This window comes from Limanda limanda, chromosome 10 (assembly GCF_963576545.1).
Source record: "Limanda limanda chromosome 10, fLimLim1.1, whole genome shotgun sequence".
Lineage (NCBI taxonomy): Eukaryota > Metazoa > Chordata > Actinopteri > Pleuronectiformes > Pleuronectidae > Limanda > Limanda limanda.
In genome coordinates, this window is record NC_083645.1 from 26620048 (window position 1) to 26764226 (window position 144179).

General features: G+C 43.0%; 5 protein-coding genes across 5 annotated transcripts; 3 read left to right on the forward strand and 2 right to left on the reverse strand.

Moving 5' to 3' along the window:
* Positions 1–5116: 5116 nt before the first annotated feature.
* Positions 5117–6374, forward strand: LOC133012049 (trafficking protein particle complex subunit 13-like). The gene has a single exon (XM_061080014.1). The coding sequence runs from the start codon at positions 5139–5141 to the stop codon at positions 6372–6374; it is 1236 nt and encodes a 411-aa protein (XP_060935997.1). The 5' UTR covers positions 5117–5138.
* A 29185-nt stretch (positions 6375–35559) lies between these two features.
* Positions 35560–110096, forward strand: fat2 (FAT atypical cadherin 2). The gene is made up of 28 exons (XM_061079924.1): positions 35560–38797; positions 39755–40066; positions 44947–45005; positions 45281–45592; positions 47893–48100; positions 54574–54713; positions 56098–56160; positions 56904–57116; positions 57201–57411; positions 57796–61463; positions 62920–63316; positions 65223–65422; positions 65907–66060; positions 67907–68140; positions 71267–71656; positions 80564–80775; positions 82415–82552; positions 82699–82842; positions 87763–87960; positions 90123–90723; positions 91988–92188; positions 95021–95178; positions 99378–99834; positions 103168–103321; positions 106064–106163; positions 106257–106414; positions 106532–106812; positions 109591–110096. Exons 1-28 carry the CDS (start codon positions 35560–35562, stop codon positions 110094–110096), a joined length of 13107 nt encoding a protein of 4368 aa, XP_060935907.1.
* Positions 110097–117173: 7077 nt separating this feature from the next.
* On the forward strand, positions 117174–129464 carry mtnr1al (melatonin receptor type 1A like). Its single transcript, XM_061079527.1, has 2 exons — positions 117174–117447; positions 128695–129464. Exons 1-2 carry the CDS (start codon positions 117174–117176, stop codon positions 129462–129464), a joined length of 1044 nt encoding a protein of 347 aa, XP_060935510.1.
* Positions 129465–135222: 5758 nt separating this feature from the next.
* Positions 135223–137371, reverse strand: LOC133011697 (zinc finger protein RFP-like). The gene is made up of 2 exons (XM_061079526.1): positions 137307–137371; positions 135223–137223 (listed from the first exon to the last, which is right to left on the reverse strand). The coding sequence occupies exon 2, from the start codon at positions 137219–137221 to the stop codon at positions 135581–135583; it is 1641 nt and encodes a 546-aa protein (XP_060935509.1). The 5' UTR covers positions 137222–137223; positions 137307–137371; the 3' UTR covers positions 135223–135580.
* A 1516-nt stretch (positions 137372–138887) lies between these two features.
* On the reverse strand, positions 138888–141050 carry LOC133011827 (E3 ubiquitin-protein ligase TRIM21-like). Its single transcript, XM_061079740.1, has 2 exons — positions 140975–141050; positions 138888–140891 (listed from the first exon to the last, which is right to left on the reverse strand). Exon 2 carries the CDS (start codon positions 140887–140889, stop codon positions 139249–139251), a length of 1641 nt encoding a protein of 546 aa, XP_060935723.1. The 5' UTR covers positions 140890–140891; positions 140975–141050; the 3' UTR covers positions 138888–139248.
* Between the last annotated feature and the right edge of the window lie 3129 nt (positions 141051–144179).

The window sequence follows — 144179 nt, forward strand, 5'->3', positions numbered from 1 at the left end:
CTATGAGGAGGAGCTGAGGAGCAGCCTCCTGGAAGAAAGCTTCTACCTGAGCATTGATCCTCAGGTCCAGGACCATGTGATAGTGGATAACGAGTCAGAGGTGGGATTTGAAGCTCTGCAGGAGAACTATGAGGAGGAGCTGAGGAGCAGCCTCCTGGATGAGGATGACAGCTTCCAGCAGAGTGAAGATCTGATAATCAGATCATAAAGACAGGAGAAGTTGTCTGCTGAGCAGGAGGAGGTCAAACTCCTGAACCTGCAAAACATTGAGCTGCAGGTACGTTGCATCAGATCCTTTTAGATTTGAATTATATGGATTTCAGGTTTGTTTCATGTTCAGACTTTGAAGAAGAAAATGCTTACACTTATGTTGTCTCTGTCTTTTCAGGAATTTCCCTTGAGACCGACTCGTACAAGCTGAAGGTCACAAAGGAGAAAAAAGAGAAGAAGAAGCAGGAAAACTCCCTTACCCCCCCTCCTCAGACCTGTGTTATATATGTGTATATTTCATGGAAAATAAATTACAATTACCTTTTTATCACAGTTTGCTCTTTTATTCCAGATGCTGCTTAGTAGACATTTATCTCAATGATGAAAACTAAGCATGTTTATGTGAATGCTTACATTTAATAATAGGTATTACATATGAATGCTGCATGTTGTGATGTTATGATGCACAGCCTATTATCTTAAACCAGAGAGTCACTCAGTGGAGCTCAAACCTCCATCAAGGCCCAACAGTCTCCTCATGAAACCACATTTAAATTCACTAGATCCACATTTTTATTTAAATTTGCACCAAATTTCAAACACACACATAGAAGTCAGTCTCCTAAACATCTCTGGTTAATTTCCTCAAGACCCATGAATTATCGTTGAGAAATCAGTGAAACACATCAGGTTATAACACATGTTATAGTCCAGCTATAACATCAATGTAGATCAAAGGACAAAAATAATGGGCCTTTGATCCTTTAATGTCACATTTAGAACTCTGGATTTCAGATCAAAGCCAATTAACTCACACATAAAGGAGAAACATTTCTCAACAGAATCAGACTCTACGAACAATAGTAGACGACAGCTGCACGAGAATCTTCTCTCTGACAGCGTCCTCAAAGCGCCACAGACGACCGTCAGTAGACCAGCGCTTCACGGCAAATATACTTTACAACAACTTAGTGACACAGGATCACCTGCGTTCATCCAACATGAAGACTATGGACTGCTCCGGAGCCACAGTAAGTTTTGTTTTGACTTCAGCTTAAACTGTTTTTAGTTTTATACATCTTCAAAATACAATAGTCTTTTATTTCTTCATGTTACTTCACAGTAGTTTTATAGACTTTAAAAGCAGAAGTGTGTAAATTACTTAAATTAGTTCAGCTCTGTCTCTTTGAACATATCTGAAATTAGGAAGGGTTTTTAACTGTTTTATGTATATTTGTGTATTTCAGTCATTTGGACAAATACAGTCTGATGATGCTACCCAACAAAATGAGTGCTGTCACTGGGAAATTCTGGAGTCCCTCTGCCAAGCCCTGCTGGACTCGACGTTGGAGAACCAGGAGCTCTCTGCTGAAATCGATTCTCTGAGGGAGGTGGAGACTGAAAACTCTGCACTCAGAAAGCAGGCAGAAGAAAACGATGCTCTGGCTGAAGTTATCATTGATCTGAAAAAGCAGCTGGCTGCTGAAGCTATGAAGCAGCAGGTTGCAGAGAAAGTTGCTTTGCAAAAGAAAGCTGCAAAGTACAAAAAGAGAGCTTTAGCTCTGAAGAGGCAGCTGATCGCTGAGAACGCAGCGGTGCGGAAACAAATAGACTCGTCTGTCTTACATCTGTATAAGGCCAAAGACAACATGGTCAAAATGTTGATGTCTGTGAAAGCAGCAAGAACCAGAGAGGAAGAGTTGGAGAAGGAGCTCAAAGATCTAAAATTGATAATGAAAGGGAAGGAGGAAGAAAACTTCTCCCTGAGCGCTGATCCTCAGGTCCAGGACCATGTGATTGTGGATAACGAGTCGAAGGTGGGATTTGAAGCTCTGCAGGAGAACTATGAGGAGGAGCTGAGGAGCAGCCTCCTGGAAGAAAGCTTCTACCTGAGCATTGATCCTCAGGTCCAGGACCATGTGATAGTGGATAACGAGTCAGAGGTGGGATTTGAAGCTCTGCAGGAGAACTATGAGGAGGAGCTGAGGAGCAGCCTCCTGGATGAGGATGACAGCTTCCAGCAGAGTGAAGATCTGATAATCAGATCATAAAGACAGGAGAAGTTGTCTGCTGAGCAGGAGGAGGTCAAACTCCTGAACCTGCAAAACATTGAGCTGCAGGTACGTTGCATCAGATCCTTTTAGATTTGAATTATATGGATTTCAGGTTTGTTTCATGTTCAGACTTTGAAGAAGAAAATGCTTACACTTTTGTTGTCTCTGTCTTTTCAGGAATTTCCCTTGAGACCGACTCGTACAAGCTGAAGGTCACAAAGGAGAAAAAAGAGAAGAAGAAGCAGGAAAACTCCCTTACCTCCCCCCCCCCCCTCCTCAGACCTGTGTTATAAATGTGTATATTTCATGGAAAATAAATTACAATTACCTTTTTATCACAGTTTGCTCTTTTATTCCAGATGCTGCTTAGTAGACATTTATCTCAATGATGAAAACTAAGCATGTTTATGTGAATGCTTACATATAATAATAGTTATTACATATGAATGCTGCATGTTGTGATGTTATGATGCACAGCCTATTATCTTAAACCAGAGAGTCACTCAGTGGAGCTCAAACCTCCATCAAGGCCCAACAGTCTCCTCATGAAACCACATTTAAATTCACTAGATCCACATTTTTATTTAAATTTGCACCAAATTTCAAACACACACATAGACGTCAGTCTCCTAAACATCACTGGCTCATTTCCTCAAGACCCATGAATTATCGTTGAGAAATCAGTGAAACACATCAGGTTATAGAGGGTTATAACACATGTTATAGTCCAGCTATAACATCAATGTAGATCAAAGGACAAAAATAATGGGCCTTTGATCCTTTAATGTCACATTTAGAACTCTGGATTTCAGATCAAAGCCAATTAACTCACACATAAAGGAGAAACATTTCTCAGCAGAATCAGACTCTACGAACAATAGTAGACGACAGCTGCACGAGAATCTTCTCTCTGACAGCGTCCTCAAACCGCCACAGACGACCGTCAGTAGACCAGCGCTTCACGGCAAATATACTTTACAACAACTTAGTGACACAGGATCACCTGCGTTCATCCAACATGAAGACTATGGACTGCTCTGGAGCCACAGTACGTTTTGTTTTGACTTCAGCTTTAACCTTTTTTTAGTTTTATACATCTTCAAAATACAATAGTCTTTTATTTCTTCATGTTACTTCACAGTAGATTTATAGACTTTAAAAGCAGACGTGTGTAAATTACTTAAATTAGTTCAGCTCTGTCTCTTTGAACATATCTGAAATTAGGAAGGGTTTTTAACTGTTTTATGTATATTTGTGTATTTCAGTCATTTGGACAAATACAGTCTGATGATGCTACCCAACAAAATGAGTGCTTTCACTGCAAAATTCTGGAGTCCCTCTGCCAAGCCCTGCTGGACTCGACGTTGGAGAACCAGGAGCTCTCTGCTGAAATCGCTTCTCTGAGGGAAATGGAGACTGAAAACTCTGCACTCAGAAAGCAGGCAGAAGAAAAAGATGCTTTAGCTGCATTTATCATTTATCTGAAAAAGCAGCTGGCTGCTGAAGCTATGAAGCAGCAGGTTGCAGAGAAAGCTGCTTTGCAAAAGAAAGCTGCAAAGTACAAAAAAAGAGCTGCAGAAAACGCTGCTTTGAAGAGGCAGCTTACGGCTGAGAACACAGATCTAAAGAGCAAATAGACTCAACTGTCTTACATCTGTATAAGGCCAGAGACAACATGGTCAACATGTTGATGTCTGTGGACACAGCAAGAACCAGAGAGGAAGAGTTGGAGAAGCAGCTCGAATATCTAAAATTGACAATGAAAGTGAAGGAGGAAGAAAGCTTCTACCTGAGCATTGATCCTCAGGTCCAGGACCATGTGATAGTGGATAACGAGTCAGAGGTGGGATTTGAGGCTCTGCAGGAGAACTATGAGGAGGAGCTGAGGAGCAGCCTCCTGGATGAGGATGACAGCTTCCAGCAGAGTGAGGATCTGATAAATTAGATCATAAAGACAGGAGAAGTTGTCTGCTGAGCAGGAGGAGGTCAAACTCCTGAACCTGCAAAATATAGAGCTGCAGGTACGTTGCATCAGATCCTTTTAGGTTTGAATTATATGGATTTCAGGAAGATAGTGCTTACACTTATGTTGTCTCTGTCTTTTCAGGAATTTCCCTTGAGACCGACTCATACAAACTGAAGGTCACAAAGGAGAAAAAAGAGAAGAAGAAGCAGGAAAACTCCCTTGCCCCCCCCCCCCCTCCTCAGAGCTGTGTTATATATGTGTTTATTTCATGGAAAATAAATTACAATTACCTTTTTATCACAGTTTGCTCTTTTATTCCAGATGCTGCTTAGTAGACATTTATCTCAATGATGAAAACTAAGCATGTTTATGTGAATGCTTACATATAATAATAGGTATTACATATGAATACTGCATGTTGTGATGTTATGAAGCACAGCCTATTATCTTAGACCAGAGAGTCACTCAGTGGAGCTCAAACCTCCATCAAGGCCCAACAGTCTCCTCATGAAACCACATTTAAATTCACTAGATCCACATTTTTTAATTTAAATTTGCACCAAATTTCAAACACACACAAAGACGTCAAAGGACAAATACAACAGTCCTTTGATCCTTTAATGTCGCATTTAGAACTCTGGATTTCAGATCAAAGCCAATTAACTCACCTCTGCCAAGCCCTGTTGGACTCAAATTGGGAGAACAAGGAGCTCTCCGCCGAAATCGCTGCTCTGAGGGAGATGGCGACTGAAAACACTGCACTCAGAAAGCAGGCAGAAGAAAACGCTGCTGTTACCATTGATCTGAAAAAGCAGCTGGCTGTGTTGTGCCCTGAAAAGTGCAGCAGCAGCAGTAGCATTAGCATTAGCAGCTAATTTCTCCCCGATAAGACAGTTCCCTCTGTTAGAATGGATGTAACTCAGGCTAAACAGGAACACCTGCTCGCATTAAAAGTGATGCGGTTGACCAAACCAACGCTCTTCACAAACTTGCCAGTGACGTGTGAGGTTCGAGATCTGCCAGGAGATTTGTTCGGTCAACTTATGCGGGAGGACCCCTCCACCATTAAAGGAGCAGAGACATTAATGCTCGGGGAGATGCTCACATTACCACAGAACTTTGGAAATATTTTCCTCGGGGAGACTTTCTCCAGTTACATCAGTGTGCACAATGACAGCAACCAATTTGTGAAGGACATTCTTGTGAAGGCCGACCTCCAGACCAGCTCAGAGAGACTCAACCTCTCTGCGTCAAACTCTGCAGTAGCCAAGCTCAAACCCGAAAGCTGCATCGATGACGTCATACATCACAAAGTCAAAGAAATCGGAACTCACATCTTAGTCTGTGCAGTCAGTTACACAACACAATATGGGGAGAAGCTCTATTTTCGGAAGTCCTTCAAATTCCATGTTTTGAAGCCGCTGGATGTGAAGACGAAGTTCTACAATGCGGAGACAGACGAAGTGTTCCTGGAGGCTCAGATCCAGAACATCACCACCTCCCCCATGTTCATGGAGAAGGTCTCTCTGGAGCCCTCCATGATGTACAACGTTAAGGAGCTCAACTTGTTCTCATCTGGAGATCCGGGGGAGTCCACGTTCGGCAAAATGTCCTACCTGCAGCCCATGGACACACGGCAGTACCTGTACTGCCTGAAGCCAAAGCCGGAATATGCGGAGACGGCCGGCGTCATCAAGGGTGTGACGGTGATGGGGAAGCTCGACATAGTGTGGAAGACCAACCTTGGGGAGAGGGTGAGGTTGCAGACCAGTCAGCTACAAAGAATGGCTCCAGGGTATGGAGATATCAGGCTTTCTCTGGAGATGATTCCTGACACTGTCAACCTTGAAGAGCCTTTTGATATAATCTGTAAAATCACCAACTGCAGTGAAAGAACCATGGACCTGGAGCTGGAGATGTGTAACACCAGGTCGATCCACTGGTGTGGTGTATCAGGGCGTCAGCTGGGAAAAGTTAGTCCTGCTGCCTTCCTCTCTCTGACCCTCACACTCCTCTCGTCTGTGCAGGGTCTGCAGAGTATTTCTGGACTGAGACTGACGGACACAATTCTCAAGAGGACGTACGAATACGATGACATTGCGCAAGTGTGTGTGGTCTGCCCGTATACGAGCAACGAGTGCTAGACGTTTTATCATCCTTTTTTTGCATTTAGGACATAAGTGGACCAACTGTGAAATTATAAATGTCACTCTTTTTTGCAACCTGAGTGGATAATGCTATGTTTTAAAAGAAATTTTGAATAATATGAATTAAACAATAACCTTGTTTGAAAATTATAATTTAATTGGGCATAAATGTTAATAAAATCTCTGTAATCTTTCAATTTTTCTGTGACTGGCCACTTTAAAGCGACAAATTCAAGTTTTCCTGAGTGGAGATGGTAATTCCGTTCAGAGGCAGTCAGTGTTCGGGAACCGTAGGCTATCACACGGAGTTTATCATCCTGTTGTTGAGATAAAACTGAGTCCTTGGTTTGAGGCATCGGTATGGAGGATAAATGACATTGAAAAGTCTGGAAACCCGAGGACTGGTGGTTCGACCAGACAGTCTAAAAGTCGTTCCAATATGAGTTGATGCTCTTCAGTCCACACAATTGGTTTGTTTGATGGCACGCCTTTACTCTTCACCGTAACTCCTCTCGTGTATATCCTATTTTGTGGCACATTGTTATCTTCTGTTGCCCCTTTCAGCAGGTTGTACAGTGGCCCCGCGATACGGGAGAAGTTCTGTATGTATTGTCTGTATTAGCTTAACAAACCCATAATAGCTCTTAGTTCTCCTACGTTGCTAGGTCTCTTTTCTTTCAAAGCTCTCACAGCTATGGTGTCGGCTGGATCGATTTTGCTGCCTTCAGCTGACACAACTCTTCCCAGATAGCGGACCTCATGTTTAAATAATGAACACTTGCTGGGTTTTAGTTTAATCCCGTATCTCCTCAACAGCTGAAGCACTTGATAGCACTGTGATATATCTCATTTGATATCTTTCTCCTCCTGATGACTTTAGTTTTTAGTCAAGCAGCTCTTTCTATGGAAAACCTGAAGAAGATGCTGCTCATAGGATTTAAACTGCATGTTGGGTGACATAAGTGTACTTGTTTAGTTTCTTTTTATACTGTTCAATTCACGTTCAGATCGATCAAATTGCTTCAAAATGTTTGTGCATCAATTTAGATCAAAGGACAAACTGATGTTATAGTCCAGCTATGACATCAATTTAGATCAAAGGACAAAAACAATAGCCCTTTGATCCTTTAATGTCTTAGCACTCTGGCTTTCAGATCAAAGCCAATTAACTCACATATAAAGTAGAAACGTTTCTCAACAGAATCAGACTCTACGAACAATAGTAGCCGACAGCTGCACGAGAATCTTCTCTCTGATAACGTCCTCAAACCGCCACAGACGATCGTCAGTAGACCAGCGCCTCACGGCAAATATACTTCAGAACAACTAAGTGACACAGGATCACCTGCATTCATCCAACTTGAAGAGTATGGACTGCTCAGAATATATGGACGTAAAGCTGGAGAACAAGGAGCCCTCTGCCGAAACCGATTCTCTGAGGGAAGTGGAGACTGAATGCTCTGGAATCAGAAAGCAGGCAGAAGAAAACGATGCTTTGGCTGCAATTATCATTGGTCTGAAAAAGCAGCTGGCTGCTGAAGCTATGAAGAAGCAGGTTGCAGAGAAAGTTGCTCTGCAAAAGAAGGCTGCAAAGTACAAAAAGATAGCTTTAATAAACGCTGTTCTGAAAGGGCAGCTGATGGCTGAGAACGCAGGGCTAAAGGAACAAATAGACTGGACTGTCTTTCATCTGTATCAGGCCAGAGACAACATGGTCAACATGATGATGTCTCTGGACACAGCAAGAACCAGAGTGGAAGAGTTGGAGAAGGAGCTCGGAGATCTAAAATCGACAATGCAGGTGCGGATTTAAAGCTTTGCAGGAGACCTAAGAGGAGAAGCTGAGGAGCAGCGGAAGCTTCTCCACTTTGTGGCAGCGAAGTGAGGATCTGATTAAACAGATCTTAGGGGCAGAGGTGAAATTGTCTGCTTAGCACGAGGAGGTAAAACTCCTCTGTTTCATGTTCAGACTTTAGTTGCCTCTCTCTTTTCAGGAACTCGCCTTTGAGAACGACTCGTACAAGCTGAAAGAGAAAAAAGAGCACCTGGAGAGAGGGAGAAGGAGAAGAAGGAGACAGAGAGGAGGAAGACCTTACCCAGTGTTCTCTCTCGACGCCGGAGCTCGTCCTTATCCCCAGATGTTCTACCAAAATCCAAACATGCAAAGGTCCTCTGGTGTCGTGGTGTGGGAAGCTCCTCGGTTACTGAAGACTTTCATCGTTTAATCATCGTTTCATCAGACAAGCTGTGTCAGAGACATTACACCAAGTACTCAACACACAAGTGATCCTTGTGTTGAGTTTTCAGTTTTCTTTGTTTGCTTACTTTAAAATTGTCCCTGAAAGAAATCTGCAATAAAATTCCATTGGAATTGAACAGAAAAAGCGTGTATTAAGGACTTGTTGGTATACATCATATTTTAAGGAGGCAGATGGTGCTGAAGCAGGAGGTACAAGACCGCCCAGAACTCCTGTGTGTGTGTGTGTGTGTGTGTGTGTGTGTGTGTGTGTGTGTGTGTGTGTGTGTGTGTGTTAGAGAGAGAGTAAGGGAGCGACCATACGCATGATATTTGGCTCTTGTGTGTATATGCAAGCAAGTGTACACGTAATGGTCTGTGTGTGTGTATGTGCATACACGTTATGAGCATATGCTTGATATTTGGTATGTGCGTGCAAGCATAAGCTTTATATTTCTGTGTGTGTGTGTGTGTGTGTGTGTGTGTGTGTGTGTGTGTGTGTGTGTGTGTGTGTTAGTGAACCCAGCATGTCTCAGGAAACAGGAGCAGAGTCTCAGCAGATCTCCTGGTCCACACACGGTGATGTTTCACTAATGCACACAACGCCCAGTCTCCCTGTTCAGTCGTCCATCTGTCTCCCTCCTGCCTGTTTCCCTGTCAACTGCACACTGTCCCTCTTCTGTCCATCTTCTGTCCCCGGTGATGACGATCATAATCATGATAAAACAGTATCTTAGTATTGACTACACTGTTGGACAGTGGTTTGAGTGAATCTGTAGAGTTTAAGAAAAAGAAAATTGAAAAAACAACCATTGAGGCCACTTTAATTGTGTGTGTTGGCTCTGCACAGCTCAGAAAACTCATTTTACAAACTTGTTTCTCTCTTTAAATGATTTAAAACAGACAATAGACACTTTCTGAATCGTCCTCTCTCAGGCCCACCACCACATCTTCTTCTCTCTTTTCCATCAACACCGGCCCTGCTCAGAGGGGCGTTTGGTGACCGTGCATTTCAAATCCACTTTCCTAGAACAGGTTCAACCACAGATGCTTTCCCAGGGTGCATTTGCTCCGTGGCCATCCCGCTCAGCCATGACTGTTTCTCCTTGTTTGAGTCGGCCAATGGTTCCTAAACATCGGGGGGTACGTTGTAAGATGTTATTGAAAATCAAATACATTTAAAGACATTTAGAAATAGTATATTTAGCAATAAGTAGTAGATATGAAGCTGGATGTTTCTCAAAACCAAACACAAATGAATTCTTACTTTCACTAAAGTTTAAAAGCCCCAAACTTGTTGTTTGGGACGGCCCCGTCTTTTCTTCTTATTTTATTGCAACTCCTCTCTTTTCCTGCTCTGCTGGTCCTGCTGGTTTTAATAAGTTCCCATTGATTTGATGATAAATATGTTTGTGACTCACTGATGTTTTCACCCTCACAGTCTGTAAAGATCACACAATACTCCACTGTGTGTGTGTGTGTGTGTGTGTGTGTGTGTGTGTGTGTGTGTGTGTGTGTGTGTGTGTGTGTGTGTGTGTGCGTGTGTGTGTGTGTGTTTCTCTGAGAGAGACGGTTGAGTAAAATAAAAGAAAATGAAACAGGCTTCAACTCTGGAAAAGGGAGAATCACAAAAGTCCTTCCTCATGTTATAATATACAGGAATTAATATATAAATGTTATATATAGATACTTAGAAGAATTGATGAAAGAACAATCTTTAGTGAAATGCACATGTACATTTATCAGCACATTACACATGAAAACATCGATTGTTTTTACGTTCAAGTGTTCATGTTTCTGATGAGTTTGATTTGAATGAGTAATTTCAAGATATAAAAACTGGCTGACAAATCATGATTGACAGCTGAGACTGGTGCAAAATTGGTCAAGATGGCGTGACCTTGATACTGCATGAACTCTGACACACATTTCCAGGTTATTTCATCTTAATATACAATTTGTTGTTCATTTCAAATCATCTTAAATTGACAGGTGACCTGGTTTAATATAGAAACTGCTGTTCTAGGTGTGCAGAGAAGAATTATAATAAAATTCTTCAGACTCCAAAAACAAATGGATCCATGATGTTTGCTTGAAGCTCGACAGGTTAAGTTGTATAAGAATGTACAAGATGAAGCTTGAGAGGAAACACACTGATGGTTGGAAATCCACCTCCCAAGTTTATTCAAACAATCAATCACCAGAAATCTTTGTTTTGAGCTCATCCAGCCGGGATTATTCTGTGTTGAGTTTCATGCTCCACGGGTGTTAAAAACGTCAAATGTCTCCTGAGGTTTGTGTTAAGAGACGTAGAAACTGGCAGCTTTTGTTTGAGATCCTGTAACTTTGCTGCTCTGGTGCATGAACATAAAGAAAAAGGAGTTAAGACGATTCAAAGTTTTTTGTTTTGAGCTTTTTAGGGCTCAGATGTAGCTGCAGCGTTCCTGAGTGCTGAAAGGATTTCAACATGTTTTCAGTGCGGTCACACACCGAGGGAAATTAGCTGCTTTGCTGAAGGAAGAATTATGGTCATGTTTTTGTTTGAACCATTTAAACTGTGAGATTGGTTTATTTTATCAGCAGCGAGTCTGGATTGTGAGGTTAGTGAGGAGCGGAGAGGAGATATCAGAAAATGTGGGACGTGTTTTATTGTTTCATTCTGCTCTGCTGAGTTTTTATCCCAAAGGGAAACGTGGAATGCTTTGCTATCTGGTGCCACGGGACGTGTTGCTCTGAGAGAAACAATGCATTTGTTCATATCACAAACTGACAGAGATTTGCCTTCGCTTAAAAGCTTTGAGGCTGTTCTGCAGAGTTTCACTCCAATAGACTCATTCCTCTCTGTGAACAGATGCAAAATCAGATGCAAAAAAACATCTGTGTGACTCTGCACCCAAACCCGGCGCCAAAACACACACTGAGAACTTTTATCTGGGAAGATTAAAGTCAAGATGTGGATCCTGGAAGACGCCTTCTGTTCTCTTAATTATGATTTATACTTCTCTTGCAATATTATTGTGTCCAAATCCTGCTTCTGATAATATTTGTCCTGAAAATTGTCTCGATATTAGAGAATTAGCAAAAGAACTTTTAAACTCTTGATACCAAAGTATCGACAGAAGAACATGTTGTGTGTCAAGGTGTCTGAAGTGTGAGTCGCTGATAAGAAGGAGAAGAGAAGCAGGGAAAAGGAACACAGCATTTCTTGTCTCGTGCAGGAGCACAAGGCTGCGGCGAGAACCTGATAACACCTGAAAGAGTCTTTGTCTGAGAGTGAACAAACAGCATAAAGGAAAACTGATGAACCTGCAGAGACACAAGACCGACGCCTGTCCAAGGCCTCGGCAGCCTTGAGCTCAGGAGCCACACCGCTACAGAGACACACACACACACACACACACACACACACACACACACACACACGCACATGCTATATGTTATATTATATTATTCTATAAACGCTGTTAGTTCAGTTAATTGTTAGTTTGCAGGTAATTATAAATACCTTTTCGTTTTGGTTCATACTTTCTTAACTGTAAGACAATTATTTTTATCTGAGCAAAAAATACATTTGGTCCAACAAACCATTTAAGATTCAAGATGTTTATTTTAACACTGGTTTTACGAGTGCAGTTATGAGAGAAATGCTCCGTTAAAATAGTAAGTAAGGCAAAACATAAAGTCGTTAAGTCATTAAATATAATGATGAAAAGGTACAATATACTTTCCAAATTAAATTTACAGTTGTTGATTAATAATATTCATAACCAAGACAGAAGCACAAATATACGGTGAAAGTAGAGTACTTGTAAAATATTGCAGTCCTTGTAAGAACCTCTGCCGTGTTTCCTGTACATTTATTTATCTGTGAATACATTTGAAGATTTATTTATTTTTCTCCGTGACACGACTACAGCAGCAGAAAGTCTGTGGTCCTACCGGGCAGCTCCCGGTGAGAATGTGTGTTTGAATGTTAAGTACGATATCTCCTGAACAAAACAATCATGTCATGAATTCCCTGAGCGAGCTCTGAAAACCAGAACGCTGCAGATGACATGTAAGTACTGATGATTGCTGTTGTGGCTGAGAGTGTTTGTTATTCAGGCATCATCCTTCCAGTGCAGATGATTACAGCTGTTTGTCATCAGGCTGACACGCTGCAGCCTCGGAGACTCGTGCTCTCCTCCACACACACACACACAGGAAGGTCGCACACAACAAACACACACTGACAAAGCACAGTGCAATCCTAACACTGTGCAAATCAACTCCTGAAAAAACAATGCATACATAGGTATGCAAATATTAGTAGAGAGGAAATCGACTATTCTTGGGGTGTCTATATATGTGTGTACATATATAAAGATATCTGCACAGTTGAATGAATTCTTGTCTCTGTAACCGATCCCCCACTGGATCCAGACCAGTAAGACTGGACTGTGGACCAGTGTAAAGCTGAAAGCAACTTAGATCTTCGCTGGTTTCAGACCAATACAGTCATCTCCCTGTCCGGCGTCCACAATGTTTAAATAACTAATTCTCTAAAAGTTCTAGTTTTTTTGGAATATTTTATTTTTCCAAACATTTTCACAATGCATGAGAACATGCAGAGCATACAGATCACTCTACATTAAACATTACAGAAAATTACATAACAAAATAAAAAAAAAATACACACATAGATGAAATAAAACGAATTAAATAAATAAAGTAAATAATTCCCCCCACCAAAAGAGAAAAAAAATAAAAAAATAAAAAAAAATTGGTGGATAGGATGACACATCACAGAGAAATACCGCAATGACACAGTCCTTAATGTAATTCAGAGCTCCAAATAGTTACAGTCCTATGGTACCGTTGGTGGTGTATCCATGTATTCCAAAGAAGGCTGCCGAGTTTCAAAAATAACTTATATTTCTTTCTGAGACTATATGTAATCTTTTCAAGAGGAATACAACTGTTCATTTCCACAGACCATCTGTCTATGAGAGTCGGGGAATCAGACTTCCAAGTCATTGCTATACATTTCCTTCTAAAAGTTCCAGTTGGACGTAACTATCACAATACGACCGGACATTATGTTCTGATTGTTCAACCACAAAAATCCAGATGGGAGAAGCTCTGACTTGATGGAAATGTTAAAAACAAAAAGCATCTGTCTTCACATGTCACTGTGAGCTCACACAGAAGAAGATGAGAGATTTGAACGCCTCCACTTTAAGGATCTCCGCACATTACGTGTATTAGAGGCATGTCCAAATACGCTTGCAAGAAGAAAGAGTTTTAATTGGTTTCATAATTGATCCTCGGTGGCTTCTGGGTGGAGATGGTAATAAACCAGTCGTCACTTCCTCGTGGTGTCGGAGGAACTCGAGCTGCTCAGCCTGCTGCTGCCTGTCTGATCCTTATCAGCGAGCCGGGGGCGGGCGCTAAGTGTGTGTGTGGGGGGGGGGAAACACTATAAATCAAAGCTATACCCCAACGGGGGTTATTACTCCACAGCCTCCAGGGGCGAGCGAGGGGGGGGGAGGTGAGAGAACGTGTGAGAGGCAAACAATTCAGTTACTGCTGATTTCCTCAAACTGACTCCCACCCTTTTTAATTGCTTTGTTTGCTCATTATTATCTGTTGTGGGGACTTGTTCGGGGTTTAGCTGCTCAGAGGATCCTGCTCCATGCCCCCCCCCCCCCTTGGTTTAACACTGAGTTTTATCTTAGTTTATTCGTGCAGCGATCAGATCTCGAAGCGGCATCATAAGACAAGGAGGCTCAAGTAGCATGAATATCAGGACACGCTGTTGTCTGGAGGAATTCAGGCTGTCGTCCCTTTGTGTCTTTATCAGGATTCCTCTCCTGCCAGTTTTACACTTGAATTGTCGCGGAAACAAAAATATACAGTGAAGGAATTCGTGCACCTTTTGCCCTCAAATCTATCAACACCGAGGGTTTTCATTACACTTCCCAACCAATTTTCGTGAAACTTGAACCGTTCTCAGACATGAACTCTGTAAATGTTCAGGTCTGGATATCGTCTAGAATTTGTCTTTCACATTTTAGTGACACAGCAGGAGGTTGTTTGGGTCGGACAGGTACCTAATAAAAGGAAAATAAATATAAAATAAATAAATAAATTAGGGCTGGGCAAGTTAACTCGTTTTAATCGAGTTAACTCAAGTGATGAGTTAACTCGATTGTTTATCCGCCAATTATTTTCTTTTTTCCTGTTCTGCAGCAGTCAGCAACAGACTTTCACAAAATAAAAGCCTGACTTTCACAATAAAACAATAAATAATCAAACCTGAGTTAACTCGATTAATTATTTTATCTCGCATTAACTCAGGTTGAAACGAGTTAACTTGCCCAGCCTTAAAATAAATATATATAGCAGTGTATTCAGGAGAGGGGCGGTGCCCGGGTGGAGCAGCAGGAAGCAGGACATGACGCTCTGGCTTCAGTCCTCGAGTTCTCGAATCCGGTCGTCTTTCCCATCGCTCCTCTTTTTAATCCTGAGATATTTTATTTCTTTATATTTCATAACGGCGGCACGTGAGAAACTACGTCATTTGATGGATGGATGTTATTCAGGGGCTGCAGGAAAAGATCCAGAAAATATCCACAAGAGGAGTTTGATGTAAACAGCAGTTTGTACAAAACGTCTGTGTTCATCATTTCCTATAATCCATAGACTGCTTGACATGTAGTATTGAAGTTATCCTTCAAAATGTTTACCCTCATCAATGCTGCTAAAAGCCTTTTATCTTGATGATGTTTTCCTACACTTGACATCTGTTGCACTTCAGTCCGTCCTGGGAGACGGATCCTCACATGTCAATCAATCAATCTATCAAATTTTATTTGAATAGCCCATATTCACAAATCATAATTTGTCTCATAGGGCTTTAACATGGTGTGACATCCTCTGTCCTCAACCTTCAACAAGAGTCAGGACAAACTACTAAAAACCCTTTTAACAGGTAAAAGATTGTCTCTCTCTGAGGTTTCTACGTAGTGATTTGTGAATATGGGCTATACAAATAAAATTTGATTGATTGATCATTTCTCAATACATCAGTCAGCTCTTGTTACTTTTCCAATATCAACACAGAAACAACAAGCAGTAACACACAACATACAGTAACACACAACATACAGTAACACACACCATACAGTAACACACAACATACAGTACCATATTTATTCAACACTTGGATCCCTGTGATGCAATGAGGCATGTCTCCCCCCCCTCACCCGTCTCCCACCCCTTGAATTCCTCGCCACCTCCTCAGTGAGGAGAGAGAGCGTGAGGAGGTGAACCTGTTGACAGACACATTGACACAGTGAGGGGGGGGTTGGGGGGGGTCAGCTGAGGACTATTCAAGGCCTCACAGCCTCAGTCCATTAAAGCACCTGGGAACAGGTCGACCTGACACATGGTGACAGGTCTCCTCTCGCTGTCCGTCGGCCTGGAGGCGCCGGGCTGGAACGTGAAGAGGACAAGGCTGAACCGGTGAACTGGGATCTGAACCGGTGAACTGGGATCTGAACCGGTGAACTGGGAGCTGACTGGGAGCTGACTGGGATCTGACTGGGAGCTGACTGGGAGCTGACTGGGAGCTGACTGGTATCTGACTGGGATCTGACTGGGATCTGACTGGGATCTGACTGGGATCTGACAGGGAGCTGACTGGGAGCTGACTGGGATCTGACTGGGATCTGACTGGGAGCTGACTGGGAACTGACTGGGATCTGAATGGGATCTGACTGGGATCTGACTGGGATCTGACTGGGATCTGACTGGGATCTGACTGGGATCTGACTGGGAGCTGACTGGGAGCTGACTGGGATCTGACTGGGAGCTGAACCGGTGAACTGACTGGGATCTGACTGGGATCTGACTGGGATCTGACTGGGAGCTGACTGGGATCTGACTGGGATCTGACTGGGATCTGACTGGGATCTGACTGGGATCTGATTGGGATCTGACTGGGATCTGACTGGTATCTGACTGGGATCTGATTGGGAGCTGACTGGGATCTGACTGGGAGTTGACTGGGAGCTGACTGGGATCTGACTGGGATCTGACTGGGATCTGACTGGGATCTGACTGGGAGCTGACTGGGATCTGACTGGGATCTGACTGGGATCTGACTGGGAGCTGACTGGGATCTGACTGGGATCTGACTGGGAGCTGACTGGGAGCTGACTGGGATCTGACTGGGATCTGACTGGGAGCTGACTGGGATCTGACTGGGATCTGACTGGGAGCTGACTGGGAGCTGAACCGGTGAACTGACTGGGAGCTGACTGGGATCTGACTGGGATCTGACTGGGATCTGACTGGGAGCTGACTGGGATCTGACTGGGATCTGACTGGGAGCTGACTGGGATCTGACTGGGATCTGACTGGGAGCTGACTGGGAGCTGAACCGGTGAACTGACTGGGATCTGACTGGGATCTGACTGGGATCTGACTGGGATCTGACTTGGAGCTGACTGGGATCTGACTGGGAGCTGACTGGGAGCTGCCTGGGATCTGCCTGGGATCTAACTGGGATCTGACTGGGATCTGACTGGGATCTGACTGGGATCTGACTGGGATCTGACTGGGATCTGACTGGGAGCTGACTGGGAGCTGACTGGGATCTGAACCGGTGAACTGGGATCTGAACCGGTGAACTGACTGGGATCTGACTGGGATCTGACTGGGATCTGACTGGGATCTGACCCTGCGTTCACACCCAGAGCAGCTCGGCCCTGACAGCGGCTCCAGTTGCATGTCAACATCCCACTCAGGCTGAAGAGGCTCCTGCTCCTGTTCGGTCGTCTTTCATTACATCGCAAATGGAGAAATTACCACCGTGTCATTCGGATCCAGTAAGCCGGAGGATAAACACCAATTACATCTGCTCAAATCAAAGCAGATATGATTAATATGAGCTGGCCGGGTCCAGACAAGTATTTTGAAATGATAAATGCTCCCGTTGGCAAATATACTTGATTTTCTTACGCTCTGTAATCAGGGAAAACATTAGGATTGGTTTCTGACTTCAGATGTCCAATGCCGTCTTCCTGCGTGTCGAAGCAAATACTTAAAAATATTATTTGTTGTCTATAAACCACTTAATTAATGGTCCCGGGCCTGATAACATCTCGGAACTACACCTACTTTTAATCTTTAACTATTTAATTTCTTTCTCTTGTTTTTGTTTATCTTATAGTTATGATTTAAATTGATTGAAATTATTGTAAACCTCTGTTAAGTACTTAATGTCCTTTTATTATCTGCCTCTGCAAACCGCTCTGAACGGCCTCGTGTCTACGGCTCTGATTTAATTGTTTTTCCCTTTGGGCTTTTTCCTCATTTCCAGCTTAAATTGCAGAACGTTGATTTACGACACATTGATGAAGCAATTATCTCCGATAAAACATTTCACAACACATTTGAATCCAGAGTCTCTATTTAAAAATCTATTTGTTATTTTTAACTAAGTTTATCCAATTCCATGTTTGTTCCAAAAGGTGAGATGGTTAAATCTGATACCGCTGCTAAAAAAACTACTTTTAAAATGGAACTGGTGCCTAAATGGTGCTAGAACCAATGCTTTTTACTTAAAGCACAAAATAATGGTTGAGAAGGATAATATAAATTAGTCCAAAAGATATCGGCCAAAATATATGAAAAAACAAATTGGCAAAAATTTCTCTTACTTTGTTCAAAACCACGAAGAAATGTAATTGAGAATTGTTATTTAACATTTTAACCTTAAACTTCATTATGAATAACTATAAATAAAAGGAAAACTAAAATTACCTGATATATAAAACTTGAATTACAAAATAAATAGCCAATAAAAATGTGAACAAAAGCATAACCAATATGTAAAAGGCTCATTATAAAGGATATTTAGAGGCCAACTGATGAATCTATCATATATTGTGACTATATATATATGTATATTTAACCTGTATCCATGTATTTGTATGTTTCCTAGTTTATTCTTCTCTATATGTGTTGCGTGTGGTTTGCATATAAACCATGACTGGTTTCTACTACACCCCCCACATACGTTAACATTTCATATATGTTTTTTTGTATTTAGGTTGTGTAAAATATACTAAACTAAACTTAGCGTCTTTAGTCTTTTCCTGTGGACGTAGAAATCTGTATGTTTCCTTCCACAAATGACTGTGAAATTTTAAAAAAACGTGATTCCTGTCAAATTTTGAGGAGAATCTTATATTATAATATAAGAAATATTATATTTCCTGGAGGATCATAGAAATGTGCTGAGACCTTTGGTTCCTCAGTGAGTCGTCCGGCACAGATCCGCTGAGTGCCCCCCCCCCCCCCCCCCCCGCTGGAGATGTAAATGATTTCTTATACAGATATCGGCCAAAATATATATAAAAAAACAAATTGGAAAGGTTCCTTTAACTTTTTTGTCAAAACCACAAAGACATGTAATTGAGATTTGATATTTTACAGTTTAAGCTTAAACTTTATTATGAATAACTATAAATAAAAGGAAAAGTAAAATTGCCTGATATATAAAACTTGAATTACAAAATAAATAGCCAATAAAATGTGAACAAAAGCATAACCAATATGTAAAATGTTCATTATAAAGGATATTTAGAGGCCAACTGATGAATCTGTCATATATTGTGTATATATATATATATATATAGATATGTATATATATATACATATATATATATATATATATATGTATATTTAACCTGTATCCATGTATTTGTATTTTCGTAGTTTATTCTTCTCCTAATGTGCTGCCTGTGGTTTTCATATAAACCATGACTGGTTTCTACCAAACCTCCAACATATTTTAACATTTCATATATGTTTTTTTGTAATTAGGTTGTGTAAAATATACAAAACTAAACGTTGCATCTTGAGTCTTTTCCTGTGGACGTAGAAATCTGTATGTTTCCTTCCACAAATGACTGTGAAATTTTTAAAAACCGTGATTCATGTCAAATTCTGAGGAGAATCTGACATTTCCTGGAGGATCATAGAAATGTGCTGAGACCTTTGGTTCCTCGGTGAGTCGTCCGGCTCAGAGCCGCTGAGTGCCCCCCCGATGGAGATGTAAATGTTGGGCGCCGTGGCTCGAGCAGCGTGAGGCGGCAGCGGGTTGCGTCAGATGGATTTGAGTTTTCATTTCCTCCAGGCTCTCCTGCTCTTTGCTCAGGTTCACCTGCTGCCGCTGGCTCGCTGCCCACCTTCTGTTGGTGTTTATTTCTGGAACAGACCTCCACCCTCCTTTCTCCTTCCTCCCTCCGCTCATCCATCTCTCCCTCTCATCACCCCTTCTCCACCTCTCTGCATCGCACAAAGCCGTTTGTGACCCCTTTTGTACTCGTGTCGTTTCTTTTCTTTATTAGAGAGCAGGCTCTTTCATTTTGAGAGCATTATTTCTACATTCCACGTTTTGTAAAACTCAACACCCCCCCTCTCTGTGAGCTCCTGCTTGACTGCAAATTTGCTCTTCTTCTCAAAACTGTTTGCCTGCACTCAGATTCATTGTTGATGATACAGATTTGAATCGTTATCCTCTTGATCCGGCTCCGTCTGTCAGCTTGTGAATCTGTCAGATTAAAATTATTGAAAACAACTTTTATGGTATTTTGAAAAAACAAACAGCTTGTGAGGTTGAAGCGGAGACTTTGAGACTAGAAGCTTTTCCCACAGGATTCATTCAATCTATGGAGGTGACACGTTGCTTCTGCACGAAGGTCACTCATGTGCAACAGATTCAGATTGACCGCTACACAGACTCAGAAGTGAAAGATGAGTCCGTGCATGAGACGGTAAAAAAGTTGATTGAAATAATAAATCTAATGAGAAGTTGAGTCTTTTCTTTACTTTCCAGATCTATAGAGTCTATGTCCATTTTCATACACAGTCTGTGAACGTAACATTTTTGAAGATAACTTCTTATTTGAGAGTTTCATGAGAATTTTTATATAATTTGAATGTGAAAGTGATATTAAAAAAATAAAGGTCTCAAAATGGAAAACCACACACTGCTGCTTTCTTTTTCCTCCTTTTCTCCTCTTCTCTTCTCTTCTTTTTCCTCCTTTTCTCCTCTTCTCTTCTCTTCTTTTTCCTCCTTTTCTCCTCTTCTCTTCTTTTTCCTCCTTTTCTCCTCTTCTCTTCCTCCTCTGCTCTCTTCCCTGTGTCTTTCTTCATCACCTCCTCCACCTCCTTTCCGTTTGTTTTTCTTTTCTATAAACACCTTTCATTAATTTCTCACTCTTCACTCTTTCTTCATTGGATTCACTTTCTCTTTTCTATCACCTCCCTCCTCCGGACATGTTTTGCTCTCCATCTACTTCTCTTTTTTCTCATTTATCTTCATCTTCTTCCCTCACTTTCTCTCCATTACCCCATTTGTCCCCCCCCCCTCTCTCTCCCTCTCTGCAGGTCCATGTGTTGTCTCTCTCTCTCCTCTCTGTCTCTTCTCTGTCTCTCTACCTTGGCCTGGAATCACTGGACATGGAGCCTCAGGGAAGCTTCTGCTCACCTTCTGTTTCGCCTTTTAAGGGACATTATGATATTTTATAACACAACGCTGTTTATATACACAACATTTAAAAAATTTAATGTCTAATATCTGATTTAAGTATTGATAACACTCTTCAACGTCTCCTTCAGTCCATTAGTGATTTCCCAGAATGCCTTTGATACCAGTATAGTGGTGGGAACTTGTTGCCATCACCGTAACCTTGAGGTAAACATTCCTCCTGATGCACTGAAGACGTATCATGTGTCTGGTTGTGTTCTTTCCAAAATCCAAACGCTTCTCGATCCACTCAGGAGGAATAGGGGAACTACACAAACCACTAACTCCTGTCCTTCACCCACTGGGCTGCAAACGTCACTGATATCTAACTGGTCCCGAGGAGAAAGGTGTGTTAGAGTTATGCAGCAAGTGATCTTTATCTTTGCAGATTTACACAAAACTTTCTCCGACATGAAAACAGATGTGTTCTCTGCTTCATTGTTACACAAAACACTGGACTGATTATTTGTCTTCGCCTCGAATAGATTTGGTTGAAGCTGTTTATATAGAATATAATTACTTAAGTGTCTTATTATTACAGATTTTCCACTCTGCTCTGGGAAGCGTTCGGTCAACTTGTCTGTGAGCACTTGGGTTTGTGGCTCCAGTGAAAGTGAAGTCGAGTGGAGCCGCCTTTGTTATGCAAAGTTAATTATAAAGTCATTGAATGCAAAGTGCTCACGAACACAGATTACTGTTCTCAGACTGGACGCTGTCCTGCGGATGCACTGGGCTCTACTGGTTTGTTATAACGTTATTACATGAGTCAATTTCTCAATTCAGAATGATAGAGGATAAGAATCACAGTTCTTATGCAAATGGATTTTTTAAAACTCAGTTTCAAGGTGAAAAAGTTGCATCGTGTTGCTTTAAGAAATCAGAAATCACACAATTTTTCTGGTGACAGTGAACAAACGACTTTAATACACAGCCTCCGTGTGTGTGGACTTTCCTGTGAGTTTCCTTTCTGCTCTGTGACAGAAGACTGCAGCTGCATTCTGTCCTCAGGTGCAATAAGAAAATGACAAAGCTTTATTATTCTTCCTGTATTCTTCACGATGATGAATCACGTCTTGCACCTTTGTGCCGGATCCCTCCTGTGATCGGTCGTGAGCTGTTTGTCACTCTGAGCTGCACCTTCGGGTTTTCTCTGCAGTTTTTTGAAATTCTTTCAAACTTCCATGAGACAGAAATGGCTCAATGCCTTCTTCTTTAATTCAGTCACGTACTAAAGATTAGATGCCACCATCATCTCCCGCCCACATTATTCCCGTCTTGTTCCTAACCACATTCATGGCCCTGGGCCAGCAGTTACAGAGCTCTGTGCTCTGGATCCATTCACAGTGTTTACACAACAGCAAGACAAAGCCTGTTGAGTCTCAGCTGCGAAAACAGAGCATCACTGATAATTACCTGGAGATGATGGGGTAATTAGGCTGAGATGGTTTGAAGTAGCCAACTGTAACTGCTGAGTCATGTGGCTTCATCCAGACTGGTCAGTGCAAAGGGTTGTATACCATATATACTAGATATATAGGGATATGCTGTATATTTATGTATTCAAGTATCAAAGAATTTGTGCTGCTTTACGTTGATTTTCTATCTTTGTAAATTAAACATCTTTGTTTGTACAAATCCAATGATTTTACGGTGCCATCTTTTATTCTGAGTTCTTATTCCCAATTTTTTTGGTGGAAATTTTCATCAATTTGTAAAAAATAGACCTGAACAGTATTTTAATACTACTATTTTTGTGTAGGTCAATTTTTTTTTTTTTTTTTTTTTAAGTGTCTCTTAGTTTAAACTATTCGTATTGAACTTCAATGATTTCGTCTCTCACCAGTTTTCAGTCGGTGCTGTTGAACCGTTTCAACTTCTCGACTCAGTCGTGACCGACGGAAAAGAGAATCTGGAAAGTTCCTGTCGTCGTGTCGTCCAGTCGCGTTCAGCTCTGCGGCTCGTAGGTTCAAACCCCCACTGACCTGACCCGACGGGGGGGGTTATCAGTTTGACACAATGTGAAAGAACATTTTTTTGATATTCTTCTGTCACAAAGTTCTTGGTAATTTAAATATTTGCAGCAGAGCAGCTTTAATTTGAGAAAAACCCATCATCCACCTCCAGACTCCTGATTACCACCACACACAGAACTCACCCAGAGGAAAACACAGAAATTCACTTTCACTGTTAATACTTCTTCATAAATTGAATCTCAGAAACACTGAGCACTGTCAGTCAGTGATGATTTGTTCAGGGTTATTATCTTTTAAATTAAAACTTTTCGAGCAAAACACAACTGAAGGGACTTTAAGGACATTTTTAAACATTTGCTTAAAAGTCTTAGGACGAAATGACCACACTTCTCTGTCCAACACCCCCCCCCCCCCCCCCCCGAGCCACAGAGGAATATAACTGAGTCAGAAATTGTAACAAAATCCAGTCAACACCTCAGCTCAAAGTGACAAAACCCAAATATCACTTTCACAAGTTGATGGGTTGGGTCACACCGACAGGATTCAGATCCAGAAATCAGACAAACTGATGTATCTGTGTTTGTTTGGCCACAAATAATTATTTTGTTTTTCTTAATCTGAATTGAATAATAGCACACACACACATACACATACACACACACACCCAAACACACACACACACACACACATTGTCCTGCATACTGTCTACACAAACACACGCCCTAGGAGAACAGTCCTTGCCAAGGCCCAAAGGCTTGAGCCCACAGGCAAGAGGGGGAGCACAGCCCACAATCTGGGCACATGGAGGTGTGTGTGTGTGTGTGTGTGTGTGTGTGTGTGTGTGTCACAGAATTAGAGGAGGGACAGTGTGAGAAGTGGGTGGGGATGGGATCCTGAGGGAGTGTTGGAAGTGTCTCAGCAGCATTTTGGTTCAGAGCCTTTGAAGGGGCTGAAGTTGAAGTTAGCGCCTGTAGCTCCTGCGTGTTTGTGTGTCTTTTACAGTTTCTTGTGTGTTTTCGTGGACTTCACACCGGGCGCTATGGGAGTACACCGGCTGTCAGCGTCCTGTCAAAGGATTTTCAAAGTTCCTGAAGCGTGAGGGGAGAAAACGGACAGAAAATTCCTGGAGGAGTCACCTAACTCGACCTCAGGTATGTTTCCTGCGGCTCAGCGTGCACGCGGCTCCACTTCACCGCACTCGCCTGTTTATAGTGCACCATGACACCAGTATTTAGTTTTACACTATTATCAAACAGTGCTTGGAGTATATATAAACAGAGGGGAAGCTCCTGAAAAGCAAGAAGTGAACTTCATTTGCAAAACATCAGTCAGACCAAGTTCTTTGCTCATTAAACTTCTTATATCACGTTTCATTCAAACATACAATAACTTACAGAATGAAATGCAAGTTCCTATCAAACTTTAAAATGTGATTTGAGGCCAGCTGTTGTCAAAAAGGTGTTTTAAAATTAAAAAAATCAATCAATCCAGTAAATTAACTTTTCTCAGATAGAGAGAAGTTTGTGCTTTTTTAAATGTACGTGTTTTTTGGGGTTTGGTTTGGATTTTTAAGTTGTTATTTCTGACAGTTTGAGCTCCCAGTGTTTTGCATGGGAGGAGCAGTAGAGCAGCCGTGGAGGCGCATGTCAACGCATGCAGCTCAGCTCAGAGAGCCCCTCCCTTCTCTGTTCCTCCCTCTCCTGCAGATTCATCCTGTGCTGGAATGAAATTGCTCAATCACGTTTTACCTGTAACCAAATCCTCAGCACAGGAATGACTCTGAAATGAATCTGTTGGGTCTCATCACTCCGTGGTCATAACTAAAATAATGGATGATGACATTTGTGATGGATGGACCCTGAGATAACCTGAGTCCCCACTTAACCCTTTACCGGTGACTTTCCTTAATGGAAAGTGGTGAAAGACAACAACTCGCTGGTTTTACTGAACCTTGTTTGACCTGAGAGTCGGTGGAGGCCTCTCCGGGTTCAGATGCAACTTTCAGTCGATGGTTTAATTTGAACGAATAATTGGTTTTCATGACTCTGGAGAAATACAGCATCTCTGATAAGGCAGCGTAATTTCCTGAAGAAGGATTGAGTCAGTGAAGTTTTTTAGAAGCGTGGAGTTTTGTGCCGAGACGAAACCGAGCAGCACGTGCACATCATTCATCTTTTTAAATAATCTGAGTGCTAATTGGACAAAGGGGCGATCCTCATTAACGAGAGATAACAGCTGTTTTGGAGGCTCTGAGGTAAAGTCTGGTCTGAGCTGGAGGGATGAGTGGAACTACCCGTCATAAAAGAGAGATGGATTTATTACCCCCGTGCACTTAGGCTCCTCCACTGACTCTTACTGCCTGAATTAGTCTGCGCTGAATCACCAGGAGAGGAAGTGAGAGCAGTAATTATACAGAAACGTCTGGGAATATAAACTGCTTTGTGGCTGAAGTTCTCTGGAGGAGCAAACGTCTGAGTCTGTTGCTCTGGACGTTCTCTGTGAGTCCAGGGGAGAAAACAGCAGGAGGATTCACAGCAGTGGACGTGTTGATGAGGTTTCTAACACGTGACGGACGTAGAACTGGGAGAACACAGATATCTCAGGTGGAAAAAGAGGATCCGTCCAAGTAGAGGACGGAGACGTCGACTGGGAAAGAAGTTTAGAATCCAGAGGGTTTTAGATCATAAGCACTGACACTGAAGTTCTGTAAAGAAACTCGGCAGCAGAATGGAAACGTCATGTCCTTATCTACCTATTTATCTTGTGTTTCTGTTTTTATTCTTTCTACCTCAATATTTTTAGGGTTAGGGTTAGGCTATTGTATTGTATTTTATTGTATTCAAATATACCGGCTGATATGACGACTTAATTTCCCTTCGGGGATGAATAAAGTAATCTATCTATCTATCTATCTATCTATCTATCTATCTATCTATCTATCTATCTATCTATCTATCTATCTATCTATCTATCTATCTATCTATCTATCTATCTATCTATCTATCTATCTATCTATCTATCTATCTATCTATCTATCTATCTATCTATCTATCTATCTATCTATCTATCTATCTATCTATCTATCTATCTATCTATCTATCTATCTATCTATCTATCTATCTATCTATCTATCTATCTATCTATCTATCTATCTATCTATCTATCTATCTATCTATCTATCTATCTATCTATCTATCTATCTATCTATCTATCTATCTATCTATCTATCTATCTATCTATCTATCTATCTATCTATCTATCTATCTATCTATCCATCTATGTCCGGCCTCCTGCTAACAATCTGATAATCTGACGATCTGACAAACTCCAGGAAATATCCAGACCCAATTTTTAAATGCGATGCATGTAAAAGATTAGATAATAACCCAAAGCAACCCCCCCCCCACTACTCATCCCACACAGTGGTGTTTTAACGACGTGTTGAGTAAGTGACGGGTTGAGTTGCTAACAGGGAATGTGACTGAGGCATTTCTGACCCTCCCTGTGATTAGAGCGCTCCGAGGCCCGACTGACCCTCTGGGTGTGTGTGTGCGTGTGTGTGTATCAGTGTGTGTGTGTGTGTGTGTTGAATTTAACTTGAAAGAGCACCCCCGACCCTCTACACTCAACCCCCCCCCCACCCTTCACACGACACGACCCGACCCTGCAACCTGCTCAGAGGCTCGGGCTGCGCATGGTTTAATGTGTTTAACATTCTGCTGTTTTGAAAGTTTTTATTTTTTTATTTTTTAAACACATATTTATTGGTTTACATTTACATCAATTTACATAGATACATGAACCTTCCCCAACCTGAACATATGTCAGGACATAATACAAATATCACAAAAATGGCTTAGTTATGATTAAAAGATCAATTCAAGGACCGAAAATTACAATGAAAATACTTATCTAGTTTAAACTAAATTAAAACAAAATTAAATATATATATATGTAAAATAAAATACAGTCACTTCACATTTCACATTTCCAATGCCTCTTCAATGTCACCATTCTTAACACAGTCCAGAAACATCTCCCAAATACAGTAAAATTTGAGAAGCTTTCTTCCTAATTAGAAAGTTATTTAATCTTTTACAGCCCAGAATATGAAAGGGTTAAACAAACACTGCCGAAGCCAGAAGCAGCTTTTTATTGTCACTTTGAATCTCATCCCCACAACATTTCCATGACTTCATCCAGAGGTTTTATGACACCACCACAACAATTACTTTCCCAGCAGCTCTCACAGTAAACTTTACTGCTCCTCTTGCATTAGAGCTTTAACAAATTCTGTCTGTCTCGTAAAATCTAAATTGAAGTTGAGGAAGAACCGTAGCCCGGGTGTGTGATGTGGTGGTTTCAGACGGAGCTAATTTAATGAGACAAGAGGGTTCGGCTGACACCAGTCAGTCAACTTTATTCTATAATGGTGACCCCTGACATTTAAAGTTTTTCACCCTGGGGGGGCCTTTACGCCTCAGGTCGTTAAAGACACACACGAAGGAGAAGTGTTACTGTACCAATCTGCTGCTAAATATAATTTATTATAACAGTTCACACAGTGGCAGTAATTACATGATACACATTTAAATTCACTAGATCTGAACTAACTTACACACATCAGTCCAGTTGTTGCTCCATTAAGCAAAAACAGATTCCCAGTCTGGTTCTTTTATACTTAGAGATCCAATATATAACCAGGGACAAACGGAGAGAGGGGGTGAAAACATAACCTCCTCGGTGGAGGTAATTACATGTGTCATATGGATTTTTATGGATATCATTCATCCCGTTCAACCCTGCACTTTACTTCACGACTTTATCACCACAGATTTGAATAGAGCACAATACAAAACTTTGCTGACGAGCCGGATTGAGTTTATAAATTGATTCGGTCAAACCTCAAACCTGAGTCGTTAGTAGAGACGCTTCTCAGGGGTTCTGAGCGATCGGAGGCCACGCCCCTCCCTGACCCTTGAACCCTTCCAGACTCGGGGTTAGCATCCTAACCTCACCCTGACATAATCCTGGTGGTCCGATCTGAAATGACACTCCTGCTGTGAACGTTTCACCAGATGACATTTAGAGGGAATTTACAGCAGGGATTCCACAGAGGAAGGTTGAAAAACAAGATTTAATTCTCTGGATTAAATTGTATCACGTTGAAGTTTGAAGCGTTTTTTAAAGGGCTGCAGGTTTTTCAGAACATATTAAAAACAGACTTTACTTCCCCAACAGCTGTGAAATGAATGTTGTATAAACTCTAGAAATAAAGCCCTGTTATAAATAATGTAGTGCAGCTCAGAGCCCAGGTGAGAGAGGAATGAGATTCTCTGGCGCCGCTCGGGTCAGAGCAGGAGGAGAAAATAAAGTGAGAGCAGAGCGCTCGGAGGCAGGGACTGTAAATGAGAGCGAGTCCGATTGAGGAGCAGAGAATGATGGGTCTCGTCTGATTTAAATTGGTACCTGGAAGCGGCTTCACATATGAGGGATAGGGGAATTTCGCTTCTTGTTTTAAATATGTTATTTACGGCCTCTCACACACTCCCAGCTCAGAATGTTAATTCTCTGCTGGTCAGTGAAAGCTGCTGCCGGCTGCTGGCTTCAGTGGGAGGAGCTAAAGGATGATTGACAGCTCGCAGCCTCTTGTAGATATTAAGACTTTAACAGTGTTTCATAGAGGAGGCCACTCGTCCTGCCTCACTTCAAGGGAAACCCAAAGAAAGAAGTAATTATTGTGATATTTGATCAAGGCAACACTTGTTTTTTAAATCCATGTTTGTGAGCGCTTGTCCTCGGGCAAGAGAACCCACCTGACAGGTGAGGACCATCAAGATGAAACCACCGTGTTTATCACTCAGGTGTGCAGGTGGCGTTTAGCCGCCATGAGGGAGCGAGCAGCCGGGATCGACCCGCCGGGATCCTTATGAGCAGAAATGAAAGTCTGTCATTCAACCATCAGTCATCTGAGAATGTGTTCCTAAAAGTTTGTGGCCTTTTCGGTGAATTCATCGAGAAAAAATGCAGAGATCTTGATTAAATCATATTATGATATATTTGGGACTGCTATTTATGACTCTATTTAATTGTGTGGACTGTGGAGGTTTATGATCTTTGCTGAGTGCCACTCGAGTTGATTTTCTATTCTTGGCATCACAAATTGAGTCGTTTTTTAATCCTGCAAACTGAAAGGCAGCCATGACTTTCAGGCTGAAACTTGCCTTGATTCTGAAGCATCGTGATGAGTGAGACCGAAGAAATGAAAGTGTCATTTACTTGTCAACTTATCACTGGTTCAGTAATTTTTGTAAAACCAGTAGAAGGTGTGTGTGTGTGTGTGTGTGTGTGTGTGTGTGGTCTGATATTAGAGGAGATGGATAAAGGAATTGTTCCTCTCTCCTCTTATTAAAGTAATGTCTGCTGCAGGAAAGCCGTTGTTTTCCAAATTCCTGTACAGACACAAATTATTTCTTTCTCTCTGACTACGATTGGCCAGACGTTTTGCAAAGTGCTGCAGCGTTGATGCAACGTGTCTGGGTGATGGGGATTACGAGATGTCCGCATTATACTTCACCCTCTTCTTGCATAGTGAATAATTGCAGCTGCTGACAGCGCACGGGGCGAAACCAAAACCGTGAGGTTGCAAATCAGAAAAACCAGAGAGTTGCCAAAGCTTTGAGACGAGCTGTGAGAAACTGCCGAGCTGGTGGAAGCGCTGTGTCATCTTGTGTCTGCAAATTAAATTGTTCGTGTTACACAAAGTTAATATCTTTAGTTAGAAGATAGAAACAAGTGAGACTTTAATTTTCTTCCAAATCTTGAAGTAAAAATCGATTTATCAGTAAATCAGGTGTCCTCCGTCTTTTTTTATTATCGTCTGATACGAATCAGTGAAAGAAAATTATCAGTGAACGTTTTCCTGACTTGACTCTTTACAGTTTTCCATCCGTCACAAATCCTCCTCCTAAAATACTTAAATGTTAAATATATTTCATTGCAGCGCCTTTTGTTTTATGGCTGTGAATCCCACACAGGGATGAAACAACACCAGGATATAAAGACGTCACATTGTGCTGGTGACAACACAATAACACAATATGTTCAACGCACAGCAGGCGAGTTAAATAACTGCTGACGATCTACAGGATCCTTGCAGTTACTCACTGGAGGGATTAACGGGGATTAGAGTGAAACATGAACACCTGCACCACACATCAGACAGATTCACACTGTACATCAGCAGGGTTTTCACCTGATAGAAACTGGTATTAGTTATTGATTCCTCATTATGATGACAGCTGATTGATTAGAAATATAAGGGCACATTGATGTCAAAACATTGAAGGAAACGTTATCCTTTTGTATTTGTTAGTTTACTTCCTTGACACCTGAGAACTTCCAGCAGGTTTAACGACCCACACATTACACCAGGTGTCCTCAGAAGAAACCTTTCACCTGAACCAGAGGCGTCTCTGTTGCTGCTCGTTGTTACACTTAATTATCAGATTTGACATTTCTGGGTAATTTCATAGGTTAAATGTTAATTGAGGAGTGAAACATCACTTTGTTGTCAACGATTCTGGGTGTTTCCTTCAGGAATGAGCAGGTAATAGACTGACAGTGGATGAAGCCTCCACATCCATCAGGTTTTAATGCTGCAGCTCCGACTAATGACGGTGTCAGATTGTACCGAGGAACACGTGGTTGATGTTTCTATTTATGGTTCAGGGAGGAGAGGGAGCTCTGCGATTATCTGAATGAGAAATCGTGACACTTTCACTAAATAGATTGAACAATTCTGGAATATTAAGTTGACTGATATTTATGTGTGTGTTTAATTGAAGGGACTGTTCGGCCTTAGCTGGAGGTCGGAGCTCGACTGAGTGATGTTCTAGTTATTTGATGCTATAGAAATGTTGTGATTGACATCTGAGACCAACTCCTGATTGATGCTCCAGCTCAGCTCTGGTAATCGTTGAATGATGGAAACACCCGTATGCAGGATGTTTTGGCTTCATTGTTGTACAGTCGGAGGAAGTGGAGAAGTGTCATCAATCATCATTTAAACTTAAGCTATGCAAACATTACCTGAGACTTTATACCTATGCTATACCATAATAAGATACAGTTTGGTGGCCCTGGAGGTGTGGAGAGGTGAACAAGACACAACTCATGTCACTGCAAACACTCTAATTGACTCATAATTAAATCTGCTCATTTAAAGAAATGTTCTTCAGGCTTTCTGGATTTTAACGAACCCTTTGAAACTCCCACGTTCATGCCAACACCTTGATGTGATTACCCAGATATCGGATTTCACCTGAATCCCAGCAGCGCTCCCGTCTCTCCTTTCTTCTGGAGGATGTGGGTGTAATCGCTTCACAACAACCAGGAAAGAGGATCAGGGGATGAATGCAGCTGGAGACCGCGCAGGAATAATGTTGAATAGTTTACAGCGACAAAAAGTAAATCGAGAAATCCTTTAATTCCCCTCACAAGAACCACTTTCTACCATTCGTCCCCCCCACCGCACTTTACCAGTGGGGAACCTTTGTGCAAACTCATGGAGATAATTGCCGGGATGCCACCGGGCCTGGCAGGACCTGCTCTGAGTTGTTTGCTCTTTAAGATCAAACCGGCATTCCCGCCCTCCCATTATAAAACGCCCCAGGCTGTCAGATTGGCAGCTGTATGGATCCATGATTCAACTTGTCTGTGGTGCAATAGACATCGCAGGAAATGGAGCAAAACCTTTACACATGCTGTGTGTGGTTAAAAGCACTAATGTCTGCTAATGTCAGAAGAAGCTCCCTGAGAGAGCTCGTTCTCTGTGGCATCTCGCTCGTCCTCAGCCGACAGCAGAGAGCAGGCAGACATTAAATCAGAAAACCTTCTGTGAGTTGTGTTTTAAAACTGTGTGAGTCTGAGGAAGTCTCAGCTCCGTCCAGAGTGACGACCCGAGTGGCTTCACACTGAGGAGCTGATGAAGGGTGAAGAAGAATCTGCTGGTGTGTGTGTGTGTGTGTCTGTGTGAGAGCTGTGAGGCTGGCTGCGGAAATATGACCCAGGAAACTGGAGCGGAACATGTGGCTGCAGGTTTCTACCTGTGGAGTGTGTGTGTGTGTGTGTGTGTGTGTGTGTGTGTGTGTGTGTGTGTTGGGATGCGGGTGTGAGCGCTGACCTGAGTCGCAGCAGCAGTGGCCTGAGGTTTCTGCCCTGCAGCTCTGGATAGTTTCGGTGAAAACATTACAGTTTCCTCTCAGTCTCACTTTCAGGTTCAGTCGAGTTTAACGTCTCCAGAGAAAGTAACGAGTCTGTTCGTAGTAAAAATACACAGCAGGATGTACAAAATACTACGTTTTAGTACTTCTGGTTTCCACACTACACGGGAGTCTTAGAGACGCTGGTGATCGGGACTTGTGCACAAAGAGGATTTTAGTTTGAAAATGACATCCTAAAGGAAAATGAATGGATGTAGCCTCAGTCTCTCACACTTTAGATCCAACACCAACCTGCACTTCCTCTACATCTACGTGTTCTTTGCAGTTTATGATTATGAACAACAGAGAAAACTGCGGCTGATTTGTGGGACTCATTTTGCGTCTGACTCGTTCATTAGGTTCAAATTGAATTCATTATTTCTCTGTGTTTTCTATCAGACAGTAATTTATCCTCATGTCCCACTTGCATCACCTTCCTCTGCTCACTCACTAAAGGCCTTAGATTTATTACAATGATATATGATTCACCTGAAGTGTTTCCCCCTTTGAGTTATGATGGGGTCAAATATCGTTCAATATTTTTTGCTAATTGCAAAAAGGAAGTTTGGGTTGACTGCAACTTCTGAGAACAGACAAATTGTTTTATATTATTATTATCATCCACCCATAATGTTATATCATACATCTGTAATCATGTGTAGTGGATTTTGTTGTTGAAACTTCACAGCTTTGGTAACCAGGAAGTGAAGAGGTGACATTTGATATTTGATAAGTTTTTCTTTTTCTGTACTTCAGTGGCAACATGTGTAACTTTGTCCAAGTCAACAAGGGTTTTGTTAAAAGGACTTAAGGTAACTGTAATGGAGCCTCATGGATGAAGTTTCATGTTTGTTGTTCTGGTGATCGAAAGAAGCCTTTTACTTTTCAATGTTGCACCTCTTGATGACACAGCGGATTATTCTGTTTTGTTTGATGTGCAAAGAAAAACATGAATTTGCTTGAACTGACCCTCAGAGGAAAACCTGATTGCGTTGATAATTCTTGGCTGAAACAGATTTGTTGTGTCCACAGAGATAAACATATTAACGTTTTATCCGAGACAAAATCCCCCTTTAAACCTGTAATTACCTCACTGAGGATTACTTTGTATTCCTCATTATGCCAATCCTGTAAAAACAAATATCGTCTCCCATCTGTGTGAAATTTCTGGAATGTCCTGGGTTTTTTAAAAATTGGACCTAACCCCTAGACTAAATTATTCTGAAGCCTATTTTAATCTTACACCGCAGACGTAGAAGAGAAAGATGACACTGCAGAAAGATGTGGGAAAATATGTGCTGCCAGAAATCTGTTTCCAAACCCAAACAGTGAGCTTGTCGGTGGTAATCTGATTATCTGTCACCGGGAGGGTGAAGATAAAAACCCCCACATACCGGTCACCCTCCACTGAAACCTCCAGCGCCAGTCGACCTGCAGACACAGACCTGGGGAGACCTGTTTCCATGAGCCCACATAAACTCAGACTAAATCTTTGTGGCCCAGTATGAAGACGTCTTTGTCCTCCTCTCTGTGTGCTCTCCTTTATGCAGACACCAGTTCTCTTATTGGACAAGCAGTGGGTTGAAATGGTTTAGATTCTCCTTCATAAAACCGTCTGCAGAGGAGTCGAAAAAACCCTGTGACAGCTCCTTTCATCTCTGATCTGAGGGAACAGCGTTTCTGCCCTGGAGATGGTTCTGTGTGGACGGCTTGTAGCTGAGGATGAGCTGTCAGAGAGGCAGTGGAGGGCAGAGAGTGTTCTGCCCTCCGGCTCGCTCTGCTGTCACTCAGGGTTCTGTGCAAGTAGAGCTGGTACAGGGGGTCCGTGCTTCATCTGGGCTCAGATCACGGGTTTCCATGTGATTTGTATATGTTTGCATTTGTTATTTTAATTTAAGAGCGTTAAATACCCAAGGAGATGATGCACCTTCAATCAAATCTGAGGCTGAGTGATGCTCGTGAAGGAACGTGCACGTGGCAGCTAATTGTTCTTGTCTCTCGGGGCGACCGTGGCTCAGGAGGACGAGAGGGTTTTCAATGAACCAGAAAGTCGATGGTTCAATCCCCGACGCCTCCGGCCTGCATTCCAGAGCTGTTATTAATGATTGATTAGGTGATCAACAGGGCCGGGTCTAGGCAGGGGCAAGAGGGGGCCTGGCCCCCTCAAATAAATGTTGTGCCCCCTCAAACTAAATCCCAATTTATAATAATAATAATATAATAAAGCACAATGCCCCCTCAAGATTTGTGGCTGCCCCCTCATACATGCCTGTCTAGACCCGGCCCTGGTGATCAAATAGATGAACTGATGTCAGATCATCCAGGTTTAGTTCAGTTAAGTCAATCAGCTCAGTGTAAAGAAAGCTGCCGTTTCACAAGGTATAAAAAAATACAGTATCCAAGACATGTTTTATGCAAATGTTTTAATTAATCTGTTCTGTGGCGGCTGCAACTTTAACCACTGATCTAAATTCATCTCAGTCTTAATCTATTTTTAAGAACTCCCGCTGTGGTTATGGTCTCTCCTGTAAAAGGGAGATTACAATTCCAGCTGTGAGGGATTCTGATTCCTGGACGATTATGAAAACAGCAATTTGAAGGCTCCTGCCTCCAGGGCCGTGAAGCGCACACACATCCATCTGAGCTCAGAGCCACATGCACACGTTTACACTTGGATCATCCTCATGATACACAGTCATCAAACTACAAATCCCCCCTCAATGTTCCAGGCTGACAAAAGGCTTACAAGTAATAATTTTCATGAGCACTTGTTGCTGGTATTTCGCCACAAAATAATAATTATGGGGAAGGGTTTGAGCTGCCGCCTGCCTGAAGGAGCTCTGAGGCCGACTTCACGATCCTGAGACAATGTGTTGCTTTATGTCGTCTTATTCTCGGGTCAAGGCGTGTTGGGACAAGAGTCAGATACCTTGCCACAGACTCTCCTGTTGTGTCATTGTGTGTTTTGTGTGTGTTATTTGTGCAGAAAACCAGAAAGACTATTCATTGCCAGGTAACTCAGGAATGAAAGTTCCCCTTATTCCTGATTGGTAGATTGTTGCGTAATCTTTATATCTCTCTTTTCTTCCCTCTCCACAGGTCTGAGGTCCTTGTGGGTGGATTGAAGATGGCAGCTTCAGGAACAACCCTCCTCACGCTAGCAGCAGTGCTCCTGCACATGGGCAGATGTCAGGGGACTGTGGGAAAGGGAAAGTACAAGTCGCCGATGATGTTCACGCACCATCTCTACGACGTCACCATCAACGAGAACTCGGCACCGCGGACCTACGTGGAGACGCCGGTGAAGATGGGCATCGAGGTGACGGATCTGTTCTGGGATATTTCCTTTGTTGTCATCTCAGGGGACGACGATGGCCTTTTCAAAGCGGAGGCCGTCAGAGTTGGCGACTTCTGCTTCCTCAGGATCAAAACTCGCACTAGCAACTCAGCACAACTCAATCGGGAGGTCCGAGACACTTACACTCTCACAGTTGAGGCAATTGAAGGGACTTTCGACTTAGAGGCGAAGACAAAGGTGTTTGTCCAGGTGCTTGACACCAATGACTTAAAGCCTCTTTTCTATCCTGCCTCTTACAACGTGGTCATCAATGAGGACACGCCACTCCAGTCAAGTGTGGTGAGGGTTAGCGCCACAGACGCCGACGTTGGGAGCAATGCAGAGTTTTATTACTCTTTCACCAGCAGATCTCATCCCTTCGCCGTCGACCCGTTCACCGGCACAGTCAGCGTCGTCAAGAAGCTCAACCACACCCGCTCGGAGCGATACGACCTCACAGTGTTAGCTGAGGACAGGACCAAGAAAATATCTGGCGTTCAAAAGTTTGGTAATGTCGCCAAAGTCACGGTGAACGTGGATAAGATGTCGATCGGGCACCTTGTTATCACAAGTCCCCAAAAGCCCTCGGTGTCTGCAGACGGCAAAATCAGTTTCAAAGTCCACGTGGAGGGAGGAATCAAGTCAGTGATATCCCTTAATATTGTTGGAGGAGATCCACACAAGTGTTTTGAGATTATCCCCTTAGGTGTTCAGGGCAGTGACTTCCAGGTGATCTCCACAAAGAGGATTAACTTGTCTCAAACTCCTTCTGGGCTGAATCTTTCTCTCCAAGCTAAAGACCGGAGCTTCCCGACTCTACGCTCTCCAATTACACAAATCCACATTCCGGCCTATCATTACAGCCCATTGGCATTTTTGGAAGACACCTACATTGCCACACTGAGCGAGTTTTCACCTCCCAAAAGTTACGTTCTGAAGGTCTCTGTCAACGTGGCGTCTTATAACGTTAGCTTTAGCATCAAGAATAATCCAGACAGCTCCAAATTCAGGATAAATCCCAAAACGGGGATTATCGTAACGACGGAGAAATTTGACCACGAGAGTAAGGATCGCTATGAGTTCGATGTAGTGGCCAGTCACGGTGAAGTGGAGACTCACATAGTGGTTGAGATAACAGATGAAAACGACAACAGCCCAGAGTTCAGCCGCAGCTCGTACACGGCCACGCTGGACGAGAACAGCCCGGTTGGCAGCAGCGTCTTGAAAGTAGCAGCCACGGACAGAGATAGAGGCAAGAATGGCTTTGTGACTTACTCCATTGCCAACTCCGGCGCCTTACCTTTTACGATAGACCCCTTCACCGGTGTCATCTCGACCTCCGCACACTTGGACTACGAGCGCATGAAACGGCGCTACCACCTGAGGGTGTGGGCCTCGGACAGCGGCGGACCCTTCGGCCAGGTCAGCGAATGTCCCGTGACGATAACTCTGAACAACGTCAACGATAACGTCCCCCTGTTTGAGAGGGTGGGCTGCAACGCCACCGTGCCCCAAGACGTCGCTGTGGGACACGTGATATGCCGGCTGTCAGCCATCGACCTGGATGAGCTGCAGCAGCTGACGTACGTCATCGAGTCCGGAAATGAGCCCAAAGTGTTTGGAATGGACTCTGTGTCGGGAGCCATCACCCTCAGGCAACAGATTCAACTGGGATCAGGTTCGTTCACTTTGAGGGTCGTGGCCACGGATGGGAAACATCGCTCCGAAGCCACAGTCGTCAGGATAACGGTCACGAACCGAGGAGACGAGCCAACGCTCCACTGCCAGGAGACGGACATCTTGAGACAGCTCACCGACAAACTGATCGAGTCCATCGAACCCATCTTAACCGATCAGGAGGAGGAGTCCTTCTCCGACGTTCACATCACCAACCGACACTCTCCCAAGTTCGACCTCAGCATTCCCAGCTCCATCGAGCTCATCGAGGACCACCCGCTGAACTCCAGCATCGTTCAGTTCCAGGCCACGGACAGCGACTCCGGGTTCAACAGCAAACTGGTTTATTCCATTTCCAGCGGGAACGAGGACGGCTGCTTCTCCATCGACACTTTCTCCGGCGACCTCGTGTTGGTTTGCCCACTCGACAGAGAGACTAAAGAGTTCTACATTTTGAACATCACCGTTTACGACCTGGGAACGCCACAAACATCCGCGTGGAAGTTTATCGCAGTGAATGTCCTGGACGTCAACGACAACCCTCCCGTGTTCGATCAGCACCGATGTGTCGTACGTGTTCCTGAAAACATCGACGTTGACTCTGTTATCTTTACGGCACGCGCCGTCGATCCGGACGCCGAGACGAACGGTAACGTCCTGTATTCCCTGCTGACGTCCACCGACATGTTCACGATTGACGACCTGACGGGTGAGGTCGCTGTGCGGCAGCATCTGGATCGAGAAACCTCGCCGAGGCACCACCTGATGATCGAAGCCAGAGACCAGGCCACACTCGGCGCTCAGCTGTTCTCCACGCTCGACCTCGTGGTTTTACTGCAAGACATCAACGATAACCCCCCCAAATTCGTACCCAAGGTTTACAAAATAAAAGTCCCCGAGGATGTTCCTGTGGGAACCCACCTGGTCTGGGTGGAGAGCGTGGACTTGGATCTGGGCATCGGCGGCCTCGTCACCTACAACCTCAAGAACACGGAGAGCGGGATCTTCCACCTCGACTCCTCCACCGGCGCCCTGACCCTCGAGAGGGAGCTGGACTTTGAGAGGAGGCCGTCTTACAACCTCACGGTCCGGGCGGTGGACCACGGCCTCCCGCGCTCCCTCTCCTCCTCCTGCTTCGTGGAAATCCAGGTTCTGGACGTCAACGAGAACGTCCACAGGCCGGTGTTCTCAGAGTTCGTGTACGACTCGGGCGTGATAGAGGACGCCGCCGTGGGGACGTCCGTGGTCACACTCACGGCCTCGGACAAGGATCTGGGCAGAGATGGAGTCGTTAGGTATCAAATCCACGAAGGATCTGGGGTCGGAGTTTTCACCATCGATGAGGAAACAGGTGATAAACACTGGTTTAGCTTAATGGTTATAGTGGTTGTATTGTTAGAAATGGAATGAAAATGCTTTCTTAAAGTCTTGTGATAATATATTCAACACAAATCCACATATGTAGGCCACTATATTGCAATATTAAAGGATGTAAATACTTCATACTACTAATATACTAATATTGTTTACTGCAAATATATACTAAGAGACAAATACAGATTTAAAAGTAGAAGCAGAGTCATTGCTTCCTACTGTGTCAAATATATAGAATATATTTTCTCAAGTCTTTTCAGTATTTATAGATAAGATTTTACACATTTGAAATAGTAAAGACATTGAAAGTATGTGGCAGGCAGTTTGGATATAGTGGCAAATGGTTGTGTTTTGGGAAATGCTGAGTTTCCCTCAGATAAGACAGGTTGTACAACATGGTATTTCTCATGTACATATCCTTCACAGAGGCACATTCCACTATAACGCTGCTGCACTTAAAGCTCCGATAACATCAGGGCAAATCGAGGTCTCTGTCATATTAGAGCAATGCAGAAATACATCTCTCTTTCAGTGTAGCTGGTTTTTCAGCTCTCCCTCAGGGTCTCCAGATTTAAGCTTATAACTGCAGCACTTGTTTCTAGAGTCCGGATGAACCATAACTACTCTGTGGTATTCGGCCTCTTGTCGGAGCTTGAGCACCTTGTGGCAACAGAAGCATGTCGCCCATGATGCTCTGCAGAGAATTCAGAAAATGTCTCAACCCACCTTTGGGAAGCAAAACATGCTTTTTAAAATGCAAACAACATCCGTAAGCTTGATGAAAACCACAGGGATTCATATTTCCTCCTGGGTGGTTACGCATATCTATTATGAAATTGATTCGACTGATAATTGCTTCATTCGTTTTAAATGTAAATTCAGATGTGTGGTTTTATCCAAACAATGAATCCTGTCTCTCCACCTAACATCTCAGGTGTGATTCGTACGACTGAGACCTTGGACCGGGAGAAGATTCCTCACTACTGGCTCTCCGTCTATGTGACCGACCTGGGCACCGAGCCTCTGGTCTCCTGGACTCACGTCTTCCTGGAGGTCCTGGACGTTAACGATAACGCTCCGGAGCTTTCCCTGCCCGTGTACTTTGCATCCGTCCAGGAGAACGTGGACAAGGTCCAATCTGTCGTGGTGGTGTCAGCCACAGACGTGGACTCTTCGTCTGAGGGGAAACTTTCCTTCCAGATGCCGGAACCTCACCGGAAGTATTTCGACGTCGACTCCAAAACAGGTAATTTCATCAACCATGAAATATGAGCATTTTATTCCAGTTTCATTCAGCCGTGCAGAGTTAAATTTAATCATCTATATGCAGCTTCACCCTCCGGTCCTCTGGGTGCAGACATTTGAATGTGCAGCTCACTGAAACATGTCATTGAAGATTTACTGAGCCAACCTACGTGCACGGACTTACGTAATAACTCGACGCCATTTTCCTGTTTCATGAGCAGTTTGCTCTGAACTTTATGTGACACCTCTCCCTCTGATGGATTTATGTATGAACTCAAACTCGATAAGTGAATATAAAACATCTGGATCACCTTTTGTCTCTCCGATTTTATTTCGGCATATTTACGTGTTGCGATGTCAGCAGGGTTGATTTACAGTTTGATTCGGGGATATGGCTGCAGCTGGGGAGTGAAGGGGTGTGGATGCAGTAGATCTGTCCTAATGCACCGGAGCAAGTCGGGGCAGAACAGGCGATGCAGAACCCGGGTGTGTCACAGAGACAGCAGACGTGTATTTAAAAGACGTTTCTCTGGAAATCACTCAGAAGCTCATTCATCTGTTTTCTGAATGGACATTAGCGAGAGAAGCAGCAGGAGGAAGAAGAAAGATTCCTGAAGCTTTCTGCACGTTCATCTTTGACAGTTGCAAAACTGAGGAACCACTCACAGTACTTTGATGTCGGAGCGAACGAGCTCGACGAGCCGGGACACGTCCTGTCGTCCTGTCGTAATCTGCAGGTAGCTCCGGAGCTGGTCCACACCCAAAGGCCAGTGTGCTGAGGGATTACAGGGAAGGAGGCCGAGCTGTGTTAACAGGGAGTTGTGTGTTGAAACAGGCGGAGAGCTACACATTCACACAAGTGGTTTTTGTGTATGTGCAAACAGCAGCTGAACATACAAACGGAAGAAATCTGTGTCTGCGTTTGCTTTTTACTTTCTCAGGAGTCAAATTCATGGAGAGAGAAAAGATGAACTTTACTCCTTATACTGAAGATTGATTTCCAAAAATGTATCTTACAAGGGTCTGCTTAAGAAAAACTAAACATTGATTTTAAGCAACACAATAGACGGGAGAAGACGGTAATAACCACAAATCAACATCATTGAACTTCTTTATTAAGAGATTACAAATAACAAAGTAATTAGCAGAGAAGTCCAATGAAACATCAAGAGGATCTGATGACAAAACCTCTGTCCCGAAAATCATTAGACACCAGAGATACACAAACTGATATCAGCTTTCATTGCTCACGTTAATCCACGTGAATGAGGGCGATTGTTTTACTCTGAAAGATTTGAGCCGTCACTGAAACAGGATCCTTCGAACATGATCCACCTCGTCTAATTTTCACAAATGTACCCGTGATTACTAACGTGGAGGATGACGAGTGTAGAAACGTCTCGTGCCTCGACAGGAGGAGAATGACTCAGAGGTTTCTGCCTTAGCTTTGATTTTTCATGACGCATGTGATTACGCTGCAGGGTCGTCAGTCTGATTCAACCTGAGAGAACGAGTTGAAAATGTTTCAGTAGGGAAGGATGTGAGCTGAAGAAGGAAAAGAATCCTGTGAACACTTTTCTGTCCGACTCTGACAACAGGTTTGAGCAGAAAACAAGGGAGGGACAAATTACAAAATGAACTTATTGTGTGTTTCACAAAAAAAACAATGATTGTGACAAGGCCGGGCACGTCAGGAATTCCTCAGTTACTCACAAAACCTGCAGTTTATCTCCTGATGAAACAAACAGTTGGTTTCTTTATGTTCTTTACATTCACATCCAAGTTCTGTATTTAGGGCTAAGATCCACAGAAAAGTCAGAGTCGTCATAAAGATTTGATAACATAATATTCTAATGAGATTTGTTGACAATACTGAAAGCACAGGGTCCAGTCTCAAACCAGGAGTTTCAGGATGTTTTGTCGAGATCTGTTTGTTTTCTGAAACATCAGAAAAGCTTGAAAACGCCACGTTTTGCATGTGAATGTCCCTCGAGACAGTTTGTCTGTCCACAGATCAGATATCATTGTTATTAAGTCTGACGAGCGGAAACAAAGCAGATCTCAGATCAGATCAGGTCCTCATGTGTTTCAGATTCTGTGGCGGCAGCTTGGATTAGTATTAAACAGCAATTAGCAATTAGTGAAGAATTGGGCCGTTAGCTGCTCCTCTCAGGCGCTTGTTTATCCTCTCAACTTCATTTGCACTCATTTGCTACTGGAGAAGTAAATGAGACAGAAATTCCTCTAGACGCAAACCCGAGGGAATGTGGACTCCAGGCGTTCGCTGCTGATATGTTCGAGTGTCCTTCTCCCTCATTGATATTCATGAAATGTGGCCTGGAAACTCCGACACGTAATTAGAGATATCTCCTTTAAAAACCAGATCACTGACTCACAGAGGGAAATAAAGGCAGAGAGGAGAAGTGGCAGCTGTGCAGTTACAAACCAGAGAGAAACAAACAACCCCTCCCCCCCCCCCTACACAGACACACACAGACACACACACCAGACAACACTGTTTATCTTCTCGTGGTTTTGACGGCACGGCTGAGTGAGAGCAGGCGACGAGGGAGAGATGAGGCTTCACTCCTGATTCTCGTGTCTGCGCTAATGACACAAACACACTTTCTAACGTGACCCACCTGTTCTCATCATGTCCTCCCAGAGGGGGGGGGGCTTGTTTGCACTGTTGTAAAAAAAGACCCCGGGTCTCTCTCACGCCACCGACAACAAGAAAACATGTGTCTGCCTCAACATCTACTTCCTCAAAAACACAAGCCCACTATATAGATGTTATATATACATTGAACGCAAGTTAGTATCGATTGAAATATTGGGATAAATTAAGATTAACTAAAAAATAGTATGTTTCTGGCTGAGGACACAAAGAGAAACAGATTTAATGACGTTTTTGATCAAACTTAGAATATGTATTATTTAATTTTTTGAGTCTGACGTTACACGCACACATGTACACACACACATCTGCACACACACACACAGAGACACTCCCTTCTTATCCAACATTCCTCCTGTCTCTTATGTCTCTATCAGAGCGAACATCGGCTCTAAATCATTTGACATAATTTGTTTAGTTTACATAAGATAAGATCAGAAGGAAATTCACACACTGCTGCTACGGGGGGAGGGGAGGGGTGCAGCAAAATTAAAGGAAATACAGAAAAGTGGCAGCTTTGAATTCACAATAAGTTTATTCTTGAAAAGAGACTTTTTGACTAATGAAGAAGTCGAGTCAGATGAAGATTGTTTCCAGTCTTCAATCTCTTTAATTAAGGATATGGTCTGGTGTGTTTCATTTGCGGAATGTGGGAAACTGGGATGGAACCACCGACCTTCTGATTATTGGCTGATCTGCTTCATAGAAATTATTGCAAGACCACAGGCAATTTTTGAGGATGGACGATATGACTGTTGGCTGCAGTTTGTGGTGTAGGTGTCAAAAACCCCTGCCTACTCCATGTTAGTGGATAGGATATGGACCATAAATGTAAAAATACACAACAAATAAAGTAAGTAAATTATTTTAAGTAGTTCTCCATGTTCTCAAGTCCGGTGTGAAATTGTATTTGATAATATATAAAAGGTGCATGTATCGGATCATGTATTTCTGGATAGTGGAAGGAAAGTGGAGAAGCTTTATCCATATTTATTTACAGTACATGTGACAGAGATGTCATATTTCTCACTAGTAGGTAATAACTATACCTCGTTCTTCCTTTTAAAACAACATCAAATATTAAAACAAACAAACCAGTTGTCAGCTAATCTCTGAGGAATCACACATTTTATACCAGACATTAAATAAAACCAGATAAGAGCACGAAGCCTTTGATTTTCACTTTGTAAACTGTGTCTGCTGAACGCCCTCAGCAGGTCGAGGGACGGGAACAATTTGTTCTGATTTCCCGACAAACAACTGCACAGAAGCTTAATGTGTGTGAATAACCTGCTGAGCCACATAGTTTATATCTAATACCAGACACACACAAACAGCCGCTGAGACACAGACACAACGGCTGATTCACCAAACAGCCGTCAGGGTCCGAGGAGCCCGACTGTGTGGGAGGGGTCGAGTGAGGGAGAAGCTCTGATTGGCTGAGATTTGACTGATTCAGATCGATTTCACCTCCTTTCCTCTCCAGGTTTATCTCATGTTCACAGGCTCTAAACACGACAGGGTGACAATTCATCACGATCCTGATCCTGATTTTTATTTATGTGGTTGTTGGTTCGTCGTAAATGTAGATATTTGATTTGTTGTTTTTGGATAAACCCTTAAATCAATCTTTACCCGCTAGCTTTTTTTCTAGAACTTTAGAATCTTACTCTTGGACAGACTCATGACAAAGATGATGCACACACACACACACACACACACACACACACACACACACACACACACACACACACACACACACAAGGAAGTACTTTTATTAGGTGGACACAAACAAACACACAGTAACAGCAGAAACAACAACTAAGCACCAAATGGTGTTTGCTTAGCTGTGATCGCCAAATACACACACACACACACACGCCCACACACACACACACACACACACACACACACACACACACACACACACACACACACACCTACCTAACAGAAGCACTAACCCTTCAGTCAGTGTTTTATTTGTTTAAATGTAATTAACACTCTCACTTGAGACTCACAAACACTAACAGCATTGATTATGTCTTTGTGTGTGTGTGTGTGTGTGTGTGTGTGTGTGTGTGTGTGTGTGTGTGTGTGTGTGTGTGTGTGTGTGTGTGTGTGTGTGTGTGTGTGTGTGTGTGTGTGTGTGTGTGTGTGTGTGTGTGTGTGTGTGTGTGTGTGTGTGTGTGTGTGTGTGTGTACAGGTGTTATCAGCACTCACTCAGCCTTGGATCGGGAGGCTAAGCCGGAGCACTGTATCGAGGTGAGACTCTAATAAACAAACCCTGTAAAGAAGCAAAGGTTCAGAGTATCAATAAATAACACATTTAATACAATAATAACACAATAAATCCACAATAACACACAGAGACAAACTCAGGTCTGTTCCTCACACTGCGTCTTATTCTCAGTGGGAGTTCACACATGTCTCTTCTACTGATGGAAGAAATCTCCTTTAAAAACAAAATGAGATCTGAAACGTTTATTATTGATCCAAATGTTGCAAAGTAATATTAAACGTTTCTTCTGGATTCTCAGGTCATCGTGTCGGACAACGGATCTCCGTCTCTTCGCTCCACCGCCAGCGTGGTGATCCGAGTCCTGGACGCCAACGACAACCGACCAAAGTTCACCGACAAACTCTTCCACGTCAAGCTGCTTGAACAGCGCCACCAGGAGGGCAGAAAGCAGGTCTACAGGATGGTCGCCCGTGACGGTGACGAGGGTCCGAACGCCGCGGTGACCTACACGCTCCAGGACAACAAGGACGAGCGCTACCAGATCGACCCGGTGACCGGCGAGGTGACGGCGCACGGCGACTTCTCTCCCGGGAACTACAGCATTCTCACGGTTGGTTCTCACCACGACGTCTTCACACCTTTAACTCTGATGTTGTTCAAACCGTCGCCCGATCTGAGAGAAACTCACGGTGAAACGAAGAGGGGGCCTCACGTCTTTCAACACGTGAGATCTTCAGTTTGCACTTCAGCAGGTTGGAGGTAAACACTTTGTCTAAAGAGTTGTGGCTTGATTTAGGTGTCGTGTAGAAGTCGTGGAGACTTGAAAGCCTCACCGGAGCCCAGCAGCTCGGCTAAAGAGGCTGAACTACCTCGTGCTTGATCCCCTTAGAAGACACTTGATGAATCAGCTGCTCTGAGGACAGTGAGCGTCTCCGTCCTTGTCATCACTCTGGATTCCTCCAGTGATGCACAGAGCAGCTGTTAGACACGATCAAACGATGAAGCCAGTGTTATTCTACGTTTTCAGATGAAAAGAGCAAAACCAATAATGTGTAAGTTTGTCTGTCAGAATGTTCTTATTTTATTTTTATTTTTATTTTTTTTTTATTTTTTATTTTTTTTTCTGTTTAACACTTTTTATTAGTTTTCTTTGGGTACTCAATACAATTATACAATTATAAACACAAATCAGATGGATATACCCCTACCCACAATACTACCATACTATACATATATATATATATATAGGAATATTAGATTATTACAATACAATACAATACAATTGCATACATCACTGCTGCAAGACAAAGCAGAGAAAAGAAAGAAAGAGGAAAAATTAAATTAAATAAAAAAATTAGGGCTGGGCAAGTTAACTCGTTTCAATCGAGTTAACTCAAGTGATGAGTTAACTCGATTAATTATTTTATCTCGCATTAACTCAGGTTTGATTATTTATTGTTTTATTGTGAAAGTCAGGCTTTTATTTTGTGAAAGTCTGTTGCTGACTGCTGCAGAACAGGAAAAAAGAAAATAATTGGCGGATAAACAATCGAGTTAACTCATCACTTGAGTTAACTCGATTAAAACGAGTAAACTTGCCCAGCCCTAAAAAAAATAAAAAATAAATCAGTAAATAGGTAAATAAAATTTCAAGAATGTTCCCATTTCTGTGACATTCCACTACAAGCCCTTTTTTTTGTGGTCCAAAAAACATACCTGATTTAAATTTGGCGTCATCCCCATCGAAGTTATTATCTTATGCAAAAATCGCTCCTATTACATCTCCACTGTCCTTTGAGCCAGTCGACCATCATCTGTTAATCTCACCGGATCTTCTCCTCGGTGTCAAAATGGCGACTTCATCTTGAGTCGCAGGCGCCAAAAATCTGTGGAGTCGCTCTGATGTGGAGCCACGATTCTGTTGTTGTGGCCAAAAGCCTCTTGGAAGTTTTCCCGTCTCTCCACACGGTCGATTTTTCCTGGAGCTCATCCAGAGTCACTGTCAGGTTCCTGGTCCACTTCTCCTCTGATGCTTTCAGTTTGACCACGTTCCCAGTTTATTTCACATTTCAATACCGGTGAACTCATGATGAACAGAAACTGGAGGCACTGTTAAAGCGTGATCGTTTATCCTTTAAGAGAAGAAGAGCCGAACTCAGTCTGCTCAATTATCTGCTCAATTAAGTATTTATTTAGAAAGCAATGAACAGGTTACAGCAAAGCAATGGGCTTCCAGTACATTAGTCGTATCAGAGCGCCATGAACATCCAGCGCCTGTCTATTTTACAGCAGTAGATCTTCGTTCCTCCTCCTCGGAAGTGCGCAGGCGTAATCCATCCTCCTGGCTTTTGGAATACGGAAGTGAACATGAAGACACTCCCAATGATGTTATAGTTGCTTGGCAACCTGTTTACTTCATAAAAGGCCTTGAACCAGCAGATGCCATGACGGCCAAAGAATATTATCAATTGGAGAAAAGATTATTATGTTTTTGCTTCATCAAAACAAACCTGACTGTGTAAACATTCGCAACAAACTGAACCCAAACAATGTCCCACTGACTTTGCCCCAGAAGGGACAGTTCCATGAACTCTGTCTGATGTCTAATGCAGCTAAGGAAAATATGCTTTAATATCAAAAGTTAAGTATGAGAACACGTAAAAGAGTCATTCTTAATTTGTAGAATAAACCCTAGGAAGGAAAAAGTTATTATTAAATCATTTGTACCAAAGCCTTATATCTAGCTAAAACTGTTCCTATCTTTATTGTTAAGAGTTCAGTCAGACACAACCTATCGTTAAAAGTTTGAAATCCCAACAGCACCTCAGCTAAATTTGGGTCATTTTACATTATTATTTTCTTAATAAACTCTAATATCCCTTTTAAATCGATGTTTGTTTGAATCCGTAGATCAAAGCCACGGACGACGGCCTCCCGTCCCGATCGTCCACGTCCCGACTCGACGTGGAGTGGATCGCCCCCCCGCCCCGGTCTGCTGAGCCAATCACGTTCGACGAGCCCCACTTCACCTTCGCCGTCATGGAGAAGGACAACGTCACACACATGGTGGGCATCATCACCACGGAGACGCCGCAGCTGAGGTGGTTCGATATCGTAGGTGAGTGTAAGCGAACGCACACACACACACACACACACACACACACACACACACACGCACACACGCACACACACACACACACACACACACACACACACACACACACGCACACACACACACACACACACACACACACACACACACACACACACACACACATCGATCGGAAGCTGTTTGCTGAGCAGGTGAAATGAGGAAAACAGAATAAAGTTCAAGCTCTAATGAAAAACAAGCATCACACTCGTCAGGGTTAATGATCTCTGACCAGGAGACAAACCTCGGAGAAGAGAAAAACTTTTTAATATTTCTGCAATACACTCCAATTTAAAAGAAGAAAGGGGAGAAAACAAAACTTCCATCAATCTGAACTGGGTCATCACAGAGTAACGTCTCATAGATCAAAGCAACTCTCTCGTCTCCTGCAGCCGAGGCAGAAAGAAAAACATATTAGTAAAACACAACTGACATTCACCATATTGCCATTTACACCAAAGTGCTGAGTTGTAGAGAGTCGCCTCACACGGGAGGATTCACACAGGTTTCAGCCGTCGAGCGTCCTGATGAGTCGCCACATGAACCGAGGACGAGCCGTTTCCCAAAGGTCGGAGCAGGGAACGACTTCAGAGTCGCGAGAGCAGGGCGGAGACAAACCAGTGTTAAAGGAAGTGAGGATTGTGGAGTTGCAATTTATTTATCTGATCAAACCCACTTCTTCTCAATCAGCCTCTAAAAACGCACTTGTGTTGTTTTACAGAATAGTTTTTTATCAATTTGTTAAAAGTTGCTTTCACCTGATTTATTCTATCGAGGATGTAAGTTCTCTTCTTCTACTGGACGTTGAGAAGTTGGTGTTTCTTTCTGTGATATGTATTAAGTTGTGTATATTCTCATATTTTGAGTTTATAGATATGTACACAGCCAACTTTCTGTAATACTTTCCCTCCGGTGTTAGCAGTCTTCCTTTGTTTTATAAGTTATACACAAATAGATAAAACAATCTCACTGTCGTAGAAGTGTGAGTGTCCCTGGAGTCATGGATGGGTGGAGGAGGAGGAGGAGGAGGAGGAGGAGGAGGAGGAGCAGGAGGAGGAGGAGGAGGAGGAGGAGGAGGAGGAGGAGGAGGAGGAGGAGGAGGAGGAGGAGGAGGAGGAGGAGGAGGAAGACAGGGTCCTGGTCTCAGCAGGAGGTTTTCTCTCTGTGAGGATTAACCAGCAGCGTTCCTCCTCTCATCACCTGCCAGATCACCACAGGAGAGACAAGCAGCCTCCTCTCCTCTCCTCTTCCTCCTCCTCCTCCCTCTCATCCTCCTCTTTCTCCTCCTCCCTCCTTTCTGCCCTCTCTCCCCCCGGAGCATTGTGAGAAGGCCTGTCACTGTCAGAGGGCTTTCTGGGGAGTAACAGGCGTGAAGACATGTTTTTAGCCGAAGTGGAAATCGTCCCTCTGGACTCCGGAGGTTCTGATCCTCACAGGAAGCCACACCTGGTTTCCTGCCAGCCGGGGCAGCGGGTGCAGGAGAAGGTCCGAGGTTCCTCCTGTTCCAAGCTCGACCGGTGCCAGAACTCGACAGAACACAACAGACTCTCTGTGCTTCCCCGAGGGGACGCCTCCGAGCTGCTGCCACCGGAGGTCTGACATTCATAACGTCAGGAAGAGTCCTGATCGTCCAGAGGAGACTTTGATTCTGAAACGTCCTGAACACAGATCACACAAATCAGAAGGATTGTAGCATAAAAACATGGAAAGGAAATAGACTTATATCATTATTATATATAAGAATCCGAAGCCATCAAATCCAAAGTAGTCACCAGAACATCCAGCAGCAGCCTCAGGTCTTCCACTGGTTCTCTCTGTAGCTTCAGGAGCCGATGGATCCGTGTTGGATCACAGCTCCGGTGGGTTTGGTTGTAAAGATGCGTTTGTCTCCCTGGGTCGTCTGTGAACATCCCTCAGTCATCATCACTCTGTTGACCTGTCGACCTCCAGCTCCACCCGTCCTCTCCTCCTCGTGTCTGATGGTGTTTGTCATTGAGAGAACGATGATGCTTCAAACTGTCTTTAATTCAAAACTGTGTGGAGCATCAACAACTAAGGTTTTTATTATATTATTCTATTTATTCTATCCTTCCCGAGGGCCTCATTTATCCACAGATCCCAGTGTTTTCTGGTTTCCCTTGAACCGAAGTACAGTGGCTCTGTTGTGTAGCTTGTTCTTGTAATCCTCTCGACAAACACACAAACACACAAACCAACGCACAGCGGTGAATAAAATAACCTCCTCTGCAGAAATACACAAAGCTGTCATATTTGCCGCTCAGTGTGTGACATCACATCCGATGTTGTTGTTGTTCTTGAATCAGAGGCGTGACGTGTAACACCTGCCCCCCCCCAACCCCCCTTTCTAGTGTAAAGTCAGGTCGACTCCCACTCTGTGTTTGTACCTTTCTACATGTTGAGCAAGAGTGAAGGTGCAACATTCCTGTCCTGAACCTTCTGTGTGAAAGGTTCCACTGATCCCGACACAGCCCGGGAGGATGGGGGGTGTTGTGTCACAGAACTCCTCTCCCACACCGATAGCATCAGGAATTCATCAGCCCGCTTCACCTTCCTCTCTCCAGCAGCCGAGCGCTGATGTGTATCGCGGGTCTTTGTCAAAATAGGCGAAACACCTCCTGTGAGTGTGAGTTCAGATCCGTGTGGAAACACCAGGGACAGGATATGGAGAAGCAGGTCTGTTTGTGGATGGATCAGCATCACTCACTTCACTGTGATCCCTGACCCGTGCACCGGCCCCCTGCTGGGCGCCGTGTGGACCAGATGAGGGACGGCGCCTGCAGGCGGGAGCTCGCCGCTCTCTGCTGGAGGACGAGGTTTGTCCTCAGCGGGGGGGCGGAGGGATGAGCGTCCGCTCTGAGAGGACGGGTTCAGACTGAGGGTCTGATTCCAGCAGGGGGTTCCAATAGCTTGTGATGGAAACACAATGAGAATGAAAATGACTTCACATCACACTTATAGGTATAATAAATCTTTCCCCAGGGTGTAAAGGGTGAGACTGGTGTTCTAAGTCCAATAAGGGCCTGACAATATGTTGATAAAGTATTATAAAGTAATCAGTGTAGACACAAGAATACAAAGCATCAAAGACAAGAAAAACTCATGGTCATGATACACCTGTGTATCGATTTTTGTGAAGATCGGTCAATGTGAACACGTTCCAGGGGTCTCGGGGGGGGGCACTGTTGAAACATTTTGCGACGCCCATTGAAAATTCCTCCAGAATACGTACATTTTCACCACTTTCTAACTTTCTGCAAATTTTCATTTTGAGCATGGTAAAGCCTTCAAAAAGCCAATTAATTTGCCTGAATAATAATAATAATAATATTAATAATAATAATTCTTACAATTTCAATAGGGCCTCAACAGTCAGTGCCTGTCAGTGCTCGGGCCCTAAAAATACAAAATCATTTCAAATCAAATACTTCAAATGATAAGGTTATAAATCTTAAATCAAGACAGCAGATAATATGTAATGACAAAGGATTCGAAATAAGTAATAGCATAAAAAAAACACCATGTTAAAGACATTCAGTCAAAGCACATTTACTGTGGTTACACAATGCATAGATTGATCCACTTTTGTTATATTACTATTAATGAAAAGAACATTGGAGATCTTGTTCTCTCGACCTTGTTGTTCCTCTTTTTGAAATCAGCTTGGTTCTTTTTGCTTTCGGCCAAACGTCAACACAACACAATATTGTATGACAAGTGTTGTTCCAGGATTTACACCTGTTGATATTATCACAGACAGTACAATATGACAAATCCTTTCCACCTTGGAAACATTCCACCGTATCTCGTGTTCTTCATCAGCAGAGAAAACTTCATTCTCTGATGAGTAATGTGACGTTTCAGTTTGATAGATTGAAAGTGAGTGAGTGGATTTTGATTGATGATGAACTCGTCAAACTTTCTGCTTACTTTCCAAACCCCTGGAGGTCCTATCCCCTCGGGGGGGGGGCAGCAGTCTTAATCACAGAGGTCATGAGAAGAACAACAACACTGTTCATTTGTCTTCTTTCTCTTGTCCTCACTCGCTTTAGCAGAAAGTTATCAAACTGTATCACGGCAGCAGGATTGAAGCGAGTCGAAGGTCAGAGGCGATCGATCTTCATCTCTGACCCTCACCTGTCTCCCGACCTCTGAGCAGTGACTCAAAGAATACGAGAGCAGATCAAATCAGAGAAAACGATTCTCTCAGCAGGAACGTTGACCCGGTTCTCCGAGCAGAGCTCCTCCTCCTCCTTCAGGTCGGTTCCCCGGAGGAGGAGGAGAACCCCGAGGCCGACACATGCAGGACAGGTCGAGGAATTAAAACCTCATTTTATTATGCCTGACAGCAAATTCAGGAGGAAGTTGCAGGAGGACATCTGCTCTCTGGTCATGTGGAGTTCGGCTCCTCGACTCGCCCTGAAGCAAAGCGTCTGCTTCCATCTCTGTGATCAGCTCCTCTGATAACCTAGATGCACGGCCTGGGTCGGTCTCTACGAGGGGAAGGGAGGAGCAGGAGAGGATCTAGAAGATTAAGAATAATTTTATAAAATACGCATCACTCTGTTTTACTGCCCAGACTAAAAAAACGACTTGGGCAGAGACGTCATGGTTGGCTGAACAGTTTCCTTAAGTTCGAATAAACCATCCCAAGCTGCAAACTTTCATAGATTTCGGTGGCAATATGTGATGATGAATTAGTTTTGTTCTATTTTTATCTTCTCCCTGGTTCTGATGTGTTTCCTGCAAAAAATCTAAATCAATAAAACAGACTTATCATCGTGGTCGGTTGTTCCACAGCGGTTCAGCTCGGTCACTGAGGCTTTAGAGACAGAAAGTGACCTGATTATCTGCTTGTGTGTGTGTGTGTGTGTGTTTGTGTGTGTGTGTGTGTGTGTGTTTAACCACCAACAAGTGGTTAAATATTAGAGGGATATATTTATTTATCCATCTAATATGGCTACGTATTGTCATAAACATGGTCGGTTTGTACGCAGCGGTTCAGCTCGGTCACTGAGGCTTTAGAGACAGAAAGTGACCTGATTATCTGCTTGTGTGTGTGTGTTTGTTTAATAATAGAAAAGAAGGACGTGAAAAAACAAGCAGTTAAATATTAGAGGGATTTATTTATTTAGCTTTATCTATTCTACTTTTGTCTTTGTGTACATGCACAAATAGAAATGTGCTGCCTCAAAAGTGTGTGTGTGTTTGTGTGTGTGTGTGTGTGTGTGTGTGTGTGTGTGTGTGTGTGTGTGTGTGTGTGTGTGTGTGTTTGTCCCTTTGCAAGCTGTATGTCTTAATAAATACCATCTGGTTGAGCAAGCATGAGGTTTACCTTTCTCACGTATTAACACACAACCTGCTGAGAGAGAGAGAGAGAGAGAGAGAGAGAGAAAGAAAGAGAGAGAGAGAGAGAGAGAGAGAGAGAGAGAGAGAGAGAGAGAGAGAGAGAGAGCAGAAGAAACGAAGACTAGGCAGAAGGAAGGAGGGATGGAGCAAAGAAAAAGGAAGAGAAAGAGGATCAAGCCAATTAGATGAGAAAGAGAAGCCAGATGGACGTGGAGTGAAACTGTGTTGCTGCAGATTTGTAATTAGATGATTTGTAATTATCACATAAATCAGGTTCAATAAAAGATCAGTGATGCAATTAAACAAGAAACAAGAGTTTTACATTTAGAGGAGAGAAGCTTTTCAAACCCAGAATACGTCTGTTGGAGACTTTTCAGTTCAAGATTTAGACGAATAGAGGAAAGTTGTTATTGTGAGATTAATTTTTGTCTTAACTGAAAGCAGTGTGTGTCCTTAAAAACATTATTTGAAGGTATGGACTTGGGCCAGGTGTCGAAAAAAGCCAAAATTGCTGCATCTGTGATTAAAGATGTCCAGATTTTTTAAATTCTATTCCAAAGAACTGAAAACCTCTTAATTCAATTAATTAATCTGGGTCAGTGTAAAGTTCCCATCATGCATTGCCTTGGTGTGAGCAGGCAGTTTATATATTTCAGACCTTTCTGTATTGAGGAGGGAGATGACCCGTTGTAAAAGCTCTGAGCGGCTGGGACTCGACCTGTTGACCTGCTGCCTGAGGCCGAGTCACTCAAAGTGGGATTAACCTTTAAGTATTTTACATATCTCACAGTTAAAAAATGCAGAAAATTAAAACTGGACTGCTGCAGTTACTACAGCTAACGTTACGGAAATTAACGTTTATTATAGCGCCCCCCAGAGGCAACTCCCTCTGTCTCTTTAGCTTCTGAAGGACGATGTCACAACACATCACTGCTACAACCAGTCAAACCCCGAGCTGCAGACAGGGACGGATCATCTCAGAGATCACATGTGACGACTGGTCACGCTCTCAGCCTGTGAGCTCAGCTGCTGCTGATGGAATAAACCTCTCTATCCATCTGTCTTCCTCTCAGGTGGGGACGAAGAGAAGGACTTTGACATCCAGAGGAATAGTGGAACCATCTCCATCGCCCGCGGCCTGGACGCGGCTCGCCGCTCCAACTACAACCTGACGGTGCGAGTCACCGACGGACACCACACGGCCACCACACAGGTGAATATCTGCTGTGTTAAAACCTGTCTCTGACCCACGATAAAAGAAGATAAACATCTGTCCTTCTCAGTCCTTCTTTTTACATTAAAACAAAGATGGAGGAAAATCAGGTGACTCACAGCTGTCTGACTTTATGTTTAACACTTTTTTATTCTTTTTTTGGGGGTAATCAATACAATTATACAATTACACATCTAATGGTTACCCCATGCAGCAGAAGTACACACATTAAGAGAGACTTTATGGTGGTTGCCATCTAATCTTTCTCTTGTAGTGGGCTTTTTATGCTCTCATAGTACGACCATAAAGGGGTCCAGGTTCTCTCAAAGCTCCTTATGGAACCTTTCAGAGTATATCGGATTTTCACCAGTTTCAAGAAAGACATGGTGTCTCTAATCCATCTACTGAATGTGGGAGGTGTTTGTTCCTTTAATAAGAGTAGCATCAGACGTCTGGCAAGCAGAGAGGTGAAAGCTATGACAACATGGGCCCTGCCTTTAAATGGTAAATGGATTTGTATTTATATAGCGCTTTTCTAGTCTGATGAAGACCACTCAAAGCGCTTTACAGTACAGTTTCACATTCACCCATTCATACACACATTCAGACAGTGCATCTATTTGCAGCACTTAGTTATTCTATGGGGGGCCATTCAGGGTTCAGCATCTTGCCCAAGGACACTTCGGCATGCAGATGGTTCAGACTGGGGATCGAACCGCCGACCTTCAGGTTGGAGGACGACCACTCTACCCCTCAGCCACAGCCGCCCGAGGACGACTTCATCAGTAAAGCTAAAAATGGCACATAATGGGTTTTGAGAGATGACCACACCAAAAATTGTAGAGTAAGCATGAAAGATGTCTGCCCAACATGTTCTGAGGAGAGGACAAGACCAGAACATATGTGTGTGATCAGCTGGTTGACATTCACAGCTTGGCAGGTTCAGCCCTGGTCCAGTGAACTCTCAGGAGGATTTCCAGTTGAATTAAGTTGTGTCTATCGCAGGGGGATGATGTGATCAGCTGTCTGACTTTAGAGCCTAAATCAATACAAGACAACAAAACACCATTTTCCTCTGATGTTTTTGGATAAAATAAAACAAACTGAACAAGTGAAAACACCCTAATCTCATTGTTCTGACACCTTGCTAATCCTCTCCCTGAGCCGAACCAACTGCATTAAACAACAATATCCTGCAAATGTATTTATCTTCTCATTTGCATTTGAAAGTCGTGGGTTTAGAGTGTAATCTGAACTCCTGCGGGCGGCAGCAGATCAGGTTCTGCATGAGAAGCAGCTCTGAAACGCTGGCGTCCATATTTAACGTCGCTCCCGCTGAGCACCTGTTGTCTGACACCATGTGTGTTCCATCTCTGACCTGCAGGCCTACATCCGGGTGCTGGACATGAACGAGCACCGGCCGGTCTTCATGAAGCCGCTGTACGAGGTGAGGTCCAGAGGAGGATGTGTAAGGTTTGAATAAATAGATCAGAGTAGCAGAGCGTCCAGGGGATTTATTACAGAAACAGTTATGTGTGATTATATGTGTCAGAGCTGTAATCACAGGAACTAAAGTCTTAAAGGAAGATTGTTTATGTCGGGGATTTCTACATTAAAACCAAACAAACTTCTCTGTGCCGTGTCCCTGAGTGGAGGCTGAAATCTGATAATACGAACAGTAAATATTAACAGTAATCCTGAAATCAACATCAGATTCAGATGTGCCTTTCATGTTGGATTAATGAGCATTAGTCTCTTTTTCTTACCTACTTTTCTTTTATATTATTTTAGGGATAATCCTGCTACTGCTTTGGAATCTATAGTTTCCACCAAAGAAGTTATGTTTTCATCCCTTTCTTTTTATTTGTTGTGGTTTAAAAGGAAGATTCAACAAAAGCCACTGGACAGATTTACATGAAACGTGGTTTGAATTTAAAAATCATATATATTTGAATCCCTGTCAGCGTTTTTTGAGGCTGCTTCACTGTTGTTTTTATTAATCACAGTAATCATCAGCCTCCTTGATCCGGCCACTTCTCTAACACTATATTTTCTTGTCCTAAAAAAGTTCTCTGTCCTCAGTCCAACCACAATTATGAATACAAATTGTCATTCAAACCAAAACCTGATTTCAATTTCTTAACCCTGTTGTTGTTTTTTATCATGATTATTTCTCCCTTGTGTCTGAAGGTGTGGGTTCCTGAGGACACGTCCCCGTGGAAGGACATCCTGCAGATCGGTGCTCAGGACGCCGACGCCAACAGTAAGCTGGTGTTCTCCATCCACAGCAGCCTCCACCCGGACAGCACCAGGTTCTTCCACCTGGACCCGAAGAGCGGCGTGGGGGTGATAACAGAGGAGCTGGACTACGAGAGCATCTCTGTTCATACTCTCATCGTCATGGTAGCGACACAGTTCTCATCCATGCAATTATCAGTTTAACTTTGAATATTCTGGACACTCTAACAAGTCCTTGCTCCTCCTCAGGTGCGTGACCAGGAGATCCCAGTGAAGAGGAACTTTGTGAAGGTGGTGGTTCACGTGGAGGACTGCAACGACCACTCGCCGGTGTTCCTCAGCCCTCGCCAAGAGACCACCATCTCCAACCTGGCCCCCCCCGGCTCCGAGGTGATCCGGGTCAAGGCGCTGGACAAGGACCAGGGCAGCAACGCAGACGTCCGCTACTCTCTGCACTCAGGTCCGTCCTCACACCTTCTCACCTTCAGAGCTGGAACATCTCGACAATTGTTGACAACATTTGATCAAAGTTGTGAGAAAAACGTGTTTCAGAGATCAGAGCAACTGACAGAAGATCCAAATACTCAATTTACATTCAGTTAAAACTGAGAAAAGTAGAGAATTCTCAGGATCTGAAAACCTGAAACCATTGTTTTTGTTTTTAAATGACTTACTTAAACCATTAATTACCAATATATATATCAATAATCTAGTAAATCTATCTGTCAGGTTGTCTTATAATAGCTGTCTATAATTAGAACTTCAAGTCTTCAAGTACGCTGATAAAAATGACATGATTTTTAGAGTATTTTATTTGTGTAACACATTATTTTCTCTCCTGCAGGAAACATCGACCACATCTTCTCCATCGATCCGGAGCTGGGCTCCATCACCGTCTCCAAGCCTCTGGACCTCCAGCCTCAGGACCTGTTCCACCTGACGGTGAAGGCCACGGACCAGGGCTTCCCTCAGCGCAGCGACCTCTGCTCCATCCACGTCCACGTCCGCATCTCAGACCATTCCCCCCCCACCTTCCTTCTGGACGAGTACCTAACAGAGATCAGTGAGCTGAGCGCCTTCGGGACGCCGGTCGTCACCATCTCGGCGTCCAGCCCCGCCGCAGTGCATTATGGGATAGAGAGTGGAGATCCAGATGGGATGTTTCACATCAACCCCTCCACCGGGTTGATCTCAACCCAACAGCACCTGGATTTTGAGAACTGTGTTTCCTACAAACTGAAAGTCACAGCCTCCACGACGGCCGGAGCGTCGTCCCGGTCGCTCGTCCACGTCTACGTGATGGACGAGAACGACAACGCTCCTGCTTTCCAGCAGGGGGCGTACTCCGGGCACATCGGTGAGTCGGCGACCATGAACAGCCTGGTGCTGGGAGAAGGAAACACTCCTCTGGTCATCCAGGCGTCCGACGCCGACAGAGATGTGAACTCGCTGCTGGTTTATCAGATCCTGGAGCCCGACATCCTGGACGTTTTCAAGATGGACGCCAGCATGGGAACCATCTCTTTAATTTCACCGGTCGACTTTGAAACCAGGGCCGAGTATCACTTCACGGTGCAGGTGAAGGACTCGGGGGAGCCGGCGCTGTTTGCGTCCGAGCCGGCCAAGGTCACTGTTCGCATCCTGGACCTGAATGACTGCCCCCCCCAGTTCAGCGCCCCGGTGTACGAGCCGTCCATCATGTTCCCGGCTGTCAGACACTCGGAGGTCGTCCGCGTCACGGCCCATGACCCCGACTCGTCAGTGTCATACAGCATCACCGAGGGGAATCTTCACAACGCCTTCTCTGTTCACCCGGACACCGGCGTCATCACCGTGAGCAACGTGTCTGAGTTCAGGCCGTTTTATCAGCTGGTGGTCAAAGCGTCCGACGGCCTCTACAAAGACTCGGCCACCGTCGTGGTCAACGTGACAAACCTCACGGCCAGCGACCTCGGGTTCCAGCAGAGTGCTTACTCAGCAAGCGTCACAGAAAACCTCAAGACGGTCAAAACGTTAGCGGCACTAAAAGCAACCGGCTGCCACCTGAACGAGCCGCTGTTATACTCTGTGCTGAACCCGATGGGGATGTTTGCAGTGTCCCGGTCGTCGGGGGTTCTAGAAACAACGGGCGTCCCCTTCGACCGGGAGGAGCAGGACGTGTACACTGTGGTGGTGAAGGTAGAGGACATGAGGACACCAGCCAGGACGGCCACGGCTCAGGTCAGAGTGTTCATAGATGATGTGAATGACAATGCTCCACAGTTTCTAAATCTTCCGTTTTCCATGATGATCACTGAGGACACGGAACCGGGAGACGTTTTGTATCAAGTCACTGCCGTCGATAAAGATTTGGGGGAAAACGGATCCATCGTTTATTCACTGGAGGAAGATTTCAACCTCTTCAGAATCGATCCCGGTCTGGGCGACGTGTCCCTTCAGAGGCCGGTGGACTTTGAGGCCCTGAACAAGTACGTGTTGAGGGTCCTGGCCGTGGACGAGGCCGAGCCCGCTCGCAGCACAGCGGCGCAGCTCGCTATTCAGGTGAGGAATCGAACCAACCCCGTTTTCCAGACTCTTCTTTACCCGCTGAAGGTCCCTGAAAACGTCCCGGCCTTCACCACCATCCTGCACGTCCAGGCCAGAAACCCCGAGGGCTATCGGCTCATCTACAATCTCGAGGAGGAAAACGGCTCAAAGCACTTTCACATCGATTTCAAAACGGGTGTTTTGACCGTCACCGACCCGCTGGATTACGAGAGTGAGACCATGCACGTGCTAACGGTCCGAGCGTCGGATTCTGTGACCGGAGCTTTCTCTGAGGCCTCGATAGAGATAGAAGTGGAGGACGTGAACGATAACGCACCTGTGTTCTCAAAGTCAAAGTACAGCGTGGACATTGCTGAAGCGCTTCCTGTTGGTTCTTCAGTGATTCAAGTGTCCGCCTCCGACAGGGACTCCGGTCAGAATAAAGATTTGACCTTCGAGATAATGAAAACTGAGGGAAACGAGACCGACTTCTTTGACGTGGACCCGAGCAGCGGATTCATCGTCACCAAACAAGTCCTGGATCACGAAAACACAAAGCACTTTATTTTGAAAATCAAAGCCACGGACCACGGCTCTGCTCCTCTCAGCGGTGAAACCAGCGTGTTTGTAAACGTCACAGACGTCAACGACAACCCGCCGGACTTCGTCACCTCCCACTACGGAGCCAATCTGGATGAAATGGCAAAGTGCGGCCACATCGTCATCAAGATCCAAGCGTCAGACCCGGACACCGGAGACCTGAACAACCTCAAGTACAAAATCCTCTCGGGAAACGAAGGTCGTTACTTCAACATCAACGAATCCTCGGGAATCATCTCCTTCTCGAACGTGTGCAAGAGGAACATGGATCCGTACTACAACCTGACGGTGGCCGTGTCCGACGGCGTGTTCCAGAAAACCGCACCGGTCAACATCGACATGATCAACAGCAACAGACACAGTCCGTACTTCAGACAGAGCGTCTACGAGGCCGAGCTGGCCGAGAACGCCGACGCGGGGACTCGTGTGATCCGATTGGCCGCCATCGACCCTGACGACGGGCCCTACGGCAGCGTGGACTACACCATCATCAACAAACTCGCCGACGAGAAATTTGCCATCGACCTTGACGGGCAGATCGTCACCACGCAGCCGCTGGACAGAGAGAACCCGGCTCAGAGGGTGATCGCTATCAAAGTGATGGCGAAGGACGGCGGCGGGAAAGTGGCTTTTTGCACCGTGAAGATTATTCTCACCGACGAGAACGACAACGTGCCTCAGTTCAAAGCGTCGGAATACCAGGTGTCCATTCAGTCGACGGTGAACAAAGGCTCGCCGGTCATTCAGATCATGGCGTACGACGCAGACGACGGCAAAAACGCTGACGTGACGTACAGCGTGGACGAAGACGAAGACGTGAGCGAAGACATCATCGAGATCAACCCGTTCACCGGAGTGGTGAGCGTGAAGGAGAGCCTGGTGGGCAAAGAGAACAAGATCTTCAACTTCAAGGTCAAGGCTCGGGACGGCAGCCTTCCCTTCTATAACGCCACCGTCCCCGTCCAGGTCAAGGTGGTTTCTCCCGAGGTTCCTCTCCCGAAGTTCTCCGAGCCTCTCTACACCTTCTCCGCCGCCGAGGACGTGCCCGTCGGGACGGAGATCGGCTCCGTGAGGGCCAACTCCAAAACGCCGCTCATCTACAGCCTGGTGAACGGGAACACGGTGGAGAGCAACAGGGACCGAGTGTTCAGCCTGGACAAGGAGAGCGGGACGCTGCTGGTGGAGAAGACCATCGACCACGAGAAGACCAAGTGGTACCAGATCGACGTGATCGCTCAGGGGAACCACAACGGGACGGACGTGGCCTCGCTGGTGTCCGTCAGCATCCAGGTCCAGGATGTGAACGACAACCAGCCGGTGTTCGATGCCAGCCCGTACAGAGCCTTCCTGGCCGAGAACATGCCGGCTGGAACCACAGTCATACAGGTGAGATTATCATTATTATCATTATTATAGAATCAGAATCAGAATCAGAATCAGAATCAGAAAGTATTTATTGCCAAGTAAGTTTACACCTACCTGGAATTTGCTCTGGTTATTGGTGCATACAATGAACATAGAAACATAAAAACACAATAAATACACCACACATAAGAAAAACAATAAAAAAACAATATATATTTACTCACTATTTACTTCTTATTTACTCACTTTTTCAAATATTTATACAAAGTAGCATTTATTTAGACATAAATATATCTATATATATAAAAAGAAAAAAAAAGCGATCTGATTGAGGCTTTTCTGTCAGTAGCTGAATAACTGAATAATTATAAATCCATATAAATGCATCATGGATACAATCAATATTTCACAGGTTACATTTTAACTCAGATTTTACCTGTTTTTAGAATACTGTAATTTCATGTGATAGGTGTAACTTATTAAAATGACAATATTTAATAAAGTGAGCTGTTGATCTCCAGTTGATTGAGTGGCAGTTTAAATATGGAGTTTTATCCCAGTGAGGAAATATCTAAATGTCAACAATCATTTGAGAATCCTGCTTTAAAGTTTACACTCGAACCACTGAGATCAGAATCAGAATCAGAATCAGAATCAGAATCAGAATCAGAATCAGAATCAGAATCAGAATCAGAAGGTATTTATTGCCAAGTAGGTTTACACCTGCCTGGAACTTGCTCTGGTTATTGGTGCATAAAATGAACATAGAAACATAAAAACACAATAAATACACCACACATAAGAAAAACAATAAAAAACAATATATATTTACTCACTATTTACTTCTTATTTACTCACTTTTTGAAATATTTATACAAAGTAACATTTATTGAGACATAAACATATCTATATAAAAATATATAAACGATATAAAAAGTAAAGTAAAAAGTGAAATGCAAAATGCAAAACAGTAAACAGTGTGAAATTGCAATATGCAATGTAATGCCGTATAATATAATATAATAAAATAATAATAGAGGGAGAGGAAGTTTAACTGCGATGTTGAGAAAAGAAAAATACTGATTTCTGAAAAACTGTTGTTTTCTTAGTCGAAAGTTTAATGAGAACATCAATCAACTTCATCAGATTGATCTGATTAGCAAAACACTAGAAGCATGAAAGAAGCCGTTTATCTCCATAATTAATATTGATATCCTGCATCTAATTTCTTTATTGCTTGTAGAAACAGGAAACAAGAGTTTTTAATCGAGCTGAAGTGATGAAGTAGTTTTAAACCAACTATTTACTGTTTCCTGCTTCTCAAAATCAAACACTTCCTGGTTGAATATCTTTACTGACTAAAAGATTAAATTGATATTAACAAACAATCTTTAAATGTCTCAGCTTGTCAGGATATGTATTTCATATTGTTCAATCTGAAAACTAAAGTTCATCCACTTCTCATATTAACCCGCAGGTCACCGCCAATGACCCGGACACCGACAAGAACGGGATCGTGACCTACACCTTGGAGCCGCTCCCTCACAACGCCACCGCTGACGTCACCGAGGTGTTTTCCATCGACGGCGAGGGCGGCTGGATCACGACCACGCGGGCGACGGACTGCGAGACCACCCGAGTCTACCGGTTCAACGTGGTGGCCACGGACCACGGCGGCGACGTCAAGCTGTCGTCCAGCGTCCTGGTGGAGGTCACGGTGATGGACGAGAACGACAACCCGCCCAAGTTCTCCGATGACGTGTACCACGGCTCGGTGGTGGAGGACAGCAGTCCGGGGGAGGTCATCGTCTCCATGACAACCACGGATGCGGATGTGTCCCTGGAGAACCGGCTCGTGACGTGTTACATCACAGGTGCGTTATTTATGAATATGTGCATTTGAAAAGCTGTTGTATGACCTTGATCAGTTTAAACTCATTGAAAAACAACTGATTAATCAATGTAGGAACTTTAGGCCGCTCCTGCTAACGTACAACTACTGTACTTCACTTTCTCACCGCTCTTAAATGTAGATGTAGTTTTCCAGGAAATGTGTGTGTGTGTGTTATTGTGTTTGACTTCTGGTTTTACCTGTGATCAAGTTTTCTCCGAGAGCGAGTTTGTGTTGGTTCCCGTCCTGCTGCTTCTCTGTGGGATTCATCAAGACATTATTGAGGTGGAATCAAATGTCAGTGGAACCTCTGAGAGTTGATGTTCCTCAGCCGCAGATTAAACACGAAGAGGAAACCGGTTGACGAGCCGACAAAACAGAATTACCGACCTGAAACCCTGCGGCTAAACAACACAAACAAAGCCTTGTATTTATGCAAATCTGTGATCTTCCTCCAGACAGTCGAACCTGGACGGATCTAAAGCGGCTCGCTGTCACAACAGTGTTTTTAGGAAAGAGTAACCGAGGGAATATTTGCATTGGAATTATTTATAAACGGTCTGTTTTGTCTGACGCGTCTCGTCAAAAACAAACAGAAGAAAATGTCGGGGATGTTAAAGTTGCCGAGCAGCAGAATGATTCATGTGATGATTGTACTTATTCAGGAGAGTTTGTGTGTCTGCAGCAACAAGCTTCTCACAGCAAAATTCAACATTCACACACAGAAGTTTTGCTTCAGGGCCTTCAACTGAATTCTAAAACTCAACCACCTGAGAAAGTTTTGACAAAACCCCAGAATGACATTTAATTATTCCTGAGATTTACGTGCAAACAAAAGTAAATGTTTCTAATGTCATAAATAAAAAGTGTCAACCGCTCTCAACAGAGTAGTTAGTTGAACTTTAGTATCTGACATACATGTCAGGCTGCTGTTGGACTGAAGCAGCTGATTGAAGCTTCGCTCCTGCCAAACAAAACCCACAGAACAACTCCACACGTCAGTCTCAAGGTCTGTGAGGCAGAGGATTCAGACATTACTGAGGTTGAAGAGGTTTTGTTCAACAAGCAGGAAAAACATCTGTTACGGTTTAACAGATCTGCTGCCTTTCACCGTACAAACTGTGTCTAGTTCATGAAAATAAAAGCTTTAAGGGTTTTATCTCAAAGATAAAAGTTTGAGATTGAGGAAGGAAAAGAATGAATTCAAACATGGAACACATAATTTATCTTATTTAAAATTGATAGCAAACCTCTTGCCTTGAAAAAGTTAATCCAACTAGTTATTTGACTTCATGTCCTCTTGTTAGAATCACTTATAACTGGGATTTATTTACCAGCTTTTGTCCAGTTCCTCCTCCTTAAGAAGTGACAAGTGGAATTTACAGGGTTCAGTTAAAACTTGTCCAACTTGATTCAAGATTCAAAACTTTATTGTCCTCTGATCCAGGCATTAATAGAAATGTATCTTTCACTGGTGGGTGGCAAACAGAACAACACAATACAATGCCGTATACATTACAAAAAACTACAAAATTCTGTATTACAATTTTAATTTGAGTTAAATTTAACTTGTGACCTGTAAAAAACTAAATATTGAATTGTAAATATAAGAATATATTTTACAACAGCACTTATACCTACAGTGGAAAGAGCTGGACTACTCTTGTCACCTGCTAAGTAACACAAACAAACTGATATTAATTAATCCCTAACTTGTTGAAACCTGCACAAACCTTAATACCTGTAACAAGGTTTTTCAATTTCCCTTGTAATTGGTGCTAAATTGTGTTTTTCTTCCCTGTTGTTATTCCTGTAATCAACAGCTAAACACAAGCAATTATTGAGTAAGTTATGAATAATAATGAATCCGTTCTCCCTCTCTCCCGCAGACGGCGACCCGTTGGGCCAGTTCGCCATCATCCAGCAGGAGGAGGGCGAGTGGGGCCTGATCGTGAAGGAGCGTCTGGACCGAGAGACCAGAGACAGATACTCGCTCCGAGTCATCGCCACCGACGGGAAGTCGGAGGCCGCGGTCAGCGTGGACGTCCACGTGCTGGACATCAATGACAACAGTCCTCTGTGTGACCAGGTGAGTTCATCCAGCAGCAGATCATCAGACACGTCCCCAGGCCAAGGCCACGGAAATTCAATTTTATTAATTGTGCCAATAGAATCTGAGTGTATTGGGTCAGAGAGTCTCATAAAACCTTCAGTGATAAAGAATCTCTTTAATCGCCTGTAAGTGAAGAAACAGTTGAGAACACTAAGAATTGGTGTTTTTTTATCTAAATTTACTTTTTAAGACGCCTATGAAATATTGGTCAACCTCTTTCCACCTGTACTGTAAACAATGGTATTGGTTATTGCTGTGTACAAATAAACATTATAATAAAATAGGAATGAATAGTAGATATTCCCTCCGGGTTAAATTGTGAATTTAATAATCGTTCTCCTTCAAAGACTCTGAAAAGGTTAAACTCTGCTATAAATCACATCTTTTCTCGAGTAGCTTGACGGAGCAAAGTGTGATTATCATTATCTTCATTATCCTGATTATCCTGGTGGTGTTGCAGCTGGTGTACACGGAGGTGGTGATGGAGAACTCTCCCTCCAGGCTCTTTGTGCTGAAGGTTTCCGCCTCTGATCCCGATGTGGGAGCTAACGGACAGATCTCCTTCAGCCTCCACGGGCCGGACGCAGACAAGTTCCATCTCGACCACAGGACAGGTACCATGCTGTGTGTATGGCGTCCACACACGAGCTGAGTGTTTGAGTTGGCAAAACACACTTCTATTGTTGTGTGTTTTCATCCCCGGTTCCAGAGGCCGCTCGCTCACATCCATCACACTTCACGTCTGTCACAACATCTCATGTCGTAGACGGCAGCCGATCGACCTGGAAGAAATCAGACAAACTAACAGAGCGGCTACAAAAACACATTATAATATTTTAGTTTTAAAGCACATCACTGTTTATTTTAAGGTCAACAATATCAGGTTTTTTAGTTTTTCAAGCTTTTTCTGAAATGTTTTAGTCTGAAAACTGTTTTAATCTCGACGGGAAAAGAGTGAAACTGTTTGAAACGCACTCATCACTGCTCCTTCCTAGGGTTGCAAAGGGGCGGAAAGTTTCCGGTAAATTTCCGGAAACTTTCCGGAAACTTTCCACGGGAAGTTAAGCTCGGGAATTTTGGGAATTTTGAAAAAAAAAAAAAAAACTACACAAATTAAACGCTGAGCAATAAAAACATCATTCAAAACTCTATTTTAAAGATGTATGGAACGTTGAGTTTCAAGCCTCCACTGTGCATTCTTCCATCACATGCACAGATAACTCCCAGCATGCTTCACTCTACAGCAGGGCTATTGAGGCCTGCTGTAGAGTGAAGGACTAGTCAGGTAAGTTTCCATGATATTACTGGGAAAATATATTAGCATGCTGATTGAGGATTGTTCATCTGTTCATCTAGCCTATTTCCATTCATTTATCCATCAATTGTAAAATATCTTTACAGATGATTCCAATTGTTTGGCTAACTATTTATATCTCTGGCATTGCATTAGTGTTTTTTTACAAACTTTTTTCTCATCTTATTCTACAGAACAATGCCACGTGCACTCTCTCATGTGTGGAGACATTTCACCCCATCTAATGTAGAAGGAAAGGCTGTGTACATTTACAAATACTGTGCAAAGACCCATGTTAAGAATGACACAAAGATGCAGAAGCATATAGTCAAGTGCCCAAAGTTTCCTCAGGGCTCAAATCAGCCTATGACAAAACAAAATGTTTATATTTATGTCTGTATATGACAAGGTAAACACAGTTAGTGTAAATTACCCACAACATTTCCAGTTTATTCCCGTTAATTCCTGTTAATTCCCGTATATTCCCGTTAATTCCCGTATATTCCCGTTAATTCCCATGGAAAGTTTCCAACTTTGAATATTCCCGGAATTTTGCAACCCTACTCCTTCCTAATTGGTTCTTATTAGCTTTGACTCAACGACCAGGAGTGAACACAACTGTTCCACGAGTCCACGACGAGAAATCCTTTTTCTCACTGTTCACTTTTGTTTTAATCCCTTCGTTTTATTTTCATTCATCTTAAATTTAAACCTGCAGGAACCTTGATAACTGTGACAAGGTTTTTCAATTCCCCTTGTAATTACTACTAAATTGTGTTTTTTTCCCCTGTAGTTATTCCTGTAATCGACAGCTAAACCAAAGCAATTATTGAGTAGATTATGCCGAACATTAGCTGTGGTATCAATCTTCCTATAAAACACACTCATGAATGCTCTTTCCTGATTGGTTCTTATTAGCTACGACTCGACGACCAGCAGCGAACAAAAGACTCTTTTGTTTTAAACCATTCTTTCTGTTTTCTGCGACTAAAGAACCAACTAGTGAACAATCCACTTCCTGTTGACACCGACACACACGACCACTGTACAATAACCTTTAATGAAACGATTTATGATTTACAATAGAAGGAGAAATATTTCTTGTGTTGAAGATATCTGGAATGGAACAATTGAAATAACGTTAAAAACTGAATTTTGATTTCCAGGCGAGCTGTTCACTCTGGCCGTGCTGGACCGTGAGACGGAGGTGGGCTACGACCTGGTGGCGAAGGCGACGGACGGGGGGGGGCGCTCCTGCCAGGCCGACATCCTGCTGCTGATCCAGGACATGAACGACAACCCTCCTCGTTTCTCCTCCAGTCACTACGAGGTCACCGTGTTCGACAACACCACCCTGCGGACCCCCGTCGCCGTCGTCTACGCCCAAGACCCCGACATCGGTAGGACGCCGCCCCCCCCTGCCGCCGCCGCCATCGAGTCTTTCTATCATAATTTAGGGTTCTGTGAAAATGCAAATCAGAGTCACAACACTAAGAACAGAGAGAACATTATAAACATGTAGTTTCACTCAGGCCAGAACATGTTGTGGCAACACCTTGGTCCTGGTATCACTGATCCTTCTTACTCTGTTACAGCCTAATGCTCAGGCTTGTCTGTGTGTGTCTGTCTGTGTGCGTGTGTGTGTGTGTGTGTGTGCGTGTGTGTGTGTGTGTGTGTGTTGTGTGTGTTATTACTGATCCTTAACACAATGAAAGACCGAGCCATTCCCATTCCTGAAACACCCACGTAATGAACACTTTACTAATTCACTCCAGCTCTGTCATGAAGGATTTTAACTCCTTACATTAAAATCTCACTCGGCTCATTAGAACACACGTCATTTAAGTTCGTTTCTCATTTCCTGTCCAGTTGTTTATTTTTACTATCTGATCTGAGAGTGTGACATTGATCCTAAAGTGTTCATCTTGGGAGTGAAAGTGTTTGTTTTCCTCGGATTTCATCCCAATATTATATCTGATAAATCAAACCTGACGTGTTGACTGAGAACACATCTCAGTGTGTGTTGCCGAAGCAGAACAAGCGGCTGAATGGGTTTTCCTCTCTCCTGTAACAAATTTAAACTAGATTTCTTTTTAGATTAGTTTTAAACTTGCTTTTTACTGCCTCATTTACTTCACCCACAAACCTGTGATTCCCAGAAAGAGTCATTTATTCTCTGACTCAGAGCTGAAGAATCTGTGAAACACAGATTTTATAGAAAGATGGACGACATGAGAGCTCCCAAATGTGAAGCTAAAGCGTATTGATCGCCACCTAGTTTAATTCGTGATTTGATGCTATAAAAACTGAGTAAATGATCATGATTGACGACTGAGAATATGAAGAAGACGCAGACAAAGTTTTATCTTGGACAGACGATGAGATTCAGGAGCTTTTGTTGATGTCTCTCGTCCTGTTTCTATTGTGAACGTGTCTGAACGACAAATCTCCTGGAACATTTTGTCCCGATCGTGTCTGAAAAACATCTTAAATTTCCCATAAAGGTGCCAAGATTTAAAAAAGATACATATTTTAGAGTTTATTTCTTTTCTGTTTCTTCCAGAGTTCACATAAAGACAAACTTCATCCTCTTCTCACGTCTTCTCAAACCTCCGAGTGTGTTTCTTTCTTTCTTCCGTCCTTGTTTATTATCCGTTCTCTCGTTTCCTTTCGTATTACTCCCTTTATGACTTCCTTTTGCTTGTTTTGTATTTTTCTCTTTCCTGTGATTTACATAAGCTTCTTGTTTTGAATCTCACTTCTGTCTGAGTGTTTTTAGAAAACAATTTGATCTCTCCGTTGTTGTTTGTTTTTAGCTTTGAACAAAATACCAAACCAATTTCAACCAATCTCTACCGACTTAAATGAGCTGGCAACGTTTGGTGCAAATATCCGCAGCAGGTTTTTGAATCTTTTATTCATTCGCTGCCTCTGATGGTTGGAACAGTAAAATCACACAGAAGTGAAGTAAAAAACACACTTTGCTCAGTCATTGGAGGTGTGTGAGTCTGATGTGTGTTTGTGATGTGTGTGTGTGGTGTCTGTGTGTGACTGTGATGTGCCATTCAAATGACTTTAATTCTCACAGACACGTTGATGCATGCAAATTTACACAGATTCACACTTGATAGTCGCAGTTAACACAGACTAGGATGAGATCAGACGCACAAAGATGAGCGAAGTTTGACGGGTAAACATTTACACACACACACACACACACACACACACACACAAGGAAACAGCAGCAGACAGAGCCGCTCCTTCAGATGTGCTGCAGCTTGTCGTCTTTCTCACAGAGCGACGCTGACGAGGGACAAATTTGGTGGAAGTTTATTTCTCAAGGAAATGAATCAAAAACACAGACACTCGGCAACAAAGACCATTGTCTGAAAACACGACAGACTGTGGGAACATCTGTTATAAGAGTCAAACTCGTCTGAGCAGATTTCGTTTTTGCAGATTTCGATTTTTTTTTTGGTAAACAGGAAACTTGAGAAAAGTGAGAAACCAGAGACGACCCGAAGCAGCTGGACCTCAGACCTGGTGTTTATCTGAGCTTTGTGTTAAAAATGTTGACCTTTGACTGTGGCACGCCCTTCAGTGTGTGTAATTACACACAAACGGCAGGAACGGGTCCGTGCAGAGGCGTGTGCACAGCGCTCAGGGATCGAACTGTTTGTCACACGCGTCACCACTTCCTGGTTTTCCTCACGTCTGATTTCAGGAACTTAAAAAAATATCCTGAAAATCCCTGTTTTGACATCAAGCGTCGAAATGTTGATCCATTGAAGTGAAGCTTAAAGAAATAAAGAAAACTTGAGCTGTAGTATTTGTTGAACAGCTTTCAGCTTCAGCTTCTGATCATAATACTCATTTAAATAAATATAAACATTTGTACATTCAGGTGCAGAATGTAGAAAATGAATTGAATTAACAGGTGATGAAGTTTCATGGGTTCAACCTTATAGAAAATTAAAGCATTGTTTAGAAGAGTTTTGTTTTCACAGCACAGTTATTTTTTACTTTTAAAACTATAAATACATTTTTTTGTTTTTGTTTAATTTCTTTATATCATTCCTCGACCTTTTAGATCTGATGATTCAACCTGACTCTCGTGCTCTGACATTCAGGATTCCAACCACAACAGAATCCGATTGTTAAGTGAATCCATCCGTCTTGTGTTCTCTTTGTGTGACGTGTGTTAGAAGTCGTCTGGTCAGATTGTGGTTAGATTAGATTTCTCCTTTGGAGTTACATGATTTATCCAAAGACAAATTACAGGTGAATCACCGTGAAACTCTCTGAGCTTTTTCTCTCTTTGCCTTTGAATCCAGATGAGATCAGTAATAACTTCCTGCCGCATTTTTCAATATCCTTACTCTCGTCCCAATGATGAAACCAAACAAAATGTCATTTGGTCATATCCAAACAAATATAGTGAATATTCAACCTGAACTGATTTGTTTTGTTGCTGCTGATTCATATCTGATATTAGTTTATTTTATGAATCATTTCTGTGTGTTCAGGAATAAACTCGGAGGTGAGGTACTCCCTCCTGGCAGGAGACGACGGTTACTTCTCTCTGGACGAGTTCTCGGGGGTTCTGCGTCTGGAGCGACCTCTGACCTCCGACACGCCGCCCTCCTTCGAGCTGAAGGTGAAAGCCACCGACCGCGGTCTGCCCCGTCACCTCTACTCCGTCGCCACCATGACGGTGGACGTGGTTTCCCTGGACAACTACCAGCCCGTCTTCCTGAGCGCCGAGTACACCGCCCAGCTCCCAGAATCCTCAGCGGTGGGGGTGGAGGTGCTGAGCGTCTCCGCCCTCACCACGGACGGAGGAGGGCCGGACGCTGTCGTGTATCGAGTCGTCTCCGGTAACGAGGACGGACGTTTCCTGTTGGACTCAAGGACAGGTCAGTGCTCATCTGTCTCATCGTGTTTACAGGTTTACACAAAAGGTCCTGGTGAAGCATCAGTTCCTCAGATTCAGATTCAGTTCTGACTAGGGTTGCAAAATTCCGGGAATTTTCAAAGTTGGAAACTTTCCATGGGAATTAACGGGAATAAAGGGGAATAAACTGGAAATGTTGTGGGTAATTTATACTAACTGTATTTACCTTGTCATATACAGACATAAATATAAACATTTTGTTTTGTCATAGGCTGATTTGAGTCCTGAGGAAACTTTGGGCACTTGACTATATGCTTCTGCATCGTTGTGTCATTCTTAACATAGGTCTTTGCACAGTATTTGCAAATGTACACAGCCTTTCCTTCTACATTGGATGGGGTGAAATGTCTCCACACATGAGAGAGTGCACGTGGCATTGTTCTGTAGAATAAGATGAGAAAAAAGTTTGTAAAAAAACACTAATGCAATGCCAGAGATATAAATAGTTAGCTAAACAATTGGAATCATCTGTAAACATATTTTACAATTGATGGATAAATGAATGGAAATAGTCTAGATGAACAGATGAACAATCCTCAATCAGCATGATAATATATTTTCCCAGTAATATCATGGAAACTTACCTGACTAGTCCTTCACTCTACAGCAGGCCTCAATAGCCCTGCTGTAGAGTGAAGCATGCTGGGAGTTATCTGTGCATGTGATGGAAGAATGCACAGTGGAGGGTTGAAACTCAACGTGCAGCGTGTGATGCATTCCATACATCTTTAAAATAGAGTTTTGAATGAAGTTTTTATTGCTCAGCCTTTAATTTGCATAGTTTTGTTTTTTTCAAAATTCCCAAAATTCCCGAGCTTAATATTCCCGTGGAAAGTTTCCGGAAATTTACCGGAAACTTTCCGCCCCTTTGCAACCCTAGTTCTGACTCATTGGACCTCAACATGTCGCTCAGCAGAACTTTCCTCTTCCTCTTTCAGCTCCAAGTCTCTGTGCTTTAAATCCAGCTTCATCACTTCATGACATTAAACAGGGATCGGTCATAAAAGCAATAAGGATTTAATCTAAAGTCCTTCTCGTGTTCTTAATGAGCGTTTCACATATTTGCAGTTAATTAGTGAAGTCTTTAAATTCAATTCAATATTCTGTGGATATGAATATGCATCATTTAACTTCCCTTAACGAAGGCCACAGTGTGAAAAGCTGCAGGCGAAGTTATTAATTAAAATCGGCCTCATCATTGAGAAACTTTACGGGGAATTAGACGACTAAACGGCCAGAAGCTCTTTTCTGAAACTCTTCCTCTGGTTTTATCAATTACTTTTCTTTATTGTAGTCCTGAGTTGTGAGCGTTGCCTGTTCATCCAGCCTCGGCTTCATTTTTTAACATTAAAAGTTTCTTTATTTTGATGTAAGTTGAAGTTTGAGGTCGAGTTCTGGTGTCCAGAGTTTCCTCGAGCTCTGTCCCCGGCTTGCAGAGTTTGGGAATTAACCGGATTCTGTTCTGTTTGGACTCTTGTTGCCGATAAATCATTAAAAGACACAAGACCCTTGATAACTGTTCGCTGCATTTAGTTTCAGAGTTTAAGGGAGAGTTTGAAAGTTTGAAACAGCAGAGACGTAACTCTGCAGCAAAGGAAGCTGGGTAAATAAAGAAAGTCTGAACTGATGCATGATTGACCCGACTGAAAGACTGTGGTGACCTTCTGATGCTGGTCCCGTAATCCGTCAAGAATCAGACACTAAATAGTTTAGGTGTCGAGTTGTTTCAAGTGAGACCTTGAGCGTCTGGACGATAGGAGGAAGAGGAAGAGGAGGAAGAGGAAGAGAGCTACTGGATGTCTCCTGCTGTTCGTTGCTTCTGTTTTCTCTCCCTGTGAATCTTTGTGTCTTCCTCTAATCACTAAATCCCCGATCGTCCTCGAGCTCGGAACAAACAACTTCCTCTTCTTTGTTTCCTCACTAACAGGAAACTCAGCTGCTCAGGAATTCAAACCTCTGCTCTTCTGAGTTGTTGGTCCTCGTTGTGGTGCTGTGTGTTGTGTTCCCATCCAAACTTTAGATGAACTTAGTTTATATTCTTTTCAAAAGGATCGATATCCATGACAGATGTGAGTCGTCAACCTCCCTGGTCGTCGTGGTGATTGCAGCTTTATTAATAATCAGTCAAATCTGAATATAAAGAGGTGATTTTGTGATTTAACTCATCGTGAGATTGATTCTTCTTTGTTTGCTTTAATTTGACCCCGAATGATTTGTGTGTTTCCTCCCGAACGGCCGTCACATCTTTGGTAAAAGCTGTGAAACTTTGACGCTTCAGGATCCAGATGAGTTGAGAGAAATATCCACTTCAACTATAGATTTTCCTTTAAGTTCTCGTAGGAGTCTGGTGACGCTTTGAGTAGAAACTTGTTGTTGACTCTCTGTCTCTGTCCCGTCTGTCTGACATGAACGGGATCGGCACAACAACGTTTTCATTAGCTTTTGTTGAAGTTAATTGTGAATCAGTTTCTTTTTCAATCAAAAGAGAGAATGAGTCACAGTCTGGACGAGACCAGCGCCGATAATTTATGAGTTTTGTTTTCTCACGTCCGCTGAATGATTTAATATAATTATTTTTTAAAGTAGAAGATGCTGAAAGTCTGAGGCTTCGGTCCTGAGCTCGCTGAGCAGAAGGTGTTTCTGAACAGAGGAACGTGTGAAACACAAGAAACCATCAGTGGAATTGTTATTGTCGTCGAGCACGACACAAACGTTGGTGTGAGTCTGTTGTGCATTTATGAATTTAAATGTTTACAAGTGATATTCACCATGGCGACCGCGTGTGTTTCTTTTTGCACAGTGACAAAAACTTGAGAAGAACATTTGTGGAGAGTTAAGCTTGGTTTGTGTTAGATAGATAGATAGATAGATAGATAGATAGATAGATAGAGTACTTTATTCATCCCCGAAGGGAAATTAAGTTGTCATAGCAGCCGGTATATTTGAATACAATACAATACAATACAATACAATAGAATAAAATTAAAAATAAAAGGTAGAAAGAATAAAAAAACAGAAGCACAAGATAAAAATACAATAAAATATGTAGATAAGGTGCATTGGCAAGATGATGGTAAAAGTACTGATGATATGATGGTAATGGTATTGTTAGACAGTATATAAGAATAGTACAGTATATATAGTATATAATATAACATAATATATATTTATATATGATAGTAATTATACCAATATAAAAGCAGTATATGGTAATAATGGCAGCAACAGTATATATAATAATAATAGTAATGGTGATATAATAATAGTAATTATAACATGTACACATAAATAAATATGTGTATATAGACTTATGTAAACAAGAATATACAGAGAGTATGAATATGAATATAAGTATTTGACTATACAATAGGTAATATAATATACTATGAGTCTAAGAATATGTATACAGAGTGTGCAAAAGACAATATTATTGTATAAAATGATATATAATATCAATATGGTTTATATGCACACATATCACATATGATGTGAAGTAAGTGTATAAGGAGCGGTTGTACAGGTACACAGTGCAGGAGACAGGTTTAGTGCAGTTCTGGGATGGTGGCTCTGACAGAGGTAGATGAGTTGTACAGTCTTATTGCAGTTGGGAGGAACGTGACGAGGAACGTGAGGAGTGACGACACATCCCAGGTGCAGTGTGTGTGTTTCTCAGGTTTCACTGAGGTTCAATAAAACATCATCTGACCACAGCAGCTGCTCATGTTTCCTCCTACAAGTGGATGATTCTGTGTTTCATGGTTAATTCTGGTTAATTAAAAAGCCAGTTTAGTGCAGTTTGATTTAATTGATTAACAACTTACTGTTGTACTTTATTCTGCTTCTTGAGCTTTGTTGTTGTGAGTCTCTGGACCTTCGAAGAAGAGGTTTCTCATGAACGCAGGTTTATTAAAAAACAGATTCTATTCGTTAAAACATCGGCTGTGAATCCTGTAAAAGCTCAAAATGGCCGAAGCAGCCGAACGAGTCTTTGCCTCTCGGGCAAACAGGTGAAACTCCTGTTTTCTTCCCTGAATAAGAATCTTGGCACTGGTTCCCCATCAGCCTTTGACTTCGCCCCCCCCCACCTCCCACTGCTGCTGCTGCTCTATAGAAACAAAACCATTCAGACCATCCAGCACATTTCCTTCCACCTTCACACCACGTGAGCAGCAGGTCCCTGCAGAGGCTGACGTCCGTCCTCGTAAATCCTGATTGTGCAGGTAATTATGATAATGAGTCAGATTCATTGTGCTGAAATCCTGCATTCTGACGGATGCTTGGTTCGTGTGCTGCAGCTCCGGCTCAGCTGCCAGGTTTCTATCAATAAGGAGGTTGGTTTCTGGGCTTTACTGAGAGCAGCCTGAGCTCATTCTGCTCAGCGTGAAGCATGATTTCAAATCATGAAGGATTTTCAATATAAATAAGTGCAATGCTGAATGGACATTAGAGAGACAGGAGGTAAACATGAGTACAACAATCAACACCAATGTGTCCAGACTAGGGTTCCAAAATTCCGGGAATATTCAAAGTTGGAAACTTTCCATGGGAATTAACGGGAATATACGGGAATTAACGGGAATTAACGGGAATAAACGGGAATATACGGGAATTAACGGGAATAAACTGGAAATGTTGTGGGTAATTTATACTAACTGTATTTACCTTGTCATATACAGACATAAATATAAACATTTTGTTTTGTCATAGTCTGATTTGAGCCCTGAGGAAACTTTGGGCACTTGACTATATGCTTCTGCATCGTTGTGTCATTCTTAACATAGGTCTTTGCACAGTATTTGCAAATGTACACAGCCTTTCCTTCTACATTGGATGAGGTGAAATGTCTCCACACATGAGATAGTGCACGTGGCATTGTTCTGTAGAATAAGATGAGAAAAAAGTTTGTAAAAAAACACTAATGCAATGCCAGAGATATAAATAGTTAGCCAAACAATTGGAATCGTCTGTGAAAATATTTTACAATTGATGGATAAACGTATGGAAATAGGCTAGATGAAGAGATGAACAATCCTCAATCAGCATGCTAATATATTTTCCCAGTAATATCATGGAAACTTACCTGACTAGTCCTGCACACTACAGCAGGCCTCAATAGCCCTGCTGTAGAGTGAAGCATGCTGGGAGTTATCTGTGCATGTGATGGAAGAATGACCAGTGGAGGGTTGAAACTCAACGTGCAGCGTGTGATGCATTCCATACATCTTTAAAATAGAGTTTTGAATGATGTTTTTATTGCTCAGCGTTTAATTTGCGTATTTTTTTTTTTTTCAAAATTCCCAAAATTCCCGAGCTAAACTTCCCATGGAAAGTTTCCGGAAAGTTTCCGGAAATTTACCTGAAACTTTCCACCCCTTTGCAACCCTAGTCCAGACAGACATGGATTGGGCAATATAACTTCAGGAACAAACAAAACAAAATAAAAACACAAGGTAACAGAAACAGAAAAAGGAAAGCAGAAAAAAAACAAATGCAACGTTATACAGAAAAGAAAGAAGATATATCAAAAAAAATCTTGAAGCATGATTTAAAAAAAACTATTATGCTAAATTGAAACGTTGCCTGATCCTGATCGATTTAGATTTTTGGGTCTGATCTCATATCGAAAGGAGGGAGTAAAGAAACAACTTCTAACTAAGAAACCGGGGGAAGGTGATTTGTCACCGTCAACTTAAATGACTCTGATTCCCACATGTCTGAGTGACTACACACACACACAGACAAACACACAAACAGACACACACACACGGCTCTTCTTCTTCATCCTGAGATATCTGTGTTCTTCCAGTTTCTCGTCCGTCACATGTTAGAAACCATCAACACGTCCACTCGCTCACTGTGAAGCTCACAGCTTTATTCTCACTCTGCCTTTGTCCAGACATTGTGCTTTTGACCTTGGACTGAGGACGTTTTCAGACGGAGACACGTTCGTCCTCACTTGTTCAGACTGTGTGGACTTCAAACCTTATTTTAGAGGTAGAGCAGGAGTGTCACAAAGCCTCGGTCCATCTGTCAGCTCGGACCTCCTCTCCCTCTCGGGGCTGCTCGGCCTCAGTCATGTCCTTTAACAGCCGGCTGCAGTAGTTTTTAATGTGATTCAAACTGGAGTAAGTAGTGCATCGGATGGAGATAATCATCTGCTGAGCTGCTGTTAATATTCTCGCTCATCAGGGCCGAGCGGGACGGAGACATGGTTCTCTGTTCGGTTCCCGATGTTCCCAGGGAGAAGCTCAGGGAAACATCTGTCTCCTTAACGACACCAGACACACGTTTTCCAAACCAACTAATTAGTCGTCAAGTCCACGAGTCTCTTCTCTTTAAAACACTCCAGATAAAACTCATCTCCAATTATTCAGCTGGCGATTTATCCACCTCATTACGAAATGATTCCCTTCTCGTGAGAATTCGTTTTTGGAGCCGATAGTGTTTTTCAAAAGTAGAACAGAGTCCTTTAAGGTTTCAACTTAAACCTACAAGCATCATTAAGAGATGAGAGATTTATGCTTTATCGATTAGATTTTGTGTTTTCAAACCGTATTGTTCACTTCTATGAGAGAAAAGACTGAAAAGATGAGAACTTACAGGTTTGTTTGTGTTGTTTTTGTCACCTCCGATACAGAGCAGCTCACAATTCATTCATTGGAGAATCAGGACACACTTAAATGTTTCCCACTATGAATGTAACAACTCTTTATTGACCAGTAAGCCATGTAAGTGGTTAACATGACCGACTGGTGGGTAAGTAGGTCACAACAGGTTTCAGTAAACACTCGTCAGAGAAGGAAGAAATGCTGCAGCTGTCGGGACAAGTCGCTGTCGAGTGGAAACATGTCGGTTTGCCTCAGAACCGTGACTCACCTGTGACTCAAATTAACGTAGAAACTAATCGTTCATCTCTTTCTGAGCCGGTGAGTGAACGTCTCAAACTTTTATCTGGTTCCTCGTGAAGAAGGAGTCGATCTGCCGTGTGAGAAACAGAACTCAGATTTACTGCTAAAGAAACGAGGAACAGGAGCGAGACGCATCAATCAGGAAAAACTGGAGCCGATCCAGCTGCTTCCCGGCAGACGCAGGTAGCAAATAAGAATAAATAAAATAAACAGATGAATAAATAACACAGCGTGGATCATTTCGACTCAGGCTGTCAAATCCGCTTGATCTGAGAAAAATCAATAGAGTGAGCCGTGTGTGTTGGAGCAGCAAATTATTTACTTGTTGGAACCTGGAGGTGTTTGGTTTGAGGCGAGCGGTGCAGGGATGTTATTGTTGGATCCTGGTTTGGTTTCTCTTAATGAAGCGCGGTGGAGATGCTGGCTGTTCACAATGATACACATGGTTTTAAAAAGTTCTGATCTCTGGTTATTAATTGTGTCTATAAAAAACTGATAAAAAAGAAAGACTGAAAAGAGAAAAGGTCGTTTTCTTTTAGATGAAACGAGAAACGAGACAAACAGGAATGAAAATACACACAAAAACAAACTAAACCGTCACAACTCAACACTATTTTAGCTTGAAAATCGAATCTCATATCAAATATCAATAATTTTTTCATCCCCAGCATCTGATAAAAGGATCCGTTCTCCCTGAGCTTTCCCGCTCTGTTATAACATGAATGATAATAACCTTTGATTTTCACTCTGTCAACGCAGTAATAACCAATAAAAATCACACTCCATTCGAAGCTGAGGTGATGAAATGATCAGAGCAGAGAGAACAGGAGGTGAAGAGAATCCATCTGTCGAAGTTCAGCAGGTCGGCAGCACGTCGGATAAATGAGGAAAACACAGAATGTCCCTTTAGAGACGAAACCTCAGTTTACAGGAGCGATAGAAGAGGAATCAGACGAGTGGAGGAGAGAGAGAGCGAATGAGACCAGCAGCTGTGCAGAGACGTGTTGTTCCTGAAAGGTTAAACTTCACTGAGATGACAAAAGAGAGAGAGGGGGGGGGGGGTAAAGAGAATAGGGTCTGAATGAGGACGAAGGTCACTGAGACAAATTGATCTGAACCAGAATGAACTCGGCTCAATTCTGTGAGTGGAAACTGCCTTTTTATGCAGGTTTATAGATCTTTCATTTTAAAACCATGAATTAATTAATTATTTAAGATGTTTAATTGATTTAAAGATGAATTTTTTACATTCAAGGTTTTCAATTTTCTCAGTTTTGTGTAAATTGGGGTTTTGACTTGACCAGACAAATACCAAGCAGTGTAGGAACGTTTCATTGACAATATTTTGGCTAAATGATTTAAAAAAAGCCATTATTCTTAATTGAATTGTTGCTGGATCCTGATCGATATGGATTTTCGGGTCTGATCCAAATCGATATGAGGAGTAAAGATATTACATAATACAAAAACTGTCAATGATTCAATGTTGTTATCAAATAAACAAAATGAAAATGAGGTTTAATATATTTTAACCGTAAACTTTATAACAAATAACTAATATTTGGTCTTGTTGTAAATTGAACATTTCATCCTCTGTGACTCTACAGAAACACTTGAACCTGGGATTTCATGTTTTATACACGTAGCTCTATGTTCTGTTCCTAATTTGATCCATTCGTTCCCAAAGTTCCGCCTGAAATATTAACTACGTTATGAAAAGAAAACTCGAAGAACTTGAGAAAGGTTTGTGTCTCTGATGAGGCAGCATGTATTTGTAATGACAGACCCCCCCGGTTCTAAAGTTGAAGAACTACACAGAACAAAATCAAAAGGTTTTTCTATAAGATGTTCTTTAAATGTTAAGAATCAAAAGATGTCATCACAACACACTTTACATGTTTTAAACGAAAATAAACTCGGATTACAAGATGATAATTTACTGTTTGCTCTGTGGTCCTCAGGCCTCCTGACCCTCATCGCTCCGCTGGATTTCGAGGTTCTGCGTGAGTACTACTTGTCCGTGGAGGGAAGTCGGGGGAAGTCGTCCCTCAGCGACATCACCACGGTGATCATCAACGTGACGGACGTGAACGACAACGCGCCGGTGTTCGGACGCGGCGACTACAGCGCCGAGATATCGGAGGACATGTCGCCCGGAGGCCTGGTGATGAAGGTAGAGAGAAAGGCACCAACACACAGGGATACACAGGAAGTTCAAGTTATTCAGTGATTCACAAAACTCACAAACTTGGTTTCAGTGAAGCAGAAACAACAAGCTCATTTCTCCAGAGTTCTTATTGAGGGACTTTCTATAGAAAGCTTTTAGAAATATATCATTACACAAGATGTTCAAGGTCTTTTAAATATTTTTACAGTAAAGTTTACTTCAACATCTGCATCACACTCCAGAGAGCAGAACGTTGAAGTGAAGTTTACATTGAATAAATTAATGTTCTTCATCTTTCAAGTGTTCAGAGTGTGAATAGAAACAGAAACGTCACAAATCTTTGATTGAATCTCTCAATTGAAATTAAATAATTCCAAGTTTCATATTTCTTCATTATCTGTCCCTTCAGTGTTTCCAGTCCCAACACACACACACACACACACACACACGACATGCCTCAGAATCCACATAACAAAGGTAAAACGTGCAAAACTTCAACGCACTCAAAACACACTATACACTGTGGTATATTTCAAAAAATATACCACAACAGAAAACAGAGAGACAACTACACACACTTTAAAAACTGTAATAAATCAAAATTCAAGTTTGAGACAAAACCACTGAAAGAAAAACTCACGTGTGAAATATGACACATTAATTCTTCTACCCACACAGCGTGAGATGATCTGGCCGATCTATCGATGACGCACATGTGTAACAATCACAATCACACACACGCACAGACACTCTCTCATGGTTATCTGACAACATGTCAGTCGTCATCTGTCAGTCCAGCAGCAGCAATAACACAGCTCAGTCGCTCGCTGATGGTCGACCACGCTCCGATGATGAATCTGTAATCACATGGTTTCATATTTGACATTTTATCTCCCCTGCTTCCATTTTGTCAGTTTCCACCGTTAACTGTCAGCGATGGAAACCGTTTCCACGTGACTGGAGATTCTCCTCGGTCACAGAGGAGGTGACGGGAGTTATTGTTACACTGAAGAGGCACAGAATCAGTTTTATTCAAGGAAATATCAATTTTAATGAGTCACTGGCGTCTTTGGTCGATCACAAAACTTTCTCTTTGACAAATGAATCAATCTGCTGTTGAAGATTTTAATTTATGTTGTATAACAGGAAATGGACGTCAGGATGTGGAAGACAAGTCTGAACACAATTGTGTGTAGTTGTTTGTGTGTGTCCTCATATTGAACCGAAGCTAACACAAGCGCACATTCATAAACCATTGAAGCTCAAAGGATTGTTTGTCTGACCCCTGACATTAGAATTTCGAATGAGTGTTACAGTGAGATCAAGAAATCAGTTTTATTCAAAGAAATATCAATTTTAATGAGTCACTGGCGTCTTTGGTCGAGCACAAAAATTAATCAATCTGCTGTTGAAGATTATACTTTATGTTGTAGAACAGGAAATGGACGTTAGGATGTGGAAGACAAGTCTGAACACAATTATGATTATTAGTAAAATCACGTTTGATTGTCTGTAGTTTCTTGTGTGTGTCCTCAAGCTAACACAAGCTCATATTTATAAACCAGTGAAGCTCAAAGGATTGTTTGTCTGACCCCCTGATATTAGAATTTAGAATTTCTCAACCCACATGTAACTCTCCCCCCAGGTCGCAGCCACGGATCTGGACGGTCCGATCAACAACCTGCTGCGTTACTCCATCGTGAGCGGAGACGCCCGGCAGCAGTTCTCCATCCACGCCCGCAGCGGAGAGATCACCGTGCGGACGGCGGTGGACAGAGAGGAGGTCAGTGTCCGTCTGTGTGTCCAACCAATACCAACTGATACAGAGAAATGACTCAGATCAGGAGGAATCATTTCACAGGCACAGGGGAGTTCATTAAATAAGCAAAAGAAAAGAAATAAAACCCAGATTTCTCGTCTCCTCTCCAGATCCCTCACTACTCTCTGACGGTGCAGGCGGCGGACGAAGGGAATCCTCCTCTGTCCACCGCGGTTCACATCACCATCTCCGTCACGGACGTGAACGACAACCCGCCGGTCTTCTCCCAGGTCAACCACAGTCTGCTGCTGCAGGTACGTGAACCTGAACCTCTCCAGCAGCGTGACACACCCAGAACCCCCGGGAAGAGGCCGATCCGCTGCAGGATGATTATCAACCTGTGGTGAATGCTTGGACCCATTCGTCTGTCAGTGGCTGCAGATTTCAGAGTCAGACCCTGATATTAGCTGCTTGGAACCAGCTGCTACTTTAAAAACACCGGACATGTAAATTATACGCTGTCCTAGAAACGAAGAATCTCCACAGGACCGGAGGCCACACGTCTGATTCCTGTGTGAGAAATGTGAAAGCGTGATCGTTTATCCTTTAAGAGAAGACGAGCCGAACTCGGTTTGCTCAATCAAAGTATTTATACACTCCCAATGACGCTATAGTTGCTCGGCAACCTGTTGACTTCATGAAAGGCCTTCACTCAGCAGATGCCATGACGGGCAAAGAATATTATCAATTGGAGAAAAGATTATTATGTTTTCTGCTTCATCAAAACAATCCTGACTGTAAACATTCGGATCCTCGAAACCAAAGCAACATACAACATTAAGTCAACAACGTCACTCTGTCTGACCTCCAGAACTTTATCAGACAGCTCCTGGAACTCTATATGATGTTGAATGAATCCAAGGGAATAAGCCTTTAATATCAGAAGTTAGAAATGAGAACAAGTGAAAGATTCATTATTAACACTGAGCAGCAACAGTTATTAAAATCATTTGTATGAAGGCATAATATCTAGCCAAAACTACCTCTAGCTTTATTTGGTTGGAATTCTGTCAGACACAACCTATAGTTAAAAGTTTGAAATCCCAACAGAAACCTCCAAGACGCCCTGATCACATGACCCGACGCTCAGCCTGTAGCAGAATGAGCTGTTCTGTTTAACAAAGTTTACTTGTTTGAAAAGGAAACTGAAATGAGAAGTGAACTATCTTTAACTTGAACCCCTGAGAGCATCATTTAGAAACGAGACCTTCACCGTTTTCTAAGGGATGGAATAAATTTACCACTCGAGACGTTGAAGCTGAACAGAATATTCAATTTAATCATATTTCCCTCCTAAGATCCATCAGATGTGCGGCTCCCGGTGATTAGAAGTACGCTTGCTGCCTTTAACCCTGTTTTATTAATTGCTTTGACCCCTGTGGGACACCGTAGACGAGTCTGACAGATTCACTGCAGCGTGTTGTGGTTGAGGAAAAAAAAAAAGACGTTTCAGAAACCGACCACGTTCACGACCTGGAGCGGCGAGATAATAAACAGAAAGAACTGTCGGCACCACGCTGTCCTGAAGGGGAGGAAACCGCCGAGCTCACGCAAAACTACTCATGAACAAAACGTCAACAAGTGATATGTAAAATAAACATCAGCCCAGAGAAGCATCGACTGTTTCCTCAGATCAAATAACCTGCAGGGTCGCATTCATGTGTGAAATTTGACAACTGGATGAGAAAGAGAAAGAGAGGAACTCGCTCTGACTCTGTGTGATTTGTTAAAATGAGCAGAAAAAGACAAATATCATCAGCCCTGAGTCGTGTCAAATTGAATTAAGGCTGCGAACCTCCACCTGCCCCCCCCCCCCCCGACTGCGTGACGAGCTGCTAATGAAGACTGATGAACTAATTACTCAGGACAATTAAAGAGAAATCACTCAGATCAGTCGTTTCTGTCCGTCACCGTCATGTCTCTCTCTCTCTCTCCTTCTGCTCTCCGGTGGAAAGAGGCCGAGCTGGAAGTGAAGCTCGTTAGAGAGAGAGAGAGAGAGAGAGAGAGAGAGAGAGAGAGAGAGAGAGAGAGAGAGAGAGAGAGAGAGAGAGAGAGAGAGAGAGAGAGAGAGAGAGAGAGAGAGAGAGAGAGAGAGAGAGAGAGAGAGAGAGAGAGAGAGAGAGAGACTCAAACTCTACAGAGAGTCGCACCTAGAGCGAGTTACTGAACTTCAAACGTTAGAAAGATCAGCTGTGTAAGTGTGTGTGTTTGTGTGTGTTTGTGTGCATGTGTGTGTGTGTGTGTGTGTGTGTGTGCATGTGTGTGTGTGTGTGTGTGTGTGTGTGCATGTGTGTGTGTCCTAACCCCAAACACAACTGAACGAAGCAGAGCAACAAACCTCCGACCCTGAACTTATTCAAATGAATAATACTTTATTCAATATATTGTATTATTCAAGCTCAGAAATCTTTTCTTTGCTTTGTTTTTAGTTTATAGTTTTTTATTTGATTTGAAGTCAAAGTGGTCTAAGTGAAAAAGTCTTTGAACTTTATAATGTGACACTCGTCTCAGTTTGCTTTGCACAGACACAGACAATAACAGACCTTCAGAGGGGAACTCTTTCATAATTATAGTACATTTCAGAGCCTGCACTTGTACTTGAAGTACTTGAGTACTTCACTTTAAATACAAGTGTCTGTACTTCTGCTTGACAACAGGATGTGTCTGCGTTCTCCTCCTCTGGATCTGGATGTGTTTACTCTGACACTCAGTGTACAACACAGAGCTGCTTCCTCTGGCTGTCGCTCATCCACAGTTCAATTAGGAGAGACTTGATTTCCAATTTCCAATATTTATTTTGCAAACACACAAGAATATGAAGGTTTACAGTCTGTGGCATTTAGACCCCTGTGAGATGTCATCAGGATTAGAAGGGGGTGGAGCAGAACATCGAACAGGAATACCCCTCGTTCATCAGTCAAACGAAGTTTTGGATGGCCCATTTTCGTGAGAATTGTCCTATTGGACTTCGCCAATTGTGACATCCTCTGCCCTTAACCCTCAACGAGAGCAAGGAAAAACTACAAAACCTTTTTAAAAGGAAAAACGTAGAAACCTCAGGAAGAGCCGCATGCGAGGGATCCCTCTTCCAGGACGGACAGAAGTGCAATGGATGCCACGAGTAATAGGTATATTGTCAGGCAGGTTGTTTCTGTTTTAGTCGGCGATCAGCTCCCACCGTGATCGGGTTCCGCCGTAATCACGATCCGCTGACAGTCTTGGGATCCGTCATCAAGGTCCATGATCACTGCCAGCATGGTGTGAGATTAGTGTATAATCAGTTGAGGTCGATGAATATTCTACTGGAGACTGGAGGAGATTGGGGTGGAGGAGGGGTTATGCGCGTCACTGAAGGACGCCTGGCTGCAGAAGAGAAGAGAAGGGATTTTTAAAGTTTGACAGGTGCTGAATGATTGGTTGAAAAGCCCGCGCCAGACCTGGTTGGACATTAAGGAACACCCACAATCAGCTGATCACTTTGCAGGTTAAGTGCTCCTCACTGAACTTGCGCTAAGCTTCATTTCAAGTTGCTTCTGGTCTTCAAACTCGCGTCCAGTCACAGAATAGCTTGTTCACCTCTGTGTGGTTCTGAATCCAAAACTCTGTGATATCGTCCCATCTGCTGATGTCTCCCCCCCGCCAGCTCGGCCCGATGAAGAAAAAGCAGTGATTGCATTAATGAGATGGATGTTTGCAGGTGTTGCACAGCGTCCTCTCTCCTGTCTCCTGTCTCCGTCCCTCTGTTTGTCTACTTCCTGTCGACTCTTTACGACGAGCACATCTGTTGCTGTGCAGCGTTTGTCTGAAGCTCTGGTCGTATTTCACCGACAGCAGCAGATGGAGCCTCACTTCACTATCTGTGTGAAAGTCCTCCGGTCTGCAGCTCAGTGATAAATCTGTGGGTTGATTCCTGTAATCCAGGAAAACGCTGACTTGCGTCTGTCCTCTCTCCTGCAGGACGGACACGAACACGTGGACCGATCCCACGTGGTTCACTCAGGAGTTTAATAAGATCTGTGCGACGTGTTTGTTCTCGTGCGGCTCGGCATCTGTCACATGTTTCTGTCGAGGGAAGCAGAACTAACATTGTTTGACAGATCTGGACCGGAGGGTGAGAAGCAGCAGCTCCTCGGTCCTGATGCTCACGTCTCAGATTCACTGTACACAGCTTTCAGCGATAAGAGCCGACAAGTGTGGAATGTATGGAATTTTGGAAACATTTATATCTTCAGGTTATTTTCAAGTCTCCAATTAACTTCCCCTGCATGTGTTTGAACAGTTAGTGAACTCAGGGAGAATATGCAAACTTCCCGAAGGCTCAGGCTGCAGGACATGGGACTCGAACCCTGCAACAGTGGAACTTACAGCTGCACCACCGTGCCGCACAGAGGAGACGTATTCACAATCCTATAAAGTTTGAAAGACAGAGAAACACCAAGCATAGTCCAGGCAAAGTAGCGTTTTACGACCGACTAATTGTAAAAGAATTTTTTTCAGCATAGATCATTTCTATGAGGTGTCCAGAACAACATACTAAAAGTCCTAAGAAATCGTAGTTGAGGAAATATGTTTAATTCTCATCAATGTGTTTCAATAAGGCATCAATACACCCCAAAAAGACTATTTTTTTCCTTTACTCCAATCAAAATAAAACTTTACACAATGAAAGTAGCCATGAAACGTAACATTTTTTGTATTACAAGTTTCTTTTGAAATGAATTTGACAAGCACATGAGCTCCACACTTATTGAATATGTTTCCTAATAGTATCCTAATTTGCATATAGGCCTTATTGGCACATTGATGAGAATTAAACATAGTTCCTCAACTAGGATTTCCTAGGACTTTTAGTATGTTGTTCTGGACACCTCATAGAAATAATCTATGCTGAAAAAAATTATTTTACAATTACTTCTATTTTTGGCTCCAAAATGGGCTACTTTGCCTGGACTAGCATCAAACACAGAAAGTTAGATTCCTCTTCAGCTCAGGCTCCAATCCTCCGTTTATCTTCACTTTATCCATTCTCCCCCTGTGAGGTCCCTTCACAGTACGTTCACCTCTGTCTCGACTGTCTGCTGCTGTTTGAATATTTCCTCCAATATGAAAATGTGGGTGATAACAGAGAACTTGAAGAGAAGCTTGACTTGCCCTTTGCCCCTGCTCTCCTGCAGGAGGGCGAGTCAGTCGGCAGCAGCGTCCTGCAGCTCGTGGTGACGGACGCGGACACGCCCAGGAACGGACTTCCCTTCTCCTACCACATCGTGAGCGGGAACGAGGACCGGCGCTTCCACGTGGACCAGGGCGGCCTGCTGTCGCTGTCGGCGCCGCTCAGGAAGAAGGTCAAACCCCGACATCAGCTCAAGATACAGGTGAGGAGGCGGTGAGATCTCCTGAGTCTCTGACTGGTTCCTGTTCTCCACCTTTTACTCTTTTGTCTCATCCTCTTTCCTACGAGGGGCTGTTGTCATATCTGTCAAATCACAATATTTCACTGCAGAGTTTCTTTGTGTCTGTGGTGGAATATAAAAACGAAGATCTCATAAAGTGGCTCACTATGAAAAACAAAAGGGCTCATTTTAAATCCTGGTGCAGCAGTAAACCTCTGATGCTCTGAGGCTGGAAATCACAAAGGCCGAGCACCAGGGGAAACGTTAAAGTCATTTTTATATGAGTCTTTCAACAACCCACTGGAGAGTCAGCAGGAGTCAAACCTGCTGCATGTTAGATCCCAGTTGAGTGGACAGTGATGTCCTTCAGGGCTCATGAAAATCAACTTGGGCAACAAAGACAGGAACGTGTGTCGCTGTGAATACAGATCTGAACTGTTCATGTCGTGAGGAAGAGTTCATCCAGAGTCGAGTCGGGAAGTTTAACGTCGTGTCTCACTGAGAAAAGGTTATTACCAGGTCGCAGTGTTCCAGGCGTCTGAAGAACTGAAAGCATTTCTGAGCACAGCTGCAAAATGCATGTCAGTGGGTTTCTATTGGCCTGTCTGAATGTTACCGGGGGTTTAAACACAGCTTATTGATGCTGTTTGGGGAAATAGATTCATGTTTTCATCTTATCAACGTTTTAAAAATGTGTTTCTGTGCCCGACTTCCCCTCCGGTCAGAGTTTAACTCCACAACACAGTTAGATAGATAGATAGATAGATAGATAGATAGATAGATAGATAGATAGATAGATAGATAGATAGATAGATAGATAGATAGATAGATGGATGGATGGATGGATGGATGGATGGATGGATGGATGGATGGATGGATGGATGGATGGATGGATGGATGGATGGATGGATGGATGGATGGATGGATGGATGGATGGATGGATGGATGGATGGATGGATGGATGGATGGATGGATGGATGGATGGATGGATGGATAGATAGATAGATAGATAGATAGATAGATAGATAGATAGATAGATAGATAGATAGATAGATAGGTAGGTAGGTAGGTAGGTAGGTAGGTAGGTAGGTAGGTAGGTAGGTAGGTAGGTAGGTAGGTAGGTAGGTAGGTAGGTAGGTAGGTAGATAGATAGATAGATAGATAGATAGATAGATAGATAGATAGATAGATAGATAGATAGATAGATAGATAGATAGATAGATAGATAGATAGATAGATAGATAGATAGATAGATAGATAGATAGATAGATAGATAGATAGATAGATAGATAGATAGATAGATAGATAGATAGATAGATAGATAGATAGATAGATAGATAGATAGATAGATAGATAGATAGATAGATAGATAGATAGATAGATAGATAGATAGATAGATAGATAGATAGATAGATAGATAGATTACTTTATTCATCCCCGAAGGGAAATTAAGTCGTCATAGCAGCCGGTATATTTGAATACAATAAAATACAATACAATAGAATAAAATAAAAAATATTGAGGTAGAAAGAATAAAAATAGAAACACAAGATAAATAGGTAGATAAGGTGCAGTGGCAAGATGATGGTAATAGTACTGATGATATGATGGTTATGTTATTGTTAGACAGTATATAAAAATAGTACAGTATATAATAGCAGTATATAGTAATAATGCAGCAACAGTAAATATAATAGTAATAGTAATATAATGATAATAATTATAACATGTACACATGTATAAATATGTGTATATAGACTTATGAATACAAAGAATATACAGAGAGTATGATACAATATATGATATATGGTAGAGGTATAAATATAAGTATTTGACTATACAATAGGTAATATAATATACTATGAGTGTAAGAATATGTAGACAGAGTGTGCAAAAGACAATATTATTGTATAAAATGATATATAATATCAATATGGTTTATATGAACACATATCACATATGATGTATATGAGCTGTTCACTGATCAGATGTTTGGACTCTGGAGTCTCGTTCTTCTGGTTCCTTCTCAGACGCTTGAAACTGATAAACTGTCCCATGAAGAAGAGAAGATGTAAATCAAAATGTTAGGAGCTGATGTCATAAAGATCAAATCGTCTGAATGATCTTCGTGGTTTGTCTCCCAGGTGACGGACAGCGGCCACCCCCCCCTCTCCTCCATCTGTGTGGTCAGCATCAACGTCACGGAGCAGAGCAAGTACCCTCCCTCCGTGGTTCCTCTGGAGGTCTTCATCACCACCTCCGGAGGCCTGTTCGCCAACCGGGTCATCGGCCGCCTCCACGCGTCGGACCAGGACCTGCAGGACGTGCTGGCCTACACGCTGGTGTCAGAGAGCCCCCCCGGAGGCGTGTTCTCCGTCGACCTCGCCGACGGGAAGATCTGGGCGGATGAGAACCTGGAGGAGGGCTCGTACTCGCTCAACGTCAGCGTGAGCGACGGGAAGTTCAGCGTGTGGGCCGGGGTCAAAGTTCACGTGTGGGCGGCGGACCAGAGGGCGCTGGACTCCGGCGTGACGCTGCAGCTGGACCGGATGTCGCCGGAGGAGTTCCTGGGGGATCACTGGAGAGGCCTCCAGCGCAGCCTGAGCCAGGCGCTGGGTTTCCCCCGACAGGAGCTGCAGCTGGTCAGCCTGCAGCAGCCGCCCGGCGCCCGGCTGCTGGAGCTGCTGCTGGTCTGGAGGCCGACGAGTGGGCGGAGCCAGACGCTGCCGACCAGCCGGCTCTCAGGTGACCACACACTGTTCTTGACGAATGTCGCGAATTCGCCTCAAACCCCATTCCGGTCTTTTTATCCCACTAATGCCTGATGGTGCAAATACTACACAAACCATGAAGGTATTGGAAGCACGCTACCGCCATCTAGTGGTCGGAGTGGAAAATACATACTAGCCCCTTGGTACTGTGCAGCAAAGTTGTTTTGAGATATTAAGCTGTATTTGAAATACTGTGATGATGGAACAACAATGATTGTACAGAAACATATGTTGTTATTCAATTTCAAGCAAAAGCAGCATCAATATAATAATCTACATACCAGAGACTGGAAAATTTGTTGATTTACGTTTATGCCCCATTATGCATAATGTCGCCAATTTGCGTCATACCTAAATTTTATATCTATTGTTTATGCTATATTGAAATTAACAATCTCCACTTAATTTAGAATCTGTACGACAGCCAAAAACAAATTGGAAATTAATTCAGGCAATAAGGGGTTAAGGATGGGGGGGGGGGGAATCGATACAGTTACGAATCGCGATTCTTGTGAATGACGATTTTAAATCCCAATGCTGCCTCACAAATCGATTTGAAAAAAAACATATTTATTGGTTTATAAGTGGGGGGATATATGGGGGGGGGAGCAACATCTCCCCAGAGCATGTTGACCAGCTCTTGTTTTTGCACAAGAATCTAAACATACCCAAGAACTAGCTTTGCATCGCCTACATGCAAACAACAATAGCCTACTTTTTGTTTATTTCAAAGTTTATATTTTAAGTAAACTTTTATTCATTCTATTTAATTTACCTTTTATTATAAAAGTAGCCTAAGTGGAATACATTTCTTAATCTGTCAGTTTGTGTGCAGTTGACTCGGGCTATACAATAATAGGGCACATTTTTATTTATTTTCTCTATTGGCTGCCGGGCAGTCATTAAGTTAATGTTAATATTTTAAATAAAACTTGTAAAGCTCTGAGTGAATTTGACTGTGTTGTATTTGAAGGTATGATTCAACTTTTTTCCATGGTCCAGTATTTAAAAAAAATAAATAACCAAAAGAAACTGCAGGAAATCGTAATATCGAATCGCAATACTTACAGAATCGCAATACATATCGTATCGCCACCTAAGTATCGTGATAGTCTCGTATCAGGAGGTCTGATTCCCGTCCCTTCTATCTCAGGTTTATGCATTAGCACTGCATGATATGAAGAGAAGATGATTCTTTGAAGCTCCTGTTTGAACCTGAAACCTTCTCCTTCCTGCAGGAATCATATCGAACCTGGAGGACTCTCTGGGCCTGAGCATCCTCCGGGTGAGTCACGACGGCTGCCTGGACGCCGGCTGTCCGCCACGCGGCTGCAGGAACGCCGTCCGGCTGACGGGGGAGCGGCTCGGCCATTTCACCACCGCCAGGGCCGGTTACATCACCCCCCCACACGCCTGGGAGAGCGTCTGCCCCTGTAACGGTACGTGAGTGTCACATCACTCAGGTTTACAATGAGCTCCACAGGCAAGAAACACAGATCAAATATATTTTAATACGTTTCAAACCAATATCACTCTGGGGTTTTAATGAGGTTTGGTTTTGACAGAGTAGAATCCAACTGTTTTTGTATATGAATTTCATTTTGACGACAACATTTGAACACATCTTCTCTTTCTAATCTAAAACTCAGTGAAGCTGCGTCTCTAGTTTTATCTAAACTCCCTTTTACCTGTCCTCAGATTACTAACTCAGATTAAAGAGCCCTCCTCTCTCTACCTGTTAATCCCGCTGCCGTGAATCCCTCAGATTTCACCTGAGGGAGCGAACACGTCGGGTGTGAATGTGAGTTCGTCGTTAGCTTCGGTTCCAGTCGACAGAACATCTGAGCGGCGGCGGCGCCTCGTGGGACCGGGCGCCGGGATCCACGTTGGCATTCCTGAGAGGATTAGAGCAGAATGAAAGTCGGCTCGGTGTCGGCTTGTCTGGATTCATCTGGAATGTCGTCGGGACATTTTGACGTCTTTGGTTTTAAGACGTTTTGGAGATAAGGAGTCGTGTGAGATTCTTCGATTTAGACGTTTATTTTCATTCTTTAAATCACTAAATAAGATCATTGTGTAAACGTTCAACAACACAATATGTTTAATACTTGATTTGAACTCAAATGTTCCATTGACTAAATGTTTCTCAAAGATAGTTTCTGTCATTTTAGGTAGTTCTTATAACACTGATATATGTCAAAGAATCATTTATCAGATTTTGTTTGTATAGCCCATATTCACAAATAGCTATTTTATTAATTAAACCCTCAACAAGAGTAAGTCAAAAGTACCAAAGAACACAAGAGAGAAGAAATTAGAAAAGTGATAACATTTTATTTAAAGGTTATTGAATCCTCGACCTTTTCAACGATGTAAAGATTGATTATTAAGATGGATTTTATGTGTTAGAGATAAGGAGTCGTGTGAGATTCTCCGATTCAGACATTTATTTTCATTCTTTAAATCACCAAATAAGAACATTGTGTAAACGTACAACAACACAATATGTTTAATTTGTTTAATACTTGATTTTAAATTACTATTAATTTTATTTCAAATCATTTGAAACACCCCCTTCCTCCTCCGTGTTAGCAGATGGGACATGGACCAAAATTTAAACTCAAAGGTTCCATTGAATAAATGTTTCACAAAGATGATTTCTCTCATTTTACGTAGTTCTTATCACACTGATATAATCAATCATCAATCAAATAGCCCGTATTCACAAATAGCGATTTTATTAATTAATCTCTCAACAAGACTAAGGTAAAAGTACGAAAGAACACAAGAGAGAAGAAATGAGAAAAGTGATTAAATTTTATTTAAAGGTTATTGAATCCTTGACCTTTTCAACAATGTAAAGTTTGATTATTAAGATGTATTTTATGTGTTAGACATTAAAATCCAGCCCGGGGTTTAAACTGAGGATTTTTAAGACAGTAACAAACTTGATTGTGTGTTTTTTAATATTTCTCCGGAGAGCCGCTGTGGAAGACAAGGTCAAAAAGAAAGTTAGTGAATTCAAATCCTGCTGAAGGAACAGTTGTTTTCCCCGAGAGATTCTGGGAACATGTTGTTACTGAAGCTTCCCACAGGCGTCATCAAAGTTTCATAACGGAACCAGTAAAAAACAGAGAAAGAAGTCGAGCAGGAGAAGTTTTATCTGAACACTAATCCGCTGCCTTCATTGATCCGTCCATTCATGGATTCTCTCATCTTTCATTCAGTCCCTCTTCCCCTCGGTTCTGCAGCTCACTCTCTTCTCTGATGACTCGCTCTTTTTTGTCTTTATGCCTTTGGCCATTTTAGTTTTTCAGCTCTTGGCGATTTTCCACTTAAAAAGATCAAACTATTTGAAACAGAACACACGATTCTCTTTCTTTCCCTCTCTTCTAGTTTTTGTTCTGTCAGATGTGAAATCACATTACGTGGAGTTTACAGCGTGTTTCATCTTCTCCGTGTGGCCTGAGGTGAAGGTGGAAAAACAACACTCGCCCACACGGCTGTATTTCTTTGTTGTTGTGAGGTTTGTGGCCTTGAGTGTGAATCTGAAAAGGGAATTTGGTGCCTTCAGAAGTTCAGGTAACGAGAATCTATAAAAGTCTACTGAATGATGAGAGTTCAGACTTAAATCGTGTCAGAGATATTTTATCTTTTATCACTTCAAGTCTTTAAAAACTACCATCATTTGCATTCAGTGCCAATAGATTGAAAATACCCATCAGGCCGAACCCATCTTTCTGCTTGTGCCGTCAAAATGCAGCATAAATAAAATCTGAAACTAATTAAATATTCCAACAAAGTCCAACATTATTATAAATGTTCAAATATCTTTTCCAGACATGTCTGACTAAGATCCAGCTGAGCAGGATGTTTCGAAGATGAAAAATAAAAACTAAACCAATTAAAGATCCCAAAGCATATTTTCAGCATTTTCTACTCTGCAACGTCTTGTTTTTTAATTTGTCGACATAATCTGTAAATCCACTGATTCAAGTGTTGGATAAATAAGTACAAGTAAATGTGGAAACAACAAAGAGGCTGAAAGCAAAACTACAAAACTAAGAATGTTTTAGATTGTTTGTGTGTGTATTGATTGATTGATTTTCCATATTGATGAATGACTTATATCTTTTGATAGAGTTAGTTCAGTGACCTGATGTGACGTCTTGGTCCAAACACACAGAAATACTATTTTAAATGCTATAAAAAATGACCAGGAGTGTTTTGTCTGCATCTTTTTCATTGTCCGTGTGTTTCTGTGTTTTCAGAGACGGCCGTGAGGTTCGATGGTAAATCGTACCTGAAGTATCTGCACAGGATGGACGAGGACGACCACGAGTTCAAACTGTCGCTGAGGTTCAAGACCTCTCAGGATCGAGGTCTCATCGCGTCGGTTAACAGCTCCAACGACTGGGGCGTCCTACAGGTGTGTGTCTCTGAGGCTGCACTGCTGGTGGCCCGACAATCAAGTGTTTTATATTCTACAAGTGTTCCTGTTATTTGAGCTGTAAAACGTCTCAGTCTGAGTCTGTGAAGCTTCACCAACATCCCAAACTACTGAAAATCACTTGTTGACAATACCTATGTTCATATTACAGATTATATAGATTTGTAAGATGCATTCAGCTGTTTCTCTTTATCCTGAAAAAGTCACACTCACTTGTGAAAGTTTTCGTGATTCACAATTGATCTGTGGTTTCATGGGTCAGAATACTACAGACTATACTAAAGATCAAGAGACTTTCACAACAGGAAACACGTCACAAAAACCTTCTGCATGAAACTTCTGTGACTCGCTTAAGACGCACAGGAGCTTAAAACTGGTTTAAAACCTCATTTATTATCCTAAACTCGGCGTCTACCGGTTATTTTCTTCAATATGTAAGTAGGTACTGGCTCCACAGGTTAGCACCTCTGTTGGCTGGGGGGGGGCATGTACCAGCTGCTTTCAAAATAAGACTTGGACGCACCAGTAAAGAAACCACGTGCACTGTACGTCAGTGTCGGTTCTTTTCATTTGAAACTAGAAGCTCGGTCATCGTCTGTTAGTTGGAAATGGCTCGGAACGATCAGATGAAAAGAACTTACATGAGTGTGTTTGTGTGTGTGTGTGTGTGTGTGTGTGTGTGTGTGTGTTTGTGTTTGTGTGTTTTGGCAACTTCAATTTAAAACCAGTCCCAGACAAACCGCTCGTTCTGCTCACGTGAGACTAAAACCTCGGTGGACATGTCTCAACGTCTCTGGAGAACGAAGAACAAAGTGAAAAACATAGTGTCAAGAAATGTAATGAAAACTGCAGGAAATGTTGGGAAATGATTATTTCCATTCGTCCACAGGAGGAGTGAATATTCATCGTGTTCTCCTCTGAGCCGGCAGCTGATTTACTTACTTAGTGACGCTGCTGTGCAGAGATTAAATCTCCTAATTTTCCAACAGTGTTGCTGTAATGTTGTCGTTTGACGTTAATTTGCCGTCACGACGATAACATCTGAGAGCGGCTGATTTAATCTACGTGAGTTCTCTCCAGGGAGCAGCGAGTGAAGCCTTTCATCACCTTTCAAGCTCCGATTGATAAATACAACCGGCTGCTCCACTGGTAGAATCTCAAATGTCAATATCACATCTGCTGCTTTGAGCCAGCTGTCGTGTTTCCAGGTCAGGTTCCACGTTCTCTGACAGATTTGATATCTGACCAATTTTGTTTGACCTGTTTGTTTGAGCTAAACACCTGAATGAATATCAGAGCTGGTATTAAGCTCCACCTCTGGATCCTGTATCCAGGAATCCACACCTGGTTCAGCTCATCACCGCTCTTTTGATTTTGACAAGTGACTCGTAGCTCGAAGGGAACTCGAAGTCTTCGAGATTAATTGACACGTTTCTTCAGGAGTCGTCGAGGGAAAGGAAGGATTCATCTGGCTGCCGTGATGAAAGCTCTCCTGCGTCATGTGACAGCGACACACTGAGAGAGAGAATAATGAACCGTTGTATTCATTGTGACACATGAATTATTCTCTAAACAGATAACAAGAGAATAACTGGTTCCCCCTCATGGCCTCCTCCTCCTCTCGTGTGTTTCCTCGGACGGAATATTCAATCATTTTGATTCTCGGGGAACTTCAGAAGCAGTGTTCCGTTTCCCAAGGCTCCTCCTCCTCCTGGGGGCTGGATCTCGGATCCCGGACGGATTCTTTGTGAGCAGAAAACACTTCAAAAAGAATTCCTACACGTGGTCAAACGAGAAGTTCCCTCGCCCGGTGATTTGTGATGACTGCAGAGAAACTGCTGGAGATCTGAGACTCGATCGGTTCCCTGAGGCCACGAGCTGCCATTCGTCTTTGTAGCTTCTCGTGAAATGGCCACGTTTTATGTTTATGATAATGTTTGCATAATTAGATCTAATATTAACATACTTTGACTTTTTCTCCCCACTAGCATGGAGGAGGCAGGGTTAATATATACCTGGTACCTGATCTTATTAACTTAATAAGATCCATAAAAGTAAATATTAAAGTTTCAGCAGAGACGTCCACGTGATAAATCTTTAAAAACCTTGTAAAGTCGACCGATAGTGTGAAATTATAATATGATGTTATTACTCTATAAGAGGATCCGTTCCTGCTCATCATTAACCTCCACTGTTCCGAATCTCCTCTAATGAACCCGAGCATGTTCATACATATTCACGCAGCCTTGATTCCACTGTTACACGCGTGTGCATGTACATGTGCACAGGGATAGTGAAGCTGTTCCCATGTTGTTTTATTATGTACAAAACAAAGTGAGCACGCTTCCCGCTCACTGTCACACCTCTCTGTGTGTGTGTCTGTCTGTGTGTGTGTGTTTGTGTGTGTGTGCATCACATCCAGGCTGAGCACACGTGTGCAGCAGTCGTTGTTGAACTCGTTGCTCCTGTGAGTCGTTGATTTATGGAATCATGAGGCACTGATGCTGGAGCTTTGGTCTCTGCAGAGTTCGACTTGACTCTGTGCTCGTGCTACATGTTCTGAGCTGATACTATAAAACAAGCCTCAGTGCATCAGACGGATGAATCTCTCGTCTCGTATCCACCACACGACACAGAGCGACACACAGAGAATCATGTAAAATGAATGAAGAGACGAGCGACAGGCGCCTCAGACGTCTCCAGGTTCTCACTCGTTCCTCAGCCGGAGCTCAGGCGTCTTCCTGATCCTGATGATGTTTTCTTACACCTGACATCTATTGCACTTCTGTCCGTCCTGAGAGAGGGATCCCTCACATGTGGCTCTCTCTGAGGTTTCTACATATTTTTACCTGTGAAAAGGGTTTTTAGTAGTTTTTCCTTACTCTTGCTGAGGGTTAAGGACAGAGGATGTCACACAATGTTAAAGCCCTATGAGATGAATTGTTATTTGTGAATGTGGGCTATACAAATAAACTTGATTGAAAACTTGATTCCCCTGATGAGACCCAGAGCCGGAGCTGCTGTGACATTGATCCATGAGAAGGACTCTGCAGGTCGACCCTCATAACTGAATCATTCCTGTTGGGTTGTTTGTTGTTGTGTTTTTTCGACGCCCTTCGGCCGAGCCACAGGAAATCAGAGCGAGCCTCAGGCCCTGGAGCAGAAAGAGAAGCAGCTGAACGTTGAGGAATCGCCTCACGAAACAACAACAAGAAAAACTCCGGGAAGGAAAAAACAAAACAAGAGCTTCATCTTCAAGAGGCGCCAGTCGAGCAGATCGCCATCAATAATGCATCGCGGCCTTCGGGCGTCCGACGGGCCGATGCTTTGCAATTTGCAAAACACACTGTGCATCGGTTTATTTAATAGGGATGAGATATAAGGACTCTTACGTTACATCAAGAAAACATGAATAGATAAAAAGCTGCTGGCTTGTTAGTTTGAGAGAACGCTGAGCGAGCAGAAACGTTAAGAGGCTTCCGCTGATGTTGATGAAAAGCTCAGTGTGTGTGTGTCTGTGTGTGTGTGTGTGTGTGTGTGATCTTTGTGGTGTTATACCAGGAAACATCAGCAACAACACAGTTTGTCTTCTTCCTCCAGACGGAACCGATCGGATGTGATGAGTCACTGGAGACGATGATTTAGTTGTTTAGTAATAATTAGATTTTAGTTTTCGTGCCTCAGACGCTGATTTAAATCACAACGTGGATCTAAAGTTTACTTCAGCAGCATTTTAAGTTTTAATTCACGCTTAATCTAGTTTGTTTGGTTTTAAATCAGAACTTATCAAGTCGATAATGTTCAATTTATACATTTTAGGACCAAACAATGTTTGAGGTTGATGCTTTGATAACTTTAAGTTTCACTGTTTCTCTGAGATCAAGAGAAATTAACAATCAATATTTCACTGTGACAAACTTCCTCCCGTTACTCTCAGAGTTCTTTGTGATTAGAAACAAGAGAAAGACTGAACTCTGCAGTTCACATGAGGTTAAGAGTCTGGGATTAATCTTCAGCTCCGACACAGCTGATAAGATTTCTCTGATCTTATCTCACGTTCAGATCCGACTCTCTCAAGGTTCTTTCATTAAACCCTAACTTCTCCTTTTCTTCTGCTAAACAACAACTTCTGCTTCTTATCTTGTTGTGTTAATGACTCTCTCTCTCTCCGTCCTCAGCTGACCAGCGGGGGGGAACTGCTCTTCAGGTTCAGCTGTGGGAACGCCCCCCCCGGCTCGCTGCTGGTCAGGTCCGCCCCCCTGTCGGACGGCCGGTGGCACAGCGTCCTGCTGGAGGTCAACTCCACGGCCCTGAGGCTGACCCTGGACCAGCAGCACCCGGCCTCCAGCGCCCTGGCCGAGCCGTGCCGGATGATGCGTTCCCAGGGTGCTTTGCTGTTCGCCTCGGCTTCACAGGGCCGCCCCCCCGAGGTCAAAGGGCACCTGCCGAACTTCAGCGGCTGCCTGGAGGGCCTGGAGCTGAACGGGGGTCCGATCCGAGCGGGCGCCGGGGGGGAGTGGGCGGGCCCCGGGAGCCGGAGGGTGTTCGGAGTGTTCCAGTGCTGCAGCCGGGGCGGAGCCTGTGAGGTCAACCCGTGTCAGAGAGGAGGCGTCTGTGAGGAGGACGCAGCCGGAGGTGAATACTACAGTAACACAACCAGTAACACAACTTTTAATTCAATTTATACAAAATGAACTAAACGCACACACTGACAGGAAGGTGCAACAGGAAACACCGTCCCTCATGTCACAGGGCTGTAGTCAGGATATCAGCAAATAAAAATGATATATATTAGAACTGAAATTAATCTTATGTTAATACAAAATTAACATAATATTGAGAAAATGAGAAAAAGGAGAAATGTCAGAAAGTTGTGAAAAGTTTTAATGATTTTCCACAGCTGAAAATGATTTATATAATTTCCTTCAAGCCGTTCAAAACCAAATATATTCATGTTGGTATCGTACACGATGATTCAATTAATCTGGTTTTTGTAACCTGCAAAACTAAATTAAAAAGCCAAACTGAATTTTAAAATGAAAAACTACACAGTCTGTGTTACTGCAATTAAAAAAGATTCCAGAAATCTAGAAATTTTTTAAATTTCAGAACCATAATGACATCAGGTCAAAGTGGCTGCTGCTTCCCAGTGAAGATGATGAAGATACTTTTAAATCCCAGAGAAGCCAAAGTGACAGTTTCAGTGAAGTGAGCGGGTCGAACTGACCAATCACCTTCCAGCAAACACACACCAGAGAAACTAATGAGGATTTATTCCTTTGCAGAGAATCAAATTAACTTGCTCTTGGTTGGTTTTGATCTTTTCCATGATGTTTATTCACGATAAAAACAAACATCACAGAACAGAGCTTTCTGAAGAAGCCTGTTGGACGTGTGGTTAAAAATCTGGTTGAGCTCCAGCTCCGGGTGATGAGCCACGAGTCGTCTGGAGCAGCTGCAGGTTCGATTCCCACTCTGCACTTTAAACCCATATCAAGTGGAATGGAATTGGACGTCATGCGGCTAAAATCTGTAATGTCAGGTTCTTATTATTAAATAAGGAATAAACAGCAAATTAAGCTGTTTCTAGAAACAATATATTCAGAGTAAAACATTCTTCAGGCTCCGACTCAAACCACAACTCCGGACATCTTGACCGTTCGTGGTCACATGTTCGTTTGAGGTCATCACTGATTGGTTCTTACATGATCAGTTATTGGCAAAATACAAAAGACAGAATATTGGTATCAGGGAGGTTATGCCACCTCTTGCTTGTTCTGCATCAAGTCCCAGAGAGGAGGACGTCTGCCCGTGTGACTTATTATTTTCTCAGAATAGCAGCTGATAAGCTCACAGCGACTTTAAACTTATATTATTCTCATGAGTCTCTGAGAGTCGGAGGAAACGAGTTCCTTTTCCTGGAATGTGGATATGAAAACAAAGGTGAAGCTGCAGCAGATACGATCTCTGTGATTTGTAAGAACTGCAAACAAATGAAGTCCCAAAATCTTTTATGAAAAACCTGCTGCCTGCTGGTATTTCTTTTCATCGGTGAACTGCATCGTTTCTCATTTTCCTTTAGAGCAATAAGAACGTGTCCTCTGTGTCTCTGTGGACTCGAGACAGGAGGTTCCACTCGGGTTTCACTTTGGACTTTATTCACCATCCCGTCAAATCACATTAGATATATGCTACAGGCAGAAACAATAGATCAATATTATTTCCCCATAGATCCTCCCGGGTGAAGAAGATGTGATCAGACAGGTGAAGGCAGTGGATGATTCTTTATGTTTTACTGCAGAACATAAAAATATAAAGTTGTTTCCCAAACTGTTTTACTGAGGATTCGATTTCGTTTTCCTTCTGAGATGAAAAAAAGAGATGAAGAGACGTGAAGTAAAACGCTGAAACAGATGAAAACAGAGAAACAGAACTTGTTCTCTTCATATTTCTCTAGTTTGTTTATTGGCTTGGAGTAATATGTGTTAACTGTAATGTCAGGGAACCAAAGAAACATCTGTTTAAAATGATATTAACACAAGAAACCGTGTGTAACAAAGTCTAAGTCAGTGACCTTTGTTCTGGGCGGGTCCTCCCTGAGGAGGCGTGGTTTGGCTCGGTGACAGACGCCGCCGACACTTCAGCTGCTCAGCTTCTGGAAATCAGACTTTGGTTTGGCAGCGTTCCTGAAACGTGCAGCCGGAGAAGGGTCTCGAGCGGTTTGATAGACGAACAATGTTCCAATTACTGAAATAAGCTTTAGCTAGATAACTCTGGACGGGAATGGAAAAGCTCTCGAGTGCTAACAAAAGAAAAGTTAATGAGAAAACACCAACGACAGAGGAGCAGAACAGAAAGGAAAAGTTGAAATACACATTAACAAGAACGACAAATATAAAACTTAATGTGACTGAATCTGAATCTCCCAGAGTTCAGATTTCAAACGTGTTATCTTTAGGATTCTCAGTGTTTGTCTGTGGTCTCGTTTTTAAAATCATTACAGGTTTGTTTAGCACTGACAAACCAAACAACTTATGAATAAACTAATGAACGGTGATAACTCATCAGTCCTTTGAGGACTTAACGACAGGTTGTTGGTTTGAGTCCCAGCTCTGGCTCCACCCATCACAGAATCATTTAATTAGTTTAAAGTGTTTTCCCCTGTTTCTTGATTGTCAGTGGCATACTGTGTGTGTGTGTGTGTGTGTGTGTGTGTGTGTGTGTGTACATACAGAGTAATAACTCGAGACTTGTGTTGCTTTTCAGCAGCTTTAACAGTTTGTGTTGTTTCCTGCTCCGTCACACATATCATGATGAACTGTATTTCTGTGGGGTTTGTTTTTAAAATGTTTTATTTTATTTAAAGTGACCACAGAAGCCAATCTTCTTGGCCAAGCTAGTTTTCTATTCCAGGGATTTTTTAATATGCGATAGCCCCACCTTCCCTTTGTTGCTATGGTATTTGTCGACTCATTAGTTGCATCAAGGGAGATCTCGTGGGGGTTTTGTTAAGGGCAATATGAAACTAAAAGTGAAATATTATTGATATTTCTTTTTCTTCTTAAAACTGATATCCGATCAAAACCACCATGTATGTGCTTATTTTTAAGAACTGTTACATCTGTAAACATCAGCTTATTTGTGTAATAATGAAAATGACCATTAATATGTATGAGCTAACCAGGGACAAAGCCTTGTTTGCTTTGTCCCTGGTTAGCTCATCTGTTCACCTGCTGGTTAAAGAGAAAACTTCACAGATCAGTGAAATTATCTCAGACTTTATATCACGTTCTGTCCAGTTTCTCTCAGGCTGATTTTTCATCTTTAAATATCAAACACTCTCTCGTGCTCCGCGGCCGAAGCAGCTTGACGTTATTATTTGCTGGCCGTTGGGGGGGGACGCTCCGTGGCTTTGATCAGTCGCTCTTGTCTCTGACGTCCTGGTGTGATTGTGTGTTTGCTCCACAGATCCACGCTGCAGGTGTGTTGGACTCTTCCACGGCGCCCGCTGCGAGCTGGACCAGAACCCGTGTGCGTCCACGCCATGTGTCCACGGCCGGGTGTGTGTCCCCAAGGCTCAAGGCTACATGTGTAACTGCTCTGTGGACAACGCTGAAGCACGGTACACACACACACACACACACACACAGACACACACACACACACACACACACACACACACACACTCTTCACTGCAGCATAGTTGTGTAAACAAGTGTTTTATAGATTTAACGTCCAATATTGATTTGTTTTTATGAATAATGCAACAACTATTAATATAATCTATAATATTAATATAATCTATAATATTTTGACATTAATTGATCGAGAACAAAACCAAAATGTTAAATTGATGAGGAAAATTGATATTTCAGCGCAACAAATAAATTCCTTCACACAATTATGATTAAATACAGAACAATATTAATAACTATTCCAAGCACAGCTCATAAGACAAAACAACAATTTGCCTGTTTAGGTGATTGGCCACACACACACACACACACACACACACACACACACACACACACACACACACACACACACACACACACACACTCCTTCCTGCAGCATAGTTGTGCAAACATGTGTTTTATAGATTTAACGTCCAATATTGATTTGTTTTGTATTGAGGAATAAAAAAATGAACAGAGTCCAGACGGTTATGAATAATGAAAAAGGGCAACAACTATAAATATAATCTATAATTTTCCGACATTAATTGATCGAAACCAAAAACCAACAGATTAATATTTCAGCCAAACAAATAACTTCCTGAACAGAATTGTAATTAAATAAAGAACATATTAATAATAATTCCAAGCACAGCCCATAAGACAAAACAACAATTTGCATGTTTATGTGATTGGCCACGCACTCACACACACACACACACACACACACACACACACAAACACACACAAAAACCCACAACCAGCTATTATATATATATATATATTATATTCCGCTCACATCACCGACCTCCCCCCCGGTAGCAGGGTCACGCTCACACCAGATTACTGCAGCATTTGCATTTCCCTCCTCTCGTCCCACTCGGTCCTCGTGGGTATTGAACACGTTCCGTGGTCCAGGTGGCGTTTGATTAACTCGCTGAATGAAGAATGGCCGGCGCTGAATGGTAATTACAGGAAGTGGGCGTTTGTTTTGTGACTTGTGAAGCTCACAGATGTGATCTCGTGCTGTGACGGTGTTTCGATGCCGTGATAATTATCTCTACGTGTGCGTCTCCGTCTCTGGAGGAGAACGAGATGTGTGTTGTGTGTTTTCAGTCACGCATCCACAACACAAAGACACAGGACAAAGCTTCTCACTCTTTCCACAATAATAAGCCTGATATAGAAAGAGGAAGCTGTATTCTGGTGTTTTGCTGGAATGCATAGTGAAGGAATTCAGCACAAACGACAAAGCCAAAGAGCGTTATGTAAAACTAAATGACAGGTTTTTGGCAGCGGCAGCGGCACTTAGCAATCAGGGCTCGGCCAGCGGGTCCTCGGGGTCACGTCCGGCGCCACGGCCAGGAAGATGGAGGCCGGCGGTGAAAGTCTCTGAATCCTCAGCCACGTGTGACCTTCGCTGCCGGGACCGGACGCCTCCGAGCGGCTCTTCACTCGAGGACTCGTCTTCATCGCTCACCAACACTGACCGAGAGAGAAAGTGTTTTACTGCAAAACGTTAAATATTTCCATCCAAGTCCGAGAGTGAGAGAGAAAAATCACACTGATGAAATTAGTCAGTTAATCAAAAGCAATTAGTTTAATAATCAGATTATTTACGTCCATTTTTACCAAAGTGATAATATTTTAATGGTTCCAAAGCATTTTCCACTTTGTATTAACGAAACGAGACTTGAGGTTTTTTAATTGAAAAATCTACAATCAGACGATACAATGGAATTTTTTTTTTTTTTTTTTTTTTTTAACAATCTGTTTATTGAATTTTTACATATTTAACAAACAAACAATACTGTTCCATCAATAACAATTACAAATGTAATTCCAACATACAGCAGAACAGATACAAACCCCCCACCCCCCTCCCTCCGGCACCCAGCCCCAACAGATGAGCAAATATTGTTGAAAAATCAAGAATTGAAAAGAATAGATGACATAAATCTTAATAACAATAATAACAATAACAATATAATAGTAATACTAAAAATAAATGAATGAATAAATAAATAGAAACATATGATCAATACTAAAAAAATAAAAATAAATGAAATAAAAAATTAAGAGAGAAAAAAAAATATATATATATAATAAAAGAAATAAAAGAAAAGAAACACAAGTTCAGCAAGGCAGTACTTAGCTCACAGTGATCCGACAGCTTGTGCTATTGACATAAGACAGAAAGGGATTCCAGGACTTCTCAAAAGAAGAATATTTATATTAATAATCATATATCTGTGCTGGTGACAGCTGAGGCCAGAAGCCTTAATGGTTTGTGTTTTTCTCTGGTGTCGATGTTGTATCTTCACAAACGTTCACTTAACTCAAAGATCAGGTCAAAGGTCACTATGGGTATAACACATATAATAAAAAAATTATATGACATTATAAGACTTTCAAAGGTCCAAAAGGTCCAAGGTCAACTTGATTGGTTGTTCAACTTAACGTGAATTACTTAATAATAATAATCAATTATTTTCTCGGTGACTTGAAAAATGACTGAAACGATTCATCAGTTCTTCAGACTCGTTGTTGCAGCTCTAACTTAATGTAATCGTTGTGTTGTTGTGTTGTCAGAGACCATTATTTAAATTCTCATCTCGAACATACAAGACCATGAAACTCCAGTTTGTTAGAATCCCTCCTGTCTAATCTGAAGTCCTCTCGTCCTGCAGCTGCCACAACCTCCTGGACATCTGTTCCCCGAACCCGTGTCCTCAAGGTTTCGACTGCAAAGTCACCGACGGCTCGTATTACTGCGACCCGCTGCCTCAGGTCTGTGAGAACTACAAATACATGTAGTTAATATGATGCTTTGTGAGTTTTAATAAACTAATTAACTGTGTTTCTACTGCCCCATGTGTCCAGAAGCTCAATCCCATGATCGGCTACATGGAGATCATGGAGATCAGTGCCAGCGTGCTGGGGTTAGTGCTCCTGGTCGGCGTCTTTGTTTGCGTCAGGAAACGTTACGTTCAGCACAAGAAGAAGAAGAAGAAGCCGGTGTGCGTCCAGGACTCCAACGGGTACGAGATCCAGTCTTTAACATATTCCCCTCATCCAGATTATATGTTTAAGACCGAGATGTACCTCAGAATCTAATAATGTACAATAAATCAAAACTTCTCTTCTGATTCCTTCAGGTATTTTCAGCCCAATTTGACCAAGAGCCTCAAAGCCAACAACCAGGAAGTGAACCCCATCGAGATGAGCTCCATGGTCGGTCCCACCAACGACCTTGACCACGCCCCCTTCAAGTCGCTGCGGCCCTGCAGCCAGATGGGTCTGTGCGGGGGCCGGGCTTCTCCTGCCAAGATGCAGGGTCCGGTGGTCTGCAGCGTGGCCCCCAACCTGCCGGCGAGACCCCCGAGCAGCTCGGACAACGACTCCATCAGGAAGAGCCACTGGGACATGGACTACGAAGGTGGGTGGAGCCCCTGGGACTTCAGGAATCGTGAATATGACAACTAGTGCATTTAAATATGAATCAATAATGTTTACTAAGCAATAATGTCAAGAAAGTTAATTTTTCTTTTCGACAAAAACATTCAAACAATTCAGATGTAAAACTTCATCTTCACTCAACTTTAGGTTTTGTGTCATTATGTTCAAATATTTATTTTAAATTAACTTTTCCTGTCGAAAAATATTTTCCCGAACTGAGAAACGCTCTTATCAAATCACTGTCATTTCATTTAGTGCGTCTGTTTGCAGTTAGTTATTAGACCAGTTAATTTAAAATATGAAAGATTATTTCAAACTACATTAATTAAATTTAAAATTCCGCTGCACTGAAGAGGAAACACAAACATCACATGATGGAAACTAAATAATAGAACCGGCTGAATGATTCAAGGTCAATGTAAACAGGTGTTAATTAGTCATGCGGAGCAGTGCATCATGGGAAACGCCTCGCTGCCTGTCAGCACGCGACCTGATTACAATCAGGAAGATCAGCTCCTGTTGTTTGTATTCTACATTTATCTCTCTCTATATTCTGTCATAACCTCCCTCCTCCTTTCAACGTTCTTCCTCTTCCTGGTTCTCGTCCTTTCTTCTTCTCTTTGCCTCAAAGGTCAAGTTGTGGAGGTTTTGACCTTCAGCTGTTTTGTTGACGTGTCAGTGAATCTCAGGAAAGAAGACGACTGAAGAACCAGCAAACAAGCAGTTTAGAGATAATAATCTAATCTTCTTCCTTCGTCCTCTGGTTCCATCTCCCTCACGTTCCTCTTCTCTGAACTCAGGTCCTCCTCCTCCTCCTCCTCCTCCTCTATCCTCTTAACCTTGTTTTCCACCTCTCTCGTCCTTTCTCCCTCTCTCCTCTCCTCTGTGCTGTATCTGTCTCTCTCCTCTCATTGTTCTCCTGTTCTCTCTCTCTCTCTCTCTCTCTCTCTCTCTCTCTCTCTCTCTCTCTCTCTCTCTCTCTCTCTCTCTCTCTCTCTCTCTCTCTCTCTTTCTGAGCGCAGCATTCAGTTTTCTTCCATGTAGCGGATCAATATGGCCGTGACTCACACATCCTGTGCTGTGTTCTCAAGACAGACGACGAGAGGCAGATCAGGCGTCCGTCATGCCGTCGTTCCCGTGGCAACGCAACGCAGAGAATAAAGGACACGTTCCTGTTGTTCTTCACTCGTTCTCCAGCTCGATGTTAAAAGGGAACGACAGCAGATCCTCTCCACTTTGCTTCGGCTTCACCCGGTGACCTCAGCACTGACTCCTCCAGTCGAGTCGACCTCACCCGTCACCTGAGAGGATCGGGAACTTTCTCCTTTCGAATTTATAAACTTTTATCGACTCATTAAACTATCAACCACCATGAAACAACTCTTACTCGTCCACCTGATGACGTCATGATATTGTATCATCTGGTTAAAAAAGTAAAACCCAACCAATATATCCGTAACCTGGTCACACGCTTTCATCGATGTATAAATCAGTTATCAAACTTAGTTTTTAGGTATTACAAAGAACAGTCGATCCAACATTATTCATTATACATCAACGTGAATAATTAACTCTAATTATTCTGGACATTTTGTATTTTTGCGATAGTTTTGAGCCAATCACGAGTCAGTCTCAGCTGTCAATCATGACCTCTCCACCTGTTTTTATCTAAATATTGTTAAATAACTAATTAAAACTTAAACATATCACGAACATGAAGATGTGAACAAACATCAGTGAGATAAGAACGACCTGAAATGACAGAAACCGACTTTGAGAATACTTCATTTGACATGTACGAGATAGAAGTTCGGTGCATGTCCCGTTCACTAACATGGAGGAGGTCATACCGGAGTCGGCCTTCGGGGGGCGATCAAGATGCTTTGGCTTCACTTTCATGAGCCGACATGTCGTCCATCTTGATAAACAGACTTAGAAGTGAGAGCCAGTGAAACAGGAACGGGTCAAACAGAAGAATCTCTCCGACTTTCTGCATCAATTGATTTGAAAACAAAGATCTGAAGCTTTCAGATGAAGCTCCGGTGACGTCTGTGATCGATGTTTTCTGCAGCGTCGGAATCTCAGCGTTTGTTCTTAACAAGTTATTGAACTGTAGAAATAACACAAGCAGAGATTCTTTTTAGCCTGAACATCTTAATCACTTTTTCTTTCTCTTTGTCTCTCTCTCTTTTTCCCTCATGTGTTCTATACGTCTCTGTTTATCACTCTCTCTCTCTTTCATCCTTCCTTTTCAACTCTTGTCAAACAAAGGATTCCTCAGATGTTGTTTTCAAACCCTTTAATGAGGTTCGATATTTTACAGTTTTGATTATTTTGTTTTATTTCAAATATAAATTGTAGTATTATTTCAACAAACAAACACAGATATACAAATTCATAAATCTATTAAAAAGGCTTGTATCAACTCTCTTCATCCAACAAGAGTTAAAAAGATTCTTCTTTATCGTAAGATCTGGTTTCGGGTCAATAAGTAAAACAACTTTAAGAGATTTCTCTTCTTTAGACATTTCTCCTCCTGTTCTTCTAATCAAACCCACAATATTTCACATCTACAGTGGAGGATTCAAAATGCAAATACTCAAAGCTTGTTTTAAACCCTTCCTCAGATCCTTCCCCAGTGTTTATGAGTATTAATAATAATATTACAGGTTGACTGGAGCAGTTGGTTCAGTCTGTGTCTGGAGCTCAGGATGGATCTTGTGATCTAATCCTCTGACCTCTCCTTTGATCTCCTCAGTGTACCCGGCGGATCCCGACTACTACGGCCGCCCGTGCGTCCAGGAGTTCCCTCAGTTCGACATCGTGGAGGACTCGTACCCCGGCGGCACGGTGGACTCGCGGAGGAACTCTCGGTTCAACGGCTTCCCGTTCCCGCTGGACCGCTGCGACCGCCGCGCCCCCCTCCCGCCGTGCTACAGCAACCAGAACCTGGACAGCTTCCTGGGTCCCGACGGACTCCCCCTCCCCCGGTCCCAGTGCCCCAACGAGTACACGGCCATCAGCTACTACCCGGCCCAGCACCCCCGCACCCCCGACCACGTGTCGGGCGGCTACAAGAGACTCAGCATGCGTCTGAGCGTGGCCATGCCGTCGTACGCCGAGCAGGCCGACCCGCCGCTGCCGCCGCCGGCGCCCAACCCGGCCCAGCCGCAGACCCGCCCCCCCGGGCCCAACCCCAGGAGCTACGACCGGACCAGCATGGTGGGCAGCGACTACGGGAGCTGTGAGGAGGTGATGTTCTAACGTCCTCTGACCCTCTGCTCTGAAGGAGAAGATAAAGACGTTCAGCAGTGGGTGGGGGGGGTGAAATGTGAACAGTATTACAGACTCGAACCGTTTCAGAGTCAGAACGAGGACAAACTTTTTCATTTCTTAAAGCCTCGAACCACGGAGAGGATCTGACTCTGAGGGAAACGGGTCAGAAACACGACTCCTGCATCGGTCAACACACAACATGTGACTCGTGACTTTAAACCTGATGCTCAGCACCGATGTGATCAAACTCAAGGTCACTGCGACCTTCACAGAAACGTCCCTGTGATGAAATCCTGAAAAGAGGTTTGAGGAGGATGAAGAGTAAAAGCAGCTTCATCCTCATTTCCACATTCTGCTGGTGCAGGTTCGTCTCTATATGAAAAGAAGAAGATCAGAAAAGAAGCCGCAGGTTTAAAGTCACTGTTTCAAATCACCATGTATTAAAAGTGACGTTAAGCTCATTTCATGCAGGAGGAACTTCTCAGTCGTTGATCAGCTGGTTGTTGTTTGTGTCACGATGTTCGGAGGCTGGATCCTCAGAAGACTCGAGTGAACGTGATGTTCCTCGTGAAGTCGATGTGTTTGAACTTTAAAATGTTTGTTCCTGTGGATTCTGCAGATGTTGAATCTGACGGATCTGAACGAGTGTGAACTTTCTCTCTGGTGGAGATTCTGTGTTTGTGATGAACTTCTTCTTCCTCCTGATTAAAGAAACGCTTCATGTGGAGCAGGAGAGAAAACGTGTGTACAGCCATTTTAAATGTGCTTCAGATGGAAGAGATTCTTGTTTTGGTCTCGTTGTGTAAAGTGTGTTTTACTGAATATTAGAGTCGATGCTTTCGCCTGAAGATCGTTTTCTTCAAAAGAAAACAGATTTTCACCTTACAAACATTTCTTTAAAAGAGAATTTCAAGTTTTAATAATCTGTGTCTCGATGAATCACTTATAGGTTTTGGTTTATAAAACTTTAAAAACCAGTCGAATGACCTTTACTTATCAAATCTGTCTTTAAACAGCTCATTCATGAGAAGTTTCATTTAACAAATATCTACAATTTTATACTTTACAAATTACTTCAGTCTGAAACGAGTGAAAGGATCATTATTTTTATTGAAGAATGATTGAAAATGAAATTAAAATTAAAACTTATGTTAAATGTATCATATGAAAAAGAGAAAGAACAAACAAATCCTAAAATCTGAGCAGCTTTTATCTGAATGTTGCTTATCAATTGTTCAGAAATTCACAGTCGAAAACTTTCAGGTCTAAAAGTATTAATTTCTCAGTGTTGTTTAATAAAATAAACCTGCAGCCATGTTTGTTAAAGTCCAACATAAACTGAGCCACAGTAAACGTAAGTGTATATATATATATATATTTTATAATTTGTCTACTCAACCTTTTTCAAACTCTGATCTTAAACCGATTTTTCCAGGCTCTGCGTTGCTATGACAACGAGTGATGGTCCTGTTCAAACAGCCGGGATCAGGTCGCTGGTTGTGTGTGTCTGTGTGTGTTTGTGTGTGTGTGTTTAATGCTGCTGTGGGGACGCAAAGGATGCTGGGTATTCTCGGAGGTTGAGCCGAGACACACGAGTGTTTAAAGTAAATTAAATGTATTTAGATTTAATTGTAAAAAACAAATACGTCCTTAACGCTTAAGAGAAAAAGTGTTTCTCATTTGTGAAAACGTTCAACTTGTTCAGAGCCGATAAGTTGGATGAGTTGCTCTCCTGCTGTAACAGCACTTTACAAATCACATCAGAAACAAACCACACAGAAAAATAACATTTACGTCTTAGAAAAACAAATAAAAACAAAATAAAATAAAGAACCTGGATCAATCGAAATAACTTTACTCAGAGTATTAATAATACTTCTGTACTTCATGAAGTTTACAACAGACTTTTAAAGATCAGAGAAACTAAACTAATCCAATTTGTGCAGATTTTGAATTAAATGTTGTTAAATGTGCTGAATCCTGTTAAAGATTTCTCACCATCGCTGTTGTTGTTGCTTTGTGTTGATGTAGAATTGTGTTTATAACAAGATGTAACTATCTGCAGGTGTTGTGTTGTGTAAACAGTTTGTGCCTGTGTGTTGTTGTTTGTGCAGATTTCACTTGAATGTGCGTTTGTCTTCATTCATTCATAAAGTTTATTTTTCTATCAATGTGGGCCCCCCGCCCCCCCGCCCCACCATGTTTTCCTCTGTTTCTCTGTGAGAGATTTTTATTAAGATGCCATCCTTCTGTTTTTGTTTTCAACCATGTAAAGAGAATATGAATAAAGATATTATCTTCTATGAGCCCGACGCCATCAGACTCCTCGTTTAATTTGTGTCGTCAGAAAAGAGCAACTGTTTCTTTTATAGAATTGTATAAAACGATTTGTTTGAAAAAAATCTTGTTTTGTTAAAGTTCAAATCAAACAAAAGCAGAAAGCTCTGCATTCATATCAATAATCAGTTAATTGAAGTGACGCAAATCAACGTTCAGCAGGAAAATAACAAACAAGTTAATTAATCGTCTTTTGTGCGACTTCAAACAAACAGAGAATTAAATCAGTTCAGCTCAACTTGTCACTTTTACAAATTAAGACTTTTATCTCGAACCAAAATTCATAGTACAACAAAGCATTAAAATTGAACACAGGTGGAACACATGAGGACTGGTGCAGACAATCACACAGACAGGAAGTGAAGAAAGAAAACACACTCGAAGCAGGGTCTCCAAAATAAAACAGGAAACAGAAACAACAACACATACAAATATAAACACACAGATATACATGAAACACGAGGTCATAATTAAACAGAAAACTCTTTTAATAAAGATGCGGAAAAACACTGAGAAATACAAAACCGTGACGTCCTGTGAACGCAGCTCGCTGCTTCGCTCAACCACAGAAAACAGAACTGAGTCACTGCAGCTGAACCTGAACTACATGAAACAGACGGAATCAATAACCTGAGGAAAAGTGTCACATCCGATTCTTACACCTGAGGAAACACATCGGCTGTGGAAATATCGATTGATAAACAGAAACAGAAACACAACCGAGCAGATCAAACTAACATAACTGGTCTAATATAAAACACAAGCTCCATTCAAACCAAATATACATCTGTGTTATTAATGAATTAACTTGTAAAACACCAAGAATCATAAATAAGAGTTTGGTTTGAGGTCAAACTCTGAAAGGTTTTTGATTTATACTGAATAAAGACATATCTGCATTTAATATAATAATTGTGCTATAAAGATAAATGTGCTCTCATTTTAAATTCCCTGTTATCATCTGTTTATAATTTGTTTGCTTTCAACACTGCAGGACACAAATAAATCAGTTTTATTGATTCCAGATAAGTTCTCCATATTAATTGATTAAATAAACCTCTGAGAACGTGAGTGTGACCGTGGAACACGTAGAGAATAAACACGTTCATAATTATAATGATAAACAGAATAACTAGTGTGTGTTTATGTCTTCTTGTGTGTGTTATCTTTACCGTTGTGCATGAGTGTGTGCACATGTCTCTTTGTGTATTCTCGATGCATCAGCGCTCGCATCACAAAACACGCTTCACAGTGTTTGGTCAAACGCCCACTGGGAGTCCATTTGCATACGTAGTGTGAGTAAAGTGTGTGTGTGTGTGAGTGTGAGTGTGTGTGTGTACGTGGGAGCCGACACACACACACACACAAACACACTTTATCCACAGCGGAAACTCGGGCGTTTCAAACACCAACAAAGTGAATCTCCGATGAGGAAGAGGAGCGAGTATTTGCCGTTTGGATGAAAATCCAAAGAGTTGGCGAACGCAGCGTTTGAAGTGGAAATGAATGATTCAGTATATTTTACTGTATCCACCGACCCCCACCTTCCTCCTCTTCCTCCTCTCCCTCCTCTTCCTCCTCTTCCTCCTCTTCCTCTTGGTGTTTTGGGCTCTAGATCAGGGTTTTTCAACTGGTTTTGTCCCAGGGACCACCATTCTGACAATAAAAAGTAATCTTCGACCCACTGATGTGCCTACATGTGTGTGTGTGTGCGTGTGTGTGTGTGTGTGCGTGCGTGTGGATAGAAGGAAGTTTTAAAATTTGGTTTTCCAAGTTGATTTTATTTAAAAACCTCAAACAAATCTAGGAAAATCTGTGTAAAAAAACAACAAAAACGGTTGATTTTCAGTGCTTAAGAATTGAAAACAAAATCAAAATGCAGTTTGTAGTTGTACTGCATCTGAGAACCATATGTACATCAATAAATAACATTCATGACTTAAATGTACAGACATGTAGCTGACATGTTGAGAGAACGAAGTAACGATGATCAATAACAATCAACATAAACTGGGGCTACAACTGAAGAGGGAAGATAACAAAGTAATGCAGAATATGTCACAAATGATAATCATACAATATCACACAAACAATTGAGGCCTACTTAAGTTTACCCTCATGATCACCAGCACCTTATTCAAGAGTAATCTGGAAATGTGTTGAAATATCAAAGCGAATTTTGCGGACCCCCTGCAATGCCGTCTCGGACCACCAGGGGGCTGTGAAAACCCCTGATCTAGATCCATCACCTGCTTCACTCCAGCAGACTCTCACTCTTGTGTTGAACGGATCCGATCTGAGGTGATTTATAGTTTCTCTGCTTCACGGCTCAGTTCGGAGATGAAACTCCAACAAATCGTGTAATTCTTTGTCGAGGTGTATTTTCCTCGTGTGGATCCAGTTTGTGAACTTTAGCTCCGGGGGTCGTGAACCAGGTTTGATTAAAACACAAGAGGAAAGTTGTGAGCGATGATGTGAAGGTTTCACAGATAATCGGAGAAACTCTGAATCCGTGACCTGTAAATAAAGATGCTCGACGTGTCTCCACTTCCTCCGACTGTTCAGGAAAAGAAGAAACTAGATCTCGGATACAAACGCTGCCATCTTGTGCCGAAGACTTCTTTCACAGCCTCAGTCTGTGAGGTCAAGGTCGAGGGCGTGGCCACGGTACAGAGATCACGCGGATACACTCGCTCGACCAATCACGAGTCAGTCACAGCTGTCAATCAGGATGTTTCACCCACACAAACACTCGAAATGTGTGATTAGAAAACCATTTGACGTGTTTTCCATTTCATATTTTCTCCCATGTCCTATCTGCTAACACGGAGGAGACAGGCTTTATGACTTATACTGCAGCCGGCCACCAGGGGGCGATTGAAATTGTGAGCGAACGTTTGGATCCTCTTGCTCCTCCTTTACAGGGTTACGTGCCGTCAATCAGGTTCAAATCCTCGACTGACCAATCACCAGATGCATCAGCAGAACGTGAGCAGGACACAGGGAAAGAAAGAAGAAGAAGGGACCAGTATTAATATATCTGACTTTAGGTCGGTGTGAAATTATAATTATTTTATCTCTTTGGCTCCGTTCACACTGACTCTGCTCTGCAGGTGAATTACAGCCACTGGACTAATTGAAAGTGTCTCTGAAGAATTGAAAGTTTGCATCTTTTTCTATTTGACTTTTGTACATTTTGAAAGACCTGGACTTTCCTGTGTTTCGGAGCAGATTTAAAAAGCCAATAATATCGAAGGGTATTTTTAAATAATTATCATTTACTCTCTGGATGTTTTCCAGCAGACGAATCGATCTGTTCCAGCATCTCAGCAGTGAAACGACTCAACAGTCACTTTAACTTGGTGCCTTTGTTTATTTCTAACATTATAAATCTGATAAATCACTAAAAACACTTTAATCCTGCAGTGAATGAAATGAAGGTTAATGGAGAGAATGAACGAGCTGGTGCGTAAAGCTTCGTCCTCACGTGCCAGAGGAATGTGAAGAGTCCAATGAAGCTGAGGGAGGAAGATGAGAAGATGAGGGAGGAAGATGAGAAGCTGAGGGAGGAAGATGAGGAGATGAGGGAGGAAGATGAGAAGATGAGGGAGGAAGATGAGAAGATGAGGGAGGAAGATGAGAAGCTGAGGGAGGAAGATGAGAAGATGAGGGAGGAAGATGAGAAGATGAGGGAGGAAGATGAATCCACACAAGTGGGAAAACATGGAGGAATGAAACGATAAAGGGAGAGAAATGGGGACAGAGGGAGGGAGAGAGTGGAAGGATGAAAGGAAAGGACAGAGGAGAAGATGAGGAGGAGAGCGCATCACCTGAGGAGAGACGTGGCAGAAAGAGAGAGAGAGAGAGAGGGAGGGAGGAGAGACATGAGAGAGAGGGTAGAGAGAGAGGGAAGAAAGAGAGACCTGAGGCATCACCTGAGGAGAGACGTGGCAGAAAGAGAGAGAGAGAGAGAGAGAGAGATGGAGAGAGGGAGGGAGGAGAGAGATGGAGAGGAGAAAGCTAAGAGAGAGAGAGAGAGAGGGAGGAGAGAGATGGGGAGTGGGAGGGAGGAGAGAGAGGAGAGAGAGGGATAGAGTGGAGAAAGCTAGGAAGAGAGAGAGGGAGGAGCGAGAGAGAGAGAGAAAGAGAGAGAGAGAGAGAGAGAGAGAGAGAGAGAGAGAGAGAGAGAGAGAGATGGAGAGAGGGAGGGAGGAGAGAGATGGAGAGGAGAAAGCTGAGAGAGAGAGGGAGGAGAGAGATGGGGAGTGGGAGGGAGGAGAGAGAGGAGAGAGAGAGAGAGAGGGATGGAGTGGAGAAAGCTAGGAAGAGAGAGAGGGAGGAGAGAGGGAGGGATGGATAGAGAGGGAGGGGGGGGCGGATGGATACTATAAGGCGCGTGAGCTTCCTCCAGACGCGCTCAGTCGAACTTGAGTTTCCTCCTGAATGAGAGCAGCCGCCCCCCCCCCTACCGGCTCCTTCCGGTCTGAATGGAACCGGATCCATGAATCACAGGATTTGTGAATGAAGCTGCAGCGCGGGAACTGAGGAGCTGCAGCGCGGGAACTCTCCTCCGGCCGCGGGAACATCTTTCTTCTTTTGAATGGGAACAGACCGGAAGCCTCGCGGCACGCGCTGGTGTTTAAAGGGGGTCGCGGGAGACCACGTGATGTCCGGGTCCGGGACCTGAGGACACGCCCCCCCCGGGGGACACTCCCACCGCCGTGCGTGATGCTGAATGGAGCGACCCTCGTGGACCCCAGACACCTCCCGCAGCTGATGTCCCTGGAGGACCATGAGCCCCCCCTGGTGGGGGGGACCCTGGGTCCGCGGAACTCCACCCCGCTGGGGGGGGAGGGGGGCGCCCCGGGCCAGCAGCAGCAGTCCTTCCCCTGGACTGTGACCCTGCTGGCCGGAGTCCTCATCACCACCATCGTGGTGGACGTGATCGGGAACCTGCTGGTCATCGTGTCCGTCTTCAGGAACAAGAAGCTCAGGAAAGCAGGTAGAGGCTGGTGGTCCTAGTAGAGGCTGGTGGTCCCAGTAGAGGCTGGTGGTCCCAGTAGAGGCTGATGGTCCCACTAGAAGCTGGTGGTCCCGTTAGAGGCTGGTGGTCCCAGTAGAGGCTGGTGGTCCTAGTAGAGGCTGGTGGTCCCAGTAGAGGCTGGTGGTCCCGTTAGAGGCTGGTGGTCCCAGTAGAGGCTGGGGGTCCCAGTAGAGGCTGGTGGTCCCATTAGAGTGTGATGATGGTCCCATTAGAAGCTGGTGGTCCCGTTAGAGGCTGGTGGTCCCAGTAGAGGCTGGTGGTCCCGTTAGAGGCTGGTGGTCCCGTTAGAGGCTGTTGGTCCCATTAGAGGCTGGTGGTCCTAGTAGAGGCTGATGGTCCCAGTAGAAGCTGGTGGCCCCATTAGAGGCTGGTGGTCCCGTTAGAGGCTGGTGGTCCTGTTAGAAGCTGGTGGTCCAATTAGAAGCTGGTGGTCCCATTAGAAGCTCGTGGTCCCTTTAGAAGCTGGTGGTCCCACTAGAGGCTGGTGGTCCCATAAGAGGCTGGTGGTCCCATTAGGAGGTGGTGGTCCAATTAGAGGGTGATGGTCCCATTAGAAGCTGGTGGTCCCATTAGAAGCTGGTGGTCCCACTAGAAGCTGGTGGTCCCAGTAGAGGGTGATGGTCCCATTAGAAGCTGATGGTCCCAGTAGAGGGTGATGGTCCCATTAGAGGCTGATGGTCCCATTAGAAGGTGGTGGTCCCCTTTAGAGGCTGATGGTCCCATTAGAGGCTGATGGTCCCATTAGAAGCTGGTGGTCCCATTAGAAGCTCGTGGTCCCTTTAGAAGCTGGTGGTCCCACTAGAGGCTGGTGGTCCCATAAGAGGCTGGTGGTCCCATTAGGAGGTGGTGGTCCAATTAGAGGGTGATGGTCCCATTAGAAGCTGGTGGTCCCATTAGAAGCTAGTGGTCCCACTAGAAGCTGGTGGTCCCAGTAGAGGGTGATGGTCCCATTAGAAGCTGATGGTCCCAGTAGAGGGTGATGGTCCCATTAGAGGCTGATGGTCCCATTAGAAGGTGGTGGTCCCGTTAGAAGCTGGTGGTCCCACTAGAGGGTGATGGTCCCATTAGAAGCTGATGGTCCCAGTAGAGGGTGATGGTCCCATTAGAGGCTGATGGTCCCATTAGAAGGTGGTGGTCCCCATTAGAGGCTGATGGTCCCATTAGAAGCTGGTGGTCCCGTTAGAAGCTGGTGGTCCCACTAGAAGCTGATGGTCCCGTTAGAAGTTGGTGGTCCCATTAGAAGCTGATGGTCCCAGTAGAGGCTGGTGGTCCCATTAGAAGCTGATAGGTCATTTTAAAATGATTTAAATTAACTCTCCTTGATGCTGAAGGTTCCATGTTTTATATTTATTATATTATTATTATTATTAAGTCCATTATAACGTTTATTACCAGTGAGTTTATTTCATTGACATTTTTCCTTTCATTTTGGTTTTAGTCGTTTCTTTTACTTTTTGCATGTTCGGATATATTTAACATAATTCCAACAAAATTCCAAAAGTTTCATCTTAAAACAAAGTGTAAGAATTTGATTGTAAAACACTTAATTAACTTATACTCATTTATCATATAAACTAGCACAAGAAATGTGGGATTTTACTCAGAAATATTAAAATGTCACTATAAACTCTAATGTGAAATAGAAATTATTATTATTGAAACACACAGTTTACACTATAATTAAGTACACCTGCATTACTGTCAGAGGGTAGAGCGCAGAGGGTCGGTGGTTTGATTCCCGGATTCCTGTGTGAGTGATGCTGGAGAAAGTGATGAAGATAGATGCACTGTGTGTGTGTGTATTTGTGAATGTGTGTGTGTGTGTGTGTGTGTGAATGTGAGTTTGTGTGTGTGTGTGTGTGAATGTGAGTCACTGCACTTGTTCCCTGATGATGAAGAATGGGATCTGAAGTTTCCTGCTCAGACAGTGTAGCTTCTGTAACTTTCTCCATCTTTGTGTTCGTCTCCGTCTCCTGAGCGTCGTCTCCAGTTCTCTGCTCCATGTGTGAGTCAGAGACACGGAGACGTTGAGCTGCTGCAGACGAGCGGACGCCGGCGCCCCGTGGCGTGTTGTGTTTAGCAGAAGCTGTGACAGCAGATCAGTCAGCGTTAGCGTCTGACAGCAGAGACGCTCCAGACGGGAGATTTGCCGAGTCGGCTCTGGGTCGAGGAACTGAAATCAGAGAAGCCACAGTCGGACGCTCGGTGGAATCGACGTGTGAGTCTGATTGAAGCCTCGGACTGATTTGCACCACGAGCCCTGAAGAGCGCCGCTGAGCACCGATCACCTCAGGACGCCTCAGACACTCAGAGAGGGAATCAATCCAGGCTCCTAATTGATATATCTCACTCAGCAGCAGTTTCCCACGAGTCGCTGCTCGAAGGAGAATCTCAGTAAATCCTCAGAGGGACGACTCGTACACGATGTATGAATATTGACGGCTTGTTTGCCCATTTACAGTTTAATGGAGCAGTGAAGCTGAACTTCCTGTGAAGCGTCAACATGAACAGTCCTGGCAGAAAATCAATCAATTCCTTCACATCACAGGACAGTGGATGTTGGAGAAGCTCGTCTGGTCTGAGAGGTTAGAAGGTTGCAAGTTCAAATCCCTCAAACCTCCGAGAGAGTTTCCTCTGAGCTGCAGCTGCTTGTTCAGACCCAGCTCTTCACTCGCTGGTTTTTAAAGGATCTAGATTATTTTGTAAACTAGGTCCTTTAAATAATGATTTACTGTTTTAAAATCATTGCTGTTTTTAAATAAAGGATCTAGTTTCTTTAGTGAAGTCTTTCTTACTTTAGTTTTGTCTCGTTTTGTCCTGTGTTGTTTTTATTCCCTTGCAGTTAGTCAAGCACTCTGTAACCTTATTTAGATAAGAACTATATAAATGAAGTTGTAGTATTATCTTAAGTAGAATAGAACAATATCATACTTGTTATTGGGATATGAGAATATTAACCTTTGGATCAGCAGGAGGATTCTGAGCAGAGGAAACTTTAATACGACAGACGTTTGGTTTTAGGGTTTAAATGAGATTTGATGAAGCTGCAGAGTTTTCTTGTCGTCTCATGGTTCTGCAGCTGAAGGTTCTGGACGGGACGGAGACTCTGTTCCCATCTGAGAGATGAGTGTGTGAGAGTGTGTGAGTTCAGTCTGACGGATGATAGCATCACCATCCATCCATCCATCCATCCATTATCTTTACCACTTATCCAGGGTTCTGGATCAGATCCCAGCCGACAGCGCCCGGTCACACTCAAGGTCGATCTAGAGTCTAATTGAAGCTGCTCTGGATGACGAGCTCTGGAACTCGTCATCACTTTAGTGTTTTTAAATCAATATAACTGTTTTTATTGGATCTAGTTTCTTTAGTGAAGTCTTTCTTACTTTAGTTTTGTTTCGTTTTGTCCTGTGTTGTTTTATTCCCTTGCAGTTAGTCAAGCACTCTGTAACCTTGTTTAGATAAAAACTATATAAATGAAGTTGTATTATTATCTTAATTATAATATATCATATTTTTTATTACATGTTTAATCCACATCACCCTCATCTCTCCTGAGAGATTAGAAATAAGCCTCATGTTCGGCAGCTGAACTGGATCAGGAGGTTTCTCTGCTCGGATCCTGTGAAGCTGCTGAATGTGTTGAAGTCAGAGGTTTTAAAAGAAGACAAATAAAAGGACATTAGTACTGTAGCACTGTGTAGTACTGTAGAGTACTGTGAGTACTGTAGTACTTTGGAGTTCTGTGAAGTTCTGCGCCTGAAGGTGCTGATGCTGCTAGTAAAACCGTCATGATGTTACCATGGAAACTGAATTAAAGCCTTCATTTTTGTTCCTCCGTTCAAACAAAAAGACTACTACCCCCCCGCTCCCTCCCAACTGACCCGCCCACGTCAGACACGCCCCCCTATATACAAACCAATCAGAGTCCAGTATAGGCAGACCCAGACCACGTCACTGATGACGACAGGAAGCACGTAGATCAGACAAAATTCTTTAGTCCCTAAATTTGAATTGTAAGAAATTGTTGCACCTTGTTCCTAATGTTTCTTTTGAAAAATAAACCATTTAAGGATTTCTATGAAAAGAGGCAGAGGGCTGCAACATTTAATCACTTGATAGAAAATGTATCAGAAAGTATTATAATCATATTTCACCTGAACAGGCTCCGTTCCTCCCGTTCCACTTTTCACTCTTCACACAAAGACGAGTCATTTCTCTGCTTCTCCACCAGGTTTCGTTTCCAGGAACTCCTGAAACGATTAGAGGTGGAAAACAGGATGAATTGTTCACCTTCTCTCATTTGTTCTTCTCTCCACCTCCTCATTCATCTGATCTCTCTCCCTCTTCTCTCTCCCCCTCCTCCCTCCCTTGTTTCCAGTTACCCTCTTCTTCCCAACTCTTGTCTCAATTCATCTCCTGTCTCTTCCACTTCCTCCCTCTCCTGCCTCCCTTGTCCTTTCCACTTGATTCATTCCCTTCAGACTCCTTCTCCTCACCTTTTCTCTGCTCTCCTTTAATTACTCTTCTCTTTCCTCCTCCTCTCCCCCTGTCAGGTGTCTCCTCTCTCCCCATTTCCTCCGGTCAGTTCCCTTTTTTCCATCTTCCTCTTCTCCTGTTTTCCTGTGAACCCATCCATCCATCTGTCACCTCTCTCCATCTGCTCCGTCAGGAACACATCTCCTGAACAACATTAAAGTCTCCTCACGTCAGTGTGAGCAGATCCGCTGGAATACAGACCGATTATTTAGAATCTGCTCAGTTCTGTCTGTAAACACGACTGTGTCTTTCTGTTCTGTCTCTTCTCTGTCGTATGGAAACATTCACCTGAACATCAGGTTTATAGATTCATATCTCACTGCCACGATCCTCTTTTCACTTCAGTCTCATGTTCAAACACTTTGTCTTTGCTCTTTGAGTCTTTTCATGCACTGGAAACACTTTCTGCATCTGTTTCCGTCAGATTAACCCTTGAACTCTGCAGTAGAAACGTTAACATTGGAATTTTTTTGTAAGCAGTAAACTATAATAAATGATGAAAGCAATAAACACAAAACATATTGTTCCAGAGATTTATAAATATAGAAACTCACTGAACGTAACTAAACTAAAATGATCGTGAGGCAGAGGAAGAGAGTTCTTGGCTTAATGCTGCAAACAGGATTAATGTTTTAACTATTATAGTTTTTATATTGTATTATATTGTTTTAGATTCATGTCTCACTGCCATGATCGTCTTTTCACTTCAGTCTCATGTTCAAACATTTTGTCTTTGCTCTTTGAGTCTTTTCATGCACTGGAAACTCCTTCTGCATCTGTTTCCATCTGTTTAACCCTTGAGCTGAAGGTACCGGTATTTTGAAAGTCAATAAACTGTCATAACTGATAAAAGCACTGAGATTGTGTTATAAATTAAAAAAGAACAATCTGACATGTTTTTCCACCAAATGTTTCTTAATAAACAGAAAACATATTGATCCAAGAGATTTATAAATATAGGAACATGAACAAAATTCACTGAACGTAACAAAACTTAAATAATCGTGAGGGAGAGGAAGAGAGTTCTTGGCTTAATGCTGCAAACAGAATCAGAATTATTTTTATTGCTACGTATATTTGCATTTATTGGAAATTGCCATGGTGTGGTTGGTGCACTGTACATAAAAACAAAACAACAATATATGCAGTAAGAAATATATACTGCTGCAAACAGAATTGATGTTTACTATTGTCAATGGATTTGAATGCAAACAACAATCTCCCACAGTCAGTTTTTAATCTGCTTCCTCGTCGAGTTCCCCAGGTTCTTTGAAACGCTCTCGGCTGGTGCAGTTGCTACGGGTTCGAATCCCTCAGCCTCCGACTTCCTGCCACAGCCCACAGACATTCAGAGTCGGGTTAATTGGAGTGAAATTGTCTTTGCATGTGATTCACTTGAGACCAGTGAAGGATGAACTCTTCCCATCAGCTGGGATTCACATTCTGTTTGTATCACAACAGACATTATCTCAAGGTTCTTTTCTATGAGAGGTTGAGAAACACAACAGTTCCCACAGCGAGCGAGAGAGAACACCCACCCCCCCCCAGGGCTCGGCCCCCTTGAGACCCTCAAGAAGACGGATGGATATTAAAACCTGCAGTGATCACATCCGATGTTTGCAAAGCTGCAGTTTCCTTTCAATGTATTGCTAAGTTAATTAAATTAACCTGACAAACAGTGAGTTATCACGAAGCTTGATGTACGTGCATCATTAAAAAACAGACATGACTCCATAGTTCTAAACTTCTCTTTTCCTCTTGGTCCAGACTCTGGTTGAAATGGAAATAACTTAACCAAACCAAACAGGAGGATTCATCAGCTTCACTTCTCTGTGATGAATGTCCCCACAGATGGAGTCTGGTTGGTTTTACGGGTCCTGGGATGATGATGCAGGTGGCAGATGGATGTTCTCTGGGTTCTGAGCTGATCCGACAGCTGGAGACGAGCAGGAGACGGAGGATGTTCTGAAAGCCCCCCCCCCCGCTGAGGGGATTCACACGTAGAATAAACCCATGATTCTTCTCTGACCTTCAGTCTCATCTCAACATCTCAGGACGCAGCTGAGCTCACAGAGGAACTCCCATGAATCTCAACGAGCCCGAAGCTCTCAACTAATTAAACTTATTATGTTAATGAGCGAACTCTCGGCAGAAGGTCGCAGCGACTTTCACCAGTTTGCCTCAGTTTGTGAAGAGCAGATGATCAGACTTTATAGAGAAGCTGCGATTAAAGACAACTGTTCATTGGTTGTTAGCTCAGACGACAGAAACAATCTGAACGTGTTCGACTTGATCTAAATTGCAGATGTTGGACAAGCCAGAAAATATTCAACAGAAATATTTGGTATCCAAATATAGAGAAATGAGTTCAAACAGGAAAACAGAAAAAATACTTTAAACACGCGAGGCCTGATTTACCTGTGCAGCAGAAAAATGGAGGGAAAACAGACAGGAAGTAACAGAGAGACATTTCTAAATATAACAGGAAGTTGACAAATCCAACAAACCAAACAAACTCAAAATGATAGATAATTAAAACACATAAAGTCCCAGATTTAGGCATCCTTTTTTTAAGTGTTTACATCGATGCGTCTGTAATTATAATCCAATACTTTAACTTTTGGTTCTTCCAGCACATTTCGCTGCTGTTATATTTGAACTTGTGGTTGTTTGATGTTTTTTCTTTTCCGCTGTTGGTCAGTTTCACTGTTTGAATCCACGGTCACTTCTTCACCTTCCTCCTCTCAGGCTGAACAGATAGTTTCCTTTTAGTCCAACAACAGCATCTCAGTTCACCACGAAACAGGGGAAAGTGTTGTAATTTTGTCTTTTGCGTTGTTATGAAATTCCTTCTTGTATCGGATGCAGAGAAACGTGTCGACAGTGGAACAGATGCAGTTTGTGGAAGCTGCAGCTTTCCAACTCTACTATTGTTTGTTGTCATAAATTGATTTCACATTTGTCTCAGTGGAAGACGGCTCAGTTCATGGACCCTGCTTGTTAACCGCAGCTTTTAACGGAACACGTGGAGTAATGTAATGTGTTGTAATGCCCCCCCATCATCATCCTACACAGCTCCGGCAGCGGGTGACCTCGCCCCCGAAGATGTGTCCCTATAGAAACAGATAATGCACCTTCTGAAAATTGGCCATTTACTCTGACAAAGTCATTACCGACGTCTTTAAAGGACGATTACGTGTCACCGAGGGACGACGCTGCCACGTCGAGCAAACACGGAACAACATGATTCCACCGAGTTCACAATGAGAAGCCGATAATGTGCTTCATGAATAATGTGCATGAAGCAGCGCTGAGCAAAGAGTGAAACTTTGACCTGTAGAAACATCATAGAACCGGGATCTGGATGCATCTGGGTCGGGTCTGAAGTTATTTAAAGTTTGCACAAGTCTTCACCTTAATGTACGAGACTCATATTCAACAGAAGAAGATTCTGGTTCAAGATTTAACATTATTTTCATTCTAAACTTGAGAAAATAAACAGTCTTAATGTGACATTTGAAGTGATTTTCTCTGGGAGTTTGTCTTCACAGCGTCTGTGTTGCATCCTGACCTGTGGACCACGGGTCAGAGCTCTGCAGTCAGCGGGGGGGGGGGGGGGGGGGGGGGGGGGGGGGCTCAGTGAACAAGTCTGGTAAATATTCGTGGGTCAGAGGATTTGATAGAGTTTGGTGACTGGAAGCAGGATTCTGTCCTGAACTCTGCACGGAATATGAAAACCAGCGGGGGGGGGGGGGGAACTTTCTGGCTGCACTGTTTTAATAAGAAAGTGAAAGTTTGTGTCAGGTAGCTGAGCTCCAGGGGGGGGGGCTGCTTCTGGGACAGAAACCTGGTGAACCATGGACGTACTGACAATGAGGCAGAGTGGTGTGTGTGTGTGTGTGTGTGTGTGTGTGTGTGTGTGTTGACAGTGGACACACTTTACTTCACATCTCTGAGGTTGGATGGAGATGCTTGTGTTTCACTTCCTCTTATAGACACACAGCAGGAGGCTTCTTTATAACTTTATACTCCCAGGAGAACTTCATCACAATCAGTAGAAGTTCCTGATCCTCAGCGAGCAGGAGGTGAGATGTTAGAACAGGAAGCTCCACGGCTCAGAGAACATCAGCTGTGCTCCTTCCCAGCGTCAGACAGGAAGTCACAGCCTCTGCTTTCCCTCTGACTTCCTGTCTGATGCGTCCGACCTGATCCCGGCACATCTGGGCCCGAGGATCCACAGGAGCTGCCACAGCGCCTTGATTTATTTTGTCTAATTTCCTTCAGCTGCTCGGACACTTCATCATTCGCTCTGATTCTCTGTGTTTGTGTCGGAGGAGGAGACGTCTGCTGCTGCTGGAAGAAAACAAACCTCGTCTGTAACCTCACACCCGGGGATCCTCGCTCAGGAACAAGAGAAATCTCAGCTGTCGTTGTTTTTCATCGTGGGAGTGAAATGTGAAATTTCCGGTTCATTGCACTGCAGCTTCAGAAACTCACCTCCTGCAGGTTTGAGAGGAACCTGCACAAAACCTGAGGTTCTCTTACAGGCCTGAAAGTAAAATCACTTCCATGTTCAAGTTCAAACTAAAATCAGCCCAGAACCTGATCCTCAAATCGGAAGTTTATCAACTATCATCATGTTTCTTTACAACGTTCCAGTACGAACCAGAAATGTCAGGAAAGGTTGAGTCAGCCGGAAACGTGTGTGTGTGTGTGTGTGTGTGTGCGTGTGTGTGTGTGTGTGTGTGTGTGTGTGTGTGTGTGTGTGTGGCTGCTCCTCCTCCAGCTGATCACACTGTTAGGGTTTTAGATCCGCTGCATTAATTTGCATCTTAATGTGTAAAAACTGACGACTTTGAAAAGATCACAGGAGTGTGATTGAAATCTCTGCTCGTTAATTAATCTTGTGTCGTAATGGACAGGTTCGTTAACAGAGCAGGTCGGGTTTAATCCATCATTACACCCGACTCTCTGTCCGGGATATCTCGAGATGAAGTGAAATTTATTTTTGTAATATTACGACTTTATTCTTGATTTCCTTTCTTCAACTCGGTCCTGATTCTGTCGTGTTCCGTCTCTTCTGATGTCAGATAAAACACATCCTGGCATTTAAAGGAACATTTACACATTATAAATATGTAACGAAGCTGCAACACTTTCATCTGAAACATGAAGCTGTGAATTAATGAACGGTTCAAATGGTTGGAATGAGATCGAGCCCGACAGCTTTAATGTCTCCCGCAGTCACTGAACTGCTCAGGGAATTGAACCTGTACCCATCGGCTCCATTTCTCTTCCTGGCTCATTAACACAGAGTTGCAAACGCAGTAATAAAGACAGAAGCACGGAGTAATGCGTGTTGACAAGTCCCCGGTCTCTGTGCTCCGAGCCACAGATCGTCCCTAACCAGCGCCTGGGACGAGCAGGAGACAAAGACCCGTCGTACAGAATGTTAAACCACCAGGCGCCTGGGGAATGGAGACGGAGTCACCGGAGTGTTTCAGGCTGACGAGTCGAGTGGAGGTTCAGGTTCAGTTAGTGACGACTGGAGCGTCGGCTGAAGCCTCGTGTGAAGGTGAAGGTCGGACGAGGTCTGTTCTATGTGTTTATCTGTGAGGGAGGACGTCCTGGTGGCAGGGAAACGATGAAGTGACATGTGGGAGAGAAAGAAACAGGTCAAAGATAAATAACAACACATCCAACAGCAGCAGAAACAACTTGTGATTTTAATCTAAATGCAAAACGAACATTGACCTGCGTCATTTCTGGATCAATGCAAAAGCAAATGTGTGTTTTCTGTGTAAACTAATGAAATCAGGAGGGAGGAGAAGAAAAGACGATCACACACATAGAACTCACAAGGCTGACGCAAGAAAAACAGGAAATGGTTTAAACCTGAAGAGTAAATACATGTGAGATAGAAACTTCTACAAACGCTGCACAGAAGCAATTTCAATAAGAGGAACTTTGTGAGACATCGAGGAAATTGAAACGCAGAGAAACTCCTGAATCAGACACACAAACGTTATTCCCAATGTGGGAGACCTTTGTATTTCGCCTGCCAAACTTATTCTATTGTCAAAGAATAAAGTATTTGAGAGAAGAGATTTAGAAAACTCCTGCTTGACCACGTCAGCCCAACTGGTTCCCAGCTTGTCTCCCAGTTACAGCTGTTGTCTGCCATAAAAAAACAGAGTTTACTGCCTGTGGAACAACAGGACTCCATCAGTGTGAACTCTCTTTGTATTCGGACGAATCGTGTGTGTGTGTGTGTGTGTGTGTGTGTGTGTGTGTACAGGAGTTGGTTGTGTTCATTAGCTTCTAACGATGCTGGAGGCATAAAAAGGTGATGAGCTTTAATGATCCAGATGCTGTTAAAGTGAAGTTGGAGGAGAAAGTACGTTTGGTTTTCTGCTTCTCTTCACCTGCTTCCTGTTTGTGTTCAGTCGTTCTGACAAAGTGTTTTGTTTTTGTCGGTGTTTTGCAGAGTTGTGATGTTGTGCTGGTTTTAAGATCCGTCTCCCTCTCTCTTGTACAGACGTCAGAAAACACAGTTCTACTCAGTGAATCTAAATTTCACACAAATCCTCTCCAACACATGATTTTATTCCTAACATAATAAGAATCATTTCTTCCTACTCACGTCTTCCTCTTCTCGCTCCACAGGAAACGCCTTCGTGGTGAGCCTGGCCCTCGCCGACCTGGTGGTGGCCATCTATCCCTACCCGCTGGTCCTCACCGCCATCTTCCACGACGGCTGGATCGCCGGCTACATCCACTGTCAGATCAGCGGCTTCCTCATGGGCCTCAGCGTCATCGGCTCCATCTTCAACATCACCGGCATCGCCATCAACCGCTACTGCTACATCTGCCACAGCCTGAAGTACGACAAGCTCTTCTCCAACAGCAACACCATGTGCTACGTGGTGCTGGTGTGGGCGCTCACCATCCTCGCCATCGTGCCCAACTGGTTCGTGGAGTCGCTGCAGTACGACCCGCGGGTGTACTCCTGCACCTTCGCCCAGTCGGTCAGCTCGCTCTACACCATCACCGTGGTGGTGGTGCACTTCATCCTGCCGATCGGCATCGTGACCTACTGCTACCTGCGGATCTGGATCCTGGTCATCCAGGTGCGGCGCAGGGTCAAGCCGGACTCTCGGCCCAAAATCAAGCCGCACGACCTCCGCAACTTCCTCACCATGTTCGTGGTGTTCGTGCTCTTCGCCGTCTGCTGGGCGCCGCTGAACCTGATCGGCCTGGCGGTGGCGCTGGACTCGCGGTTGGGCCAGGCCATACCGGAGTGGCTGTTCACGGCCAGCTACTTCATGGCGTACTTCAACAGCTGCCTCAACGCCGTGGTCTACGGCGCCCTGAACCACAACTTCAGGAAGGAGTACAAGAGGATCGTCCTGATCGTCTTCAAGCTTCACTGCTGAGTGGCCACCAGGGGGCGCTTGTTTTTAACTTTTACAAGGACAAGAGGCTGAGAGAAAAGGAACTTGACCTTGACAAGGAGGAAAAGAGCTGTGATGAAATGGAAATAAAACACTGGAGGAGGAGAGGAGGGAGGAAGTGAGATGAACGACTTCAGGGAAACGGAGAGACTCAGAGAGAGGAAACAGGAAGTAACTTAGTAACGTGTTTCATCACGACTCCGACAAAGTCAGGACTTAGTATCTCAATTCAAATAAAAGTTGTGAGACATGTTTTCATCCGTGTTGGATCATGAATGTTGGATCATCCACTCGACTCCCCCCCCCCCCCGATTCCTTCTGGTGCACGAACTGAAACCTCGAGACAGAGAAACTGTGATTTTGACTTTCAGGTTGTTTTCACCCCTGAAGGCTGAAGCAAGGTTCTGTTGCATAAAACAATTATTTTAATATTTTACATGATATGAGTTTGTGAGTGACCCTGAGATCTCGACACACTGCAGGTAGAGACGAGCAAATACATGCAACACAAGCAAATACACAACCAAACCGCAACTCAACACTTTGCTCATTTTCTAAAACCACAGACAAGTTGCCGACTTCATAATTTAAACACGTCTCATCACTTTCTTTCTCCTGGAAACTCTTCTGTCGTCGTTTCTGTCACTTGCATCATGTTTCTGCATTGAATTAATTACGAGCCAGTGTTTTGTCGACTTGCATCTGGAATCTGCAGAGAGTTCACGTCTTAGGGCCATGGTCGTTTTTTAAAGAAGGAGCCAAACTCTCCGTGGAACAGAGAAAGAAAAGTTTGGAAGGTCAGACAGAGGTCACAGAGAGAGGAGAAAACAGATGTTGCTGAACCAGAGCCACAAATATGATTTTAATTTGACTCAAAACAGGTGATCTTGACTTTGACTTTGACTTGAACGCATAATTTTCAAACCTACAGCTTGTTTTGTGTCACATGAACGTCCTCACATCTCCTTCGCCTCAGTTTAGATTAAAGGACGACGGCTCCTGTGAAACTTCTCCACAGAACTTTAACCAAAACGGAAGTGTGCTCAGTTTCATCCGAACTCGGTTAGAGAAAGAAATTACAAGCAGTCGGGTGAGAAGTTAAATCTCTGGAGGTCGACCGGGCGTTAAATGAGTCTTTAGAGATGAGATGAGCTCCACACACAGAACAAGGATCTGAGTCACAGTAGATCTGTAGATGTTCTGCTCCTGTGTGTTACTGCTGTAATGTGTTGTGGTGCCTGAACAACACCAGCGCCCCCTGGAGGCTGCGTTCACACCCACAGCAGCAAAGTCACACACAGAATCCACCTTCCGTCTTTTCTCCTTCTGTTCATCTCGAAGCTGCAGCGGCTGATTCTCCAGTTCATCCTGGAGCCATGTTCTCGATGCATCTACCTCACAATCCTCCAGATCACATCTGTCTGTTTCTCACTGGACTTCAGCTGCAGCTCTGAGAATGAAACAGATGAAAACAGACATTTTAATATCACGCAGACACACATCGTGTCCTGAGAGCGACACAAACATTCGTCCAAACGCACGTCAGTCAGAACAGAAAACTCTCAGATCTCAGGTTCATCGAGTACATTGCACATTTTCTAACAAACCTAAAGACAGATGTCTCAATACAAGATTGTGGATCAATACATTATTTATATTAATGTTTATGGTATTATTAATATATAATAAATACTTTTGTCATTTTTAATGTATTAGTTTCAATTGAATTAGTTCATATTGGTCTGAATTAAGTATATTTTGGGTTGAAGACAGTTTTCATCTCTTTCAGAAATGTGTCAGGACCTTAGATGTAAATGAAGATGAAGAGTAGCAGCTCCTCTTCCTCCCACTAACCAGAAATATATTCTATATCATCAATTAACTAATTAAAACCAAACTTATGAAATGATAATAATAATAATAGTGCATTTATTAATACAGCACCTTTCATACATTAACTGCAGCTTAAAGTGCTTCACAAAAACATACAAGACATGAAATAAGAGATCAATAAAAACACGTTAGCAATAAAACATAAACAACACAAAATTAGCAAAAGGTATAAAAAAGAGTAAAACAAATATAGAATCATGTAAACTTGAACACGTGTGATTAGAAAAACTTAAACTGACAGAAACCGTCTTTGACAAACATTATTTAACGTGTACTTTGGAATGTTTAACGTGGTTTTAACCGACTCGTCGCCTCAAATCTGTTTTTTTTATTTACTTACAGTGTTTCTCTGTAGAAAACTTTTACTACAAAGTTCCAAAACGATCCAAATAATCACATCTGCATTAAGACCTCGTTCCTCTCCTGTTACAGATCCAGTGATTTTACACAAACACTAAAATGACTCTGTCCCAGTTCTGGTCTCTGTGTCTGTGTCTGTGTCTCCCTGGTGAACTGGAAAGTTTCTGTTCTGACTCTAAAGACCTGAAACCTCTTGGATTTCATACCTCGAACAGGATCAGCCGAGGTGATGCTCCTCCACCTCTGCCTCCTCCTCCTCCTCCTCCTCCTCCTCCTCCTCCTCCTCCTCCTCCTCCTCCTCCTCCTCCTTCTCCTGCTCCTCCTCCTCCTCCCTGCAGTGTTAATCCACCATGAAGGTGTTTCCTCCTCTCTCTCTGAGCTTGTGTCTCTGTGTGAGACTCTGAAACAAACACAGACAAAAGACAATAACACGGTGTCTCTGCCGTTCAGAAGCAATACTTTGATTTCCTCACCCATTACAACTGTTTGTTCACTACCCCCCCACCCCCCCCCCCCCCCCCCCGCCCTGAGTACAGTGACTTCACACTTTGTATATTAAACACGAGAATAATATTGAAGCTCTGGTTGTTCTGAACAATGTTCTGACCACATCACTGTGTTTCACGCTCCTGGAAGAAGAATGTTTCGTGTGAATGAAGAAGCTGCTGCTGACCTCACTGAGTGTGTGTGTGTGGTGTGTGTCTGCGTGTGTGTGTGTGTGTGTGTGTGTGTGTTCTCAGACCGGTTCCTCTCCAGAATAAAGGTCCTAGCTGGGTCTTCAAACCTGCAAAAAAATGAAACTATTTGTAAATAAATTAAAAGCAAAATACAATTTTATTTATCAGTATCAACTGGATTTAAAGAGACTTCGGATTCCGGGTCAGTTGCTTGTTGCGCTAAATTATTTAGAAAATCTACAGATAATATTGTATGAATTACAATAATGATTAACTATGAGAAATTGTAGATTCAGAAAGGAACAGAAATTGACGTAGTTAGTGTGACGAATGTTTGTGTGTTGTACGTGAGTCAATAAGTTGGTTCAGATATCACCTCGTCAAATTATATTTTCAGTCATATCTTGTACCAAACTTGAAAAATGTATTTTTCAAAGTCAACAGTAAACCTTCAAGCTCAAGTAGTTTGTCCAGATTTGTTTAAATTGGCCTAAATTTAACTTTGTTTTGGCGTGAAGCTGATTTTTACTGAAACAGTCGTAGGTAACCTTGACCTGGAAGCATTTTCTCTTCACTACATAATGTGATTCTCTGATCGATGGAAAATATATTGAAGAAAATCTAATTTCCAATTTGTGTTTCCTTCCAATTCGAAGTTAAAAAGGTAGAAATCAAATGAAACAATGAGCTGAGAGAATAAACCTCGGTCCCAGTGCAGGAAGATGTGAATTTACATTTAAAGGACCCCGGTGAAAACAGAGGGAAATATAATTGGCCCACTGAGAGTTTGAAAAATTCAGAACCAGCCGTTTACCGTTAGTCGTGACATTAGACATTATTTATTATTCTTTTAGCGCTAAAAATCAATTAAATTACCTGAGCTTATTGTTGTTAGTGTGTTGGTAATATGTGCTTTAAAGAATAATATATATAAATGCAGTTTCTGAAGGCCATGAGAATGTACCTGTATTGTCTGATTTATTTTTCATACGCTGATTTGCACATCGAATGTTTGTATTGTTGATGAGACAAAAGAACCCCCCCCCCCAGCCCTGGTCACCACGTCTTAATAAAGGAACGTTCACTGTGAGTCGCTCTCTGTCACTTTATTCCACAAACACACATATTTACTGAAATGACAGGAAACCAGAGCAATAATTTCAATATTTGATGTTGTTTGCTGGAAACTCAGCAAACAGACTTTTTCCTCTTAGTTTGTTCACACTCTTGGATTCTGTCTCCGAAGACTTGAAGTCATTAAAGTCCACGACGGGTTTTACAACATCAACAGTCGGGGAACAAGTTTGGGATTTTATGGCAAATTAGATGCTAAATAGTTTAATTAGGAAGTTCTAGACTATTTTCTTCACCTCACTTATTTCAACAGGGGAAGGTTGATGAACAGAAACTGATAAAAGGTTCGACTGCAGAAAACTTCCAACGTCCAAAAAGGTCAAACTGTTAAATCAGAACATTTCAGTAAAGGTTATAAACGTCTTCAGGGAGGATTCTGAATAAAACTTTGAGGAGAAAAATGATCTAATGCGTAGTTTGACTCTTTGAAACTGTGAATAAAAATGGATGATGCATCTCCACTTACTCTAGTCCAGGGGTTTTCAACCGGGGGTCCGCGGCCCCCTGGTGGTCCTCGACAGCATTGCATGGGGTCCGCAAAATTCGCTTTGATATTTCAACACATTTCCAGATTACTCTTGAATATCGTGAAAAATATCTCAAATAATAGAAATATGTCTAAAATAATATAAAGGGGCTGGTGATCATGAGGTTAAACTTAAGTAGGCCTCAATTGTTCGTGTGATATTGTATGATTATCATTTGTGACATATTCTGCATTACTTTGTTATCTTCCCTCTTCAGTTGTAGCCCCAGTTTATGTTGATTGTTATTGATCACCGTTACTTTAACGTTCTCTCAACATGTCAGCTACATGTCTGTACATTTAAGTCATGAACGTTATATATTGATGTTCATATGGTTCTGAGATGCAGTACAACTACAAACTGCATTTTAATTTTTTTTTCAATTCTTAAGCACTGGAAATCAACCGTTTTTGTTGTTTTTTACACAGATTTTTCTAGATTTGTTTTTAAATAAAATCAACATGGAAAACCAAATGTTAAAACTTCCTGAGGCACGCGCGTGCGTAGGCACATCAGTGGGCCACGGATTACTTTCTAGTCAGAATGGTCCCTGGGACAAAACCAGTTGAAAACCCCTGTTATAGGAGACACAAAAACGTCCAATACATCTTACAAATTCGGTTCCACACAGGGGTCGACAACCCACGGCTCTGGAGCCACATGCCAACAGGGGCTTGCTTGTTGGTGCTGTTTATTAAGTTTAACAGGAAAACACGGCATGTCTCCAGCTCAGACCAGAGGAGTCAGTTCTGTCTAAAGACAACATGATATTTGAGATTGTATACGGCCCAGTGGGTCTCCGAGGGTTAACAGTAGACATCTGCAGAAATAAAGTTTAGTATTTATAAAAATGAATTAAAAACGTTTACAGTTTAGCAAATTTTCCAATCATCATTGAGACAGATCTCTTGTAATAAGATGTAGTTCAGGCCCTTAACATTTATCTCAGTGCAAAATACTGAACCTGTGATCTGCTCCTAACACTGGAACCTCAGACTGTAATCCTTCGAGTGGTGTGATGTGTAGAGGAACTGCTTTAGTCTTTAATATATAAATCCAGCTGAGCTGTGACATGAAAGAATGACACAACAGAATCTGTATATATTCAGTTTATTACGTAAATATTTAAACGATTGAAACACTTGATAAAATACTTGAATTAAAACCAACACCACATTATGACAGTACACTTTACCATTCTTATATAAAAGGATCAGACAGAAACAATAACTAGAAACATGCACTGGGTCCATACATTTTTTCCAGATTTATATGGGGTCCCTGTGACCTTTGATCAATGTAATTCATCAATAGATCTTTGATTCAAAATGATAAATAATCAACATTTTCTCATTTGATGTTCTGTGAGGCCGCCATGACCTTTGACCTTTGGCTACCAGATTCTAACCGGTTCATCCTGGATTCCAAGTGAACGTTTGTACCGAATTTGAAGAAATTCCCACTTGACTTTCATGGGTTTCACGTTCTCCAGAATGGGACGGATGGACTAGTGAGTTTGAGGTACAGGTGTAATGATGAGAGGGGCGGAGTTTCTTCCATTATAATTCAACCCAGGGTAGAAGAACGGATAAAGTTTCTCTGTAAAGCAGCAGCCTGTGATACAACCGATGAGTGAATTAGAGTCTGCATTGTAAAAAGACACCTCACCTTTGTTGTAGTCTACAAAGACGCCCAACTTCTGAAGCTCTTCTTTCAATACTTTAGGTTTTGAGTCTGCATCTGTTCGATATTTGCCCTGAAACAATCCAATGCACCAATATCCATTTTCAACTGACATAACTGTCAAGTTCTTTCTATCCACCGACTCCCTGGCCACGCCAACGTACCAATCTATCTTTCCTTTCACCTGCACCTCAAAGTAAAACTTCCCTGTCATGAATCCCTCTTTTGCCAAAACCTGACAAAATGCATTAAATCTCTTTGGATTGTCTTTAACTTTGTCCTTTTCAAAGTTGTATTCTTCTGTAACTTGTTTTCCGTCTTCGCTTATGACAAGTGAGTAAAATGCAGTGTCGGGGTCAAGGGTCAAGTCGACTGCGTGCTCTCTCATTCTTTTCATTCTTTTCATTCTGATCTCAGGAATCTCTTCCATTATTTCATCGACTCTCTGTTTCAGCCGAGTCAGGTGACCTTGCATGTCCTGGAAAGACAGGTCAGGGCTGAGGTCTGTGTCGGGACAGCTCTCGTGTGGAGGTTTGGACAAGGTGGGGAAGCTCTGGAGGAAATGATAGTGATCCTGTGACTGTGACAGATGTTCCAGCTGACTGCTTCGGCTCTTGAGCTCAGTCACTTCCTTCCTCAGTTCTTTGAGAACCTCTTCACCCTTTTGCTTTATTCCTCTGTGGCTCTGCTGGATCGCCTCAACCAGCTCGGCCTGGCTCGTCTGAATGGACTGGATCAACTCGGTGAACACCTGCACGGCGGCTTGTTCCTCCTTTTCAGAATCTACCTGGCTGACATCGAGTAATTTTTCAACCTCCGCTATCTTCTCAATCCGTGTCTGTATCAACTTCTGCATGTTTGCCTTTGTCTCGTCTTTTGTTGCCGCCACTTTTTCATATTGCTCCTCCAGGGGGACGGCGTTGTGACCCTTGTGATCAGCTTTCAGACACAGGACGCAAATGAAGGCCTGCTCCTTCAAGCAGAACAGCTCGGTCATCTTGTTGTGTGTCTCGCACATCCTGTCGTCGAGATTCTTCACTGGCTCTGATAACGTGTGACCTTTGAGCCCAGCAAGTCTCCGATGCGGCTCCAGGTGTGACTCACAGAAAGAAGTCAGACACGTCAGGCAAGATTGAACGGCCTTTTCTTTTATCTCAGAGCAGAAGTCACAAAGAACGTCAACAGCCGGAAGCTGTGGGCCTGGAGTCGAGGCTTTGACTTGAACCAACTTCTTAAACTCATCAGCTAACTCTGACATGACAGTGTTGACTTGAAGTTCAGGTCTTGTGGAGAATTCCCGTTTGCACATGGGACACTGGCAAGTGTCTCCGCTGTCCCAGTACGTGTGGAGACATGAGCTGCAGAAGTTGTGTCCACACAGGATCGTGACTGGGTCTGTGAACACGTCCAGACAGATGGAACACAGTAACCTCTCCTCTGACAGCAGAGAGATGGCTGAAGCCATATCTGGACAAAAACATGGGAGGCAGTTATAACTCATATCTGTGCTGAATAATCTGTTATAGATTTAATGGAAGGTTTAAATTTACCTGTGAAGTTTGAGAGTTTTAGAAGCAGCAGCTTGAAGTGACGAGCAAACTGTAACTCTCCTCGTTGAGTTTCACTTCAGCATGATGACGCTGGTGATGGCCCCTCCCCTGCTGCTCTGCTCCACTTCCCGGGTTTGTTTTACTCTTTCCACTCTGTTCACATTGGGAACTACGGTGGCCCTGAGAGCTCAACGCACAGCAACTTAAGAAAACACATGCAAGTGGACAAAACACATGCAGGTGGAAAACATCTTCATCAATTTCACAACACAACACTACACAACATATCACAGAAACGCGCAGCAATACAGAAAACGACAACGGAAGTGTTTCCAGAGGACAACTAAAAGTGATGGACACTGATGTCATAGGACAGGGGTTTTCAACCGGGGGTCCGCGGCCCCCTGGTTGTCCACGACGTCATTGCATGGGGTCCGCAAAATTCGCTTTGATATTTCAACACATTTCCAGATTACTCTTGAATATCGTGAAAAATATATAAAATAATAAAAATATGTCTAAAATAATATAAAGGGTCTGGTGATCATGAGGTTAAACTTAAGTAGGCCTCAATTGTTTGTGTGATATTGTATGATTATCATTTGTGACATATTCTGCATTACTTTGTCATCTTCCCTCTTCAGTTGTAGCCCCAGTTTATGATGATTGTTATTGATCACCGTTACTTTAACGTTCTCTCAACATGTCAGCTACATGTCTGTACATTTAAGTCATGAACGTTATATATTGATGTACATATGGTTCTGAGATGCAGTACAACTACAAACTGCATTTTAATTTTGTTTTCAATTCTTAAGCACTGAAAATCAACCGTTTTTGTTGTTTTTTCACAGATTTTTCTAGATTTGTTTGAGGTTTTTAAAAAAAAATCAACATGGAAAACCAAATGTTAAAACTTCCTGAGGCACGCGCGTGCGTAGGCACATCAGTGGGCCACGGATTACTTTCTAGTCAGAATGGTCCCTGGGACAAAACCAGTTGAAAACCCCTGTCATAGGAGACACAAAAACGTCCAATACATCTTACAAATTCGGTTCCACACAGGGGTCGACAACCCACGGCTCTGGAGCCACATGCCAACAGGGGCTTGCTTGTTGGTGCTGTTTATTAAGTTTAACAGGAAAACACGGCATGTCTCCAGCTCAGACCAGAGGAGTCAGTTCTGTCTAAAGACAACATGATATTTGAGATTGTATACGGCCCAGTGGGTCTCCGAGGGTTAACAGTAGACATCTGCAGAAATAAAGTTTAGTATTTATAAAAAATAAATTAAAAACGTTTACAGTTTAGCAAATTTTCCAATCATCATTGAGACAGATCTCTTGTAATAAGATGTAGTTCAGGCCCCTTAACATTTATCTCAGTGCAACATACTGAACCTGTGATCTGCTCCTAACACTGGAACCTCAGACTGTAATCCTACGAGTAGTGTGATGTGTAGAGGAACTGCTTTAGTCTTTAATATATAAATCCAGCTGAGCTGTGACATGAAAGAATGACACAACAGAATCTGTATATATTCAGTTTATTATGTAAATATTTCGACGATTGAAACACTTGATAAAATACTTGAATTAAAACCAACACCACATTATGACAGTAAACTTTACCATTCTTAGATAAAAGGATCAGACAGTAACAATAACTAGAAACATGCATGGGTCCAAACATTTTTTCCAGATTTATATGGGGTCGTTGTGACCTTTGATCAATGTAATTCATCAATAGATCTTTGATTCAAAATGATAACTAATAGACATTTTCTCATAAGTTGTTCTGTGAGGCCACCATGACCTTTGACCTTTGGCTACCAGATTCTAACCAGTTCATCCTGGATTCCAAGTGAACGTTTGTACCGATTTTGAAGAAATTCCCACTTGACTTTCATGGGTTTCACGTTCTCCAGAATGGGACGGATGGACTAGTGAGTTTGAGGTACAGGTGTAATGATGAGAGGGGCGGAGTTTCTTCCATTATAATTCCACCCAGGGTAGAAGAACGGATAAAGTTTCTCTGTAAAGCAGCAGCCTGTGATACAACTGATGAGTGATTTAGAGTCTGCATTGTAAAAAGACACCTCACCTTTGTTGTAGTCTACAAAGACGCCCAACTTCTGAAGCTCTTCTTTCAATACTTTAGGTTTTGAGTCTGCAGTTGTTCGATATTTGCCCTTTAACAATCCAATGCACCAATATCCATTTTCAACTGACATAACTGTCAAGTTCTTTCTATCCACCGACTCCCTGGCCACGCCAACGTCCCAACATATCTTTCCTTTCACCTGCACCTCAAAGTAAAACTTCCCTGTCATGAATCCCTCTTTTGCCAAAACCTGACAAAATGCATTAAATCTCTTTGGATTGTCTTTAACTTTGTCCTTTTCAAAGTTGTATTCTTCTGTAACTTGTTTTCCGTCTTCGCTTATGACAAGTGAGTAAAATGCAGTGTCGGGGTCAAGGGTCGAGTCGACTGCGTGCTCTCTCATTCTTTTCATTCTTTTCATTCTGATCTCAGGAATCTCTTCCATTATTTCCTCGACTCTCTGTTTCAGCCGAGTCAGGTGACCTTGTGTTGCCTGGAAAGACAGGTCAGGGCCGAGGTCTGTGTCGGGACAGCTCTCGTGTGGAGGTTTGGACAAGGTCGGGAAGCTCTGGAGGAAATGATAGTGATCCTGTGACTGTGACAGATGTTCCAGCTGACTGCTTCGGCTCTGGAGCTCAGTCACTTCCCTCCTCAGTTCTTTGAGAAGCTCTTCACCCTTTTGCTTTATTCCTCTGTGCCTCTGCTGGATCGCCTCAACCAGCTCGGCCTGGCTCGTCTGAATGGACTGGATCAACTCGGTGAACACCTGCACGGCGGCTTGTTCCTCTTTTTCAGAATCTACCCGGCTGACATCGAGTAATTTTTCAACCTTCGCTATCTTCTCAATCCGTGTCTGTATCAACTTCTGCATGTTTGCCTGTGCCTCGTCTTTTGTTGCCGCCACTTTTTCATATTGCTCCTCCAGGGGGACGGCCTTGTGACCCTTGTGATCCGCTTTCAGACACAGGACGCAAATGAAGGCCTGCTCCTTCAAGCAGAACAGCTCGGTCATCTTGTTGTGTGTCTCGCACATCCTGTCGTCTAGATTCTTCACTGGCTCTGATAACGTGTGACCTTTGAGCACAGCAAGTCTCCGATGCGGCTCCAGGTGTGACTCACAGAAAGAAGTCAGACACGTCAGGCAAGATTTAACGGCCTTTTCTTTTATCTCAGAGCAGAAGTCACAAAGAACGTCAACCTCCAGAAGCTGTGGGCCTGGAGTCGAGGCTTTGACTTGAACCAACTTCTTAAACTCATCAGCTAACTCTGAGATGAAAGTGTTGACTTGAAGTTCAGGTCTTGTGGAGAATTCCCGTTTGCACATGGGACACTGGCAAGTGTCTCCGCTGTCCCAGTACGTGTGGAGACATGAGCTGCAGAAGTTGTGTCCACACACGATCGTGACTGGGTCTGTGAACACGTCCAGACAGATGGAACACAGTAACCTCTCCTCTGACAGCAGAGAGCTGGCTGAAGCCATATCTGGACAAAAACATGGGAGGCAGTTATAACTCATATCTGTGCTGAATAATCTGTTATAGATTTAATGGAAGGTTTAAATTTACCTGTGAAGTTTGCGAGGTTTAGAAGCAGCAGCTTGAAGTGACGAGCAAACTGTGACTTTCCTCCTTGAGTTTCACTTCAGCATGATGACGCTGGTGATGGCCCCTCCCCTGCTGCTCTGCTCCACTTCCCGGGTTTGTTTTACTCTTTCCACTCTGTTCACATTGGGAACTACGGTGGCCCTGAGAGCTCAACGCACAGCAACTTAAGAAAACACATGCAAGTGGACAAAACACATGCAGGTGGAAAACATCTTCATCAGTTTCACAACACAACACTACACAACATATCACAGAAACGCGCAGCAATACAGAAAACGACAACGGAAGTGTTTCCAGAGGACAACTAAAAGTGATGGACACTGATGTCATAGGACAGGGGTTTTCAACCGGTGGTCCGCGGCCCCCTGGTCGTCCGCGACGGCATTGCAGGGGTCCGCAAAATTCGCTTTGATATTTCAACACATTTCCAGATTACTCTTGAATATCGTGAAAAATATCTAAAATAATAAAAATATGTCTAAAATAATATAAAGGTGCTGGTGATCATGAGGTTAAACTTAAGTAGGCCTCAATTGTTTGTGTGATATTGTATGATTATCATTTGTGACATATTCTGCATTACTTTGTCATCTTCCCTCTTCAGTTGTAGCCCCAGTTTATGATTGTTATTATTGATCACCGTTACTTAAACGTTCTCTCAACATGTCAGCTACATGTCTGTACATTTAAGTCATGAACGTTATATATTGATGTTCATATGGTTCTGAGATGCAGTACAACTACAAACTGCATTTTAATTTTGTTTTCAATTCTTAAGCACTGAAAATCAACTGTTTTTGTTGCTTTTTCACAGATTTTTCTAGATTTGTTTGAGGTTTTTAAATAAAACCAACATTGAAAACCAAATGTTAAAACTTCCTTAGGCACACGCGTGCGTAGGCACAACAGTGGGCCGCGGATTACTTTCTAGTCAGAATGGTCCCTGGGACAAAACCAGTTGAAAACCCCTGATCTAGTCAGAGAAATATGAATCCAAATGATCCCGGATTCATCTTCTGCTGCTTTGCACTGGTGACGTCAGATGAAGTCAGTACTGCTGTGATCCGGCTCGAAAGACTAATTAAAACCAAACTGATCAGAAACAGGCAAATTACATTAGTCCTAAAAACTAAAATTTTTAGGGAAAAACATATCAAATATTTACTTTTTAGTTTGGTCCATGTTCCATCCACTAAAACAGATGTAAATATACAATATATACTGTATATAATAGAATGACAACTTTATATGAAATCATTCTCATGATGAAGAATTAGATTTGTCTTAATCAAATGCTCCAACTTTGTATTTTAATCATTTAAGTTATTGAGCGATAAGAAGAATTCACTGTTTTGCTGTAGATCCTTTGATTTCTTGTCAGTCTGAAAACTGGCTTCAGTGAAAAGCCAGTTTGAGACGAACAGAGGATTCAGACCCGACCGCCTGAGACACTGTGCAGGAAACACGCTTGTGTAGAAACAGCATGAGGACAGTGAGAGGATGAAGCTTCAGTAAACACATCACACGCTCCTCGCTCTCGTCTCCGGCAGCGAGCAGCGTCTCACCGCAGGACGCTGGAAATCCTCACAGCGTTTGAAGTGATGCTGCACAGATCAGCTGCTGCTGCCGGGGGCGGCGAGAGGCGGAGATTAAAAGAACGAGGAAACTGAGGAGGAGAGGAATGAGGTGAGCGGGAGGAGAGGAGAGGAAACTGAGAGGGAGACTAGAACCAACGCCCCTGTGGCTGTTTGCCTTCATCAACTCCAGCTGCTTCCAGGCTCATGTGAGGTCAGCGTGACCTTCGACCTCTGAAATCGAATCAGTTTATCTTTGGGTTCATGAAACAACGGGTCAAAATCTGAAGGAGGATCTGAGAGTCCAGAGGGAGGCGTCTCCTCATCGTCCAGGTTCTCAGGGAGAGGTGGAGCTGCAGGTTCCTGGACTCACGAGTGAAGCAGCTCCACGGAACTCAGAAACATGTCAGCTTCATCCAGAACAACTTTAAAAACACAAACATCTGTCCAGCTGCCTGAAAACCTGAAAACCAACGAAAACCTGCATCTCCGGACATTTTCAAAAAGTGACTCAGACCAATGAAAGATCTCCTTCATCCCTAACACTCCTCTGACACCTCCACCGATGTAAAGCTCAGTCTCTCAGGACCAGCTCATCTGAAATGCATGGCTCTGTGCATCGGCCACATTAAACACTCCCCTGCTCCCACACGGGTTAATGAGATTCCATCTCCGACCTGAAGTGCAGCTTTACGGAGCAGAATTTACCCCCGAGGACCTTTTCCTCCCGATCTAATCGGCCTCCGTCTCATTTGTGTCAATTAGGCCGCGGGTGAGATTACTCGCTTGTGCGGCGAAGGTCGGAAAACGTTTGGACTTCAGGGACGCGGAGAAGAAGAAGAAGAAGCAGCTCGGCCTTCGGAGCTAAGACGGCTTTTATTCAGCTGATTTACATTCTGCAGACGCTGACACGAAGAGGATAAAACATCTGATGAGGTTATTACTCACGCTACAGGACAACAGAGTTCAATAGGTCAACGGACTTTATATATTCAAATAACTAATTGAATCCAAACTTATCAGAAACATGAACTCAGTGTGATAAGAACGACCTCAAATGACAGAAACCATCTTTGAGAAACATTTATAGATTTTTATATAGTTTGGTCAGTGTCCCATCTGTTAACATGGAGTAGACAGGGTTTATGACCAGCCACCAGGGGGCGATAGAGATGATGTTTTCACTCCTGTCGTCTGCAGGATTACGCAAAACTCGACTGAACGGATTTCCACGTGTCCTGTGTTGGAAGGAAGGAACAAGAGGAGCCATCACCTTTTCTGATCCTTTGACATTTACACCAGTTTCCCAGAGAATGATTCATGGAACATGATTAAGAATAATCTGTAATATTCAGGGACCTGATTGGTTTTTATTTAGTGCAGCTTGATTGACTTTAAGCGGCGTCTTCTCTCCGCTTCAAGAGGCTGAAACGTGAGCGTGTTACCGACGAGGTCGTTACGTTTAACATCCTAGAAATATGAACTGAAGAATGTGTTGTTACATAGATGAGAAAACAGAGAAAAGAGCCGATCAGCTGCTTTAATAACTCGACTAACTCCAGAAATCTCTCGTCTGTGGGTTTCATATCTCC

Bases quoted from the DNA above. Each gene is read 5' to 3' on its own strand.
- mtnr1al (XM_061079527.1), top strand. From the start codon at position 117,174: ATGCTGAATGGAGCGACCCTCGTGGACCCCAGACACCTCCCGCAGCTG. The intron at 117,448-128,694 runs GTAGAGGCTGGT...CTCGCTCCACAG, and splicing joins CAAGAAGCTCAGGAAAGCAG to GAAACGCCTTCGTGGTGAGC.
- LOC133011697 (XM_061079526.1), bottom strand. From the start codon at position 137,221: ATGGCTTCAGCCATCTCTCTGCTGTCAGAGGAGAGGTTACTGTGTTCC.
- LOC133012049 (XM_061080014.1), top strand. From the start codon at position 5,139: ATGGATGTAACTCAGGCTAAACAGGAACACCTGCTCGCATTAAAAGTG.
- fat2 (XM_061079924.1), top strand. From the start codon at position 35,560: ATGGCAGCTTCAGGAACAACCCTCCTCACGCTAGCAGCAGTGCTCCTG. The intron at 48,101-54,573 runs GTGAGTGTAAGC...TCTTCCTCTCAG, and splicing joins GAGGTGGTTCGATATCGTAG to GTGGGGACGAAGAGAAGGAC. The intron at 82,553-82,698 runs GTCAGTGTCCGT...TCTCCTCTCCAG, and splicing joins CGGCGGTGGACAGAGAGGAG to ATCCCTCACTACTCTCTGAC.
- LOC133011827 (XM_061079740.1), bottom strand. From the start codon at position 140,889: ATGGCTTCAGCCAGCTCTCTGCTGTCAGAGGAGAGGTTACTGTGTTCC.